The sequence below is a fragment of the Anomalospiza imberbis genome, chromosome 4 (assembly GCF_031753505.1).
Source record: "Anomalospiza imberbis isolate Cuckoo-Finch-1a 21T00152 chromosome 4, ASM3175350v1, whole genome shotgun sequence".
Taxonomy (NCBI): domain Eukaryota; kingdom Metazoa; phylum Chordata; class Aves; order Passeriformes; family Viduidae; genus Anomalospiza; species Anomalospiza imberbis.
In genome coordinates this window covers 12,733,227-12,877,405 of record NC_089684.1, presented here as the reverse complement: position 1 = coordinate 12,877,405, position 144,179 = coordinate 12,733,227, and the positions used below count along the sequence as shown (strand labels likewise).

At 38.3% G+C, this 144,179-nt stretch overlaps 4 protein-coding genes across 8 annotated transcripts; 3 read left to right on the top strand and 1 right to left on the bottom strand.

Annotated features, from left to right (window-relative positions):
• Positions 1-39,731: 39,731 nt before the first annotated feature.
• Positions 39,732-44,400, top strand: APELA (apelin receptor early endogenous ligand). Its single transcript, XM_068187156.1, has 2 exons — positions 39,732-39,949; positions 40,380-44,400. The coding sequence occupies exons 1-2, from the start codon at positions 39,874-39,876 to the stop codon at positions 40,466-40,468; spliced, it is 165 nt and encodes a 54-aa protein (XP_068043257.1). The 5' UTR covers positions 39,732-39,873; the 3' UTR covers positions 40,469-44,400.
• Positions 44,401-48,051: 3,651 nt separating this feature from the next.
• TMEM192 (transmembrane protein 192) lies at positions 48,052-65,612 on the bottom strand. Of its 2 annotated transcripts, none has more exons than XM_068187155.1 (6): positions 65,036-65,612; positions 62,074-62,220; positions 57,830-58,094; positions 55,774-55,908; positions 51,963-52,065; positions 48,052-49,635 (listed from the first exon to the last, which is right to left on the bottom strand). In XM_068187155.1, exons 1-6 carry the CDS (start codon positions 65,249-65,251, stop codon positions 49,512-49,514), a joined length of 990 nt encoding a protein of 329 aa, XP_068043256.1. In that variant the 5' UTR covers positions 65,252-65,612; the 3' UTR covers positions 48,052-49,511. The 2 variants fall into 2 exon arrangements, with proteins under 2 accessions (XP_068043256.1, XP_068043255.1); XM_068187154.1 differs by having other exon boundaries at positions 65,080-65,233.
• Positions 65,613-75,862: 10,250 nt separating this feature from the next.
• Positions 75,863-129,869, top strand: KLHL2 (kelch like family member 2). 4 transcript variants are annotated; one of them, XM_068187150.1, is made up of 15 exons: positions 75,867-76,053; positions 79,021-79,146; positions 83,317-83,423; positions 87,711-87,832; positions 109,852-110,014; positions 116,943-117,052; positions 118,439-118,555; positions 119,555-119,704; positions 120,591-120,708; positions 121,336-121,533; positions 122,288-122,389; positions 123,301-123,429; positions 127,719-127,859; positions 128,014-128,157; positions 128,751-129,869. In XM_068187150.1, exons 1-15 carry the CDS (start codon positions 76,031-76,033, stop codon positions 128,777-128,779), a joined length of 1,779 nt encoding a protein of 592 aa, XP_068043251.1. In that variant the 5' UTR covers positions 75,867-76,030; the 3' UTR covers positions 128,780-129,869. The 4 variants fall into 4 exon arrangements, 3 of the variants coding, with proteins under 3 accessions (XP_068043253.1, XP_068043251.1, XP_068043254.1); XR_010998086.1 differs by lacking the exons at positions 128,014-128,157; positions 128,751-129,869 and adding an exon at positions 124,328-127,189 and having other exon boundaries at positions 75,863-76,053; positions 127,719-127,854; XM_068187152.1 differs by lacking the exons at positions 127,719-127,859; positions 128,014-128,157; positions 128,751-129,869 and adding an exon at positions 124,328-127,673 and having other exon boundaries at positions 75,863-76,053.
• A 972-nt stretch (positions 129,870-130,841) lies between these two features.
• On the top strand, positions 130,842-139,336 carry MSMO1 (methylsterol monooxygenase 1). Its single transcript, XM_068187149.1, has 6 exons — positions 130,842-130,877; positions 132,515-132,824; positions 133,854-134,002; positions 134,904-135,030; positions 136,742-136,896; positions 138,389-139,336. The coding sequence occupies exons 2-6, from the start codon at positions 132,570-132,572 to the stop codon at positions 138,594-138,596; spliced, it is 894 nt and encodes a 297-aa protein (XP_068043250.1). The 5' UTR covers positions 130,842-130,877; positions 132,515-132,569; the 3' UTR covers positions 138,597-139,336.
• The last annotated feature ends 4,843 nt before the right edge of the window (positions 139,337-144,179 follow it).

Below are 144,179 nucleotides of genomic sequence, written 5' to 3'. Positions count from 1 at the left end.
GTTATCTTTTTTTTTTCTTTTTCTTTCTTTTTTTAAATTTCTTTCCCCCCAACAAAACTCCATAGAAATGTATCGGACTCCTTGGTTTTAAGATTTCTGGGAGAGTGGTTTTTAGAGCTAAATCATATGGGCAACTGAGCACTTTAAACTTCCACTGACTTCAGAATTCCTAGACTATTGACTGGAATTTGATTAGCAATTTGGTGGTCATGTTCTGGCTTTCTCTCATACATTTTAAGCTTTCCACTACACAGAAGGCAGAGGGGGTTATATTCTAGCAGTTTTCTATTAAAGAAAAATCTATGCTTTCCTACAAATCATTATAGATGCTCTTTAATAAATGGGGTTTCATTACTCTTTCAGAGTCTAGGTATGTTTCTGTTATTACATGCATTGCACACAAAAGCATATAAAATAAATATGGGAAATAGATGTATTTGCACATACGGTTAAGTGCAGTTTTGCTTTAATAACTGCTCTAAGTGTCCCCTAGAGCAACAGCACATACTGAATCCTCGGTAAAAAGGGTTTGAGCTTACATTCTTGTATGAGGCAGCAGCATTGTTTCCCTCTTAACCACCGAAGTTACTTAACCAGTCTGACCAGGATCTAGTATCCTCCTGAGTAAAGACTTAACTACTCTATTGAGAGCAGTCCCTTTCCACAGCCAGTCAGATGAGTAAACGTTTACACTTTTTCCTAGGCGAAGCAGTAGCAGTTCATGGAGCTGCCCTTCACAAACCTTGAAGTCGCTTTCATCTTGCTGGCTTTTGTCATTTTCACCTTGTTTACCCTGGCTTCTATCTACAGTGACTCTCATGACAACAAAGAAGGTAATGATCTAAACTAAATGTAGTACTTTACAGGTTGTACTAACTAATGCTCTGATTACATGTTTTGTGATTTATTTTGCCGATAGACTTGCAGTACCTGACACCAGCTTTAGGAACACTGTTCGAAGGGGCGGAGAGCAATTGGTTAAGGCGGCGGTAAAAGTCACTAGCACAGAAATTGCGTAAGGTGTGAGAACGAGACCTTTTGGAGCCGGCTCTGCCCACTTGGCCGGAGCTGTGCCCCGCAGCCGAGATCAGCGCTGTGAGCAACCTCTGCTCTCAGTAGGGGAGGATTTTCTTCTGGCAGCAGTTCTGCTTCATGCTCTGAGGAGTTATAAAGTGCTTAGGCTGGCAAAACTGAGGATGTGCTTGTAATCAAGGTAAATGTTTGTTTTCAAAAGGCTGAAGCCAAGAATTTGCTGCCTTTTAAGAGAGTGAAAATGTCATTAAAAGCACGGGGCGGGGGAGGGGGTGTGTTTCTCCCATTCAAAAGATTTTGAAATCTGGATAAAACCCCAAGCACATCCCCTGCTAGTTCTACAAAGGAGATTTAGCATAACCTTACACCATCGGCAGAGAATTCCCGTGTTAAGAAGCAGTGCTGTCACAGCCACCTTTATGCCATCGAATCCTTGCTGGCAGGAGTATCACCGAGGCTGCTGGAGTGGAGTGGGAGCAGAGAGCTCTGGCCATCCCTACCAGTAAAGGAGTTCCTCTCTTCTTCCCAGTCTCCCATTGGATCACCCTACCCCTGCTAAGATTCCTCAAACTGGAGAAGGGGGGAAGGAAAGGAAGCAGGGAGAAAGAGACTGCAATAAACTCCTGAGCATGCAGCTATATAGCTGTTGGTTTCCGCCATATTTGACAGAAACTAATCCTGCATTACCTTGATTTCTGTCTAAAATAAGATACTTATTTTATGGACATTTTTTGAGCAACCCTAACGGAGTGCTCTTAATGTATGTCTCATATTGTAAAACTCTGGCCTGCCTAGTAATCTGTGAAACAATAGCTAACAGCATGAAAGGTAAGGAAGTGTCGCAGCGCTTGCCGCTTGCATGCCAATTAGGTTTCTTTCTTGCTCTTCTGCTCCCTCAGATCTTACATCATTTCTTCACAGAAGGGGAAAGTGCCCAAAAACAATGCACATTTCTGTGGATGAAGTGTGGTTGCCATGAGAACTGACCTCATTCAGACAGCATGGACACAAGCGGTTTTTCCTGGAAGAAGTCTGTTGCGCTGGCATGGCAAGAGCAGCCACTCCTCACCTGTGAGGAGGATGGGGGAAGCACGTGCTGCAAGGCAAGCAGTCCTCGTGGCAACCAACAAACTCTGCATAGGCAGGAACTTGGAAACGAGACCCTCTTTCACCAGCCTGTAACTGAGATATGAGATCAAATAAGAAAATTAATAGAATCATATTGATTTTGAACTTACGCCTGCCATTGTGCAAAGACAAGGTTAGGTCCCCTTCCTTGCCCTCAGCTTCCACAATAACTCACAACCGAGTTGTAGAGTGACTACTTCTGACAGCATCTCCTTCGTGTCCAAACTGCATGCAAACTTCTCACTTGACCTTTTTATATCACCACAACCACACTTTCAAAGAGAAAGCTGAATCTTCTGCTGAGCACTGTGTGAGAGCAGAATCTTGATTTATGAGCTGATAGATGCCAAATATCTCAGAAACCTATAGAATTATATTTAAAGAACTTTGTATGCAATGATTTTGGACAGAACTGTTGTGAGAACAAATAATGCTTACTATTCTAGTTAAATAACCCCTGAATTCAGGCAATGTCCTTCTGCAATAGCAGAGCTTTGTAACCAAGTTTATGCCTTTCTCCTACAATGTTTTTTTTTAATCTGCATTTAGAGGAAAGACCAGCAAGCAGGGAATCTATAAAAAGCCTGCTGCCTATGTTACAGTGGCAACAGGAGAATGAAAACCATACACCCTCTTTGCACTAACATTGACAGATGTCTGGTTAGAAAGGCTAAGTGAAATGTGTTTCAATGGGGTGCTGTCCTTCATTAGTCTTGTAGCACACTCATACAGCACTGGGCCAGTACATTCTACTCACGGCTGGAAGAAGTATCCTTTGATTTCCCTCCTGCATATTATCTGAACGGGAAAGGAGGACTACGAGAGGATTCTAATTTGTATTCCAGTCATGTTAATTCAGTTATTTAAGAGGAGATAGTTGTATTTTTTGGTGGGAATATGACTGTGCTTGTTTTATTTTCTCCTGTGGCCGGGAAGTTTGCACATCATTTGCTTTTTCCACAACACAGAACACAGTGTGTATTTTTCAGATATTTATTTAGGTTAAGGAAATGAGAAACTGAAATACTATCCTATATTTCTCAAGCTTCTAAGGCAAGTTTTGAGGGAAATTGTTCTAAAAAACCAATCTCACTGTATGTTACGGTATTTTATCATGATACTGTATAGCAGAGGATCCAGTGCAAATCAGCTGTTCCTGTTCCAGCTCAAAAGCCAGTGCTCAGATTTGCTAGTTCAATGGAGCAAAGGAACTGGGAGTGTGCAAGGCTAAGTGTGGCAAACTAGACACATCAAATAGAGTAATTAGGAAGTGAGATGAAATATGCTTGCCTTCTAATAAAAGATAAGTGTTTTCCTCCCTCAGAAAAACGAGGGTATGTTCTGTAAGAGTATTCTACCTTTGAGCAAATACAATAATTCATGCAAATGTAAAGAATGTCATCCTTCAGAAGTCTGTATCTACCTGAAGAAGAGAAGCAGAATATTTGGAATAATGTTCTTTGTTCAGGGAAGAAAAATAAGAAATCTGAGAGCATTTATTAATTAACTGAGGTGTAAGTAAGACAAACTCCTGATAGCATGACAACCGAGATGCTTGAGGAAGGGCAGCGAACAAGTAGAAGAACAGTGCTGAAAAATGCAGAAATGTTTCACTAGATTTGTCATAAGGAAACTTAACTCAGAAAACTGAATTTAAAATAAGGCATGCATCATTATGCATAATAGTAGCTATTGGAAGTAGTATAGAAGCTTACATAAAGCCTAAATGTAAAATCAAGAATATACTCACTGCCTGTGTTCTAAAGCCTTTTTTGCTGGCATTACACGTTGTTCTTTACAGTTAGATGCCAACAGGCTGGCATCTGGCACAATCTGTAGGACATGGTTTAGAGTAAAATTTGGAAATCTATGGTGGTGTGATGTTCTGATGGAGCTGCAGCACGTGCTTCCTGCTGCTCTTTTAGAAGAGGCTAAACCCACTGTCACAACTTCTATGGAATATAATTTTCATGCCCCAGTGCCACTCTTTTATATAAGGAATAACTGTGAGGAAGCAGTCTTCTGATTTTCTAGGATCCTTTCTTCTGTGTAGCAGGTAAGGCTTGACTTTAATTCTTTTCCCTATTTGACCAGTATCCCTGTCAGGAACCAAACAACAGCTCCTTGAGGCAAAGTGCAATATGCTTCACAGAGTTTTGTTCTAAGGAATATAAAAGGTGACAGATTTATTGTAAAAAGGTAAAAGAGAGCGAGATTTTAAGAACTTGTGATGCATTTGCTGCCAAGAACAGACAGTCATTAGAAGAACAGTGCCAAGCAGAGTCTATGCAATAAATCTCCCACTGGAGGGAGATGTCTAGTCACCGTGAGCCACTAGCCCTGCTACTTGGAGAAGAATTATCTTGCAAAGACCAGAAACAACACATGAATCCCTGGAAGCTTTGCTTTCAGCAGTGTCTGCTAGAATTGAAATCTCAAGTCTGAAGATTAAAATGTCTGTTTTGCCATTCATATCTCCATTGCATGGCAAGCTATTCCAAATACAGGTGCATGCAAGGGAGTTCTTCTATTTACTTAGCAGATTTTTGCCTTAGGGAGATTTGATTTCATATGCACTAACTGAATTTCAGTGGAAGAAATTTACTGTTTTGCTTCACTTACACAGCATAATCCAAATGGCAAGACAGCAAGGAAGATACCCAGAAAGTGTATTTCTCCTTATCTGTATTATTTTTACAGGAAAAAAAAATCCCAAAAAACACCAAAAAACAACTACACATATAGTGGAAATAAAGGAAGGATTGCCTACAGTAAATCAGTATTTTAAAAATTTACTTACATTTATGTTACTTAAATTTTCCCATGTTTAAGAATAGTGACCCTAAAAACTGAGGTGTCTGAGCTGACTTTGAAGACTTCACTTGTAATGATTCGAGTACTGACATACTAAGCAGTGATAGGTACAAACAGTAAATGCACTCAAGAACTTGCATCTTCTGATGTTTACGATACTTCTGATATTTTTAGTATGTTGTGTATTAGGAAAGTTAAATATTTCCATGATTTCTCTAATGATAATTTCCTTTGTTTACAAACTGCTGGTGAGCCTTGTGGGTCCATGGAGTCACACAGAATGCTGCAAACACACAAGTCTGCAGACAAAGCCCCTTCTATTTCTTTTTCTTGTAAAAATAAAGGCTCAAGCAAACTGAGTGATCACACATTTACAAAGAACAGGTTATGTCTAGAAAAATGACATCAGCTAAAACCTTCAAAATCACACCAAAGGGAACAATAGATGTCGTACATCAGCCACTATTTCACAGAATGGAATGGGTATGGGCCAAGTCCTGAGAATTGCAAGAAAGAAAGAGAGTAATATTGTTTCCTACTAGTCAATAAATCTGATTACAGTGGATAATAAAATATCATAGAAAAGGAAACACCATACAAAAGGAAATATCGAATCATGTAACACAATTTTTTGTAACTGATTACTAGGAATTCCTGAATAATTTTGAATAAGAACTGCATGACATGATAAAGTTTTCTACACATTTTCATCCCAGCTGATTCAATCTTCACCTGTACGTTACCTACAAAGCACAATTTCAGGAATAAAGAGCCTTGGCCGTGCATCTGTTTTTATTAGGGAAAATTAAAGCACGTAACAACAGGGTTAGATCTGCAGAAGGAAACCCGGAGAATTAATGTTTAACCATCTCTTGGTCACAAAGGCACACTTTTCACCATCCTTGGGACAATCTTTAGTGACCTGCATTGATTTGGAAATTTAGTACCAGTTTCAATCCATGAAAAGGGGAAATAGCACAATTCACATGCTTGATACATTCGGCTCTAGAGGTCAGTATTTTCAAATTCTAAACCAGCAAAACAGTCAGGTTTAGGCTCTTTAGCTTTGGGCTTTTTGTTCACCCCATTGGTATAATTAATAACATTAAAGACTGTGAGATTACCCAGTCACTTAATGATTTTTTTTCTCTACTGCCTAACTGTTCTCAGGTTACTTTCATGCTTATTAAAGATTGTGTCACTGCTTAGAATAATGTAATTAGTATTTTTCAGGCTTTGCTATAATCAGCACTTTCCTTTAACACCTGTGATCCTTCTGTCATTAGTGTTTGATCTTGCTCTTTGTGAAAACTCTTTAAAATATTTTGAGTATCTCTCTAATAAGAGGTCAAAAGTTTACTTGTATTATAAATTATTCAGAAGTATTCTACCTACTTAAGTGAGATTACAGTAAAATTTCAGTTCATTTGATGAAAGAGAATTTGGAATTTATATTCCTGGGTTTAAAATCAGCCATAAATGTGAGCTCCTTACCATCATGTTTGCTACTGTAGTAAAAAAAGAAAGGTATTTTTCAGTAAGTGCTTTAAACTCTGCTGCTTTTTACACTACATTATGGACTTCAGAAGTATTACTTGGGTGTCACAGCAGATACTTTAATCATGGTTTTTAAATTAAATGAAATCACCACAACACTTAAGATCCCTCAGTATGTGCCACATGTTCCTTTTACTGCTTGCAGTACTTAGAAATTAGTTTTACAGTGGAAAAGACTCACTTGGGCTTCAGAATCAGAATCCCTTCAGAACTATGTTTACGCCTGACCACAATCACAACATGTGTCACCTAAGAATATTATCAAAGCACCAAGGAAGTGGCAATGACATCCTTAGACATATGGGAGGATGGAGGCGCATTCCACCTTTTCCTCATTTCTTGCTTTATAATTTAAAGATTCCTTATGAATTTCCCTTTGAAGTAATTTTTAAAAAGCCTGGGATGCATTTTACAATTTCTCAAGTTGAGAGATAGCTTGTGTTGATCTGAATATCCCTTTCACAAATCAGTAATAAAACTGTATGTGATTTATGCTCAAAAAACCAACTTTTAGCCCTAAAGCCAAAATAGCAAACATGTACTTAAGACCACTGTTACACCCAACAGAAGATCAATGCAAGAGGAAGGCAATCTAAAAATTTAAGTAACCCAAATATTCAACTCTTTGAAGATAATGAAAGTGGGAGATGATGTTATAGTTCTGTTCCAAATTTGATTATTTAAAGGGAAGTATTTAAAAATGGTAGGGAATTAAATCCTGTTGGGGGATTTTTATATTTCATATTCTTCTCTGTATTATATATATTTGCACATATAAAAATTTCTCTTAAGAGTCATGGAAGTTTGGAGGAAAGAATATTGCTTATAGCAGAATTTTCAAATGTACTACTAAAAACAGACTATCACTGCATAATGAAAATGTAGGGCCTTTTACGCTGATGAAAAAATATGTACAGGGCCACCCATAGTGTAGAGATTTAGTGACAGTAGCACCTTGGCTGGATGGAACTACAGGAAATGCTGAAGCACAACCATCTGTATGGCAACATAGGCATGGTTCTAGAGGTGAAAACTTGCAAGTAATTGCTGAATAATTAAATTAAAGAATGTATTTAATCTGAAATATTTATAGCAACTCCTTTGTCAGAAGGTATTTTATAAACAATTTTAGTTTCTAGGAGTGTGAAAGTACTTAATGGTCTACAGGTCAGAAGAGGAAGAGGTGGATGAAAGTGAAAATTCTATAATTTGGCTGGCAAGAAGAACACCCTGTAGCAGCAAGTGCTCTTCCTCCCTGCCTCCCATTCACTCAGTGTAAGGATCAGGGAGATGCTTTCATTCATAAACATCATCTGCTACTGCTCCATCAAGTTCAGCTTGAATTCATTATTTCAACTCAAAAAAGCCATGATGAGTGGACCATGAGATGCCATGTGCTGATCAGAATGAAACTTTGAGGTATTCAAAGACAGTGGTATCAACATCAAACACCAAATTCAAGGGGTCTAGGTCCTTATGAGCAAGATAGTTTTATTGTGTTGTTTTTTGGGTTTTGTTATTGTATTGGGTTTTTTGGTTTTGTTTTTGTTTTTTTTTTTTTTTTTTTCTTTGAGAAAACTTTTTGAGAAACCCAATAGGCCTACAGCAAATCTTCCCACATACAAAAATATTGCCAGGGTGCTTTCCTGTCACTCCTTTGCCTCCCAGCATATAAGGTTTAAAGTTCAATAACTCCCTTCAGTGGCAAAACTCAGGGAAAATAAGTCACCTTTGAAAAGCCCTACCAGGGAGGATAAAAAAGAAAGAAAAAAACAGTTCTGTGTTTTCAAACTAATAATGTGGGAGTTGGAGTGAACACTAAAACTTTCCCAGGAATCCCTAAGGAACTGGCATATATTATTTTAGGACTAAATTCAGTCCATATTGCTGTCATAGGATTGCTTTTGAAATGTTGGGTAACACTCATAGACTGGATGACATTCTTACTAAACTCAGAAGTATACAACAGTTTTTCTTAACCTGGGAGGTAAACGTTGCTGATACAGATATATATATATAAGAAAAACAAAGTAAGTGCCAGAGAGGTTAAGTAGTCCTTCCCAGATTAAAAAAATAACCGTTTGGGTTCAAAGAAGACAATAAATAAGATTATTCGACCAGCTCCTGTTGTCTGTCTGCTAATTCTATTTTCCCCTTAAAAATATTATACTCTTGCACCCCATCTATGTGAGCAGTGTCTAGAAAAGACTTTTTGAGGACTATGTTTTTACAAGTGGTTATCTGCCTGTGGGAGAATTCATATCTAAAAGAATATAGAAAGGAAGGACTCACCAATCTCAGGGAGTTCTGCTGGCTTTGTGCCCTATAACATTCTTAAAATATGGCAAAGCCACACGTGCAAGCACGCGCTCAGACTAATCTTGTAGCTAGAAACATTTGAAATGAGAGTGAAATTTCAAATTAGTTCATGCTTCTGCTTGGCTCACATGTGCTATTCTCTATTTCTCTGAGCTCTGCCTCTGTCTCCACTGACCCCACACAGCTCTCTCAGGCCAGTGCTTAACTGCACCTGTGAAGCAGAGAGGCAACTGTAGAAACATGGATGAGTGACCTTAGGCAGGCTTTTGCCAGACTTGGCTGGAATCTTGCTAACATACCTCAAAATAAAATTAGTTTTCTTGAGTTTCTGTATTCTTTGCTATATAGCCTTGAATTCGATAGACATTTTGTTTGTGGCTGCTGGAGTGTGAAGAAAAGGTGGGGGCAGATTTTTGCAAAAAAATGATGAATTTGTCCTCAGACTGGTTTATAACAAAGATAAGCTTTGTTGCATTGCTTAACAATAAAATCTCCCTTCCTCTAGATTATTTCACTACTGATACTTAAGGTTAGGTAGAAAAAATTACTTATAAACATGTTTTTAAAATATGAAAATACTTCAAAATATAAAGCAATATATTTCCCCATTGTGGTTGAATTTCATGCAACTTTGACTGAAATACAGGGAGGAATCTACTAACCTCTAAGTTAAAGATTTCTGTACTCTCTGCCCCATGTAAAAGGATGCTCCTAACTTCCAGAACCTCAAGAAAACTTTTCAACCTGAGAGAAGCTGACAGAGTTCTTAAAAAACCCAAACCAACAACAACACTAAGAGGTTGCTATTGTGATGTCAGTGGAAGATAACCTAAGGATCAGGAGGTGAAGGAGAAAGAGAAAATACTAGCCCTCAGTGAGGCAGAATTAAAAGTAAAAAGGTATAACCAGGCAAACTTAAGGTGAAAACATAGCTGTCTTTCAGTGACTTCTTCATATCAAAAATACTTATAAAAAAATGGAAACATTGTAAGACAATTAATAACAAAGGCATTGGAAGTTAGTAGTGATTAGGTAAAACCAAGCACTCCCTTTCTACACGAGCAGGTGGGACGGCTCACCTGGAGCTGGTTTTGCTCACATAAATCGGCCGTGTTTGATTCAGGCCATCACCTAAAAGAGACAAATGAGACTCATGAGCCCATCCAGAGAGAACAATTCCAAAAAGGTGTGCTACCAAGGCCAGAGCAAAGACCTCCATCTAGTACAGCTCAAATACAGGAAGACATAATTAAAGAACAGGTTGGACAAATACTTTAAGTATTGAATAACTGTTCTTTGGAAGGCTGCAAAAACAAAAGTGTGTATTTTAAAGGTAACAACACAGGTGCCTAACGACTTCAGAAAAGAAAAGAAAGAAATTCAAACTAGACATCACAATATCTAAAAGCACCAGCAATCTTCTCAGGAAATATAATATTTTTCCTTGCTGCAAATCTATGCAACAGGTCAAATATATATGTTAGCTTTGTTTTCTTTGATGGCAGATTGTATAGATCAGATATCAAAGTATGTTAAGCTTATGCAATGCCTGCAATTTTAAAACCACTAGAGGTGGTCCAAAAGAAAAGAGCTGGAAATGGAGTAACTCCCTAATGATAAATTTCAGGATTTGAATGCCATCAAAGCAGAAACTATATTCTTTTTTATTCAGCTAGTAAAGGTCAAACGTCTGAAAACATAGACTGAGATGCATATGAAACAGTAAAGTGAAGCAGAGTAGTAAAACTTCCCATAGGAAAAGTGGAAACCAAAGAAATAAGTTAACACTGGAGATTGAAGAAGTGAGAGCTCTGCATAAAAATAGTTTATGTGTACATTTAAGCACCTCTCATTTCCTTCTGTTATTAAAGAAAATCCAAAAGGCCCACAACAGGCTGAATTTTAAATATTGCAGTGTGAAAACAGTCAGCAAGTTCCTTACCTATAGATAAAATGCAGGAGAAAAAAAAGTCAATTTTCAAGCAATAAAAATACAGAAGTATGGTGAGACTAAAGACCAGAGATGCTGTTGAATAAGCCACCACCTTTCATCTTTCATCACCTTTACCCTCTGGCACATGGACATTTTGGAGAAAACTGCAGACTTAAAAATGAATGAGCTTAGCGTGCCATGGCTGGACCAGGATTAGTTTGATTCCAACTTGTAATAAATTATTAAAAAGTGGAGGCTGTAAAATAATTAAAATAATAATAAAGTATACAGAGCCCAGAATGAAGTAGTGACTTTATACTGTAGAGTGGAACCAGACAGTTTTAGAAAATAGGAAGGTTCTTTTAATAAAAGTCACAAGACACATTGAAACAGGTAAGAGAGAGTGGTTTCATTTTGTTAGGCATATTATACTTTTTTAGGATTGTAACTAAAAGCATTAAAAATCTGTTTGGGTAATATACCTCAAAGAAGTGATTAATACTGTGGTAACACTGATAAATTACATAGACAGCAAGTGCATTTATCAATAAATAAAGTGAACTTTTACCAAGTTAAGAGAAGTGGGAAGTTGGATATTCAGTTTACCTGTGATATTTCTTCCTATTTTAAAATACAGGAAATAGTTTAAAAGAAATATAAATCCTGAAAGGATTTTGAAAAATCAGTATCAGACAATTCTGATAGACATACCCTAGGATGGTGGCATTCTCAGGGAAAAAATCATTAACAAAAAACAAATATATTAAAAAAAATTGAAAAAATAAATACACTTACAGATATGTAATATTTTCAAGTTCTAGAAAGTTATTGGTGTGCTATTAATTGTGAAGTGGATTTGTAAGAATTCTTTTCAAAACTTTATCTACATGTATAAACAATTTGATACATTTAAAAGTAATATATGAACTGTTTCACATGCTTAAGAGTTTATTGCTTTTTTTTGGCACAGTATATCAGGGATATAAAATTAAAGATGGTTATACTTATGACAATATTAACAGCCAAGAAAGTACAGCCTTATGAAATGTTAGACTTTGATTTTATAAACTCAGAAAAAGTATTCAGATTTACAGATCATTTATCTTGATTTCAGAAAATTTCCTTCTACCAATCGTGCTAATGAAATTATTCCTTAAAACTGCATAATTTTTTATTTACTTACTTTAAAGAAAAGTTCTTAAACCACGCTGAAAAGCAAATTGTAATCTTCCATAATAATGAAAGATTATTCCTTCTGTTACCATGACATGAGGTTTTGGTTATGCTTTGGAATTAGACTTGCCAAAAAATTTCCAAGTTCGGAAATTTTTTTACTATTTTTAGTGTGGAAAACAGATAGTTCTATGTACATATGAAATATATTCACTGCTAAAGAAATGCTGTTTTACATTGGTCTGAAAGCATTAATTACTTCAGTTAATTTCATTAACTCAATTAACTGATTTTCCTTCCTCTTGCAAACAATCGTGACACAACTTTCAGTCACAAATAGCCTGAAATAAAGGGAGGAACATTCTTTACTTATTTCACATCTTTTCCTCTCCCTTAGAGTTAATGTTCTGCTTTTGGCTCAGAGCTAATTCTAATAAAAAAACCAAGAACTTGGGAAACACACAGATGGCCCCATACTATAAATTATGTGGTTGTCTCGCGTGGGCGGTATGTAAAACATTGCTTCTTCACTCCCTTATAGAGAGCCTGAAATCAGAAGGCACGTGGTGCTTGATAAGGCTTTTTACATTTTCCTTTTTTCATGTGTGTAAAAATTTTGTGACCTTTAAAAATAAGTCTTGTCAATTAGGAAAACTTTTCTGTAACATAATTCCTCAACATCTAAAATGCTTTTCATTTATGATGGCTTTATTCTCTCCAGAGGAAAGCTACACACAGGAAGAATACAAGAAAAGGAGAAAATCCAACAAGAAAAACAAGCATTCGAATATGACTGAAGTGGTTTAGAATATTACCCAAGTCAACTGCTGGAAACACTTCTGAAAGAGGTATCTCTGGAAGCTGGTCACCTGAAGACAGTGAGAAAACGGATGTGAGAAAGGAAGGACCTGGTCATCCATCAGATGGAATCCAGACGTGACAATTAGAGTTAATGAACCACGACCCATGAAGCTGCTTCAGCACCTTTTTACAGCCCCACTTCATGGCCTTCATAAAAGCACCAGGGCTTATTTTACAGAGCACATCTGCTCTAAATTCCCAAAGGAGAAACTTGCCTTCAGAAGTTATTTTTTGTTTCTTCACCACTTTTCAGTCATTTATGAAGAATATTTAACAGCAATGAATTTACTTTTCAACCTGTTCAGTCAACAGAATATCAGAATTGGAAGATAATGTTTTTACAATAAAACAATATTATTATAATAGTTATTTAGTTTGCATTAGCATTAATAAGCTGCTGAGGCCGACTGAAAAGTACCAGGCAAATGTGGGTATTTTTTATTTCTCCAGTACCATAGCATGTATATCCAAGTATTGCCTTCAATTTTAAATATGTAGAAATAGAATTCTTTACAAAAATCAGGTTGATTTACTGTTTTTGCAGAGTGCCTCAGTCAACCTTGATACTGTAGTCTTCAGTTGCTTCACAGAGCAGATATAACTAATGAAGCGATACCTCTTTCCTCCTGCAGTCCAGAAGATCTGCTGAACTTCTAAAGCTGAGGCTAGAATTGATCCTTCTTGCCTTATGGACAAAGTACTTCTGCAGTTTTTGGATCCTATTCATTCCCTTAGGTCCTCAACCAGTGCTATACCCACACTGCTTCTTCTATCCACATGCAAAAAGAAGCAAAGGGAAGGACAAAGTAGCTTATAGGCTAATTGTTATAAAACTCCCTTTTGCATACTAGGAGACGACTGGAAGAGCTCTGGGCTGGGCTATAAAGTGTAATATGCAGAGGAAAGAAGTAATTATTTTCCTCAACACAGTGACATGAATAAAAATATCTCTAAATTGGCTCTGTTGTATCACAAAGCTTCAGATGGCAATAGCTGAGCAGCCTAATTATGATGCTTTCACATTGTCAGTGTTCTTCGGGAAAGTAAAGAGAATATCTTCTTCTGATATTTACCACTAATTTAAAAAATAATCAATCTGCATAATAATCCATGACCAAGTAAATGCTAGAGCCATTTGCTGGAAGAATACATGTATTTTGTTAAGAAATTATTGGTCAGCCGAGGTCTGATGTGTATACAGTGCCAGCACAAAAATGATTTTCCCAAAACAAATCAATTCACTATCAAAACTGATATCTACGTTACAATTTGTTTTTGGTAATATTGGACAATCCCAGGAATCCTTGTCTAGCATAGCCCTTGTCAAAGCCTCCCATAGTAAAATACATTATTCCCTTGTTTGTATATTAAGAAGAGACATCTCAGCAGCTGGTGCCTCTTTAAATCTGAACTGGAAGAAAACCACCATTCAGAAGTAAGACTCCAGTTTGCACTTGCACATGGAAATGTATGTGGTATTTGCAGGACCTCACTGGGAGCCATTGCCTTTCAAGGGAAGTAGCTCATAGAGCTTTGTATTATAATACTTTTTCCTTAGCCTAAATAGCAGTTGAAATAATAAACTGTTTTATTATAGCCAAGTTTTCTCAATTAAAAAAAAAAAAAAGTGCTTTACACTGTGTCAAATGTCTCAGTAACAAAAATCCCTGAAACTCTCTCTGCTAGCCTACACACTGTTGTTGAGACAAGTTCAGGTTTGTCTTCATTATTTCATCTGCTTGGTTTTTGTTTTAACTTTCCTAGAGCTCATTAAATGTTACTGGTATTGAAAACATGGTTGAACTAGTGAAAAAATAAAATATGAAGTTTAAAAAGTAGCAAAATTTTTAAATTATTGAAATAGTGTTTGCTGCAAATACCATCTGCCTTGTGTAAACACCAAATTGTTTTTGCAAATATGTAAGCAGAGAACATAAACAACATTGTGAATAAACCACCCACAGACCAGGCAAATTATGTTTTAAAGGCCTGTTATTTTAATAATTTCCTTCAACCCAAAACTACTTCAGTAAATATGGAAATAAAGCATAGCAGAAGATATAATTGTTTTTGTCTTCATTAAGGTGCCATATAAACATACTTAATGGGAGATCTCCATGTAAACAAAACTTTCTAAGAGAAACTGCTCTAATAGGCATTTGTCATGAGCTGATTACAAGTCATTCTAGGATGAATGAACCTAACACATACATATTCTAAATATTTTTCTTTAAGAGCAACAGTGAAGTGTATTTCTTTGTAAATAACTAATTTCTTTGGGGTTTAATTAATTTTTTAATTACTGTTTTGATGACATTTAATCTACAAATTGTTTTTTTTAATAAAAAAACACTGTTTCTCATCCAGTGTTCTCATTCAAAACAACTCATGTTTGTAGGGAGATACATCAGGAAAGAAAACTTCAGTATTGAAACAAAGACACAAAGATAAGAGGGCACTTCACTCAGAATTGTGGCTTGCAATCATGAATGTCCAGTCCTTCTTGGGAATTACAGTCCAAGATTTGTATACATTCTGGGTAAAACTAAAGAGAACTTTCTTTTAACTAATAAAAGCTGTACAGGACCAACCACCCAGTACAGTAAATGTATTAGAAAATCTCATGTGTACTAATTAAATTATAGTATTAATTTTTTTTTTAATTTCAATCCATGTTTTCAGTGGCCTGTGCTCCTATTTTACATACTAAGTGAGTCATGGCTTTCAGAAGATGTAAAATCCCACTTTGAAAGGGAACAATATAATGGGACATAGATACAATGAAGAGTTCTAAGTGTGAAAAAAATACCGTGCCCTTCTTATTACTAAACTGCTGTGGCAAACAGAAGCTACCATTAGGCGGAGATGATTTTCAGCTTCATCTTGGAGATTCTCTTAAGATGAAAACTAGGATTAAATACTGCAAAGAAATTTCTCTCCACATGAGGAGATCCTCTGAACAGATCATCGTACACTTAGTTAAGAATCTGATTGCAAACCCATTTAAGATGAACTGTACAGAAACTACTTTGAAATAAGAACATCCACACAGAAGTTGTATCACTTTAAAAACTTTTCATAGTAAATCAACTTAACCTTCTTATATATGCAAAGATGAGTCTTCCACAGACTTGTTGGCCAATCCCAAATATGGAGATAAAATCACTTCTTACATTATTGCCCAGTCACAACAAACCTAATTTTAATGATTTGTAGGTATAAACATTAGAGCATTGAATGTATCATAGAATCCTCGCCTAATTACTTGTCCAACATTAAGAAACAGGAAGCAGCTATACATATACAGTAAAGAGGCAGATGTTTTACTAGGAACATGCAGTTGTACTTTGCCAGATTAAAATTCTCTGCTGTCTTCTGTTACTGTGCACAATTTGAAGATACTGTTCTAAATATGCTTCTGTAAGAGGACAAAGTATGTAATCTACCACACTGAAACTGTAAACTTCCCTGCAAGCAATTTCTGCCCTTCACAAGTATCCTCCTTCTCCTGCCACGTTAAAACCATTACTTCTGTGACACATGGCAAAGTTTTCCAGCTATAGTGGACCCAAGTAAAGATCCTGGCTTAAGGTAAATCTTTTGCATAATGTGAATCTGATTTTGTTGAAATCAGAAAATTTTTACAGCTGAATCCAGTTAGGGAAAAACTTGGACTTACTAGCCCATCCTGCTCATGGCACAAGTTAGGGAAGGGGACCTGTAATTTTGGAAGTGACTTGTTCAGCTTAATGACCACATTCTCAGGGCTGAAGTAAATTAATATTTTATCCAAAATTCCCATAAGAATAACTTCTCCACAGGGCAAGCAATCCTTTCCAAGAGACACCATAGAGGCAAAGTAATTATTTTCTTGTTCTGAAATTTAGTGGTTTCTGCTCCTTAGAGTACTATTTCTGCACTGACAGAGAAATCTAGTTCCTTCTGACTGCTGTCCTCCTTATTAAGTTTTAGTAGGTTTTTAACAGTAAGAAGCAGAAAAGCAATAATACCATTTGTTTAGAAAGTTAGTTTTAGAAAGCAATGTAAAGTACCTCACCAAAAGTGTGGATCTAAGCCATGAGCATAGAGGTAATAAAAATGAGGTAATGAGGTAATAAAAAAACACTAAGAAAAAGAAAAAAGTTGTGTGAACAACTATTTTACATGAAATTGCATAAAGAATTGATCATACCAGATTATCACTTCACCAATATAGAATTTAGGACTAAAAACAATGGTGTTGGTTTAAGTAAAGATTTGAAGGTAATACCTTTTGCACCAGAAAATTCTTAGTCAGCCATCTCCACTCATTTCCATGACAGACTACTGTTGACTGTCTTCTCTTTCACTGGAATTGGCTCAGAGGTCTGGCCCCCAGGTACTAAAGTACCTGTGTCATGTGAATTGATATTTGACCAAGTCTTACATTCATCTTCGTATTTTCTGAACAATTGGCAAACAAGGAAAACAAGCAGGAAGATCCTGTTTGGAAACCCCTTACTTTGAAGGACTGACAAAAGCTACCTCACTATAGCTCTTGCAAGGACATTTTCCATGACTGGCTGAACCAAGCAGCACACAGTATTCCTAGGGGATCCCTTTGATCCCAGGAGTATCATTTACCTGTGTTACGGGTCATTTAATTATTTGTCTTCTCAGCCAATATCCTTTGATGCAACAAATTCAGGATGCCACTGCTCTGGTATATGGCAAAGTAATTAATTCCAGCAATAATGTCTTCAAAGATGACATTGTAATTGAACACAGAAGGAAAAACCACAAAATAAGAAAGCAGATAGGCATAAATAGTATATCTAATTCAGCTAAGAACCAAATTTTGCATGTTGGTCTGAGTAAGTTATTTGGAAGACTTAGCTACACACTGTAGTCTTTTTCTCCATTTTATATGTTACATGTAAATCTTGTATTTATTAAAAGGTAATTGACAGATGTAAATTTATGTGGGTACATATTCTGAAGAAAGCTCATATAAAAATATATATGCTAAAAATAGCATTCACTTATTTTTTTTCAAATTAAGGAATTCAAGATGTATTCTTATTGCTTTCCTAGTAATGCTCAAAGTACAGTGATACTGAAGCCATGCAATATTCACATGTGCATATATGTGCCATTAGCTCAAACTTTACAACCTGTACATATTTTTGAGGTTGTTCAAGACAGATCAATCACAAAATTACTATTGTGCTTAAAAAAAAAAAATATATATATATATCCCCTATCTGGGATTTTCTTATATCATTCTATATTCTACTTGGGCTCCTTATTATTTCCTAATTTTCTTTGAGACTCACTCACGAGCTGCCATGGTCTTTAAGGGAGTATGTGTACTTTTATCCTTAAATCCCAACAGCCAGGCTGACTGCAATAAGACCAAGTTCTAACTCGGAAGACTGAAGTTATATCTGCATAAGCAAGTAGTGCAGCCCCACAGGAGAAGACTTGTAGAGCAAACCTGTTGGTACCAAGAATGCAACACCCAAACTCCATGTGTTTCAGTTGTGTTTACTCAGGCTAGTTGATGATCAGCTTCTGTGGATTGAACACCCCTTACCAGTTGGACTGCATCTGTTGTACTCATCTTCAATTCACAATTAGGCCAAAAAGAATCCAGTTAGCAACTTCTGATACCACTTCATGATGCTAAGTACAGCAATTGAGAATGACTGGGATAGCCACTTTAAAAGTGCACTCCTGATATAAATCCCAGATTGAGCAAGTGCCTGGACAGGGTATGATTTTATGAATGCACATACTAGTGTTGTGGCAAAAAAACTTGAAGTTTAATATTCTTACTTGCTTTGTTAGAATTCAGGCAAAGTACTCAGCCCTAAAATTTGACATTTTACTCTATTTCACATGTTCTGACTCTAAAGCGTTGAATTCAAATTAGTCCTGGAATCAGTCATGCTGGAAGCTTAAAACTCTACTTGCATATTCCATTTGGGGTACTACTGCAGATTTACACTTTAAGATTACTCTTTGATGTATATTTTCTATTTTTTTTTAAATCTACCTATAAACTTCTTCATAAAAATTTTCTACAAAGACACAGTATATCAGACTCCAAGGTATTATCTCTTCAGCTGAGTGAAACAGATGTAAAATGTGACATTTTTTCTGGCAGGGTTTGTTGATAAGAAACTTCCTTTATTACTACCCATGTTTGCTCATTTCAGTGATGGAATGATGACTGTAGTAAAGGTCATATTGGTTCAATATAGCACTAAAAAAAGTGTGGAAGATTTTGTACTGTACATCAAAGAAATGCTCTTATGAATTTAATAATTTTATCTTTGATTTATTAGATGTAACATTTAACTATCTGTGCAGTTTCTGTGGAAACTGCATAAAATGTTAGAAGTTTACACTTGGATGCAAGCCCAAAGTAATAACTGGAATTATAATTGATAAAAACATAGCTCTTCAGATGTTAGCTGTATGTTGCTGCGTCTTTCTTTTCTCAAGCAAAAGATCTGGAGTGAAATAGTGCTTCAGAACAATATAATGCTTCAGAAGAGCTGCACAGACCACAGTGAGAGAGAAGAGAACTTCTTACAGAGATGGAAGATTTTAATCTTTTCTGATTTCTCCAAATACCCTGGGGAAGCTGGAAAATAATGGGTAAGTAGCACACAGTTCTCACGTGGCCTCTGCCAGCCCTTCATATCAGCTCCTGTCAAAGCTTCATCTGCAGGTTGATTTAACATGTAGTCACTCAGAAAGGATGCTTTCCTAGCAAACCTCCTTATCTACCTGCTCTGCTTCTGATAGATGGAGGAGGTCGTGGCCTTGGGAGGAGTTATTTGCAGATCTTCCCTCTCTCTTTCTCATTGCGTTTTTTATTTGAAAGGGAATCTGAGTGCTGCTATTTACAGCCCTGCTGAGGAAGATTAGCAGACCTGAGGGACAGTGATGCAGATACAAATTCCGTGATGCTGTCGCTCCGGGCCCACGGAGATGAAAGTGCAGCGCTAATGGCACAGCACACGTGTTGGGGTCTGCTTGCGAGGAACGCGAAGGTAACAAAAACATATTTACAAAGGTATTAAGGGTCATGACATGGATAGGTGCTTTTGGGCACCCCCGTAATTCGTCCCCTCTTCCTTCCTCCTCCTTTCCACTCGTTGTTCCTCCTCCTCTTCCAATCAACAATTTATAATTTACTAAACTTTTCACTATTCCCAGGGCTGATTTGAAAGACTGAAGTCTTTTTTTGCTTTGTTATACATTTAATATCAAATATCTACTTTGCTAAAATGTCACTTATCAGCCTTTAATTACTAGTCCAGTCTTGCAAATGTATTTTTTTAGAACTCTTAAGTAAAAAGCATGGATTTTCTTGCTATTCTTTTAATTACTGTATGCAAGATTTATAATTTCGAGTATTAGATTTTCTGCTTAAACATGGTATTTGAAACAAAGCTTTCTTTACAGCAAAAGCTCATGGTTTTTTCTACACTACACATTTACCATCCTAGAACATCTAGCTCCTTTTAAAATTGCCCATTACCACCTGTTTAAGAGCACCTCTATTGACATTATAATGTGCTGAACCACTTATGCATGCACATGCAGAAATTCCTTCTCAGACCTGAAGTCTTCAGTCAGATGCATTTGTAGTTGTAGATGGCAAAGCTACCCATCTCAATCCCACTCACAGGCTCTGTGACCACCCGTGAATCTCTAACTTTCTACAGAAAAATACTTCTCTCTTTTAACAGCATCTTTTTTTTTCTACCCCTGCCTCAGAAAAGCATTCAGATCCCTGAATTAACACTAGTTGAACAGCTTGAATGATAGCAAAGGGTAACACAATCTTATCCTTTTAAGATCCAAACTGGTAGTGAAAGCAAATTAATTTATGTATTTTTTGTATAAGAAAAAAATCATAAGTTTTAGAGTTGTCACAACTACTGTGTTTATTAAAATGTTTCAAATTGTTATAAATTACATCTGATTCATTTATAGTTTAGAAGAAAATTCGTTGAAAATTAAGTAACTAGCTTTCAGTCAGCATTTATTTGACTTCAACTAATTTTTGTGTTTGAGCACTTTTTGGTTGTAAATTTGAAAGCAAAAAGTCAAAGATGACTTGAGTTCAAAACAAAAACTCCAAAGCTGGCTCTTCCTGAACATTCTTTAAGCTCCCCTCCTCCTTGATAGATCCAACACTGCTTATCTTTGAATGATAACACTTGAACTTTAAAAATGAACACCAAATGAAGGACCAACCTCGGCACAGCCACATGCCCAAAACTGACACAAAGTTACAGATCTGACTTTACTTCTCCTTTTAAGACCTGAAGCTGAGTTACTGGAGATGACATAAGCTGCTATCACTGTAGTTTCTGTGGCCTTGGCACACTGGAACCAGTTACAGAAAATTGTAAGAAAACAATGAAACAACTAAAAGAATGAGGTCTGGAAGGAGGATGAGAGTCAGGGACACAAAAAGAGGAAAACAGAGGAAGGGTAAGAGTAAAAGAAAAATATAAAAATAATTATGGATAGAGAGATTAGGAAAGGAATAAAAATACACAATGAAGAAAAAAGTAGACAAGTGGGAAAGAAATAGATTTTGAACAGGTTTTACAAAATAGTATCCCTTTAATCAGTTACTCCTGATCTTGTACTACAAAAGGAGCCATTATATTGAAGTTCTTTTGATTGTTTAGTAAAAAAACTACCTTTCTTTCAAATTGTGTCACTTAAATGACTCTTGGCTATTTAAGATTTTTCTTTCCAACTTGGCTTATAGTCTGTATCCCTAAATTCTTAGAATTCTTTTTTAGTTAGTGGCCTCGGTGAATATTTTATGCTACCATCCTTGGCTAAATAGTTGCCCCTAAATACATGTAGAGGAAGAATTTTGTGCCACTTTGGTGTGCTTTTCATAAGTGAGTTTCAGCCAGGCATAACATTTCCTTGCCAACACAGCCAGAAGGCACAACTGGCAAGTACAATGGCTTCTTTTTTTGTCACATGAACAAAACCAAACAAGTCCAAGAATACACACTCAGCAATACTAGAATATATGAAGGAAGAAATTCTAGCAGAGGAAAAAATCACTTTAAAAAGAAAGAGAATTTGAGGCAGAAGAAGATACGATATCCCTCCTGAAAAGCAATTTATGGACACATTCTGCATGCTCAGGAAAACCTCGTGTAGACATCAGCATACACTGCTGCTCATTCAGAGCACAGGAAGTTCAGTGCTTGAAGAAAGCAAAACATCCCCTCATTCTTTAGCAGTCACCAAATTATCTAAATTTATTTTTTTATTATTTATTTCCCCCTTATTTTGGCAAAAAAAAAAAAAAAAGTGTAATTTAGTTACTTCCTTTAATCAATTTTTTTGTCTTTAGCATTCAAAACATCTCTTCTTACACTTCTCCTCTTGCCAGTATATTTTACTGATTTTGTAAGTGGGAAAAGGCATAAAAAATGCAGGGGGAATATGAATGGCAATTCTCAACTAGTTTTCTTACATTATGTGTCTTTATCAATGACCCCTGTTGTATGGAAAGTAGCTGTCCATGGCTCCCGCTGGGAGCAATTAATATAATGTGTGTGGTTTGCTTTTAAAGTATTTGGTTTTGTTCAGGTGGCTATCTAAAAAGCAGTACTGTTTCGGGAAGGTACCTTTTGGTGTTTTGATGACAGGTGGTCCCACTAAAGCATTAGTATTTATTTGCTTAGCTTCACTGGCTGTAGATAACAAATATACTGAACAGTCCCCTCTTTCCTCGGAAAGGAGTTAAGGCTCATGCAGTCTGTGATACAACTTTCCCAATTTAAGCTCCTCTGTCACTGTTTCTCTTCACAGAACCCTATTCCCTTACTTGTAAGCATTACTAACCAGGAGAGTGACCACCTGGAAGGTGTACAGACCTTAAAGAGATCTTCCACAAGAATCTGTGTCACCTGTTTGATTTTGACAGGGTCATACAATGCCTTCAGCTTTGCCACTGGAGGGAATTAGGATTGACCAAAACCTTGCAAAGGAAGCCACACCAGTAAATGCAGACCCAGACTGAAAGTCCTCATACAAGACAGGTGTCAAGCAAGTGCTTAAGCTGATCTCTCTTCAGCAACCAGCCCTTGAATATATGCCACAGATGCCTTACTGAGCAAGGACAGCTCACTGAAAGGAGGCTGACAGCAACCACAGCTCCACTCAAGCTGGACATTTCTTATGGCAATGACAATATTGCACCTCTATAACTGAAATTGTGGTGATTTCTAGAAGTCTTAGATTTTCAGTGGTTAACTTTCTTGGTTGAAATTGTTTTCCCACCTTTAGACTCTTCCTGAAGTGTCATTGACTTTCATCTACTATTGTTCTTTTGTCTGAACTGGTTGTCTATGTTGAACATTAAAATAACCCCTAAAATCACCAACAAACACAATCAACCAAAAAAAGTTCAGTAGGTTGCAAAATAGAGAATATGCAATTATATTTAAAAAATTTCATGCAGTGACCATTACCAAACAGTGATGTTATATAGACTACCTGCAGTGACAAAATAAAGCTCAGTGTCTGAGTGATTCAACACTTACTGAGGTACTTCTAAAAATGTACTTAATTTTACTTTTAGCCAATTTCTGCTTCTTTTTGCTACTAACAGATTATTTAAAACTTCTTCAATTTGCAAACATTCAATTCAAAGAGTCATTTATTTGTGAACCTAATGAGTTTTTAAGGGTTGCTTTAAACACATCGAATGACATGTTGAACATGTTGAACTGCAACTTCTAGTTGTAACAGACCAAGAACTTCAGGATAAAGACATTGTCTCCATGCATATTCACAAAGTATACATATGCATTGCTTATGGGAATTATTAACAATATTTTAAAGAGGAATCTAAGACAATCACAATGCTCCAGATACAGCAAAAAAAAAAAATTAGGTTGTAGCGTTTTGCTTCAATGCCTTCAGTCACCTCAATGACGAGAATGTAACAACTCATAATGAAGCAGTAACCAAAAAATGGGATGAAGTATAATTCTGCCCTTGACTCTCTAGCTTATTCTAGTGTGCTGGTGTACATAGACTTGAAATTGTAGACTTCCACAGCTTAGGGTGACTATTTTCTCACTAGTAATACCCTTTCACAGCTCAGGTTTTTTACATGGCTGGGGACCTCTAAGTGACTGTCTGGGGCAAATCCTTCTCAAAGGATCCTAATACAGTTTATTGACTGGTTTTGTCCTTTGTTTTACAGTATTTCAAATATCTTTTCATTTGTTTGCATACTACAAGCTGAAAAAGCCCCTGTTTTCTGTGTTAAAGACAGTAACTTTAGTTATGTCCAGTTATTCCTGAACAAATGATCACAGATTATTCTGCAATAACAGTTTTACTTTGGCTCTGCCCTTCTGGCTGTGCATTTAACATTTTTCATCCCCTTAAAATATCCAGTCATTATACTCATGTATAATGTTTTTCAGACTAACATTACAAATGTTTTTGGGGTTTTTTTTCTCATGTGTCACTATTTCTTTGACTTCTCAAGCTTATATCAAATATATTCAAAACCACTTGGTGGGAGAAATTTCCTTTTTCTATCCATTTGCATGAGAACAAGTTCCCATCCCAATTTTGTGGTTACCAACAGACTCGTGTATCTCTGTATTAATTTGTGTTCTCCAATACATACCAGTTGTGTGGAGCAGGAATAAAAGCATCCAGAACATTTCAGGCCTATCTCCAGTCAGTTAACATTTAGAGAAGACAGAATGCAGAACTACTGTATTCTAGTCTGGGTAACTAAAAGTCCAGAAAACTGTAAATACAATTTGTTCCCACAATTATTTTTTTTCTTATCTGCCAGCCACCATAAAAAAAAAAAATTCTTAGACTGAAAATCCAAAGTTTAAAATATCCAATCAGACACATATAGAAAAGTTCATGACACAGCCACAAATTCCTACCCTACTTGAAAAATAATTTCAGGGAAAGCATTTCACATATTGGCATGGATGATGGCAATATTGGCAGGGCTGCTTTATATAGCAGTTTCCCCCCTAATTTTTAATATCTCAAGAAACCACTTTGCAGGAGCTGTTTAGCGGGCTGTTCAGCAGATACTGCTAAAATTTACCAATGCCTACATGTTACTGTTATCTTACTGCTATCCGGAGCAGTTCAGAAAGAGCAAGCAAAAAAGGACAACGAAGGAGAGGCAGCAAAGAGTACCTTGTGAAAAATTTGTAACAGGAGAGACTTGAATTAGTGAGGAGAGATTAGGAAGAGGCCTTATCTATTCAAGAGAGAATGTACTCGTCTGGAAGCCAGGGAAGTTTGAACTCCCTTACCTCTTTCCCCGAGAGCACTTCAGCCCAGGTGTAAGCAGCCCCAGATGAGCTGCAGGAAGGACCAACCCAGGCAGATGCATCAGTCCCTACAGCTGCCTCGCTGTAATCCCATTTACTTATAGATCAGCACTGCTTCTAATTAGAGGGGTTAGGAGCCACGTTTCAGTACCCAGCAATAAAATACCAGAGGTATTAGGCTGCAAATATCAGAAATTTTGACCTTGATGGGAGCTCTTGTTCTGAATGAGGTTTTGTCACAGTATAAAAACCACCCCAGCTGTCCTTGCCCGAGTTTGCATAACTGCTACACCAGAGCAAGTACGCCCCTGATGCTCACTGAAAATTTTCAGGCACTCTACTTTTTATACACATAAAACTTTTTCATCGATCACTTATTTCCTACTTATTCATCTTCCAGATGCAGGATAAATTTCTGGTGAACATAGGACTGGATGGACCAATGCTGTCAAGAGGTAGAATTCTTACTGAATTTGTTATACCTTCTAAAAATGAGAGCTTTTGGGTTTGTGTAGACAAGAATCAACAACTATGACCAAAAAAAAAAAAAATCAAAGCCTAATCTAATGCAAAACACATGGAATTGCATTAAAAAATTAGTAGCTAATTGGCATTAAAATGCTATAAGACATTGAATCATCTGTTATTGTTGCAAAAAGAAGCAGTGACAATTTACAGCAGATTCTAAATTACCTAAATCAGCATAATTCCTGCATATAAAGGAGGATCACAGAAAATGAACATATTCTCTAACTTGTGTGAGCAATTCAAACCAAGTGAAGCAGTGCTGTAGCAAAATGATTTTTTAAAATTACAGAGAAAAATGAATCAAAGGTGTCCTTTTTCCAAGGAATTTTCACCTTTAATACATAGTTAGAATTTGACTACTGAATTAGGTTTGGAGTATTCTTTCCTCAATAGAAGACCTTTGTTTAATGTTTTTGGTTTTTTCTAAATTTCTATTTATACAGGGCATCAAATGTTAACTTATGTTTACTTTTTTTGGAGGTAGCTCACCTCTAGCAGTTTTTTGATTATTTAGTAGAGGGTATTAAAAGGTCTTTTACTATGTTTTTCAGTGCGTAGGTGTTCAGAGGGAAATTGAACATATTGACATTAAATTTCTCTTAATGAAAAAGAAATGTATACATTTTGAATTTAAAACAGTTGTCCTTGATTAACTGGAACACTCTCCTCAATATGCTATGCTGGGATCCCCCATTTTTGTCAAAAGCAATTCTGGACAAACAAAAAAAACTGTGAAATACCGAAACAAATGTATACCCCAGTTATTTAAGTTTTCCAGAAAAACAGAGGGGGAAAAATATGTTGTCATTTGGACAGATTTTGTCTCCACAAAGAATGTTTGTTAAAATGATCTAAATTTATCTGAATAAAATCAAAATTAAAATATTATAGCTAGTTTTGGGAAGAATAGTTCTAATTCTTTAGGGATCAAAGCTACCCATTAAAAACCCTAAAAATTATCAAGAAATGGAAATATTTCTAAAAAGTTCTTAAATATTTTAGAAGGGATATAATTGTCTCATATCTACTACACTCACAATCATCTATAATTATGATAACAGATATGAACACAGACAAGGCCTTTCAAAGTTTGCTTTGTTGAACATATTATGCTTTCCTGTATAAGTTACCCTACCAACCTTTTCCTCCACACTTCTTCTCTCTGAAATAACACCTTTTTTTTTTTTTTTAATACAGGACAATACACATGTCAGCTTGCACTGACTTTGAAAATGAAGATGTTTGCTGTACATGCAATTAGTCCATTAACTCTAAACCTATGCTATTTTACCAAGGGGTGGCCAAGAGGTTAGAGGGAGAGAACACCGCTCTCCCTCAGCTTTAACAAACCCGTTGTGAAAGGGACACCCTTCATCTCATTTATAAGACACATGGTCCCATAAAGCCAAGATTTATAAGGCTGTATAAATTATGCGTACATGTCAAGGAGACAAAAGGAGTCTCTGTCAGCATCATGGTGTGCTTTTCATCACCACACAAAAAAGAAAAGAACATGCAATTTTCAAAAGGTCTCCTTTCATCACCTGGAAACATCTACAGGATAAACTGAAAACAGAAGCAAAATTGTTATGCTATCTGAATATACCCACTGGGCTTATGGATAGACAAGGAGAACACCAAGGAGAGTGGGGGGAAATCAAGAAAAGAAATGGAGCTTTGCTGTTTGTTTGAAAGCTGTAACAAGCTGGTTCCAAATGCCAAGATAATGGGTGAATAACTATGCCTTCCAGAAATAAAGTGCTTTGCAATTTTCAGGTGTAAAGTAGGATGTGTATTTATTGGTAAAATCTCAATACCACATATTCCTTCAGGTAAAGGGATAGTCTCAATGCAGTCAATGAGTATAAGGTCTATCTTAACATTTGACTGATTTTCTAATTCTGCTGGGCTTTCTACATGAAGGAGGGGGCTAAAAACAAGTAGAAAAAATATAAGCACTAACTATTAAAACCCCTGACAAAATTATTATGAGGACTTAGCTTCATCTTCATCCTTTAAGTCTGCACTGCTCATGGTTGCTATTTAGTATGGGATTATATCTAGGTACTGATCCTGGGACAAATTAGTTATTAATAAAGGTTACTGGGATCTTCATTTAAATGATGTTGTTGGAAAAAATCACTTATAAGTAAATGGACATTTTCTTAAGTTTGGTTTAAAAAACCAACAGTATTAAAAAAAAAAAAACCTCCAAACTTATTCTGGATCTTCATGACAAGATAAAATGTCAGTTGAAATAAGATCTATGAAAAAAGGAACTCAAAGAGTACCCTACATTTAAGACAATTTTTTTTTCCTTCACCAAAAGGCATCACCTCAAGAAAACCACCATCACCACCAGAAAAAATCCCAAACTAAAGTCAAAACCCAACAAAAACTGAACCACATTCTCAAAATCATTACAGTTCAAGATATATATATATCTTCATGTACATAGGCTTTGTATGACTAATATACTAATAATAGCCACTGGTAATTATTAATAACTAATAATACCCTTGGTATATCACTACAAGAAAACTGATAGTATTAAACATGGTTCTGACCTCTCTGAAGGCAAGGTCCGTTCTGAGTAATGATTATATTTTCAGTAACTGGGATCCTGAACAAACTGAAAATCAGGCCACTATTTTAATCAGCCTCAGTGAGTCAAGACTAATCTTTTCTGTCTTCACACAAATAAAATACCCAGTGGTGTGTACAAGTGGTAAACACAGGCTGGCTCTGCGTGCTTCTGTCAGAGCTAATCGCTCTGTGAGATACTAGAAGTGGAAAAAACTTTGGGGAGCCACATGTGAAGAATGGTTGGTTGATAAGACTACCTTTCAGGGGCAGTAAAAGCAAAGAAAGGATTTCCTGTTTGATAAGAGAAGAGATAATGAAACTCTGAATTTACTGATAGTATGACAGCAAAAATTCAAGAAAATACTTCTCCTTTTCTGTGTTTTTTCACAGTATTTTTTGTTGTCTCTACAACAGAATCAGAGAGGCATCTCATACAAATGCTGAAATAACTCACATTTTCATTTCTCTTAGGTTTGTTCAATCTTAAGAATTGGTCACCAGCTTTCTACTGCAAGCTGCGAAGGCTGAGATATTCTCTGCTTACAATTAAATATTTCAGACAATATTTTCCTACAGAATACCTAAGTATTTTATAGGAAAAATAAATGAAGATGCTTCCTTTTTTATGCATTTGTGCAATTTAACTTATGTCAGTTAGTGGCCACTGCAATACAGTCAATCCATCAATCCAAATGATATCAAAACAATGAGAGATTATGTGAAAGGAACATAAAATAATCCCTCTGAAATACTGGGCTTAATAGCTGCCTTTCAATAAAGCCTGACATCATAAGAAATATGCCTATTAACCTAAATCTCTACAGTTCTGCGTTCATCATGTCAGCTACAGTGACAGCTTCTAGGCAAGGATAAGGCAAGAGTATATTAAATGTGTTTATGCTTAATTGAGCTGCAATCAGATAGAAAATAACACTTGTCATAGAGAAAAATCTATTGCTTCTCAAATGCATCGATGAGTTGCAATGTAGCATTCAGGAAAAGGATTTTTTAAAAGCTTTTTAGCTTGTTGTACTGAAACTTTCCCAACAAATATTTATTCCAAGATACCTTGATCCAGCAAAGTATTCATTCCTGAACATGTTTCTAAGCATATGAAATATGAAGCTGACAGATCTACTTATTGGGTTGTTGGCTTAAATATACACTTCCACGCCAGCACACTGCTGGATCAGAGCCTAGGAGCTGCAAAGATCTAGCTACAATATTAATTGAGACACACAGGAATTGTAACCTCTCAGCACCTCTCCATATGTTATGACCTCATTTAGGGTTTCTGATCAGCTGCCAAACATTTACTTAGCTGTTAGCACACTGTAAGTTAATGTGTAACAACTGCAACAAACCCTGAAAATAATGTATTTCAAGAAGACAGCTGTAAATCTCTGAGATCTTTTTAAAATCTCTACAAAAATTCTAGATAACAAGTGTAGTCACAGTTCTATAAATATGACACTATAAGTCATTTAAGTGTAGTTTAGAGTTTAAGAGACCTTGAATTTTTTTTGGGGTTCTTCTCAGGTCTTCTTATACAATCCAAACAGGGAAAAAATATATCTGCAGTATAAAGTTTACCTTATTTTACCATTACCTGAAATCAGTACTGACACACACTGAGAAAATGATACAGTACTTTCTTTATCTATAAAACTATGAACCAAATTTGTTGCTGTTGAGATTGAAATAAAAGACTGGACTGGCTTAGGCTGGGGTAGAGTTCATTTTCTTCGCACTAGCTGGTATGGGGCTGTGTTTTGGATTTGTGCTGACCAGAGTGTTGATAATTCAGGCATGTTTTTGTTATTTCTGAGCTGGACTTGCATAGATCCAAGGCCCTTTCTGCTCCTCACCCCACCACACCAGCAAGGAGGCTGAGGTGCTCAAGGAGCTGGGAGGCGACACGGCTGGGACAGCTGACCCCCAGTGACCAAAGGAATATTCCAGACCATGAGGCATCATGCTCAGCATATATAGCTAAGGGAAGAAGAAGGACAGAGAGGACACTTGGCATTGGAATGATGGTATTTGTATTCCCAAGTAACCATTACGTGTGATGGAACTCAGCTTTCCTGGGAATGACTGAACACCTGTCTGTCCATGGGAAGTGATGAATTAATTCCTTGTTTTGCTTTGCTTGCATGCCCAGCTTTTGCTTTACCTATTAAACTGACTTTATCTCAACCTATGAATTCTCTCACTTTCACTCTTTAGCTCCTCTCCCCCATCCAACAGTGGGAGCGTGAGGGAGCTGTGTTGTGGGGTTTAGTGGCCATCTGGGATTATACCATGATAAAGGTAAATTCATATTAATCCTTGGAGAAACAGGACAGGGAATAGCAAATTTGTTGGTGCCTTACAAAGGAGATTGCAGTCAATATCTGTTTGAATTCTGAAATAGTTTTTATATGCCTAGCACTGTATTGTAAGTATTTAGACCCACAAAACCCTGCTGTTAGTATTGAGAAATGTGAAGTATCAAACAAGGGTATATCACGGTTTATTTATTTTGCTACATGCCAGTGATGGACAGCAGATGGAGGCTGCTGACCTTCAAGTGAATGCACTTATACCTTAATATAGATATTCCTCACACTATTTTTTTTTCTTTGTCTAAGTACATAGCATTTAATTTTGGGGTTTCAGGCTGAAATTAGTGCCAGTTGAATGATGGCTTTAAATCAGTTAGCTCAGGAAGGCTACCCCTGTCACCATGGCAGCACAGCCCTATGAGCAGTTGTAAACTCATCAGAGTACGTGAGCAAACACTCAGGAGCATGGTTATTTCACTGTTACGCTGCTATGGTTACCTGGACTAGCACATTGAAACCTGCTTTGGGTAAACCCCATCACTGATAAGAGCCTTGTGAAGAAGCTAATTCTATAAATCCATTCTTCACTGGGATTTCCAGTTGAAATGCCATCTGCAAGTTATCCAAGCTACAGCCCACATGATATTTTCTGTCTGCCAGAAGAAGCTGTGGAGCTTGTAGCCTGTTCTCAGCTTCTCGCAGGCCACAATAGCCTTTTCACACCCTGTGAAAGCTGTACAACCACCATACAACAGATGGAAAACCCAAAGACCACTCAAGAAAGACAGCAGAAGCAAGACACTGCTGAGACAAAACCAATTCATTCAGCTGGTATTCTCCATCCTGATCCTTCCCAAGAGTGACGACAACTGGGAAAAGGCTGCATGAGACGCCTGGACAGTGGTGGCACACATTTGTGGCATACATTTTGCTAAAGTAGCCCTACACAGCCAGGACACTGCACAGCTATCACATGCTGCTGTGCTGGGAAGGAAGGCCAAAGGAAGCTTTCACGTATTTGTCACGTATTTTGTGAAAATTAAAAACTGTGATTTACTACCTATCAGCATCACAATATACACCTGAACCATGATATTCACACTGTGATTTTTCCATCCTGCATGTATCATGCCAGAAAACCATTAAGACAATTTCTTCAACTACAAAGATGCAAATCATTTTAACTCCAAGTATATCCTGCAAACCCTGTGCTAGTAATCTACCACTCACCTTAGTGACCCATTAAAAACAAAAAGAAAAAAGTAAAAAAAAAAAACCAAGCAATCACAAAAAAAAAAATCCACCACAAAAACAAAGAAACAAAACAACAATGACAAAAAATGACAACAACCCCCCCCCAAACAAACAAACAAAACCTCCATTAAACCAAACCAAAAAAAGAAAGGGGGGGAAAACAGTAAGAATTATTACATAATGGAAGAACAGTTCAAAGTGAATGGAATTCAGTAGACCTGATACATTAGCTTCTTCACCTCTGCATCTAGAATAACATTATCTTTGTGGCTTAAACAGATTCAAATGCTGCAATGAGAAATAAGTTGAATAGAGACAGAACAACATATTTTGTTAAATAGTACATATCAAAATGAATTTTCATCAGGGTCTCTGGTAACAGACATTTATTACTATTTTGTAGAAATTTGCGAGCTGAAAACATTTACTAGCCTTGAAAGCAAATAAAAACACTGCCAATTTCAACTGAGGGTTTCTAAGTCAATGATGCAACACACCTCGTGAACTGCACTTCCTGACAACAGCCAAGTTATGCACATAACCTAACATAACCTCTCTTCCATGAAGTATGTATTTTGTCTGAGGGTTGATGGTTTGGGCTGCTGTTTTGTTTCCTGAATTCAGCTATTTTTGAAGCAGTATGGTATCCATTACAAAACTTTGATGAGTCTGTAGTCTCAAGATTTTCTTTGAGGGTTTAACACAATAATTCTTGTGGTAAACATTGAGATAAACAGAATTCCCTTTTAAGCTTTGTGCCTTTTATTCATGTTAGACATGATTGTTATTTAATATATATATTGAAGAAGCAAGACCAAGGCTTTGCTGCTTCAGCTTCTACAGGATATTCATTTGCCATATCCAGTACCTACTGTCACATATTTCCACTACATCAGCCCTACTAATTTAGACTTTGGTCTTTCCATTGATAAAGAACTTTTTTACCAAAAAAACAGAGAGGACCTTATTTGGTATAGCTATAAATGCTGTACAGTCAGTAATCACCTTACTGGATTAGAAGGGGGTGACACATTACAGTGCTCTGTCTTGTAGTAGGCTTTTTTCCTCAAATTTTCCCACCTTTCCTATCAGTGCAGCTTCAACAGAAGGAGAAATGGTAAGATCATTAGTGTACGAGATCCACAGAGAGCATTGATCACAGCAGGCACCCAGCAAGTGCACCAGTTAAAGCACTGAGATCTTCTCCAAGGCAACCTCTTCGGTTTGGCAGACTTTGTTACCACAGCACCTTACACAATCATCCAGTCTATGTAATAAAAAAAAAAAAGGCACTGGCATAGAAAGATCTCACAAGTCTACAATGTAAAGCTTGTACCTTGAAAAATCTGTTATTAGTTAGAAGCACGCAACATCTAGAACAGCTAGCAAAAAGGCTAGTTATCACGTAGGTGCTGTTATCCTAACTAAGAGTAAACACCACAAAACTTTTCAAATAAACAAAGCTATATATAATACAACCAGAAAACATTAGCCTTTCCCACACAAACAACATAGGAATTCAATGAGAAATCCACCATTTCCCTAAATATAAGCTTGACTTTCTTGCCTCCATTCTTTTTCTTGTGTACATATATTTAATTTGAATGTAAGCTTGCAATTCCTTTTTTTTTTCAGATTGTCTGATAGTCAGAAAAGAGAGACCATAGATACCTTCTCTTCTTTTGCACCTCTCACCAGCTGTGCTGGCCACAGCAAGGCTGACCTTCCTGATCACAACAGATAAGGAAATAATTCAGATAGGAAACATTGGAAAGGCAGTATCACAGCCTAGATGTTGATAAAGAGCAAGGCAGCTCTGCAATCTTTTTGCCAGGAGGCAAAGTTCAGAGGACTATACTAAACAGGTCCAAACCCTTGTAAGAAAATCTTTACATAAAGCACATATTTCACCTGGTTTCAAGATGGTGACCAGGCTTGCAGAGGGTTAACATTAATGGTGACAACTATTTGGAATACTAAAACATTACATCATGCTAGACTCCCTGGTGGGAAATTGTGCTCACTCTTGCTACAGAACTGCTTCTTGAGACACCATATCTCTAAAGTTAACATGCAAGCAACATAGAAAAAGGATCTGCCGAAGCTGCAACCCAAATTTACTACCTGAAGCCATAAGCATAAATATGCAAAAAGCTGGAGGTTTATGTGAAATTCTCTTCCAAGTAATCCCTTAACCAATCTTCACAGAAATTTGCCAAGCCTGTCCTAACACCTCCTGCATTAAAATTTTACTGTGGCTAGTGGCTGTCCAAATCCAAAACAGAAGATCAGTTGTGTAGCAAATTATCTCCAGGAAGTTAACTCTTTCTGTCTGAAAAGCTAACAGAAATTTGTACCACTAAATGTATAGCTTTAGGTAAGACTAATAATTTTCTGACTGCATGTGAAGCTCTAAAACCTGGAGTTTAGGACAAAAATATGTCTGTATTTCTTTCCTGAAATTTCCCCAGTAAATATAAACAGTAACTTCAATGTTAAATACAACAGTAAGCACCTCTCTTTCCAAAATGTGTGTGTTAATGCTGCAGCAGAAAGTTACAAATATGTTTGCCTTATTTACGTGATAACTTCTCAGAGTTTTCTTTATAATATGAAAAACATACTTTTAAAAATACTTTCCCTGCTGAAACCTAGGGCGTGAAGAATCTGGATATGCAAGGGGGTTACATATTTGAAAGTTAACCAGCAAATAAAAATTTATTATAGAACCTTGTGCTTTGCAAGAATTGTGGGGTTTTTCTTGAACATCATTTATTCAAGACAATATAAATGACTTTTTAAATTAAAAAAGCTCTGAAATTATGACCAGTGCCAGAGAAGAATCTGACCCCAAATGGGTTGCCTGAAATGGAACATGCGGTCGCACTGGTGGGGATCACAGGCACTGCTGCTCCAGAGCTGACCTCTTTGTTTTCCTATTAGGAAGAAATATGTGTATGTATTTCCTAGATGAATCTTAGAATCAAATTTACTTCTAAGGGATGGAAGGAAACAGAAAAATATGTGCACCTTGGAACCCATGTAAATGTATTTTCCTTAAGTAAAAAAGAAAATTCATCAATACAGTTCCATAGGTAACTGATGAAATTGTCTTTTGTCTAGGAGGGACTTAATAATTTATGATTATTCAGGAGCAGGGCTGGTGTTTCATTGTATTTTTAAAAAATCAACCATATAGATTGTAGGGTCACAGAAGTAAGGGAGACCAAGTCTACCAGAGCATGTTTTACTTCTGTTACTATTCTAATAATTGTAATTATGACTTGTATTGCAGTAAGAACCTGGAAATGATGGCAGGAACACAGAATATTGTCTTCCCAGACTAAAATTAAAGAAAGTACATTCTAGGCAGTGCATCTCTACAACACACATAGAAAACATTCAAAAAAGTAATACAAGGTTCAGCCTGGTCTGAGCCATCCCCATTTCCTTTCCTTGAGCACATCTGTCTCCAGTGTCAGGTTACTAGTGCACATTCCTTCTGCTTGCTGACTACCATTTTCTTCCGGAGCACTGTCTCCCCCCAGGCAGGAAAGGCAGTGAGCAGTAATAGGCAGGGAAGTGGATTTTTTTTTTTCCTCCAGAAAAAACATAAAAATGGGAAACGGGAGGAATAGAGTTTTGTTTCTGGGAAGGTTTCCATTTCCAGGCACAGATAAAAATCAGGACAGAGTGCATAATTTTCTTCCGAAATTATAATTTTTGAGCTAATGAGTTTTGCCTAGAAAAAGTAGTCGTCATGATTACAGTCAATGAAGAAGGCAAACATTGTATTTGGCATCTGGTGCTGTACCCTGGGCTGAAGAAAAAACATCCTTTATATTCATGGTAGTCACATAGACCCTATAAAACCATGAGATAATAATCCCAGTGAAATTTGTGGTTTAAAAAAATCACAGACACCTAAACAACGCTTCAAAATTTATCGCTTGAGCATATCTTGGCCAGCTTTTTCCTTTCAAGCGGTTACTCACATGATCTTTTTGCATTTTTAAAATTTTGTTTGTTGCACAGCCCACTTACCATCTTGCAATGTAATAGGAAGGAACAAGGAAAAGCTGAGAACTTTCCCTAGTGACACTTGCAATTTGACTCGAAGATATGCTTAACAAAACTCTTTTGACCCATAAGCATGTTTATCCCAAATCTTGTCTGGTTAGTGAAACAATTCCTCTGGATCAGCAGGATGGATTAATATGGGGAAAACCAAGTTAGAAAATCTGACTAGAAACTCTGGTATTATATCTCATCTGACAGCTTCAAGTCAAAATAAACAAGAATTTTCACTTATTATCAGTTACTATCACTGCTGAGCATTCAGCATGGTTTCCTATGAAACAGTGGAGATCCACAATGATCTATGTATTTTTACAGGCTTCTAAGAGGGGAAGAGTTATTATGCAAGGGATATCTGAGATACCAGGATTGAAACCACTATTGCCATATATAGTAATTAATTCCTGTACTTCAGAAGCATCACATAACATTTTATACTGACAGCATTTGAAAGCTGTTTTTAAATATTAATGATAAACACTAGAGTTTATAATTATGTGCTGGCCTTCAAACCAAAAGTAGTGTTCAATTTCTGACTAACAGAGCAACAGGGAATACTAGTTAATCTCTTACTCCATCCTAAGAGGTGCCAAATTATCTTTATCTCGTATTGTAATCATACAAGCCTTTTCTATTTCTTAATACTGTGCATTCTACTGCTTCCTCACATTATTTCATCTTTTGTTCTTCCGGGGACTTGCTTTCATTTATTGAGATGATTTTTATTCTTATATATGTGACAAAATGATTTGATATTCCCTCATCCACCTTTCTCTTATTTATTCCAATTTTATTATTAGAAATGGCATCACATTTTCAAAATTTTTTTACCCAAATAAGACTGTAGCAGCCACTCTACTGAAAGTGTCACCCAGAACAATTCATAACCAGTGAAGTGATACAGTACTTACTGAAATGTGTTAAGCAAAAGATAATGTTGTGTATTACAGTTAATGTTTGATATTCAGGAAAGGCAGTTCCTATTCAACACTTTCAAAATTGTTTCTGCAATATGATATTTTTTCACTTTCTGAATGTAAACAGATAATCTGACTATTTAATCATATCAAGGAGGAAATAGGGACGAGAATGTCTGTTGGAGAAGTAGCAATGATATAGGTAATAAATGCTAAAATCATCATTCCTTTATTATGTTCCTTCCAGATTATAAGAGAAGGAAATCTTTTGATTCAAATAACCAATTCTTCTAGCTCATAAAGCATTATCTACAGACTTCCAGCTTTCCTACACACTTTACATTCCCTCTCCTCTTAAGCCAGCAAACACTGTGAAAAAGGCAGAACTATTACATCACTACATTCTACCAAGTTGTTATTTGCCTAATTTCAAGTAGCACTATGCCACATGAAAGTAAGTACCTGAAGGAAAGCTACTTGCAAAAGAACTACAAACTAGAGTGGGGCTGTATTACATTTTAGACATTTTTTTCTGTGGGGAAGCATAGAATTATTACTGTATCTTACATGGATATTATAATAACTCTGTCATGCTCATGCTATAGTGACTTAGATTTTATTAGTCAAATAAACATTTGTAAACTTTGGCACAGAGTTAACAGCGGAATTAACAGATTATAGTATACAAAACTGGAAAAAACCCCAAAAAATATTGCACTTGATTCCATCTTACTCAAGTCCCCTAAATCTAATGTCACCTCAGAACCAGACCTTCCGTGAACTTCACCACATTGAGGTGCAGAAGAGGCCTCGATAGCCTGAGGGACTGGCAGTAGTCTATGCATTCTTTCTGCCTTTTAGCTTTCTCTAGAGTCCCTATCACTTTGAAGTCTATACTACTTTCCACCTTAAGGTTATGAGCCTGACCCTCACCTGCTGAATGAAAGTGGTGGTCATTTACAGGGCTGTATGAATGAGGTAGCCAGTGTGTTCTCATTCATAGTGAGCAAGAGAACACATCCCTAAACCTGTTCTAGTGGAGACATTTAGGATATTGAGGATGTAACCTCGGCTGTGTTACAAACTCGTTGAGTGATCTGGCCATAGCACTCCTCTCCTACTCCACCACATTTGTACTTGAATTTATAAGCCCTTTAAGATAATTCTGTCACTGCCACCACAGGACCCTGATTTCAGCTGAGCTAGTAGCAATAATATTAAAAAAACAGTTCACTATAAAGGCCAGAAATCTCAAATAGAAAACTTAATGACGACCAAGCTGTAAAGAAGAACACTGGGACATGTCTCCTGATTATGATACACAAAGCTGATCAACCAGCAGAGGATTTCCTTTGTTACTGTTTTGTCTGAGACACCTTCCTCAGCAGTCTTGGTATAATTTCAAAACAACATTTAGTAACTATTTTCTCCATGTATTCAGGCTGCAATTTGTCTTTTAATTGATATGTGCATACTCTACCCAGACGAATTAAGTAACCAAGTAATGATGTATAACTCTACGAGGAGGTACTAGTGTGCACTACTGAGTTAAATAGATTTTTAAACAAAATGGGAAAGCCCACAATAAGGGAAAGCAATACAGGGGCAACTGAATTAAAACAAAACAAAACAAAACAAAAAACAAGGAAAAAAATCACAAAAAAAAAAAAAAAAACTCCAAAGAAACCCCCCCAACAAACCAACTATATATTCCACTATTCCACTCCTTTAGGAAACAGGCAAATAACAAATTTATTCAGCTTTCAATGATAGTTACCAAGTAATAATAGTAGTGCATAGTTTATATAGGAATGTACTCTTTCCTGCATGTTTTGGAACAGAAATTTTTCCCAGAAAGGCACTTTTTTTTTCTTTTTTTTTTTTTTCCCGAATATCTAGGTGCTATTTCATCACAAGAAATCAGCAGGTTGGAAAAAAGGACCAGTCGAATTCCAATGATGCCAGTAATTCACTGGATTTCAAAGCCACCCGTGCTGCTCCCAGATTGCACAGGCTTTGCCTTTTTGTCTCTTCAGGCTTGGGTATCTGCACCAGTTGGTTTCAGTGGTTTGTTAAAGCGAGCTCTCATCATAATCATGTGTAAATATAATGCAATGTACAGGTGGGCTATGCAAATGGATATCCCATCCAAAACTGCTGGCCTCAAACTGGCACTGCTGGAACAGATATATCTATTTTACCCTACACGGTAAAAAAAAAAAAAAAAAAAAAAACAAACCCAAAAAACCTCAAAATTAATTCCTGAATATTCTGATCCTTTAAAAAGAGTTGACGGTACAAAAGACACCCATTAGCCTTAAGTACTGCCAGTTTCACTTTGAATAGCCACAGCTTCGCAGCTAGTTTAGAGAAGAGAGAAAGCATCGGAGCTGGGACGAGGGCCATGCTTGGGGGGCTTCCCTGCCCCCGCTTTCGGGGAGGGGGAACAAAGGTCGGGGGGGCACTTCCTGCCCCTGCCATTGGTGTCTGCATGTGGGACCAATATGGGCAATGCAAACTTTAAACAGTTGCAAATGGGGGAGGGAACGTCGGGGCTTGTTTTACATATGTTTTTTTCCTGGCCGGGTTGAATTTAAAGTGGAGTGGCCGCATTGTTCGAGAGGCTCCTTGCCCCTGCGCGTTGACAGGAGCTGCTGTTTACACGGGCTTTTCATTCCTGCGCTGTTTGCTTATGGAAAATAAGGGGGAGTGACAGAAAAAGAGAGAAAGGGAGAAGGGAAGAGAGGGAGGCCCGGAGAGCCGCGCAGCCCAGGAGCCTCGGTCCTGCGTGATCATTAACCCCGCCGGCGGAGGCGGCTGGCCCTGGCTCCCCGCCTTGTCCCTGGCATGTGAGCGGCAGGGGCTGCGGACGCTGCCGGCGCCTCCCGGCCCCGCGGGCGGCCGTGCGCGCGTTTCCTCGCCGGCACACACACACACACACACACACACACACACACACACACACACACCCACCCCCGGAGCGCGCCTCCGCCTGGACTGCGGACATGAGGCTCCAGCTGCTGCTCTGGATCGTGGTTGTGCTCCTGGCGAGCCTCCTCCCAGCCTACGGACAGCGGCCAGGTAGGCGATGCCTCAGCGTTATGCTTGTGCCGGGGCGGGAGCCGGGGGTTTGTGCCTGCCATGGGCACCTCCGGCGTGTTCGTGTGACCGCGTCCAGCACGCGGTTTGTGACCTCCGGGACGAGCTTGAACCTGGCGCATCCATCTGTGCGCTTCGTCCCTACTTCTAGCGGCAGCGGGAGAGGATGCTTCGCCTATCCCAGGAGTCTGGCAACTTTGCGGGGGTGGGGGGCAGAGGAACAGGGATAAGTAGGGACCCAAGGTGGGCAACTGTTGCAGACTTGCTACCGGGAAACACTGGCGGCACAGGAGGGCACGGCCACGAGCACCGGTAGCTCCGGGGAGCGCCAGGGCCGGCCCGTCCCGGGCAGAGGCACTACCGACGGCCCCTCTCACGCCTCGCTTCCCTCCCTCCCTCTCTCTCTCCTCAGCCAACCTGGCGCTGCGCAGGAAGCTCCACCGGCACGGCTGCTCCCACCGGCGCTGCATGCCGCTCCACTCCAGGGTGCCCTTCCCCTGAGCCCCGGCCAGGTAACTCCGCGCGTGCGGGGCCGCAGTGAGCACCTTCGGGAATTCACACCTGCCTGTGGAGCAGCGCCAGGCATGGCCGCACCCGGGCTCCCCTCGTTTGCTTTGGAAACGGGCCTTTGGAGATGCGCGCGGCGGGGCTGTCGCTGTCCCGGGGCTGGGGCGCGGGTCCCACCTGCCGCTGCCGCCTTGTCCCCCTTCCAGGCCACCCCGTTTGCCTTTTTGAGGCAGTGAAAAACAACTGATCCCGCTAATCGGGCCGAACGCTGCCCTCCGAGGCTGTCGGCAAAGCTGCGGGGCAAAGTGTCACTAGTGCAAAGGCTGGGTAAAGCGGCACTCGCAGAGGATGCTCCGGGGCTGCGAGCGCTGGCACTTTCCCCGTATTGGATGCAGGGCGAAGCCACCTCACTCTGCCCGCCAGCAACATGAAGGTAGCAGCACTCAACCCACTTCAAAGGGGACTGTAATTCTTCATCATTGTCAGCAAAAGACTTTCAGCTCCTTGGATGAAAGGCTATACAAGTGCAAAACATTAATGCTTTATAGCTGATGAAGGCCGATACATTCAAATACTAAGTGACTGCAGAAGCACACAGGTAGCATATGCTAATACGGTAGGCATCAAAAGGAAACCAGGCGCTCTTTGCAATTTAGAAATGAATAAAACATGCAGTCAGTAGTTTTGCATCTTTGAAACTCATTATATTAAAATAATGTTGTAGCCCCAGGCATGACAGCATCCTAAATAAATGGTGGCAGAATCTGCACTCTGTGGAGCCAAGATGTTTCGATTTACTAAGTGGTTAACAGTGAAAAGGAGACTAAAGTAAAACTTTTAACAACCCTATACGAAGCATCTTGTCAATGCATAAACTGCCTTGGTGAAAAGAACTTACACCACTCCCAAAGCAGCCATGCAAAAGGGTACCATTCCACTCTATAGCGCTGGCCTATAAACACGTGGAATGTGCATATGGGATGGTAAACTGTCAAGTTAGTGAGGTTGAAAAAAAAGATTGCCATATCTTAAAGTGAATCTCAGATGGGCTGCATACTGAGTGGCAGAATTGAGATGCAAGTAGAAAGGACATGCCAGAAGGATGCTTTACTACTGAATGCCACTCTCCTCACTACTACATTTAAAAGAGACAGATTAAATGATACTCCATCATCAGTTTAAGCTTAAGCCTAAAAAGATAAGCAATTGGATCGATTCACTCAGCAGGCAGAGACTGAATGGACAGAGGGACAGAGGAATTTGAATCAATTCGGAATGATTTGCTTCAGTTCCTGAGAAGAGTACATTTAACCTCCTTTTCTCCCATTCACCATCCATGTCTGGAAATTGTGTAGAAAGCATCTACACTTTCTGTGATGTGCTCTGAAGTCTCATAATGAATACATTTTGCTCGAGACTGCAGTAGGTGCATATACCCCCCATATTCTGTGGGGAATTCCTTTCCTCACAGAATATTAAGATAAAAGGTATTTTCAGTGTTATCTCCTTTTCTTTGGGGAGCTGATTTCTTGTAACAAAAGCCAATGACCAAACAAAACAGTGTACTTATTAATTCTCAATAAATTTTGTAGACATGTAGCTTAAGATCCTTCTGCTTTATAAAGCTGTTTAGAACTCAGTAAACCTCTACTAGGGCATAAGGGGAGACAGGCACCTGAACTAACTCTTTTAACTGCAGTCATTGTGGGTGCTATCCTTTATCTTAAGTAGGATTTACCACCTACGTTTACATTCCCTTCCAGTTTTAGTCCAAATACAGCAAATATTTACATGCCTGGGTTACTTGACTCACATGAGTAATCTTATTGATCTCAGTGGAGTTGTACATATGGATAGAGCCATTTGCAGATGCAAACAGGATGCACCCTTAAGCCTGAATTTCAACTAGTGGTTGGAAACTTAAATGAGCGTAGCAGCCTCTTGCAGCATTTGAAATTAGAATATTGAATTTGATTTTTCATCAGTTCCATACACAAAAAAGGAAGAAAACTTTATACTAGCAGCCTTCTTGCTTTTGTCTTTTTTTTTCTCCAACTTTGTAGCTGAAATTTCCAAATTAAGAAATATTATTCCAAATTTCATCCACGTTTTTAAAAAACAATGTATTCTGTTTTGTATGAAACTTATTTAGACTACTAAATCTGTCATTAATATTTATCTCCTTTTCTTCTTTTTTCCCCCAGCAACTTCATACTGGACTTTTCAGTGTTTTAAAGGAGCGACAGTTAAACCAATAAGAGAAGTTTGTCAAAAGTCCGGATCAACAACAGCTGACATGACAGCCACCACAGTGCCATCTTCAGCAGTCCTGTCTGTCACATTCTGCTGGACCTGGCCTCTGTCTCACACCCTAAGAAGTGGTGGCAGGGGAAGTGTGGTGATGGGCGATGTACATGAACTTACCTGCTGGGATCATTCCCTGCAAATGATTTGGCTCTCACAGTGAGCAGTGAAAGTTAAAGATCAAATCAAACATCAGGTAGATTTTGATCTGAGCTAGATTTCCAGTGGCAGTAGGAAGGAAGGATCTGTCCAAGGCCACTCTTGATGGTATATAATATTCAAACTGAGTGAAATTGACAGTGCTGTTGACTATTCAGTTCAGGCTGTGTTTAGGACGAAATAGTATCAGATGCCAGTAAGGAATTGTGAAAGTCCATTTTTTGTTTATACTTTTATATATTAATAATATATACACATATGTTTTAACATCTACATTACATTTTAATGGAATTACCTTAATAATAACATAGAATGCATTACTGTAATAGCACCAAAGCCAGCATCACACTAGTGGTCCCACTGGCTTCATGTATAGTAAGCATAGTAAGAGTTTACAATAAAAGAAAGCAAAGAGTGTTATCCCTCATTCTGTAGATAGAGAATTGAAGCACACAGTGATAAGAGATTAGCCAAGGGTCATGCAAAACTGATAACTCAGATCTCTCAAGCCAGGCCTTAAGGTCAAGCCCATCCTCCTGTCTAATGAGCTGTTACTGCAAAGCCTATCATTTGTTTTCTTAAAGCGGGCTGCCAAACCAGACAGTTAAAACATGCTTGAAAATTCAGTACTACAGAGCTATTTGCTTAATAGTAGTTTTCCTAAAATACCCTCTACAGTATTATAAATAGAGCATAAAAATAGACCATTGAAAAGAATCCTTTGTTTGGTCAGCCCTAGTGTTGCATAGCACTCTATTCCTGTAATTTAAATGAATGGGATATTTGAACAGAGCACTACAATGAATGAAGACTTCAAACAGAAAACAGGCTGTTCTTTTCAGCACTGGAGGTCAAGAATACATTGAACTTTTAGTCTGAGTTTTGGTCTTAAAAATACATGCTTCATATCTGCCTTTTATATCAGCAGAAATTACCTACCTACATATAAAGGAAAATGTGGTGGCCCTTTCATTAGCATAACTAAAACAACCTGAAAATAAAACATACCCAGATTTGTAAGTCATTATACTAGACTTGAAATGCCAACATTTTTTACAAAATACATAAAGACGATCAAAGATCAGAAGTGTCTTGGTTTAAATCTGGTATTACTATTTTTTTCTTACAACACATAGTTTCTAATAATTGAAAGAACATCAATCAAAAAAACCCTGTTTTTTTCAGCTGAAACTTTCTAATCAGTATGCATATGTAACCCCTTATGTCTAACAACTTGAAACTACTTGAATTAATACTGGCAGAGTTTAATAGGAGTTAAAATTTCTCTCCATGAAAAAAAAAATAAAATGTAACTTCAGACTTAGTTCCAGAGTTGTGTAAAACCATCATAAAAAGATGGTCAAACTTATCTAAAACAATAAGCAGTCCTGCAGGTAAACCTTTGGAGTCTTGAACAAAAAAAGCAGTTTCCCAAAGAGGCATTCTACCACTTAGATATTTTTTTTTCAATTATTTATTTAACTTGGCTTTGATATGTATCCTTGGCTGTCTCTGTTTAGGTAAAGAGGTTCTTTACCTCTTTACTACAGGTAAAGAGTGTGGGAAAGCAAGACAGGTGAAGAGTAGCTACTTAACAGTTATGTCTTATGAATGAGTATATCGATCTATTGTGGTACTGGGTCTTTTATATAACCACAAATATTCAGTTAACTTTGATAAAATAGTAAAAAATACATAACGTATCTATCAAAAAGCTATAAATGCATGTTCCCTTCAGAGAGGTAAAAATAAAGCAGCACCCTAGGAAGCCTGCTGTCAGTCTACACAATGATTCTAAATATCTGTTCTTTAAAGGCATTCTGATACCATCAAATATGCTCTCAAAAAGGCATTGATTGTGAGCTTCGATAGATAAGTTTATCAACTAGCTGGTTGACTGTATATTTTGTAAAAAAATAGTATGCATTTCAAATAATATCTTATTTGAAATAAATTTTGTACACTCCTCAGATTCTGTATTCTTCAGCTGTCAAAAGCAATGCATGTAAAGAAAATTGAGAACTTGCCTGTTTTCCCTGTGGATTTGTATAAGAATCAGTGTTTGAAATTTTTTTTACTCAATTTCTGACACAAATAAATGATTGCTAATAATGGAAAAATTTTCCTGACATCTTCTGTCTTTCTAAAAATGCAAAATTCTGATTCAAGTCAGATTTGCATTTGACTTTGTTGAAACTATCTGTTTCCATTTGATGTGCAAAACGTAAGGCTCGTGGTAAGAATGGCTTTGCATGATAACAGTGTGATTACATCTGTAAATTTGAATAATTTGGATACAGTGCTGCAACAGCCAAACTGACTGAGCTCTCCCTGTGCACGTACCAGTGTACACCCAAAGGCAGCTTGCACAAGAACAAATTGCTGTCTACTCAAAGTCAGAATTGATGTTTGCATGGATGCAAACTAGCAAGACTTGATCCCAAGATAAACACCTCAAATTCTGGAAGGCAAAATGTGAATTTCTAAAACATTGAATTAACTCCTTATCTTGTACATAGCTGTAATATGGGGGAAAATGAAAACTTAATTTGAAAGTACATTTCATTGAGTCCTATAACAGCAGGTCAGCAGGAAACTGAGGTAAATGCAAGGCTTTGGTGAGAAACAACAGTTTAGCATGTTCCCAAAGGATAATAAACAATTCACCTCTTCCCTTTCCAGTATGGAAAAAAGGAAATTATAGGAGAATAAAGACTGGAAATATTTCCCTTACGCCACATACACATGCTATAAATATCTCAGTGCCTACACAAAGCCAAATTTTGCTAAGGGACACAAAATATTTAAAATTACATCAATCAGGAGAAACATCAGTATGGCAAGCAAGTTTCAAATGTTGACTATCAGAGTACAATTAGCCCACTGATCTCTCACTGCTTGCTCTTCTACTGGCCTTTCTCTTTCTTGCTAGTGATCAGCTGCAGAATATTTGTGCAAAGCAGGAAACACTCCAACAGCACAAACAGGGCATCATGGCTTTTAGAAAGAAAGCCTGAAAGCCTAAGTCATTCCAAGGCTGAAGTTGCTTGAGTTACCTATTCAGACTCTTGTCTGGCCAAGTCTCTGGTCCTTGCTGCAACCTTATTTTTTAGATTAAGCAGGACTTCCCACAGAGCAAGCCTGCTTAACTCCATGTTAGTTTCTTACATGTTAGTGTAGAACCTTAAGGCAGGAAAACCCTGTTAAAATCTTTTAAAATCAGTGATTTCCCTCATGGAGTGAAATACTGAAGTGTTTATATAGAATATCCACTATGAGCAATTCAGAAAGACAAAACAGAAATACCAACTGACAGTTGTCCCTCGTGTAAGATGTGCATTCACAAATGACCACCACGTATTTTCTTTCATGTGTACAGAATATTTAGCATAGTTCAGCATTTCATCTAAAAATCATTAAGACCCCACAATGTGAACAGTTTTCAGGCAACTCAATATAGTCCTTAGGTGGCACAAAATACTTATTTTCTCAGACCTAAAAAACATATATATATTGGTTTTCTACAGAAATAAAAAGCTACTAGGACAGCATTGAATAATAAAAAAAAGAGGATAAAAGAATAATACATTATTTTAAGGTACAATTTTAGCATATATAGGAAACATTCCTTCACTTTCCTTATCTTCCTGCTGCCCCAGCTGCAATCAGGTAGCTCTTACCAAGACCTGCAAATATCGATTGATTTCAGCAGCTGTAGTTCCATAGAGAGTATCACTTCAGCTGTTCAGAGTAACAGCTTTGCAGGTTTTCCACACCTCACCAGAGCAGGGCTGTGTTTGTGGTTAGCAAAGCACTGCTTTGCAGCAGCAAACCCCTGTGCTCACAAAGCAGCACATTTTGCCCCCCTGAAACTTGGACCCAATGCTCCAGTGTGCTTACTGTGTGCACAGAACACTGTGGTTTTCACTTCAGACAGTAAAATCCAGCCCATGAGCAGGTGCTGGCACTGCAGGGACAGGCACCCATGCTGCAGCACTGGGGATGGACAGCACCCAACCTTGCAGCACCAGAGAGGTGTCTGTTGAACAGGATACAGCAGAACCAGAACAACTAGGACTCCTTGTTCAATTTAGCACCGTGGCATCTCAGACACAGCAAGGTTACAGCTGAGCTTCATCTCCCTTGCACAGCAGCAGCCATTCACCCCTTCCATGTGGCCTTTCAAGCAGCTCATTGCACACAGGCTCCCTGAGCAGCTCTGCAGTCACCTCCTGCAGACCAGTGAGCTCGGCCATGGGCAGGGTGGTGGCCAGGAGGAGGCAGGTGCCCAGGTCTACAGAACCCAGCAACACCACGCCATGCACTGTGGCATGCAGCACAGGGGAACCTGGGGGCTGGGGAATACTTCTGCCTCCAAACAAGGCTGGCCTTGGCCCATCTGCTGCAGACAAGGGGCTTGGGGCTGCCACACACAGCAGCAGCTCCTGCTTGACAATTCACTGTAGCTCTACCATGGCCAGAGGTTCAAGTGTTCAGGGTGAGTAGTAAAGATTACCAGCTTCTGGTTGGAGCCCATACAAATGTGAAAAGCCTCCACCCTACCCAAAGAAAAAGCTTAAAGATACTAAGAAAACAAGCTAGAGTTGGGAGTATGATAAAGATATAAAACTGGGGCAAGGGGTGGGTGGTTATCATTTCTTATCACTTGTGTACTTAGGAAAGGTAACATTTAAAGGGCAGAAGATGTACATGTGTGTGCACAGCAAGCCATACTTGCCTTTCTTTCCAGCTACCATGTTCCACAGAAAGCAATGCTGCTGGTTAATCCAAGGTTTACCTTGTGCAGTCAGAGAGAAGAGGAAAGTTTGAGTAATGACCTCAAAACAAAGGAAAGTTTTTCTGCCTCACTTCTCAATGTTGGAAAGAAACACAGGTGGCAGGGGAAGTCTGAAGCATGATGGAAAAAAACATTACCCAGAAAGGGGAATAAAACTAAACTTAAAGCTTCAAAACAAGTGCACAGCTATCCTTGTTTGGCTAGTTTTAAGTGCCAACACTGCTGCAAGAACTTCAGTATAACAGAAAAATCTGCACAGATTGCCTGTTGGAACCAGATGTACATCAGCTTGGAAATAACAGAATTCACACTCTTCCTTGGTTGCATTTATTGTGCATGAATTTCACAGTCACATTTTACTGCTTTTCATAGAAATGATATAAATTGACATACAGAGTCACATCAAAACCTGAGTTCTAAAAACAAATAACTTTATTCCATACATGTATACTATAAAATTCTGGCTGCATTTTCAAGAAACAACAGCTAAGGAGAACAGTCTAGTGTTGGATAGCAGCAAAGCCTCCAATATTTGTTTTCCTTTGAATGAGACAACCCCCATATTTGTTGCACACGAAGCTGCCTAGGTACTTCTAAAGTTGTGCCCTAACACCAAAGTAGGATGAATTAATTTTCCTTTCATATATTCAACAACAAGACGACTACTCTTAAGAGTCTTCTTTCCAGTTTTGATTAGTGATTACCCTATCCCCAGAGAGGTATTGGCTTCTAAAATAACTCTTTGTCTACATTGGTAGACAAAATAGTACCCAGAACAAAATGTTTCCGTCACCAGCCTTAATTCACCATAAATTAAAACCAAGAAGTCTTGTTTCTTCAACTTCTAAAAGACCTTTCTTTCTTCCATTTCAACTTTTGAATCAAGATGCTGACTTTCTTGAAGGGCCAAAGTGAAGAGCAAGTATGTAACAAGCATTTTTGACAGCATCTTTAGAAGAATTCAACACAAGTTAGTTACCAGATCAATGGAAAAGCCCATGCTCAAGTATTTTTGCTTTGTTAGTTCAGTTGGCAGAGTAGGAGTCTTGTTACTAACACAAACTCCTAGTAATGGGATAGTCATCAGCCCTGAAGATCCCTCTTAAGAGCTTTAAAGCCAGAATTCTGAACAATTGCTTACCACAACATGGTTTTTGTACCACAAACTTGTATGTGAGATTTACAGTTTTAGGGCACCCACCACTTTTTTATAATCCCAAGTTAGATGCCAAATTTCTCCACTTACCTGACAAAGGAGAAAAGGAGACATCTAGAAAACAAGTACCTGTATTGGATTACTGAAGTAATCCACCTCTATCCCTGGAAGTAAAGGGAATCAGTGACAGAACACATCTAGTCTCAGCTTCAGCAACAGAAACTGCATATACATCCTTTGGAAAGTCAGATTTTTCTAGAGAAAAAATTTGTACTCCAGAAATATAAAATACTTTGGTAGCCTGAAGCTTAATGGTTACACAGCAGTACAAAATAATAGCAACAACTGGGCAAAGTTAAACCATTAACTCAGGTCCAACTTTAACTTATGAGGAATTAAAAATCCTTGAAGCTGCAGAACTTTTCCCAGAACTGATGATTTGAAGAAAGCCAGTGTCCAGTTGTAATAGGTTTATAATGTATGCAGAGCTTATCTTTCAAGTTTAACTTCTATTTCAAAACGCGAAAGATGATTAAGAGTCACATCTGTACAAACCAGTCTGGATATTACATGACTTCACGTTCCCCTCCAGAGCTCCAGCAGCAGTTTCCCAAATGCTGCTAAGTTTTGATTTGCTGAGATGTTAACGCCAACAGTCTCTTGCTGAGCAGTGCATTGTGTCGTTGAAGATACTCTATCACATCTCCTTGCTTCTCAACTATCTCTTCTAAACTGGAATTTTCCCTTAAAGTAACAAAAGTAAATATGGGTTTCAGTAAATTATTAGAAGGCTTCTATTATGTGAAATGTCAGAGTTAATAACACATATTTAAACAGTTGTTTCCTTTGGTTTCACTTTTGCTGGGATCAACTAATTTTTGAGGGAAGAGGCAATCTACAACACCTATATGTCTAACTCTATTTTGCATGAGAAGGTAGGAAGAGAAAGTCTGGCTGAACTTCATGCCATGTATACACAAATGAGTTACATATTTCCTGCTACACAGTTACAGAATGAGGATCTTACTGTTTAAGAAACCAAGACAGACAACATGCTAGAATTATAGTAAGAACCAATGAACCTTTCCCACACACATTAGGAAACTTGCTTTGAGCAGGCATAATATTGTTGTTCAGCTGTGGGAGATCATAAGCTGTTTAAGACAGAAATCTCTTGATTAACGTGGAGTAGCATACATTATATGCTACTATATACAGCAGTATCTGTCACATGCCATGACAGTACCAGTTCCAAAAAGTTGTGCTACTTCAGATCTACAACCTCGTGTACATCTACCCTCCCAGCTTAAAATATATCCAGCTTTCAGATATCTCTCATTTTAAATCCAATAGTAATACTGCAACATTTAAATAAAACTCACTTAATTGAGAAAAAAAATGTACAGAATTTTGTCAAATCTAATTAGGAATTTTTAAGATAAAGCAAGATGAAGTACCAATGCCTGAGTGTAGTCTACTCTTTTCTTACATGTTATTTCTTCTCAGTTGACTTGGGAATCTACCCCTTAGTACACTTGTGAGCATCTTAGTGCTGAGAAAGTTTTTCCTCAGCCTTCCAGCATTTTGTAGAGGAACACTGCCCATTTCATAGTTCTTAGAAAATGTTGAGACCGATATTGAGTGGAAAAAAGCTCAGGTCCAATTAAAAACCTACTGTAGCTAAACTGGGAAAAGTGAAGAACACAAGTTTTGTAAACAGAAGTCTTGCAACCTTAACCAGTAACATGCACTACCAACTTAAGGCTCCAGATCAGTAGCTTAGGTGCAGAGGTCATGATATTCAAAAAACATTCTTATAACAAGGTCAACTGAAGGGCTGACAGGATTCACTTTTCAATAGATGTTAACTCCCAAGGGAAAGAGAGTCAGAGTTGTATAGAGCTAAATTAAAGTAACGGTTTTGCAATCAGTTCTCACAGGAAGTTTGCACTCTTTAATCAAAAATAAGCAGAGTCTTTTCCTCAGCTGGTCATTGTTGTAGGCACATTCCCTGGGCATTTGAGAATTTCTCAGGGGAGAAGATGAATGAGAAAGAAATGAGGTCCACCATGCAATCACCATGGTTTTTATATAAAAATGGAAGTCAGATATGGTATCAAAATTCAAGACAACTCTAAATCCTTCCTGTATCCTGAACATCTACTTCCAACTTCCATAAAACCATGTGCATGCTGCATTTGTGATACCAGGGGAAGTCCCAAAGTATTAGTCATCTCTCATTATTAGTCAACCTTTCATGAAGGCAGCACATATAGAAGAAAGTCATAGTATATTAGAAAAATCTCCAATTCTTATACAGAAATCTATGTTATTTTCAATTACTAGTTTTTATTAAGTCATACCAGACTGATTTCAGCAACTGGAAAATGTTTGAGCAGTTGGCAGGTACACAAAGAACAAACAAAAAATAAGTCTCAGTGCTTGGGACAGTTTCAGTTACTGTTGGACAGCTTCTACTCGCACTGAGACCTTCCTTACTCCTTACGTGCCCTCCATACCTTAAAAGTTCCTTCCCAAACTCAAAATGCATTCCAAATCCATTACTAAAACCTCATGTCCAACTGCTGGCACAGAACAAAGCTACTAAGTTTTCTTTGTCTATCATCTGCCCACAATATGACTCCTTCCCTGGAAAAGCTGGCTGAAGCAGCTAGGCTCCTGCAGGCCAACTTTAAGTAAAAGTGTAAGACAACAGTATCCTTCCTTAAACCTCATATAAAATTAACTAAACCAGATTAAGCACAGCTATTTCTATTAAAGATTAATGTAACCAGCCATAAATGGTCAAATCACCTCCATCCTTATGTTTGAGGATTTCTGTATCATAGTAAATTCTCATTTACTACGGAGAAAGTACAAGACTGCTGCATCTCATCTGTGCAACTAAAATTGCAGGCTTATGCATAGTTCCTTCAGAACTGCTATTCACACCTCTGGTTTAGCTGACAGGTTTAAGATTGCATGGAAGTCTACAAGAAATCATGTCATTCCATTCATGTTACCTATATAGCATAGCTGAACATGGCACAAAATGAATACAGAATTCTCACCTGAATCCAACCTCTGAGGTAATGTGACTAGGATAGGCATACATCTTTTCTTCTTCAATTATGTCAGGTCTTGGCTTGGCACGATTGAAGTTGCTTATTTTCACTGGAAAAGAGTTTTATAAATTAGTTGGAAAGTGGAAAAAAAAGCAAAGCTTTAACATCAGAGCCCAGGTTATAAAAATCTGTAACAGATGATCCTAAGATTACCTTAGGATAGGAGATGGAAAGACAACAAAAGAATGAGAAATGGAAAAGCAAAAGCAGACCTGAATGGGGAAGCTTGACACATGCAAAGTTTAATCTGCCACCTAAGAGAGGGTGAAACCTTAGTTGCCTTTTACAGGGTACCAAAATTCAGTCTCCAAGTTCAGGCAAAACTAAGTAATATGCCATTAAAAACTGTAAGAAGTTTTGTACCGGTAGCTGGTTCAGAACTTCTAGCTTAAGCTCTTCAATAAATACTGCTTTAAAACTAGACTAGCTGCAGTGAAGCAGCAGCTTGTTTGCCTGCTCAGACTAGGGAAGATTTGCTACAGAAAGCCATTGTGAACCTAGCAGTCTTGGCTATCAGACCCAGAAGTCATTCCTGGGCACCTGTGAATAAAGTTTAAGGCTAAATTTAACAGATGTATGGGTAGGATGGGTGGGAAAACTTGTAAGCACCCTCTGCATTATTTCTAAAAGGAAGCTGAAAATATTTAAAGCCATTCAATGTCAGATCCTGATTCAGAGAAAATATCAAAATACCCAGAGTATGCATTTGGGACTCTGCAGTTAGGGCTGCTTGTGAAACAATACGTCTAATGCCACAAAAAACATTACAGTGCAGCTCTGTGAGAAATCCACACTACTGCAACAGAGAAAGAGTGTCCTTACAAGTCAGTACTATGATGGGGTTTATTACAGGCCACCCTGCTAAAACAATGCTAAGACCCTCCAGAGGTTAACTACGAGTTAGGCTCAAAGGTTAGTTATTTCTATGATGGTATTTCTCTACAAATAAAACCACAAAGGAATGGATGTGGAATTCTCAACATGTGTTGTTTGTGGGAATGTTGGTCTTTTATTCAAGTGATATTAGAAGTATGTGAGAAAGTAATTAAAAACATATATTTAGTAAGTCTTTTAAAGCTTTACTCCCTATCCTAGCAGTAAAAAACTTAGAATAGTAAGCTGACATTTACAGCTGTCTATGTCATACTTCATTCCATACACTTTTACTTCACTTGAACAATTTATATATGTCAAGTCTATTATAGGTCAATCACAGCAATTCCTTGTAGATTTCTGAATCTCTGCTTCTGCATCCTACAGCTATATACACACACTGCTGCATGGAGATAATTTTAAGGAAGGCAGTAATCCTTCACAGGATACTGTCTGTCATACAACTCATAAACAGGTCCAACAAGCAAGAGAAATATTTAGAATTACAATCGGGTATTCCTGATTTGTGAGACAGAATTATTCAGCAGAAACTAAGTCGGGTACATGAACCTTCTACAGATAAGCATTTATGTCTCATTCTAATAGTTAAATAATTACTTCACTGTGAAGAAACAATATGCAAACTGATGCTGCCTTCTCTCCAAAATTAGGAATAAGATACTAATACAATAAAGGGTGAGCCAGTAGTTTTTAGTGTAAATTTACCTTAGTCACCCCATTGTTGCTCAGCTGATACTATCTTAGCAGTATCTGCTAAGTGCTTGTCTTGAAGAGGGAAATTCTAAACCTCAGCAGAGGGCTGATCCTAAAACTATTCCATTAAAGAAGCTTCATGCTTCTACCCAGGCACAAACTCTGCTCTAAGAGCTAAAATCCATCTGAATGTCATTATTACTACAGATTCTCAGGCTACTTTCAAAATTGGCCAAATACATATGTTTTGCCTCAGTACAGCTTTAATTTAATATCAGAATTTTAAAAAACCTTAAAATCCATCACTACAGATAAGTCAGGCAATCTCTCAGTTTACCTCAACAAGCATTGGGATGGAAAACAAGAAAACAAATTAGACTACCCACTTGAAAAAGCAACTTAGGGTGACTGGAAGTGTTCCTCATCTTGCAGCACATCTAAAGTCACATAAAATTAACCCTAGCTTTGTACACCAAGCTTTAGAGAATTAATTTTATATTAATTTGGGTCTGCTCAGGAGATAAGGTAGCTGTGGGTAGAACACACTGCCTTACTCCTTCCTAGCAATGCAACTCTCCCCCTTAGTGCTAGGATTCACTGGACCCTTCTTCAAGCCTCTTTGAGCTGAAAAGCACAACACTACACCCCACAACTTTCTCGTATGTGCATTTATTTATCAACATTTTAGGTAGTTTTGCAAAGTTTAAAGGCAAGTGTTTTATTAAGTCTTCATAAATTACACCAAACGTAAAGCAGACAACCTTACAAACCAACAGTGATAGCAGAAACACTGGTTAATGAACTTGAAGGTCACAGTAACTGGCGTAAGTACTAGTCAGGAAACAATACCCTTCTGGTGACAAATAAGCAGAAAAAAAGTTTGAGATTTCTTACAGAAGTACAAGCTCAGACCTTACTATGATGCAGGTCATCATTTTTTGCACTTATCCTTTTTGGTCAAGGTAAGAGTCACACAATTGTAGCTCTTTGAGCTCCAGCAGGCCTCAGGGCTAGAAATAGCATTTCTCTGGAATTCCTGACATTCTATTAAAGTTTTACAATTTATCTCCTATTTCCCGAGTTTCCCAGGAAAGTAAATATGCGTATGCAAAGAAGGGATGATCTCTAGCATTCTTGGAATAGTTTTCTAGCACTGCCATGATTGCATTCCCTCATCACTGCCTTTATTCTTCCAGAGGACAGTCAGTCTACCTGAACCATGCTGGGCCATTGAGGGGAAAGCCTGACAAGCCTGCAGCATTCAGGCTTCTGCACACTTTTAAGACAAATACATAGTTTAGGGCTGGGTCCTTATTTCTTGGCTCATTTTTGATGCTGCTGTAGGAGACTCAGAACAGGTTTTATTTCCCAAATGAACAAGCGACTTGGAAGTATTTCTCTGTGTGCCATTGCATTACCATGAACACACCAAAGTTTTCTTTTAAGCATTTATTTATCAACATTTTAGATAGTTTTGCAAAGTTTAAAGGCAAGTGTTTTTATCAAGTCTTCCTAAGTTATACCAAATCTAAAGCAGATAACCTTACAAACCAGCAGTGATAGCACAAAGCAAAGCCTCACAGTTTTATAAAGCACTGCAGTGTTTTGATATCATCACAGCTTCCAAAACCCATGCATTTTTAAAGTATTCATTAGAAGGAATCTTCCATTTTAGTATCAAAGAGAAACTGAAGACTTTGGGATGGGACCAGGGAAAGAGGAAGAGGCTGCATAAGGCACAATCACACAATCAGGTATGCAAACCCCACATGTAAATCCTATACACAGGTCTGACTAAGCCAGCTAGCTATTACTGCTTCACAGCTTGTGGTGCATGCATTTCAGAAACACTGATAAACAGACAAACCTGTTCACAGGACACTTTTTGAATTAATTAGGCATTTTATTGCCACTTCACTGGATTAACAGCTTCGAGATAACATGGAGCTTTCATTTAGCACCCCTTGGAACCGAATCAAGCGTGACAACCTTCCCCAATTTGTTTTGGATTTGCCTTAGTTCTCCTTCGACAAGCACAGAATCGTTTTGTATTTATAATGGTACTTAAATGCCTTGGGGTACCCCAAGTGAACTACTGTGAGGGCAAACAAGCAGATGAGTACCAGCTATAATGAACATCACACAAGAAGGCTAAGTCTGCCTCTCTCACCTGTGTAAATCACTAAGCATGTCAGGGAACTGATCATCTCCAGGCTCAGGACTCCCAGGATAAGATACAGGTACACTTTGCTGTGATCAGGAAAGGAATGCTGCACCGACAGAATCAAGAGCAGGGCTGTATTACCTAGAAAACAAATGTTATATTTTAAAGATTTGCTGACTTTATTAGCTACTGAAAATTAATTAATGCTTTCTCACACCCACTATCTGCATTAGGCTGCAGTAATGCTTTTCCATTTCATACCATGCTTGCCCCTTCAGCTAATTTCCTTAATGTGCAAGCTTATACCTGCTGGTAGCAAAACGAGGTTTCATTTCAGCATATGCCTGTAATGGTAGACAACTATGAGTTTTCTTATAGATTCTTCTGACTTAAAAAACAAGAGTGGAAGAAACACACTAGAAATACCTGAAATAGGTACATGGGCTTAAACAGTTTCTGGCTTTGTTGATGCTATCCATCTTACTCATTCTTTCAGTTCCTAAGAGATCATGTAAGTCAGCTGAAAATGAGGGAGTATTTTCGTTCAAGTAGTGGATTTAAAATATATTTAAATGAGGCTAATAGAGGAAAAAAAGCCCTCAACACCTTCCTTTCAAAGCCTACTTGCATGGGCTTCCACTTGCTATTATCTTAATACTTGAACATCACTGAAAGTTTAATTGCAATTAGTACAATTAGTCAGGAGAAGAGATACTGAGTTACAGGCCTAAAAATCTTTTCTGCTACTGAATGTGAAGTGTTTTCTTCCTTCCTGTAAAAGTGTGTCAGACCAGTGTCTGGATAAAGAACTAAATTTATAAAGACCCTTCATGGGAATTGTGCAGTTCTCTCTCCTACTGTGTCAGTCAAGTGAAGGAAGTGGTATCAGCAGTCATTACCATGGCAGGAAGCTTGCAGTAATGGAAGAACTACCTTCTGATCAACACATTATCAAAATTCCAAAGCACACACCTGATTGCATCTGAACAGTCACAAATGCCCAGAGTTTGTCTAGTAGGGGAGAAGTGGGCTCCATCTAAGACTGAAAGCAGGGCAAAGTATTTCCAATTACACTGCAACAGGCAGAAATAATCCTTTTACATCATTAAGCCTCCTGTAGCCTGTTTTTGTCACTGCACTCCAAACACTTTCACATCTTCAGAGCTCTATCTAGTGGCCAGAGCCTGAAGTGTTGCACATTTATCAAGCTGACTTAGCTCTTTTAGGGACTGTGTGGAAAGAAAGCTAAGTTCTTATATAGAACCAGGACCATTTTGCTTATTAATTCTGGTGAAAAAGAGATCTACTCCAGGAGGGAGGTGGTTTTATAAAAGGCAAAAATACTGTAAAAGCCATCACTCTGCCCTTTTCCATTGCTATTTGTGGGAAAAACCCCCTTAAGTTAGATGTATTTCAGATCTGAAAGTGATTTGTAGAAAATCTTCACCAGTTAGGTGCACCAACACTTTACAGCTAAACTTGCCAGAGATGTAACTTAAAATATAGTTAAATCACTCCTATACACCACCTTTTGTCCACAGAAAGTAGAAAAAGGCAGTCAGATATAGAGCTGAATGTTACACATCTTCAGTGAAGGTCAGAAAATTAGTTATTTCACTGAATTCAGACAGCTGTTGGGCAACAAGCAATTAATCTGTTTCTGTGTGGACTGCTGAGCTTGAAAAGAGAAGAGCAGCACACTTCCTGGAAGGACTGGCAGTCTTAGCACATATCCAACCTGACAAATGAATATGCAAATCAAGATCACTAGCAGTCACACACAGACCTTGCTGACTGAATACTTCATGGCTGAAGACTAAATGCTAATGACTAATGTTTTACTCAACCTCACAGTGGTGAGCATTTCTGCACTACAAACAGTTCCTTACAACCTGCATCTGGCAGACCAGAAAGATCAGTGCAGCGGGTCATCTGACTAAAGAATAATTTTTAAGTGCTCACAGGCAGGTTCGTAAAAGTTCATAACATATAATACACAATTATATCGAAACTGCTCAGTCTTTTATTGTGTCACAGTTTAAAGCTTTAAACCCAAGTTCACCTGTGGCATGTATCAGCAGCGGAAGCCTTTTCAGATGCCTTGTTGATCGGTATATGGAGAAGTAACCTCTTCTTCTGACTCTGCTGTGGTGGTGATGCACGTATCGTTCAAAACAGACATGCAGAATCCACAGAACTACTTTTGCAATTATTATGACAGTCTGCACTTTAAGTGGGTGAGTGTAGTTTCCAGGGCACTTATCTTGGTTTGGGTTGGGGTAAGAACAAAACATAGCTGCTAAAAATGCTAAAACAACAAAAGCAACCTGGAAGAGAAAGGACGAGAGAAAAATCTTTAAAGCCAACATTTAGCTATATATGTGAAAAAAACCCTGAAACACAAAACCAGGATTATGTAGTTAATTCATTATCCATTACTTTCTAAATTGATTTTTTTAGAGTTAACATATAAAACATTAGACACTTAATACAACCACTACATGTCACTCTGAGAACATACAAATGACTGAAATTGCTAAGTAGTAAGATTGACTTCCAGGAGGGCAACCAGTCCCCACCCCAGCAGAACAGAGCTGATCACCCTTCCCAGAATTTCTACTAAATCAATTTCACCATTTCTTGAGTCCTCATAGTGAATTTATTTCATTTCTGGACCCTCCTTACTATGCCTTTTTACTTTAAAGAAAACTTGACTTATGCTCCTATAAGCATATGTGGGATAGGCTCTTGTTGGTACAGTCTATAATTCTTGAAATTGACATTTCCTAAGTGAAAATCAACGCCTTCCTACAGCCACTGAAGATCATCTCCCTGTTGACTTCAGAAAAGTGAATCATCAGGGTAACTTAAAGCAAATTATTAACACTGGGCAGGCATCTTTGCCAATTGGTAATCATTCCTTAGTATATTTACCATCCGATTTTTCCATTTAACCTTTTTACTTATGTCAGAAAAACCAGACAAATTGTCAGTCAGATTGCATATATATTTATCCTTTCAGACTACTGCCATTATGCCATAACTTTTCCTGTCTTCTAGACTCCTCTCCAAATTTTCAGCATCAGCAGTGAACATCAGCAATCTTTAGGCCAATTAGAAAGCAAAGCTGTGGATGCATGTTACCTGTAGTATGTGTATACACACAGGGATTTCTTACTATTTATAGAGTTTTGTCACAGAAAATATTTTCTCTACTGTGTTCATTCAGTGAACAAGAACAATATTATACTTTCTCATCGTGGTTCACTCTACAGAACAGAGGAATAGTTTTAAAACAGAACTGTAAAGAAAAACAACTCCCACCAATACAGAAATAAATGGAGAGCTACTAATATACAAAACACAAAAAAAATCTATTTGTCTCAAGTCTACAAATGAGTTCTAATACACTTAGCTTAAAAAAAAGAAGTGTCAGATGTTCTGCATGTCATAACTGGCAGAAACAGCACATCAAAACTGAGGACAGAGGAAAGCACCCAATTTTCATTTGCTGCCTTTGCTTCCATACTTAATTCTATGAGTATTTAAGATCCCACTGCCCCTTTTCCACCTTCTTGAACTTGTATTTCCTATTTTTGTACTTTCTCAAGCAACACTCTTCACAGAAATTAACTTTTCAGAACCACTTAATTACTCTTGAGACAAACTGCCCTTAGCTTGCTCAGGTTGTGACCAGAGTTAGGTAATTGGGAAGGGAGCAAGAAAGGGGAATGATTTTCACACAATTGTCAATACCTAAAAAAGACATTAGAGAGGACAGATGGGATAGAAGGTGGAAGGAAAGAAACCCAAACCAAAATGGAGTGTACCCCACATTATCCATAAAACCATTACTTCAAATACAAATTAAATACCACATAATCTTGAGATAGGTTAAGTTGCTAGATTAAGTAGTTAAATAAGAGGCAAGTTTATCATTTGTTTAATCTATTATTTTACCACCTTCTTTTCTTACAAGGCTAAGAATAATTCAGCTATTTTACTCCATCTGTTTACTGTTTGGTTTGGCATTTTACAATAGTGATACAATTAGTTCTACTCCTTCCAGGTGTTAGGAATACATTTCAGTAAAGAAAATGGCTATATTAAACTGATGCAAGTAGGAATGACCTAGCATTACATCTCTACTAAACTACTACAGCAGTGTATACAAGAGGAAACAGGAAGCTGGCATTTAGAGTGGTATTTATTAAATATGTTTTGCTTGCATTGTTGGGCAGTTCAATAGTAGGTGTTTTATTCCCCGCATATTTTTACATACAAAGAGTTATTCTTATAAAGAGTAGTATTTAAGGTCAATTTTGTGTATGTGCACACACACAAATGATTAAGGAAAGACAGGATTAATATAAAGAAATTATTTCTAGCCTGTACACTTCACATTGCTCTACAGCCTCCTGATGGGAAGCCTTCAGAAAAGCAAGGCTTGGCAAAAGAAAAGGCACTCAAAAACCCAGTCCCACCACAGTCCAGCATACCCTACCCACTTTCCAGAATTGTATGTAACTAGGCAGCTGCATCACAGCAGCTATTTTGCTACCTAACTCCATTTCTTGGCACAGGAAGGTGGAGAAGAAATACTCCCAGTTACATACAAATTGCTTTAGAGATGCATTACAGCTCTACTGCATAATACTATGATGGCTTAACTTCTCCAAGACATTTACCCCTTTGGCAGGCTATGCATCAGAAGCTACCCTGGCCTCTCTCCACATTCCACAAGATTAATGCATGTTTGCAGAAGCACAGGGGAAGGAAATCCAATAAACTTGTTTTGCCCATCCATCTTTTCAGTAAGAGAGACAGTGCCACTCAAGGTAGCAATTATAATGCTGTTTTGCCAACAGAAAAGGATACTTCTCTACTTTGTTCCAAGGACCAACTGGTCACTGAAGCAGGTTCAGCAACAGCAACAAGACTTAACCTGTGAAAATGTGTGTTGACAGATGCCACAGTTTTCCCATTTCACCTAACCAAACTTCTCTCCATTTGCAGGAGAGAGGAAAAGGTGTGAGGAGAATAGGTAGCAGTTTCCTAGGATCTGGGTGTCTGACATTTGCCTGCATTAGTTATGGTAGCAGACAGCAAAACCCCAAGGCTTAGCAGAAAAATAGTCACTGCTCTATTACCAACAGCAGATTTCAAGTGCTTTCTATAAGGGAATGGCACAGAGTTTTTCTGGTCGGGGAAGGGAATAAGGCTGGATACATGGTTTCCATTGGGAATTTTGGTAGTCTACTTAGCAGAACAGCAGAGGTCTTTCTAAGTCTACTTGACAGCCACAGGAGCATTTCTTGATACTACTACAAGGCCCACAAAACAGCTACTCCTAAAATTAGAAGGGTACACACATTGAACAACTTCATGAACAACTCAAAGAGAGACCTTAGAGGCTGGTATGTGCTTTTAAAGTCCTGCCAGAGAGAATGTTTCAAGTGCACTGGGCACTGCATTTTTTGTTTGAGATCAAATGAAGCTCTAAAATAGCTCATGCCAGCTATACTATAGAACTTAATGGCACTACAGACCCTTAAGATCACTAAGTCCACCCTTTACTTAACACTAACACATCCCCCACTAACCCATGTCCCTAAAAGACATGAAAGTGGCATTTCAGTCAGATCTTAGGCTCGGAGCTCTTCAGCCTTCCTTCTTCCTATCTGGTTGCCACACACTCACAAGCAAAAACAAGCCTCTTCAGCTTATCAAGGAAAAACTCATTACTAAGCAGGACTCTCTCTGCTTGTCTACCAGCCCCCATAAATGCCTAGATACTGTTCAGTATTTGTGCTTTTTGCTCTTAACCTCCAGAAGTGAGAGCAGGAAGTAACATTTGGATTCCTTTCTTTCTCCATCCACTACCAATCAACACCTCCTAAGCAAGTCCAGCTTTACTTGTTTAGTTACCTTATCTCTAAAATTAGGTTTGCTCTCAGAAGGCACAGCATCAAAATTATCTCAGCCCTCTTTAACTAGTATAGCACTTCTATGGCAATAATATTTTTAAATTACATTTCCAACGGCATAGAAGAACTACTATTTAAAATGCTCTTCCTCCTAACAAGATATGTCCCAGCACCAACAACCAGAATGAGAAGGCAGAAAGTATTTGATATAATATACACTATCAAAATTTATTGGTAAAGTGGACCTCACTGGTTTGGAACACCAGCCAGTGTATGCACTTCACTGTCATATCATCAGAATTCTGTCACATGAACAGTGGATTCTGAAGGATTCAGAAGAAAGCAAGTTTCTTAGGGAAATAATGCTTCTTAAACTTACATGTATTAGCAACAGGAAATTGGCAAGGAGAACTGCTGGGATAGCATGAAATCTTGGCCTCAGCTGGGAATGCAACGTATGTGACGAAATGAGTGGTGCATCCAGTAGAGGATCATCTTCCAAACTCTGTGTTATTTCCAAGGAACCCTGGAACAGAAGGGGAAGGCAAACAATAGCAACAGGTAAGCTCTAAAAGTAAAGTACAAAGGTTTAGGAATTTTCTGTTAGCAAATCAAGCCTTGAAGGGGGGAAACCCCACTAGGTTAATATCTTGAGAAACCTCTTAAACGCTAGGTAAACACTCATCACATCTTTATGTGAGAACTCAGTCCCTGAGGAATCCAGCACTAATCTACTTCCTAGTATCACAATGAGCCTTCAGGAACTTTAGTTTTAAAAATGTATTACAAGTATCTGAGCTTCAACCCTGAGAGATGTCAGGAACATGGGAAAAATGATAAAGTCTCTCTCACATGCTTTATACAGCTACTGCAAAACTCTTTGTTGTTCTTAGTTTTGTCCATCTGCAGTTGGAGGCAACAACAAAGCTGCAGTGTAACAGTAACAATTTTGAGTATTCAACCTCTAATACTACTGACATGTCAAAACACCTGCAGCAGTAACTACAGCTGAACTCAGGAAGGAAAGAAGCAGCAGTTCACAGAGGGAAGAAGATGCTACCAAGTGCTGAGCACTACACTGCCTACACTAGAAAGAATGCAGCCTGCCCTCGTCATGTTGGAGCCAAGTATATTAGTTCTTTGACTTCACATTCAGTTCAAATGTAGTGTATTTTACTAAGTAGAAGGTAAAACTAAGTATGAGTGGAGGGAAAAACTTTGGACAAGGAACTTGCCCCACAGCTATGCAACCCTGCTCCTTTCAGGCCAGGACAAGGTCATTCAATACATATTAAGTGGAACATACACAAGGCACTATGATGGCCAAAACTGCTACAGTTCCTCTCTTAGCATCCTGTCATGTCCCTTGCTTCAGAAGAGAAAACAACTCAAAATTTCCACTCAAGTTTTTACTGCTCTTTTTCATTATACCAACCACAGCCCAGACAAGACAAGGGCAGACCCCATCCCACTCAAGACTTCTGACTATTCAGATGTGTCACGTTTCACCAGGCTATTTACTGATTTATAAACTGAGGACTTCTCTTTGCCATGAGAAAAAGCAGCATAAACCTCAAGACAAATGAAACATGCCATCCTTCTAGACACTAGCACGGGAACAGAGGGATTACACCTAGGTTTATACCTCATGTCAATGAGGACAATGTAGACTGTCTCCCCAGTGTTATTTTACCTGCAGACAACTGCCTAAAGTGAAGGAAATAGTCAAAAAGAGTTATTTCAGTCAACAACCAGTTTTCTTTTAGAACCATGAACACTACACTTGCCCAACCATAGAGGAGTGTGAACAGACCACCCTCAGCTATTTGATACCTTTTAATTAGCCCAGTCTTTGACTGAAAATGACCCTTACTGAAATACCTGCCTCGTAAAATGACCTTTTACTGCACACCTAAATGTTTACAAATGGCACTCCTTTTATGTCGCTGATATAAAATCCACAAGCATGCGAGCAAAGATATCTGCTAGCCCTACTTTATCCATTTTCACAGGCCAGGTGTAATTTTAAGCTCTGAAAGCAAGGATCAACACTCCAGCAGCCAAAGCATCTCACCTAATTCTTCAGATTACACATCAGTAAAAAATTCATTACTATGAGGGTAGAGAGACACTGGAACAGTTGCCTGGTGAAGCTACAGATGCCCCATTCCTGGAAGTGCTCAAGGCCAGGCTGGCTTGAGCAAGCTGGTCTAGCTGGTCCTGCCTCCCATGGCAGGAGGGGTTGGAAATAGATCTTTAAAGAACCTTCAAACCAAACCATTCTATGATCAGAGGATCAATAGTGGGGTTAACAGCGCACATGTCCCACAAACCCAGCAATTCTTCTTAGAACAATATCCTTTGTCTAATGGGAACAAATGATTCAGCATTTCTGCATTTCACCACTCCCTCATCTCCATGAGGGATCAGGGCACTCCTTCACAGACACAGCTTCATCAGAGCTTTGACCATGCTACTTTCTCATGAGACTGGCCACAGTCCATCTTTGTAGCCTAAAATACAGCTAGTATTAGGAAGCACTAGATTACATAATCTCTTCAAATAGATTTTATTACAGACAACATGGAGAGGAGGGGAATTAAAGCACAGGATACGATGATCCCATGCAGTCAATCTGACATAAAGAAAATCCAGTAAGTGTCCTTCCTAACTGGAGCAAACACTGGTTTCATTTCATTAAGATGAGCCAAACCCACAGTTGTCAAAAGCCAAAATGCCTTAAATCCAGACTTGTATGGCACAGCTGCTGAGCACAGGTTAAAGCTTTAGCCTCTTGGCTCCCTGATCCACTTCCAGCATGTGACCGCTTCCACCACAGCCCAGCGCCGGTAGGAGGAGGGCAGGCAGGAACAAGCCACAAGCCTTGCCCACGCAGGCTTCCAGCTGGGGCGGGGAGAAACATTCAAACAAACACAGAAACGCCGTGGTCATGCCAGCGAACAGCACATAACCCTGAGGTGGCACTGACAGGATCCGGCTGTGGAAAAATAACCCAGAAAACCTGAAGGAGCCACACGAACAGCTCCGATTAGAGGCCAGTAATCTCGATTAAAAACAAGTCCAGGCCCAAATGCCTCGGAGATATTTCAAGCCCGGCTGGGGAGGGGCAGCGCAGGGAGCAAGGGGCCGCGGCGGCCTCCTCACTTCGGAGAGGGGCACTGGGGCCGCGCCTGGGCCGGCGGGTGCCCCCGGAAAAAACAGATAAAGCCTTGGGCGCCCGGGACGGAAAACAGCCAGGAAGAGGCGGAAGGAAGAGACGGCACGGAACACCAGGCGCTCGCCCGGCGGCGCCCACTCTCAGCGGCAGCCCGGCCGCTCACCCGGGCGGGGTCCCCGCGGCCCCGCTCCCGCCCGCCGCGCTCACGTTGTCCAGGTCCTGCCGCCGCCTCCCCGCCGTCAGCGCCATCGCCGCGTCCCGCTACAGCCGCCCCGGCTGCGTTTAATGGGCGCCCCCAGCGCGGCCCTGCCGCCACGGGCTGGGCACGGGCAGCGCCGCCGCCCCCTCCCGCCTCGCCGGCAGCGCCCCCGGCCGCCATTGGGCCCGCGCCGCGCCGGCACCGCCCCGGGGCGCGGCCCTGCCGGCGGAGGGGCCTCGGCCGGAGCTGGAGCTGCGGCCGGGTCGCAGCCTGCGCTCCCGTCCCGCCGCCCCGGCACACGTCCGTGCCCCCAGCCCGCCCTGGGGTGCGGCGCTGCCCGTGGCCGCGTTCGGTGCAGTTCTCTGGGCAGCCCGCGACTGAGTTCAAAACGGAGACCACTTCCAGCAGGCTCCGGGCTGGCGCCCCTGCGGGGCCGTGGATCGGGAGGCAGCGCTGGGAGGGGAGAGTACCCCAGATGGTTGGCCGAAGTGCGGGGTGAAGGCAGCGTAGTGGTGGTGTCGGCTTGCAGTGCCGAGTGTTTTCTCACCTCCGATTGGTCTTGCGGAAAGCATGGAGTCTATGCAGCTAGTTACTGTTTCCAGTGGATTTGGTTGCCCCTTCAGATCACGAAAAGTTTTAGCATTCACTTTACACATTTTCTAAGATATTTCTGGCCCTGTTGTATATTTTGCAAAAAACACGTTTTGTTTAAAACGTGTGCTTGGTAATTTCATTTTCTAACCCTTTATGATCTCACTGAGTCAGCCTGTGGCCACTCACAGTGTCCAGACCACTCTCTTATGGATCTTTGTCTTATTGACATTGACAGCCTCGTGTATTCTGCATACTCCTCAACCACTTAGTTGTGCTTAGTTATTATTTGGTAATTTTTGTTAGCCTCTCTGGCATTTTTCAGCTATAACCTCTCTAAAATGAGAAGGATCAGAATGACACTCTTTAAGCATGTGCAAAGTATGAATTTTCAAAGCATCGTATTTATTATCTGTTACGTGCTCTGTTCATATGCTAATGTTTCTTAACCTTCTGTTTGTTCTATATGAACATCCCTTAACCTTCAGCTAATGCTAGTGAGGACTCCGAACAGGATCAAAGCTGTAACCGGGGTCTGAAAGACAAGTAAGAGTGTATCCTCTCCAGGCTGTAATTGTTCTATGTGTATTATTTAAGAGAAGCCAGGACTGTCACCCTGAACAGCTGCAGTGGCTCTGTCACTCTGGAAAGCATGTTGAAGTGCCAAGGGGTGAAAAAACTGCTCTTGAGGTGTGAGCTTCTTCAGAGAAGAAGTTCCTAATATTTTATCTCAGTTTTGGTGACTTTTCCTGGCTTTTTCTAGAAAAAAAATCTCAACTGAAACCTCCCACCCAGATAATTTACATTCATCACTTGCATTCATTTGTTCTTGTTTAATACCGATACACACATTTAATGAACTGGACAACCTTCTTAAATTAAAAAGAAGCCTTAAACTTGCTGGTTTGACTCAGATCAAGTCCAGCTCCTGTGATAAGAGCATGCTCTGTTCCTGTTTCTCAGCCTAAATGTTCCTTTTTCCTCCTCCTTATTGTGCTTCCTCTTTTTTTTTAATTTATGACAAGAACACCGATCCTACTGATCAGCAAGCAGATGACAAAAGTTTTCAGTGACAGTGAAGTGAGGCCACAATTTGCATACATATATTAAGTGTGTGTAAGATATGTCATTAGACAAGTGTTTACAATAAAATCAAAAGAACAAATTCTTCTAACTGTAATTTTAAAATCCTAAAGATCCAGTAAGTTTACATTTATTAGCACTCATTTGAATAGCTATAACTTTATGTATAAATGTAAACCTTTTTTTTTTTACTGAATGGGAATTGAAGAGTTCTCAATGGACTTTTGAAGAGTGCAGTTAGGGAAAAATTACAAGTTTGAATATTTGAAGTGCATAAAAACTTACTGCATACAATACCAGATAACATATTTAGAAGTATGTGATTGCCAGTTTCAACTGGTTTACATAAAACATGTATGTAATCTCTATAGTAGTAGTCTGCTCTTGATCTTACTAGATCACTCAATCTTTGTTTTGGTTTTGATATATCATTTTAATTACTAGAATCACAGTATTTTTTAATAGTGAGAGGTTTTAGTGATGTAGATAGGTTCTAATAAAGTAACATTCTCTTCTGCTCCATTCCTTTTCCATTTTCCATCAAATTTTGCAGGCGTTGTAATTTTAGTGTATGCAAACTTGCAAGTCTGGCTCCTGAAGGATGATCTAATGCTAAGCAGTCTAAAACAGATAAAGATATGGCCTGGTCCTAAATTATTTTCACTACAACTCCCTCAGTAACAATGAAGGTACCTGCTAAGGGTAAGATAAAAAGATGTGGTATGGCCCAAGAATACTATGTTGCCCTTAGGAAAAGCTCTACTTAGACATTAGATACACAGGAATAAATGCTCTACTTAGGCATTACCTTTGCCATATCAGTAATAATTACAATATTTGGGGACTAGCTGTCACAATTGTATCCTCACAAAGAGACATAATATCTACTTTTCTTCCTCTCAGTTTCATGTAAAATTTGTCATGAATGGAAACAGGATTGGGCTTACAAACTTTTTCACATTCAGCTATAAGATATAATTATCATTACTGTTTCTTTTTCATACTACAAGTACAATTAGTACTTAAACTGTATTCAGTTCTATGTAAAGAATACAGTCTCTGCTCTGAGAATATGAGGTTGTGACAGATCCCAGCATTACTTAAAATATAAACGGGAAGTGAAAAGGTAAAAATAATAGTAGAAAATTTTATTTGCATGAATTGGCTGTAATAATCCTGAAAGCCATACTGCAGTAAGTGTAGTCTATGTTCTAGCCTCATATTACAGACACTTCAGAAGTACTCATTTTATTTCAAGCTTCTGTAAATTTTTAAAATCCTGTGAAGGTTGAAAAAACAGTTCACTGCTGAATATGTTTAATACAAAGGAACCTTTCACTCCATGTATAGTGTCAGATTTTCATATCATATAAGAGTCAACTTTTTGTGTTGAGCAGCATGGGGCTATTTATGCACGGTTTTCATGTAATCAAAAACTGCCACTTGCTATGCAGATTCTGCTTCCTAAGTAAAGTGCTCATTAAAAAATCTGTGGCCTTTAAATGTAAGCTATTAAAAAGAGAAGAGCATTACACTGGTATTGATAAAAACCCTTTCAGTCTTTCACTGATTAATGTACAAATTTGAATGCTGGAGGCTTAGTGTGGCCATGGGTTACTTCAGCTTATCTATTAATACAAACGATTTTGCAAAATGTCTTACATGTCCATAATGAAGTCCAGAGTTAGGAATGATGAAAAAGGGTAGATAATATGGCTGTAGAGGGAGAATTTGTACTGCTTTATGCAGATGAGACAAAGAGCAAAATAATAGCAAAGAGAAAAGTGTAAAAATCAGAATGGGCACTTTTGATTACTTCAAAAAAATTTACTGACTTCCTAGATATATTAAAAATCAAATAAATTGAGGTTAAAGAAATGACACAACTTTTCAATTTCATATCTCCTTTTAGAAATATACACTAGAAGTATAAAAGTTCAGTATTTACTATCGCAATGTATCTTACTTTGTGCTAAAGATGAGTTTGAGTTTTAAATGGTTTAGCATTTAAGCAAATGCCTAATTTGCAGGGTGAAAAGTACTCCCTCTGCAGAGTAATTTTTTTGCTTTCTTCTGATTTTTCAAAATCACATTCCTGCTTACATTCTGTTATAAAGCAATCACAATATGACAAGCATCTATTTGAACGTCATGAAGGGAAACAGAGCTTTTTATAAAAATATTTGAGTTTAGATTATATACTTTCTAGGGTAATTTTCTTTAAAAAGAGGAATTTTTGAGATAATTACCTTGGGAAAACTACTGATAAAATTGAAATAAAGACAGAAGATTGAAATTTCAAGGAAAAATAGTTGATATTCCCCCCCCCGCCCCCAGTTTTTTTCTCAGTTTTTGGTACAGTTTGTCTGAAAATCTTAAAATTAACTTGTCAAGAAATAGTTTGTGTAAACTAACTCTTTAGGCTGTATGGTTAAATATTAACAGGGCGACACATTCCAACAAATATTCTTTTGAATATTTTAAGTTCTGAAGTTACCAATTTTTTAACCTCAGTATATTATTTCAGATCCTAATGTTCTTTTGCATAGAAATATTGGCAAGGGACTGAAAATTCTGAGGGAAAAGTTTACTCCAGAAACACCATAATAAACTACTCATTCTGGGAGTACTTGCTTATACCAGAATTATTGGACTAAAACTTTTTGTATCTTTGACTTAAATTTCCCCTTCATTTTTTTTTTTTCAGTTTACTAGGAGTCCAATTTTAACAGATACTCTGTATAGCTACAAGTACTGATCCTGAGCTATTTTATTAAACAATGAGTTTGCAATACTTCTAGTCTTTCTTATACACACAGAAAAGGTAATTCCAAATGAAGATTAACTTGATTTCTGGAACAGCAGCATGATATGCTTTTCACTTTTTATGAACAACCTCTTTGTAAAATTATGTGCAGTAACTAGACCAATGTGACTGTAATTGCTATACCTCCCTGAATACAACATTTTAATATTTTAATGTCTTTGTTTTCGTTCTCTCTTTGTACAACAAAAGAATCTATACAGTGTGTGAGGTATATCCCACTTGCTTTATCCCAGTCTACAGTATTTTTCATTTTCACTGAATGTCCGCTCAAGTGATGTAGACTCTGCAAATACTGTTCCTCCTGTCTTCTTTATATGCAAATGAACAGTAAATATTCAGATTGATTACTTTAGCATACTATGTCGCTTTTCACAGTGTAAATTGATCCCAATTACTGTTCTTAGGTAAACTCACAATGAGCACGACTAGAGCAAATTAATTATTTTAACTGTTGGTTTGCAATAGGCAAATCCTGGATACCCAGGACTACCTAAACGAGTCCATCTCTCTGTCTCCTCGTGCATTCAGGAAGCACTAGATGGCAGTACATCAGTTGTTTAAATGTGATTTTAATTAATGAGCTGTAACCGTTTCCTTCTGAGAAAGGGGTGTGTTGGCTGATTGACAACATTGCTGTTAGAGTGGGAATTTGATGGAGGAGAATTACACAGACTTTGATGGGCTTGCGTGTAATAGGTACCTTACAGTTATTATCTATGAAGAAAATGTCTTCATTTTCAAGAAAACAATGTTCTGACAAGTTAAACAAGTATGACAGAACAGAACAATAAAAAAAAGTCTTTTCTACACTCTTATAAAGTAAAATAATCAGGAAAAAACTCCAATGACTGCTTATTATGTATTGTTTGCTAAAAATGAAATGTTGCAAGTAAGTAAATTTTCTTCTGGTGTAGGCTGTACACAAATATGGTACATAACTTATTTCAGTAGTGTATAATTCTGTGTTAAGGGTGAAACTCCTCATCAGCTTTCCACACTGCTGATTGGGATGGTCCAGCTTTTCCCGAGACATCCTTGCTGCAGGTTTCTGCTGCTACCTTTGCACCATGGCTAAGTGGTAACATGGCAACAAGGTGAAATCTGGTAATTTTTGATGGGCTTTCTCCTGGTTCAGTGAATGGAACCCATTCAGTATAGAGACCTGATTGCCTTATCCAGTGTACAAGAAGCAACACAAGTCTGCAGGTATGAGAGCAGGAGTCACTCCATCTCTTTCACAGTCATCTCAGGAATACAATCTATGTGAAATGCAAACCTTTGCAGCATGGGGCCTCAGAACTACTCAACAAGATATCTACTTGGTATTTTTGTAGTTTGCAGTACAAATATGAATCATGGCTATGGCCTACATTTGCTTCCCTTTGTAATTCTTACTTCAGCTAGGACTTCCTTTTGGAAACTGTAATCTAGAAGGAGCACAGCACTGACCACAGGGACCTGGCTTCTCCATCAAGTAGAATTCAAAAGTGTCATACCATTTGCTTTTATGTGGCCTTATTTTCTAGAAATAGGATCAGAGTACTTAAAAGTCTGTTTACTAGACTGTATGTCAAATCAAGTCCTTTTAGAAATTACACTATATCTGGTTTTGAACACTGAAAAAACAGTTCATTGTTACTAATTTTCATCATCATCATTATAAGGTCCATGAATTTTACAGAATAAATCTTATCCCTTCACCTATTTTAATTAAGCATGTGTCATTCTTAGTGCTCCAGCAATAGTTCACACAGGAAAAAAAATGCTAGAGAAGACTAAACATTTTAATCCATACTTAATTGTATTTCACTCATTTTGGTCACAGTACAATTTCTCTTTGATAGCAGCTGCTTTGCTAGTCCTTATTTCACAATCCCAATTTACATGTTTTATTTTTCTCTCTCTGCCTACTCTCCAGTACATATTCGTCTGCAATCTGGTCCCTTTCTCAGTCTGCTGCATGCGCTTTCTTGCATTTCCTTTTCACATTACTTTTCAGTGTAATTCTTCTCAACTGCATTGATGTCCTTATCTCAATGGTTCTCTGAAACTTTAAATATTCCATGCTTCTGAAGCAAGAAAAAGGAGTCTCTTCCACTAGAGTGAGGCCTTTTAAAATTAGGCAATGCTGGATTAATGCTGATATTAGTGCTAGTGTCTTAGACAAAAGAATGTAGTAGTAGCTAGTGTCTGTGTGGAACTCAAGTCCTGCCATGAATTCCACCAAGGTCCTTGTAGATTTGTTAAGATATAGGGGCCTGGGCTGCATAAAGGTCTGCTGCTGGATGATTATGTTATTGAGGGTGAAATGCATGGGGGAAAAAAAAGTGTGTGTGCCCTCATGTATTTTGGATAAATGCTTATTTATCTTTACATAGATTTCGTGCATAATTTACTCACAACTGAATTCGGTAGGATACAAATATAATGGATAATCTAAAAGCTAACAAAGTGAAGAAGCACATTGTTTTTCTGTTTGAAGCAATAGGAGTACAGAGAGGTACTTAAGTATTCAGTTCTAGCGCCCTTCCCTTCCTCTTCCCTGTTCATGAAAAGAATCCCAGCCTCAGCAGCATGTCCTCATAAGCATTCTACCCAAATCCTTCAGAAGTTATGACTTCTAATACCTTAAAGAAGAACAAATGTTCTTACCACCTTATTTTCTGTCCTTTTTTGGAGATGTCTTCCTAACCTATATTTGTCAATTAAAAGTAAGAACCTACATCAGTGTCCTCTATGGCTAAACCTAAACCAGATTTCTTCTAACGTGACCATGTCAGCATAGAGCATGATCCCTTAAACATGCTAATAAACCACCACATATGTATGCAGTCACATTGACTTTTACCAGGATTAGTTATTCTATTTGTAGGACCATATAACTTGTGGGACTATCTTTTTAGCAAGCAGAGCTCTGCTAGCATAACTTCATTTTCACTGGATGCAATTCACTGATGGATAGTATCGGAGTTTCTGTATCAGTAAAGTATTTCTAGTGTCAATAGAGTTGAAGAACTGTGTGATCCTAAGTAAGCATTGGCCACATTCCTTTGTAAATCACTAAAACAAGTGGGAAAGTGCTAAGAATTATTACAGGGACAGCCTGAAACATGACAGGGAATTTTCTCAGTAAATGCAGTAATTTGAATTGCTGCAGCATAAACAAAAATGACAGCTGTTTCATCATAGATAAGATATATAGCCCATTTCCTTTCAAAACTACATACATACACCCACAGACATATATAAATAAGTTTTTTCTCTGAAAGTTCTTCTCTAAGAAGAGGTATTGGATCAAGCAGAATCCCATAAAAATCTAGGCATTGTATTTAAAGGATGTGTTTTCTCATGGTTAGAGATATAAGTTGTTTTGCCATAACCACATAATGTATTTTGGATGAAGTAGTTTTTGCTTCGATTCCTCTTGAAATTACTGAATTACAAAGACATAATTTTCAGGAAAAAAAATTGAACTTTGCCCTATTTGTTTCTTTCTGATGCTCTGCATCACAGAAATTAACTGAACTAATGTTGAATATTTGGCTCTGAAGCCAAAACAATACTGCAAGAAAATGAGAGAAGTCACAGGTTGGCAATGTTTAATGTTAAGAATAAACGTTTGTACTGGTTTTGGCCGAAGTAGAGTTAATTTTCTTCACTGTGATTGGCATGGGCCCATGTTTTGGATTTGCGCTGAACAGACTTGATAATGTAGAGATGTTCTTGTTATTGCTGAGCAGGGCTTACACAGAGCCAAGGCCATTTCTGCTTTTTTTATGGCCAAGCTGGCGAGGAAGTTGAGGGTACGTGGGAGCTTGGGAGGAGACACAGCCAGGACAGGGGACCCCAACTGACCAAAAGGACATTCCCCCACCATGTGACGTCATGCTCAGCATACAAACTGGGGAGAAGAAGGAGGAAGAGGAAGATATTTGGAGGGATGGTGTTTGTCTGCCCAAGTAACCCTTACATGTGATGGCGCGCTGCTCTCCTGGAGGATGAGCCAAGGCTCTGCTCTCCTGCATGGCTGAATACCTGCCTGCCCACGGGAAGAAGTGATTTAATTCCTTGACTTGCTTTGCTTGTGTGTGCAACTTCTGCTTTCCCTGTTAAACTGTCTTAATCTCAACCCACAAATTCTCTACCTTTTAGCTTTCTGATTTTGTCCCCAGTCCTACTGTTGGGGGAGTGAGCAAGTGGCTGCCTGGGGTGTGGCTGCTGACTGGGGTTACACAACAACAACATTGCTAAACAGTCCTGCCGTGTTAGCATGGAGCAGAATCTGCAGGATCTGCAGAATCTGCAGCTGCCTACCTACTTGCAGGATCTATATGCAAAGAGTGTACAGAGCCCCTCAGCTTCCAGAGCAGCTCACAAGTTTACAATAGTCTAGTGTGGACCCTTAAACACAACACAGTAGAATTCACTTAGGGCTTATGGATCAGTAGAAGTTGGGATCCTTGTCTTACAAAGTGATGTGTCCAGGAGTTTACTATAAATTACAGAAATTTGGAAGTGTGATGTGACACTCATCATCCACTCTCAGATCCACGCAGGCCACATCTGCTTATGAACTCAGACCTCAGACATGCTATGCTACGTGGAGCCAGCTGAATTTTAAACCTCCATTTCAGAAAGCATTATTTCTGGCTGGCTTCTTTGGAGCAGACTTCCCTGCAAGCAGGTTCTGTTGTGTATTTAAATCTTTAGCAAGTACCTTGTCTTCTCCAATACAACCCAGAGGCAAATTTAGTTGCCTCTTGAGAAGAGACAAATTCAGTAGTTACAAACCACAGACTTCATAAAAACAGGCACTGCCAACTGTGATTATTTAATTTAGAAAAACCTCCAGTGGTAACCCATTGAAAAAAATTTTGAAGTGTTCCCAAATCAAGCATCACTGTAGTTAAAGAAGATTGGTAAACTGAGAAAACTAAAATGGCGTTTTCCTAGTGAAGAGTATTATTGGAAATTAGCAAAAATGAAAATAACAGATTAAAATACATTTAGTTTTAATAGCCAGTGATTTTATTAGAAACACTGGTGAAGGCTTTCAGTATCCATCCATAACAAGTCTTCACCCAAAACACTCCTGCCATTTTGTTTTGTGTCTTACTTGAAATATGCTGCCCTCAAACTTGTCTCACTCTTAGAAAAATAGTGCTGGTCAGTTATTAGTAGATTTATTAGTTTAGAGATACTATTCCAATTTAAAATCTTTTACTCAGTGAAGAAGCATTTTAATTTTACACACACAATCAGATTTAAATATCTGAATTGTGTTCAGCCTGCTAAATCCATTTTCCACTACCTGATCTTCAAAGATTTGGAAGCAATTTACAGAGGTTTAAATACAGTAAATTCTTCTCTAGTGCCCCAAGTCAGAAGTTGCTAAATGTAGTTTTACTCATTACTTCAATTAGTGTTGTTTACAAAGACACGTTTGAAATAGATGCCTGTTCGTTTTTCTTTTTGCCATTTTGCATCACAGAGGCTACTTCAGCAAACATTGAAACACAACTCAAGTACTCAATGATCAACGTCAGCAATGTTTGCAAAACACGGGAGGCCAGCTGTGTTGAGCGGCAGTGCTCCTGCTGGACTTGATTAAATAAAAGGCTGTGACATTCAGCAGGTCACAGCGAACTGGACCCCGTTCAACTCCTCCGTCCCGACGCACTTCTGCTCTTCCCTTCGGCCGCTGCTCGAGCAGAAGCCACCTGCACGACTGGTGTCGGGTCAGCTCCTTGGCTGGCCTGCCAAGATGCCCATGTCCCTCATGGAGTGCACCTGCTGGTGGATTTTCTCACTGAGGAGACCTGGGACTGCTTTCATTTTTTAATTTTTTTCCCCGTGGGACAGAGCACTTGTGTGTCCCCACGCGAGTGCCCCACGCCATCCTCGCTGGTGCTGAGGACACGCTGACCCGGGCGCTCCGCGGGACGTGTCGCTGCGCAGGGCAGCTCCGGATGTCGCTCTCCAGCTTGCCCTGAGCCACCGCTTCCCTGGGAAGCGGGAGACTCGTACTTGGGCGCTAGACCCCGGCTCATCCCACTCGGAGGCCACGCTTTTTTCAGCAAGGGCAGCGGCGTCTCAGTCCCCTCTGCCTAAAGCCCCTGGGCCGAGGCTGTCCCACCTCCAGGGCGGAAGGCTCCGGCGAGGCGGCCCCTGCCCACCGCGGGTACCGGCGCCCCGGCCACCACCGCGGCAGGGACCGCGCGGGTCGGGCCGGGCCGGGCCGGGCCCCACGCCGCCGCGCCTGCGCAGAGCGGCCCGTCCCCGCCGCGCCCTCCCGCGGGCGGGCACCCGGAAGCCGCAGCGCCGGCGGCTCCCGGCGGCGGCTCGGCCGGGCGGGCGCAGCCGCTCCCCGCACCAGCGGCGGGGCAGCGCAGCTGGCATGGTGCTGGCGGCAGCTCGCCGCGCCCGCGTTGCACGGAGGAAGCCCGAGCGGAGCCGCGATGGAGATGCTGCTGCCGCCCGTGTGAGTGCGGCGGCGGCGGCGGCGGCGGCGGCGGCGGTGGGGCGGGCGGGGAGGCAGCCGGGCGCCCGGAGCCCGCCGGGATGGCGGTGCGGAGCGGAGCGCTGTGCGGTCCGTGGGCTGGGGCGGCGGGTCGGGCCCGGCGGCGCAGCAGCGAGCGGAGATACCGCGGCGCTCCGCAGCCCGGCCGGCCGCGCCGGGGCCCCTCGCGGGGAGCGGTGCCTGCGCATGGGGGACGCTCGGAACCGGCAGCGGGGCAGCGCCGGCGGGAGGGTCGTGTCGGCGACCTGATGGCGGAACCGGTGCCCGGCTGGCCGGCTCTCCCCTGGCCAGCGCGGCCGCCCGGCGCTCGGAGATGCCCGGTTGTGGCGCTGCGGGTGCCGGCCGCGGGCACCGTGCGGCGGGGCAGCGGGCGCGGGGCTCCCGCGGGCGGCCAGCGCCGCCGGCACCCCCGCCCCGCCGCCTTCCCGTGTGCCTTCCAGCTTGTGGGGACAGGCGGGCTTTTTCTCCCTCCTCCCCCTCACTCCTTCTGCTTCCTCCATATGTGGTCCCAAATTACTCCTTGTTTGACTCAGCAGTCGTGCTTATCTCGCTGCTGGTTTTCTGGTTATTTAGTTAAGCATCTTTTTTAGTGGCAGTGCCCGAGCGATGCACTCCAGGCAACCATCTCCAGCTGCACCTCAGCTGGCCTCCTCAGTCCTTTCACAGGCTCCGGTTCAGTGCTACTTCATCCTGTGCCTTCGGGAGGTAGATTTCAGGCATGCTGTGCGTGAGGTTCTTGAGAACAAACTGAAGGAAACCCTTGCAGACAGCTCTGACCCAGCTGGTGAAATGGTACGAGAGACCCCAGTACTTCAGGCAGACTGGCACTTCCCAAAACAGAAGGAGTATGATGGTTTTGTAGGGTTCATTACCTTAAAACAAAGTCACCCTTTGTGACAAACTAATGAAACTTCAGCGAATTAATTTACGCTTCATGTGAACTCCTCCATCTAATCCAGGTTGCTTGACAGCTGTTTATGCACAACTCGATCACTTTTTTTTCCTTGCATGGCTGTATTTGATGTGCACATGGCCTGTATATGTATGCAGGTAAATAGACAGTATCTGATGCATTGCTTTGGGATGTAGAAAGTTGCAGTGAAAGTGTTCTATCTTGAACTTGATAGATCAGTGGTATAATTAAAAGCTGGATCTCTTCCTTATAGGCCTTTGGTGTTTTGAATGTTTTCTGCAGTCATTGATTTCTGTCTGTAATTTTCTGGAATTCTGATCACAACATATGTCATATAATGTAGAAAAGTAATCTTCTGTCTAAAGGAGTTTGCTAGATAGAATGCCGTTTTTTTTTTTTTTTTTTTTTACCTCTATGAAGTAGCATATATTTGTGCTGAATAGCATGTAACTTGTTTGGGGCTTTTTTTGATTGATGCAGAATTCCTGACTGCAATTTGTCATTTTTCAGTAATGAATTGTATACTTTTCAAAATTGCACATGGAACTTTTAATTCATATCAAGTTTCATGGTATGCTGTAGTAAGTTGGTAGTAGTTAGAGTTCTGTGGATGGATGTTACTTGGTTAATTTTATGGAAACTTTTTACATTCCTTTGTTGATTGATGCAATTTTGTATTGCTTTGCTCTAAAATTTTGTAGCTAGTTTTGGGATAATAAAAAATAAAGCCAGCTACTTGGCTTTGCGCTATTGTAGTGCACAGAACTTAGAGTTCTAGGTTAAAATCTTAAATTATTGTTGGATTTTCCCTTTAAGTTTATTAGACGTGCCCAATTAAAAAGTTTCAGGTATAGTAGAAGAGAGGTTGCAATTATGTGAGTCACTGAATATGTTCAGTTTGAGTGTGCTTACCTAATGCTGGTAAGGCTGAATTTTCATTTGCAATCAGATTGTTGATGTACCAGGGTTTGTGGCCCCATCAAATGACTTCTCAGTGCCTTTGCTTATTTCCAGGTTAGAGGTTTAGGAATACAGTTACAATACTGTAGAATCAAGCATCACTGATGCTAAGCATTTTCTAAGTGCTACAGCAACACAGTTTGCTTTGTAAGAACAACATTGTGACTGTAAACAGGAAACTCCTTGATGATTTGGCTTGGCATGAAAAGTCCACTTGCTGTTTGCACAGTCCAAGTGACTGAGGAGTGTATATGATAATTTTTCTACAGAAGTTAGGGTCTGTAGAACTTGGGTATTTCTTACAGAAAGAATGAATTGTAGCTAGAGGTAATGATTTTTCACACTGCCTAGTTTTTCTCTTGCTGTTTGGAGTGGGGTTTTGAGAGTAACAAAAATTAAGAGGCTGGTCACTTATGTACATTTTGGTTTTCAAAACATTGAGTGAATCTACAGAAGTACACAATTTTTCTGTCACCCGTGTCTTATGCTGTGTTTAGGGAAAGCCTGGATAATTACAGTAGTAATTTTGTGGTCTTCCTGTCAGAGAGGAGAACTAGGAACTGTGTGAAACAGTAACTGAGGTTCTGGTAGAAGGGCAGAGAGGAGCTCTTACCTGACAGGCAGTGAAGGCAGTAAGAGACTGGGGTGATGGTTGCTGCATTCTGCCATTTATCTATATGGTCACTGGGTGAAAAGTTCCCAAAACTCTAATTCTACCCTCACTTCAGAGCTTATTGGAAATATTCTAGACTATTTCTCCACTAAATAAAATAATATTCACAAAACCAGAAAACATCTTCATGTTTTCTTTAGTGTGGATTATTGTTAGCCTCTGACAATGTCACTAGTATTAGTCACCAACTTGCTACTTCCATGGGAATTCTACCTATTCCTCTACACCTTTGGTAATAGGGAAACTAAAGTTGCTTGGAGTAAAGAAGTTTCAAGTACAAATCTTCTTCTTCTCCCCAAGATGAAGGTGAACAAAATAAGAAGTGACAGCACTGGAGATTAGACAGAAGTATTAACTTTATTTTTTTCCTCTTTCTTTCCAGATGTACCAAACTTTGCCATCAGAAGCCCTTGGATCTGAAAGAAGATAACACCGAAATTCACTGTCCTATTACAGTAAATCCATGGCACATGAAGAAAGCTTTTAAAGTTATGAATGAATTAAGAAGGTATGACTTCACTGTATACACCTGCCTGGAGTCCAAAGTTCATTTTTGCTTTCATTTCCATTTGTTAAGTTAATAATAATAGTTTCTTTATTAAGAACATGCAATTTCAGAAGTATAGCTGAGGAGAAGGATTAAATATACAATGAAGTGATAACTGAATGATAACCATGTGATGATAGCTGTAATGTATGCAGTATGTTTTTGCACCTTATAAGTTAGTCAGAACTAGTTTTATGAGACTTGAAAAATACTTACAGGTTGTACTTAAGGAGTTACAGCTACTGATCCTCTCTTGTACGTAGTTGATCCTGGATAGACAAAAAGTGACTCTGGTTGAGCCTTAGGCTCTTTGTGTGCCTGTTGTTGATTTTTGTGGTAGGCTGTGAACCAGAAAAATGTTAAAATTTTCTAGTCTAGAGACAGAGGTCACAGTATAAACCACCTGACTGTACATGTTTTTAGTTATCATTTGCTTGCCCCCTGGGAGAAATTGATGAACTCGCAAATAAAATGTTGAAAGTAACTTTTCTCAATGAAGTTTTGTAAGACTCTGAGGCATAATACCATCAGTTTCAGTGAAACTGGGAGGCTGGTGCTGATGGTGTTCTTAGCATCCATATTGATTTATATTTTAAATATGAGTAGGTGAAGTGATGTTGAAAACTGTGACAGCTGGTAATTAGAGCTCACAACTGAGCTCTGGAAATCAGGACTCACAGCTATCACTGATAGTAATTTAGCGCTATAACTTAGGGCAACAATAGAGAAATTAAATAAATAAAAATACTTCTCTAGCAGAGACAGTACTGGAGGCTGTGAAAATCCTGTAGTTCTTTGTTATTTTTCATATAAAATTAAAAATTGGAGAGACTTCACCAGAAAGAAACACAGCAACTGATACCTTTTTAAAGTATGCCTCTGCCTTTGACCTTTGCTGTAAATCTTCAAAACTGTGTGCTGGATAGACAGACACTTGTTGCTTCACCTAATTTATGCCCTTGGCTTTTTCAAGTGTCCCAATAGCCAGATGCAACGTCTCAAGGAGCATAACAGAGCCTGGCTAGAGCCAGTAGCAATTACTTCCTAAGGATGAGCAAGAGTTTACATGGATGAAGTTTCCCAGAATTAATCTTAACAATCGTTTTGCAAGTTAGAAACCTTACCTGCATTTTGCTGTGTTGCAAGTAAAAGGTTCACCATCTTCCAGCAGAGTGCATTTATGAAGCCCATGGATTATTTTCAGAATATACTTTAGTTTCCATGGTTACCTAAATTCAAATTGCTGTAGAAGCAATTTGAGCAATTTTGGCTTGCATGTATAAATACTTAAAGTTTGAAGAGGAGCTGTGCCATATAACCTTAACTATAAAGGTAATGCAACAATATTTACAATTTAAAATTACAAATATTACCATCTTAAAATTGTACTGAGTACAGCTTTTAAGATGGTAAGTGGTAATTAGATAAAATTATAAACATTTCTAGTTCCATTCATTTGTTTGAAATAATAAACAGAAAATCTTAAAAATGTTTCAGACTTCATTGCTTTAAATAAAGATCTAATATTAATCCAGTAAATTATATTTTTGATTTAGAAACATCTTTAAAAATGTAGTGAATCTCAGTGCTTTTCGTGAGTGTAGCACAAACAGGTATTAACAGAGGTATACTCTCCAGAAAGTTAATAGCTAGTGAAAAAATCATTTGCTTAAGCATCTAAATACATTTGATATTGAATGCTTAAGTCTGTGTGTTTATCTTAAATTTTTGGCTGCTGTCAGGTTGTCTGGCTCTAGTAGCTTGTTAATGAGTTTTGTCCTTCGTATTTTTTGTAATTTCATTGCTCAGCATCACCTCAACACTCAGTAGAAAGCTCATTAGGAAAGTGAATTAGTTCTTGACATATGACAAAATTACACTCTGATGCCTGTCTTTTCACTTTATTATAATTTGCTTTTATCACAAAGGAATTTGATGTTACCTGTATTTATAAAAATTCTCATTCTTACAATCAAGACTTTATCAAAACCTTTTGAAAATGGGGTTAATGAAGATTGTCTGTGTATGAACCAATGAAGAATAGCCTGCAAGCTGGTAAACAGTTGCTCAGTTATTCTTAAATGCATACTTACTTAACCCCCTTTTTCTCATTTTCTATATTATGATGGTATATCCCACACAATTCTGTTCATTCAGTCACTCTATATAAGCAAATTGGTACAGTACCACTTCAGAACACAACCTTTTCTAAAATAAATTGATGTGCCCTCATGAAATGAAGGTGCTGAGTTGCTGTGGAAGCCACAAGATGCTTGCAGCAGAGTACATGATGAAGTTTTTAAGCTTGTTTCTTCAGTAGTTTCTTTAGCTTGTCAGCTCTGTAGTAACTCAGGGCATACTCATTCTCCTGATGCAGTTACAGACTAGAGGTGTTACTATGTCTATGTATGTGCAATGTAATTAGTAATCCTAGCTGTGGATTGGTGTTATTCTGTTGCTTCTGGCTTCATTGTTATCTTTAGTATTTCTGTACAACTAAGTATAAAACTTTTTGTTCTTGTTGTCAGGATAAGTGCAGGTGTCTGATAAAGCTGGGCATCTGATGCCCTTTTATGTGTAGCTTTCTGTTTCCATTTTTTTAATAATAAAATGTAATGGTTGTTTCAAGATCCTCTGAATTGTGTGTTTCATCTGGTACAGTCATTACCTTACATAGTACATGTTATTTGATAATAACCATATTGAAAGCTAAACTTATGAGATTTACATATTTGCTGTAGGTATTAAGAGTTGAAAGCAGAAAAATAATGTTATGCCAGGATTGCAATATAACCCCAAAGGTTAGCTGTGGCCACCAAATTTTTTGACGTATGACCTTTGCAAAGCCACCTTGAGTCTGGGCTCATCAAAGTTGGATGATTGCAGAACTGAGAGATCACAGAGTTTTCTTTTGGATTGAGGTGAATATCTGAGCAGCTTGGCTGAGAGCTCTAGTTCTGTCAAAGCAAAATGCAGCTTACCTGACTTTGCCACAACTCAGTGTGGTAGTTGCAAACTATCTAAAAATCTTAATTATGCAATCAGGAATGGTAAAAATTTATCTTTTTGAAGGTACTGAGGATAGAAATCATTGGATTAAGTGTACAGCTCTAGCTCCATCCCTAAGGAGTATGTTCTGTTAAGTCATACTTTTCCTTCTTCCCTCTGTTGCTGTAAGTTGGAGTTTTGTGGATTCCATACTACCTCCACAGGGACAGTGCTAGCATGAACAGGAAATAAGAGGTGACTGTAACTATGTCTATTTAGATGCTGTGAAGTTGCAGCCTATTGGTGTTGTGTGTTTTCTCTTTTTTCTCCCTCTCCTCTTTCAGTCTAGAAAATTGGATTATAAAGAGTACACATGTTAGGGGTTTAAGTGGAAAAGGTATAGCCAGTAGCTGTAAACTGCATTTAGAAACACCTGTGGTAGGAATGGTTATAAATGAGATGTTACTTTTTTGCAACTGAACAGGGAGGAAATATCTTACAGTCACAAAAGACAAGCATACAAATGCATGTAATGAAGATACAAAATGAAGTTAACCATAATAAATTCTAAACTTTTCAGACTGGAAAAAATAATTGCTATTGTGTGTATGGGCTAAATATGAACAATGCTTGGAAAACAGTGACTATAGAGAAGATTGAGTAATGGATTTGTACAATTAAGTAGACGTAAGTTTCCAGTGTAATGTGACACAGGCATCTCAGTTGAAGTTTGGATTCTTTGTTGTCTGTAAAGCCTTGTTTCTTATGTAGTTTTTTTAGTGCTTGTATATATTAAATTCTGTTTTTTCTATCATAGTTGTTCAAAGGGGCCCAGACTTCCAGAGAGAATGTTTATAAATTGGGCTGATACAAATTATGGTTATTCAATGCAGAAAACTTCTGTGCAATGAATCACAATTCAGTTGTTTGATTTTTAAATAGCTTTGTGTACCCAAGCACCATCCGTAATCTGATTGAGTAGCGGCCATGTGGTTGTGTAACACATTTGAAAACAATGCTTCATCACCATTGTCTGCCTGCCTTTTTTGATGGCATGGGAAAAGAAATTGTGTATGATATCATATATACTTTTCTGTTGTAGTTCACTTATGTGAAATTGCCTTCTCTGATATTTCTAAATAGTCAAAACTTGCTGTGTGATGTGACGATAGTAGCTGAAGACATGGAAATTGCAGCGCATAGAGTTGTGTTAGCGGCCTGCAGCCCCTACTTCCATGCCATGTTTACAGGTACCAAATGTTTCAATACTTACTATGTTGTAATCCAGTCTAACTGTGTAAAGAATAAAATTTCATGACTTTTGCTTTTTAGGATCTAATTTGATTTTTAGATAAGCCAATAGGACCATTTGGGATTCCTAATGATTTTTTTTTTTTGCAGTCTAAGGACGTACTGTCAACGTAGCCTTTGTTAGTATGATGAATGCTTTAAAAAGTCTCCTTAATTAAAAAACAAATTAGATGTTAAGTAAGCCAGCGATAGTCAAGTTGTTATACCCTTTAAGCCTCTAGTAATCTCACTTGTCCAAACGAAGGTTAAAATAACTTACATGTGAATTTTGGAGTAAATTATGTCCTTTAACAACTACTGCTCCTACATTCTTCAGCCCATGAGTGCTCTAGGCTGTTAGCAGATATGAAAGATTTCTGTGGCTTTGGCAGCCTACAGCTGGAGTGCATGTTTCAGTATTTTTAGGGTGATTCTCCATGACATAGGTACTCTGCATCATTGCCACTACTTCTCTGTACAGGCTTGATTCTACTTCTGCTCACTCCATGCTGGCTAAGTGAGTCCTCTGCTTTCTTGCTAGAGCAGGAATGCTGAGGGCTTGCAAGGCTAAGATAGGTTCAGGTTCATAGGAGCCTCCAGCTGAAATTCCCGTGCTGTGGGTTTAATTCCATCATGATTATAAATCACATTGAAATAATGTGAAATTCAGTGCCAAAGTAAGAATGCTACTAAATGCATATTAAAATTAACTCCTGAGGTTTTGTCTGTTCATTCTCACATCTTGTGCCAGCTTTGTAGTTAATGTTAACTGTCTGAAATTAAAAGATTTCTCTGAAATCCATTGCTTCTGACCACCAACTCAGATGGAGGTAGAAATGTGACTCTTGGCCTGCCCATATGCAAACAGATTGGTGTTTTAATAATTTAATTGTATGCAACAAGATGGATGAAATTTGAAATTCTGTTGTGTTCTGGGGAAGCAGCTGATCATTCTTGATTTTATAGGCAAATATTTTGACATATTCAAGGCCAGAAGTGGAGTAACTTCTACAAGAATGCTTTAAAGTTGCTTTTAAAATTAAATATCTCTTCCTCAAGCAGTTCTTTAAGTTTTCATTTGTGGTTGAGGCAAACATTGTGGGTGACTGATAAATTCTTTCTTAATTTTTACTGCTGTCTATAAAAATAGAATAAAAAAAGCTGCTTCTGCAGTTCCTTTTTATCACCTTAGTAGCAGAGAAATGCAAGCCTCTTATGTTAGTTCTGTATTAAAGACTGTTGTTGACTATCACATTGCAAATACTCTTTACTCAGTGTATAGCTTTTTATTATGTCTTCTGTGGTTGAGACATTTCTGCTTGCCCTGACTACCCTTTCTTTGAAGAAGTTTATTACCCATTCAGAGTGCCAGTGCAGCAGTGTCTGTAGCTGCTCTCCAGAAGAATTACTGAAATCTTCTCTTCCCTTTTAAATTTTTTACTTGTTTTGTGTTTTTAAATGTAGGTGTTCTTTGGCCCCAGTGGTGCAGGAGGTGGGAACACTCACCTGAGTGATGGGTGTGAAGTGTTTAACTAATGTATCTGTGGTGAGGTTTGTGTAGTTGGTGAGCCAAATAGGTGGGAGCTTAAATAGTTCAGCTATGGCTTTAAGAATTATCAGCAGATTTTACACTAGGCTTATAAGTTGCTTACAGCACGGCCCAGCTGTCGTATTGGTGCATTTCAGGCATTCTCCATGCAAAAATTCCTGAATTTCATTGTGATTGTTCTCTCCATGAAGCCTAGATTCCACACTACTTAGGTGGATTTTTATTCTCATCCAGTAATCTGCAAGTTCAAATAAGCAAATTTGATCCCTTAACCAGCCACAACCAAAGGGAGAAGTATCTTCTATCCAGAATAAAACACAGACTGAAATACAGTGAAAAAATTGCACTGTTCTGCTTTAGGGTTACTTTTTGATTAGAAATTACAAGTTTATATTTAGACATGTGTTTGCAGGTTGATTCCATCATTCTCTGAGTTATTAAATATTACTACAGTGCAGGTTGGGATAGAAATATGATTTAAATCTACTTAAATGTTTAGAGGAATTGATTATAAAGCATCAGAAAAGAGACTCTTCAGTGGCTCTAGGGCCTGACTTCAGATAAAGGTGACCTCGGTTTAATTTTCTTTTCTATGATGGCAGTCATCCTTAGGGATTTACCTGCTCTCTTCACTTCCATTTTCAATTTGTAAAATTCTTGGGTAATAAAAAAATAGAAGAAGAAAAAGGCCTTCTTTGCATTACTTTGTGAGGAACCATGTAAGCTTTTTAGGTAGCCCCTTTGTATCTTTGTAGCCCCTTAGTATCTTCAACTCATCTGATGCTTTGCTGCTGCTGCTTGGGAGGTTGCATCAGCTCAGTGCTTTCTTTCTGTTCATCATATGCTTTCCTGTCATTAAGAACTCTGTGGAGACATGGTGGTGTTGCTTCCCAGTCATAAACTGAGTTCTTCAGCAGGTTGAATTCTAGATTGAGACTGCCTGCTGAGTGCATCTCTAGTTTGCTCTATATGATCTATCAAACAGTTACGGGTTGATCTAGAATTGTAGTAAGATTGCATATCTGGTTCTCATGAAAGTTGGAAGCAAGTATTTTTGGGGTTATTTTGTTTTGTTTCTTGTTCGGGGTTTTTTATTTTAATATTCTGGGCTTAGTTTTTAAACAGAGAAGGTGCCTACCTATGACTCTAAAAGCCTTGACACAAAATCTGAAAACAAATTTAATGTGCTTGCAGAATATCAAAATCTGTTCTCCCACACACACAATTTTCCCAGAGGACCACCTCCTCAGCAGCTTGCATAATAAATAAATTGCAGCTTACATGCTCTGAAGATCAATAGGTTTAATCTGTGTCAAACTAGAAGTAGAAACTTGGAATACAGGGCCCTGCAGGGAACGTACTGCAGTCAAACTTCAAAGGTGTAGGGGAATGTTTCAGAAGTGCAGGTGAAAGGAGAAAGTTCTGTGGGGGCTGGATTTTGCTGGTTTTTATGTCTTTTGAACTTCCTGCCACTTAAAGGGTTGATTTGCAATGCCGTTCTTTACCCTTCAGCTCAAAAAACGGTATGGTACCATGAATAATGGTAACAGATTTCTCAGTGGTGATCCCTTTGCTGAAAGCACTGGGTAACATGCATTGTTTGACACTAACCCTGGAGACCAGAGGGTAACAAACAATGAAAATATGTATGACTTCATAAGAAAACATCAGCAATGGTTAGCATGTTCTTGTTCACTTCTCCATCCTGTCTGCTTTTCTTGTTGTATACATTAAATTTATTATATCACCAATACCCTTATCTCTAAATATAGGCCTATGCCTAAGGGAAAGAAATTATATCCAACATAGAAGAATAAGAAACTAACATATTCAGAGATTGGGATATACTCTTCCAAAGTGAAATTTTATATATCTTCCAACATCGCTTTTGTAGTTCATGTTTTGTTTCTCAGTGAAAGTCAGTGCAAGAGGGTTTAAAGGTCTGAGATGACCTGATCTGGAAGTCATGAAGAAGGCTATAGTCATTACTTCAAAATATATATTTGGATAATTATTTCAGCCATAAAGAAAATATTGCACTTTGAGAAACATCATATTTTGGAAGGTGGAAGATACTTTGCAGGCCTTTCTGTGAAGATCAGTTGTGGCATATGGCCAACATGTCAGCCTCCACAAAATGAGATCCAACAAGTTTTCCCTTGCTTACCATTTTATCTTAGCTTGAGCTGTTAAATTGGATCTGCAAAAGAGGTGAAATCACTAAGGGAATAATAAGTAGGCAAGCAAAGAAATATGTATGTTAATTCTTCTGTGGGGATATAACTTTTCTTATTTATATACATTTACTCCAGACTGTGTTTGGTATGCTCCTTCAATTAAGAAGTTAATAAAGCTAGAGTATTTTAATATCTTGCTTTCACAGCAAAATGTTTTGTATGCATTTGAAGTGTCATATTTAGGTCTGATAACAATATTTTCCTGATCCTGTACATTGGAAAAAATAGGTCATCTGCACTAAAAGTATTAACCCAGGTAGCATTTGCATGATGTTAACAACAAAATCACAAAATCTTCCTTCCTCACTGAAGGAAGGAAGGAAAGAAAGAAATTAAACTATTAGTGTTGAAGTTTTTCTACTATCACAACTGTTCATACACAAAATTTCTGCTGCTGTTAAACTTCTGTATTCATGCTCTATTTCTGTCTTATTTACTTGACTAATAAACTGTGTTTGTAGGTGAGATGAGTGAAAGCCGAGCAAAAAAAGTTCGAATAAAGGAAGTTGATGGTTGGACTCTAAGGATGCTTATTGATTATATTTACACTGCTGAAATTCAAGTTACAGAAGAAAATGTGCAGGTAAGAGTGAGAATATTTTCTACAACAAATGAGCTGCCATGTGCAGAGTCATTTGTTTTGTTATTGTGGTTCAACTTCAACATGGGAAATCTCATCTGTAAGCTGGAATTTTTTCAGATCTTGTGCTTACATAGCAAGTAGTCATGCTGTTTAAAATCTGGGTCAAATTCAAAGACAATTCAAGTAAATGGAGAGTTAGTTGACTTTAGTGGTCTTTGCAACCAAACCTTATGTAATGCAATAAAATAGATGGTCTACTCTGCCTAAAATTAATGCTGTCAGCCACCTCTGTACCACCTCTTCTCTAATATTTAAGTGAAATTTACCTAAGCAACATAGATTTATTCCTTAATGTGAAACCATGTTGTCCAATTAAGCTGTCCTGTTTATTCTTTTCCTTGTAAGCCTGCACAATAAAGTACTTTTTCCTGCTCAATCTCTGTAACTTGCCAGTGACCAGCTGTGCAGAAATGTTTAGCTACAGCTTTTTTTTTTTATTACATAAACTAATATCTATCGTGAAGGTTTTGTCCATCCCACACAGAGCTAATAAGTTTTTCCAATTGGGTGTACCTTAAGATGAAGCTTCAATTAGAATAAAACAAACACCAGCTTAGAAAACATAGCCTCCTGCATTTAATATTTTCTAAATGGAGGTGGACTTAAGATGGAGAGTAGATTTTCTTTCCAGTATCTTTTGAGATTTGTTCTAGAGGTTTGATAAGTTTAAAACTAATTACATAAGGGGTGATACATTTAATTCTCATGTTTTCCTTGTACTCCAATGCTCTTCTTTCTCTTCTTGCCCAATGCCAAAAAACTGGTTATTAGCAGTTATTTTGCTGCTTTAGCAGGGTGCAAAACCATGTTGCTGTATTTGTCATTAAAAACTTCTGTTGCAATTATGTATTCTGAAATTAATTGCTTTTACTGGACATTAGGCTGAAATTAATAGCATTTTATTGGCTGCTGAATCCAATGGGTACACTGCTTGTTTTAGCCATGCTTGATTGAATACTTCCTGAAATGAGAAATGCTGCCATCTTGAAACAAAATATCCTGCTACTAGGACTTCCATATCTTAAGTCATATAAGTCATTTAATTCTGCAAGACTAATTTCTTGTCTTTTTTAACGCCTTGTTTCTTAAGAATCTCCCTTTCTAGGGAATTGTTCTGGTCTGATGATGAATGTACATAGTGAAAAAAAAAAGACTGAAATTCTGTTGTATTTTACCAATCTGGTGGTTGCCCAAATCTCTGTATCACTGTGGAAGATCTTGAGCAAATCCAGAGCTGTCAGAGATTCCCTAACAGACCTCTTGCTGCTTGATCATTCTGGCTTTTCATCCTTAAAGTAGAATATTCTGTCTTGCTGACAGAGCTTGATGGCCCTGATCTTGTACATTGAATCCATAACATTGGAGTGGACTTAACAGGCAGTCCTACTGTATTTTGGCTGTAGGTGCTGTCTAGGAGGAAATGTTATCACCTATCCTTGGCAATACTGACTATTCCATGTTAATGGGGAGGAAAATCACAGTAACAATTTTCCATCTTGGCATTTCTTCCTTATATAGGAGTCTTTGAAGGCCAGAAATCAATGGGTTTAACGCTCATGAGTCTGATAGGGCTTTAATTTCCATGGCTTCAGGTTATCTTTCTAAAGATAGATATCTGATGATGTTGGGGATGTTAGTATAAATTATATGGCTTGGTGAGTGATATTCAAAGTTTGTGGTTACTTGGGTACTTAGAAGAAAGTCAGGCTTCTAAGTTAGGTTTTGATTTTTTTCCAATATAGTTGCACTTTAATGTTGATGGTGAATATACTTGTAATATGACTGTATTGAATGTAAACTTACTTTTACTTTATCACTTTCATCCTTTTTGCATTATTATTACTAGATATGTAGAGTTTATTTGCATTACATCAGAAATAAACACTGTGGATAAAAATAAATATGCTGATGCAAATTCTTTTCCTTATGCTTGAAAGCCAAGATGGGAAAATTGTTACTGTGACTTTCTGGAAACCTAGAAACCTAGTGCTGATTGTCAGGCCTTAGTGAAAAATGTGTTCTCTCCATAAGTGTGTTGCATGCTATTGAGATTAATTCCAGCTCTCAATTTCTTGTCTATATGACCTAGAAGATACTGTGAAATTTTGGTAGTGGTTAGGAATTTATCTTGTAGGAATACAGAAGCGTGAAAACCTAAGATGCCATTTTATATTTGCATTAATGTGTTGAACTGGTGCGTCATCTTCTAATTAGCTGCTTATGATTCTTATTCTGATACCCTTGATGGGATTTCAAGTGTGTCATTCCATCTCTTCAGGTTATACATAGTAAGAATAGGTATTGAATTAATTTCTAATGTGTGATACAATGTTTGAAGAGGGTGTGCAAGCTTCATGTTTAAGTAATGTAGAATTGCTAAGTAGTTCTTGGTATTAAAATAGCTGCATTGTATATTTATGAAAACTAATTATAAAAAAGGAATACATAATCGTAGCCCAGCTCATTGGTCTTACTCAAGAGGCAGGTTAACTCTGAGCTTCTTTCCTTAGAATCTTACTTGATTTAGATGTGGACAGGAGAGTGCTTCCTTACTGTGCCTTTTCAGCTTGTCAGTGAGAGCTGTCCATTTTTTAATCCCCACTGTCTTGTTCCCACTTATGTATGTTTTTGGGCAGGCGTGGAAGTAGAAAAATTAGGTGTAAGTCAGTGATTGAGGAGAAAACCACATTCATTTAGCCCATAAACTATCAACACAGGAGGCCCTCATCACTGGATTTTCTCACTACATTAGTTAAATACAAAAGAACATTTGTTCTTTTCTTCGGTTCTTGGCTCAATAGGTTCCCCCCAGCCTGCAACAGTAAGACAGCTGGTACATGAATGTGTATATTCTTTTAGTGTTTGTCCTTCATTTAGAACAAGTTATTTTATAATTCATATCTAGTGGCACTAACTTTGCATAATGCCATACCAGTGTTTCTGCTGTATCTTTATATTAAGTCATATTTTTCTGCATTCTTAACTCTTTGCTTTTCCCTTTTTTTTGTTTTTTTTAGGAATGAAATTAAATGTCAGACTTAATGCAATATCTCATTCTTTATATTTTAAGAAGGGAATATCCGAGTTAATGTTTTCAGAAGGCAAATCAACTTTCTTCCATATCAAATTTTTTTGATATCCATATAGGTATTAGCTACATACAGTGCACAATGTGGGAGAGTTGGATACTATAAGAAGCTCATGCGTGAGTAACTCTCCCACGCTATGCGAATGCGCGGCAGCCCCTTTTTTAGTCAGCTGTATACCTCGGGCCTCTCCTGAGCACAAATATATTGGAGGAGAAATTCCTGCAGTTGTTGGTGGGCTGCGGATTTGTTATGGGCTTTAGAGGTCAGCCTGATATAGGCTGAGTAGAATGTGTAAGTTAGGTGATTGGGTTCCTTTCTGATTCCCTTCTACAGGTCTCTGTTCCTTTAATTGTGCTTATACAACTATTTGCTGGACTGTTTTATAAAGCAGATCACTGAACTCAAAAAAACATCTGACAGCATAACACTGTATCTCCACTTCCACCCCACATGGGTTTTTGGGGGACTTTTGAGTTATTCTTAACTTGGGTCACAACCCTGTCAGTTGTTTTCACCCAATACTTGGGATTAGTGTATTGAAGAGTAGAAACGTACACCAATGTTGGGAATAGATGTTTCCCTGCAGCCTGGGACAAGCATTGCAGGTAGTTTTACTTTGCTGCTACTGCTGTCTTGCTTTTGAACAAGATGAGTGCATGCGAGATAGTAGAAGAGAAAATCACAAAAAATAATATTTTTACAACTTTATAACTCTGTCCTAGCACATTTTTTCCTTTAAAGAATTTTGTTAGGTACAAGAAACATGAAGTCCAGAATCCTGAATAGGTTTGTTTTCAAGAAGTATAATTTTTTCTGCTAATTTTCTGAAATTATTCAAGAACAATGTGTGCAGAATAATAAGCATATTATGAACAGTAATATGTATGCTTTTTTTCTTTGTAACTCTTACTGTTCACACAGATTGCCATAAAAAGTACAACAGAGATGCTTCTATTTGTATGGTGTCATTGGGTGTGGGCATAAGAGTTGACAGCACATTTGATTTAAAGTGCTGTCAAAACTAGGCCTGAAAAAGCAGCTGATTTCCCCAATAAATCCTCAAAAAAGAAGATCCTAATGTTGTCCCAGCTATTTACTAAGGTAGACATTCTACAATACCATGTTTGGTAGTATGGGCTTTGACTATTCCTGCTGCACGTCATCACATCTAGCTGATCAGTTGCAGGGTTGTTAAAATCCTGAAAAATCTTAAAGGTTGAAAATGAGCCTGTGCCTCACACCAAAACCCAGAGAAGTTCCACAGCTTAAGAAAATAGATGTGTGCTTTTTAAGATGGTCAGCTTCTGAACTGTATTTGTGGCATGACCCACAAGCATTGGGTCATGCCATAAGTTGGACTGAGGGTATGTTAAAGAAACACAAAGAATATGATGTTACAGGGAATAGCATAAAAGATAATTGCTACTGAGCTCTGTGAAGTGAAACAGTGACTGAATGTATCTAGACTTGGCAGAGCATATTTAATCTAACAATGGAAACTGGGTAATTATCCTTAGGTGGTTTATTCCAGTTGATTTAATAGTTTTTCTACTTCAAAATGTAGGTAGTATCTGACTTAAATGTTCTTGGTCTGTATTAAACTATTTAATGGTACTTCCTTCTGACATCTTGTAAAACAACTTGTTGTTTTGCTGCAATAATCTCATATACTGAATGATTGTTCTTATTCATATCCTTTAATTTTTTTCTTTAGACTAAGCATCATAGACTGTTCTTTGGAGATAGTTTCTAAATCTTCTACCATTCTTCTTGCTCTTCTAGACTCTTTCATTTTACCTATATCTACATATTTAACATGCAATGGCCAAATTGGTCCATTAAGGCCTTGTTACTGCAGATAAGAGTGAAACTATTATATTGTGAATAAAAAATACAGTGTTTGATTCTTTATGTCATTTATTTTCCAGTAGAAAGACATTGATTCTAGTAGTCACTATATGTTTGTGCTGGTAGAGAGAGTAAGAATGAGAACGTGAAAATAGTCATCAAACAGTGGGAGAAATAAATTGTGGCACCTCTTCATTTTGGTAAAAGCCATTTTGAGGGATTTATTGTTTTAAGCATTTATGCTTATTAGCATAATACTTCTAATGAACCAAAACTGCAACCAGTGGAAGTCGTTATTTAATTTAATAATAGTAGCATGTCTTTCAGTAAGTTTAGTGGGCAAGACTTCAGGTTCACACCAGGAATTTTCTGTTAGGAAGAGATGCTAATTTGCAAGTCTATTTCCAGAGTACAACCACATGTTAAAATTGGTTTTAATAAAAAAATGTAAAGAAATTAATTATTTTCATTTTTGAGAAATGCTTAATTCTATTTTAAAATTCACCAATAACAGAAAAAAATAACCTGCTGAAAATCTTGTAAATTTATATCTAGTTTAGGGGTGGAAGGACAGGAGAGAAGCCAGATATGTACAAGTCATTTTAAAACTGAAAGAAAAATGTAGAAAAGAGCATTCCACAAAATAAAATGCAAAATAATGAACAGTACAGACTTGTGTATGTTGAGGAGGACAAAAATCCCCAGCAAACCAGCAAGGAGTAGGTATCAATTTCAATAAAATGTAGTAGAACTATGTATGATCAATAAGATGAAGTCCATGCAAACATAAGGTCTGCGTTTTCTGTGCCTAATCTTCACTGGATACTAATTTAAAGGCAAAAATAAAATTCTGTGCAGCATGAAACATTCCTTATTTGCTCTTCTGCTATGAAACATTCCTTATTTGCTCTTCTGCTAAGCATTAGAATAAAATCAGATAAAAATATTCAGAATAAACTGTTGTATTTCACTTAGAATTGATGTGCTTATGATGAACCCCATGCAGTTTTATGTGGGTAGGATGTGAAATAATCTGTTTAGGGGCTACCAGTTTGTTCTGAAACGTGTATTACCAGAATGTCAGATTTGGTAATGGAGTTGTTTTTTTCCCCACATCTGTGTCTCATGATAGTCTCAGATTCTCTCTTTCAGGACCCTTTCTACTAAGGGTAAGGTACATCAGTTCACAGGTGTTTAGTTAAAAAGAGAGTTCAGGATCATGATGGAATATCCATTTTAACAACTTACTATTGCACTTCAGCTGAACAACAGCAGCTACTTGTGTGTGCTTTTACCTTGGAGAAAATACAGAATAACTTAATATAAGCCGGTTTATAAGACCGATCTCTTTACTTAATATTTGCCACAGTCTTTGAGCACATACATGATCAAATTGATGGAGCTTATATTCCAGTAATCTTCAGAGCCATGCTAACTTTGTATCTCAGCTGAGAGTCAAAGTACTCCTAGTAATATTGTGATACTTGTCAAGCTTTATCTTTGAAAACAAGTGTTTTGTGTGTATGAATAGATGACTAACTGTCTTTATATGAGTTAACTCATATACTGTGATGTGTGAAGAGCATAAAGCATGTGTGTTGGAACTTGTTTTGCTTTAGATATCTAACTTGGAATGTTTTTCAGGAGTTTGTGAGGCCTGCCAATAAGGTATACCTTTGAACACTACAGAACTTCTCTTCTCCCTTGTTGGATCAAAAAATGTCCCCCTCTTTCAAAGGAGTCTATCCAAAGGGGTATATTTTCTTTATGAATATTGGCACTTTTCTGTGTTAATTGGGGTAGATTTTTCCTTTTTAGAATCCAAGGCTGACTTTACAAAGGTTCTTTACAAAAGTGTGATTAGGCATTGTAAGAGGAGGGAGTTGAATTCAGTGCTTGAGCAGAGACTTGCATTCTGTATTCTGGAAGTGTGCCTGCTGCTGTGTAAGTGGGTGGAAGAGATAAAAGAAATATTTATTCAACTGAACTGAATCTTGTGAAGCTCTTACTGACTCGTATAATGCAGTAGGTTCTGTTTCAAATATAAAATATATATTTTATATATGAAACTGGTTCGAGAGAAGGTAATGCTGAAATTGCTCCTATGGGAATTGGCTGTTTTCCTCAGAGAGCCTAAGACAGAGATGTGTGGAAAAAAATGCCACACTTAGAAACCTAAACAGGGCAGGAAGGGAATAAGTCTGGTCTTGATGCATTGATCGATGTGCCTCTGGCCACCTCTTCATGAAAAGCTCTTGGTAATCAGGGAAAGTGAAACAGCTTAAATAGAAGTATATTTTGAGAAGAGTGGGTGCTGGTAGGCTGGATCTAGGCAATTACATCCCTACTGGTCATGATTAAAACCTTGCATGTCACCAAGAGACCAACAGACACTTAATACAGGTCCAGTACATCCCCAGTGGTGCACTCTACTGAAATGCAGGGCTCCTAAAGAAGAGTTTGTTCTAAATTAGCAGCAATTGCTGTGTGATTTTCCAATAGATGATTATGTTCTAGACAGTGCAGTTTGGTGATGACAGGATGGGTCATGATAGCAGTTTTTCTAGCTAGAAGCAGTCACAGCATTCTAGCAGATGCAAGTAACTTGATAAAACTGTTACTGCTGTACCACAGGCTAATCAGGTTGGCATCTCTGAAGTTTGCTGACTGGTTGTTCATAAAGGCCTTTTATTTACTTGCATTTGCCTCTATTTACTAACCACAGTTTCCTGATGAAAGCATTTAAAAATCATCCCTGTAGTATTTATTAATTGAATAGAATTTTGAGGTATGTTTTAAGCCAGTGAATTGTCATTATGGCTGTCCCTGTCCTGTCCCCACTGGTTCTTTGTACAGATTTCCTCTTACATCTTCACAGTGCCTAGACAGTCACTCCATCTTGGTTTAGCTTCCAAAGTCTTTCCTGCAGTACATGGCTGCTTACATGTTAGGTGTATGTGAGGAGTATTGGACCACGTGAGTATTCCTCTGAGCTGATTTATTGCTGAAGTCTGCATGCTTCTAAATAAGCATGCAGTAAGGTCAGATAATACCAATCCTGTTGAAGATAACAGTGATAATTATTTTGTTGTGGGGTTTTTTTTTCCTTTCTAGAGATAATGCTTTTGAAGTAAATAGTGTAAGTTGCTTCTTTTACTGTTCCTAAAAAAGTGAAGCAATATTGCACTGATTTCCCTGTCAATAGCCACAGCAGAATTTTTCAAAATATGAAAATAGCTTTGACTTTAATGTAAAGTTTGTTGATAGTATCTTTAGAGGTGAAAACTGTGACTTTCTGTTTCCTGTGACTAAAATTTAACCTGCCAGGAAGTCTCAGCAAAATATCCCAGTGCAGCACATGTTCTTTTAGAGAGACTGATAGGCCAAATCTTCATTAAAACTGTACAGCTGTCTTTTAAACTATTGATATAGTTTTATTTTTCTGAATTGATACTGAATTATGATTCCCAAATAATGTCCTGTAAAATTTTGGACAGATTTGGCTTCCTGCCTTCAATATATGATGAATAAGGTGCTAATTATTGAGCCCTGTGGTGACAGGTTACAATCCTGCTTGTTTCTTAGATAATGAAAGTATTTGTCATGGGCTTTGGTTCTCTTATCTTCCATGTTCTGGCTTTTTCCAGACTCAGATTAATCTTGAAACCACCATATTTCCACCATCATATTTCATTTTGCCATCACTTTTTGCTTTGCCTTCATGAAAACCTAAAACATTCTGTCCATAAACTCACTTCTTTCTTTTTTAATAGGTTTCAGGCAACTGCACAAGTTCTTGAAAGTATTTTCTTTTTCAAAAAATGTTTTATGTAATCGAGCTATTAGAGTGTCAAAAACTATTGACGGTTGGTGATCTTATTTCCCTGACACAGATATTATTAAAGCTTTAGGAGGAGATGGAGTTCTTTATTGGATCATCTTATATAGCTTTAAAAATAAACAAGCCTTTGGCCTTTTTGCTCATCTCCATTTTGGCTGCTGTGGCATAGATACTAAATTATGAGAGCTTTGGCAAAGTCTGAAGTTGTATTCAGAGTCACTCAGGTTAAAATGCTTTATGAAACTGGCTCATCCTAATGAGTTTATGATTAAAACAGGATTAACTGATGTTTTTTTATAATTCTGATGTGTGTTGAAACTACATGGTAATCCAAACTTTCACTTTTATTCTTTTATGACAGCACAGTTCTAATAATATTAGGGGCTTGCTGACACTGCAGAGATACTTAAATCCAAGCTGACATGAGTTTCATTACAAACCATATTCATAGAAACATGTTTAGGTCTTACTGGGCAAGAACTTAATGCTGGACTAAACAGCCCTATAGTGTGCTCTTTGGTTGTGTGCTGAAAGACTACCACTGTGTTTTGCTATTGTATGTATTTTATACTTAAGGCTTCAAGCAACCATCTGGTTACCTCCTTTTGACCTATTTTTGTATTTATGACAACAGCTTTGAGGATTTTAATAATATGAGGGTACAACTGATATGTGGCATAGCTGGAGGAGAGACAGTGCCACACTCCTTGAATTTATATGCATTGTAAGACATGTCAGGCAACAGTAAATGATCTCATTTTTCCCACCAAAATAATCCTAGTAGGCATTCTTCATTTGCTTATATGTGCCTGCTTGTCAGGAGAATGAGTGTAGGAGGGAAGGCAAAAGAGGAGCGTGATCTCTTTACAGGCGTATTTTATTACAAATATAAGCTTCATTAATTTGCACTTTAAATGAATAAGCTTCACCTAAGAGCTGCTGACCTAAATACTAAGCAAACAGCTTTGCTGGAGAATTTAATATTTTGTTCTCTGACAGTTTTTAAGTGCATTTAAAATGTATTTTTCTCTATTTTTTTTTTTGTGGCATATCTTTTGTGATTTTAGCTATTATATATGTGCAAAGTAGAACTGCCTGGTTTTTGGGGGCACATTATTATTATGTGCACTGCACAATCGCTATGGTTGCTATATTGTCACTCCCCTATGTTTGTTTCTAACTGAGCAACTGGGTTTTTGATGTGGCTGAAGATGTATTCCAAAGCCTCATGCTTATTTGATAATGTTTGATGCTCTCTTAAAGGATTTCCGTTTCTGATCTGGCTTGTTTGGTGGTATGTGACAGGAGGAAATCACACTGCGTGCTCAGCGTGAGGAAAGCATTAAGGGCTGCTCAGACTGGTAGCCTGATAACAACTAGGTGGCTGCAGCTCCATATCTTCAAGCTGCAGCCTGGCAGTGAGGTTGAGCATGCCTTTGCAGTAGGTGCATGCACAGTCACATGTGTACAGTCCCACAGATCAATGCAGGCAGAAACACTCGCCTGGTGTCTCAGTTCTCTCTTGAGCTGGGCTGTCTTCCTAAAGAGTGTCTTGGACATATCTATTCAATATCTTTTGTATTGTTAAGACAAACTGAATAAATACAATTCATACTGTTTTATTTAGGGATAAAATTCTTTCCCATGTCCTCCCCTGGATTATAGAGGATGGTGAAGTTCATAAGATAAGTAGCAAAAGGAGTTTGCAGAGAAAGCAATTGCTCTGTGTGTACAGCTGTAGCTGTGGAAAAGGCAGAGGGAAAAATGGTGGCAGGACCACCAGAACCAGGAGAAGCAGATGTTGCACAGATACGGCAAATACTCTCTCCTGAGGTAATCACATTTTTATGTTCCTGCCTTTTTTTTCTTACCCTTCTGCAGATATCTTACTGCTATTTCTCTCTGTCCTATAAATGATTCTTTCTATTTTTTTTTTTTTTTTGGCTGGCTGAATGGGGATTCGAGGACTTTTTTCATAAAGAAAATTGAGTCGGCAGAGGGCTGACTCAAGGCCAAATGAGACTTATAAGAATGAAAATATGAACCTGAATGGACATTTGAGCTGTTGTGCACCGACTTGTAGGTGCCAAAAAGAAATACATAAGGGAGAAACAGAACTGAGAATGAGCACCAGAGAGAAAATTAATCTAAAATGTGGATCAAAAGGTATGAGGAGTGAATTAAAATTGTCCAAAGACTGTAAAAGACTGTCTTGGACTATCAAGTGCCAGTGTGTGTAGGAGGCAGAGAGTCATACTTCTACCAGAGAGAGACTGTTGTCTTGTGGACTGAATCACTGGTTTCCCCTGTCTCAAAATCTCTGTACCTTTAGAAGATGTTTGGGTGTTCTGGTTTTTGTGTTTTGGTTTTGATTTGTTTTTTTTTGTGGGAGGGAGAATGTGGGTTGAGGTTTATGAAACCACTTGTTTCTGCTTATTTGGAAGAGACTTGTGAGCAGAGGCAGTGAAGAGGTTTGTAGCTTGGCTATGTCAGCATGGTCTAAGCAAGAGCCAAGGAATGAATCAGAAACTCTTGGAGGAGGTGATGGGGTGAGAGAGAAGTGGGGTTGAGGCAGTAGTGTGTTACAGAAGAGATACTGATCTCTAATCCTGCACTTCAGAAGCATGTGATTCTGATTACTGTGGGAGGTGAATGGGAAGTCACCGAGGGATTTAAACAGGCATGTTTAATTTAAATGATAAAAAGAATAAAACACTTTTACTCAGCACTTCAGCTCTAAATATAACATCTATTCATTTCCTGCATATTGTTTCTTAAATGAGTGATTTAGGAGAGCGTGTGGGCTGTCAGAGCCATGCACAAGAAAGGTGCCAAAAATGAATTAAGGTAGAAAGTCCCAGTTATGCCAACAGACTGTGCAAGGTGCATCCTCTTACATATCAAGGATAGGCTTAGAGAGAGGGTCAAAAGACAAAGTACAAAAGCAAATGAACAAAAACATCCAGTCACTAGAGCAAATAGGATTTTATAGATATATTTGTGCATGCCCATAGAAAATAAATTTTTGAAGCGAGGTGGCTGAGAATATGAAAATGTAGCTGGCTATTCCTTGGAATTTCAGCTCATACTTTAGTAAATCACCACAATGTCATTAGTGATCCTTAACATTTTAGAGACTTTATAGAGACATTATATCAAGGATTTGGTTTTTGTTAGTAGCAGGTGAGATAAGGAAAGTTCAAACTTCTCATATGTTTCAGACTTCTATTTATGAGTTGTGCATAGCTACTAAAAACCTCCTGTAATTCTTAGAGTGGTCCAGAAATAACCATATCAAAGGCTTTTGAAAGTCAAGTTATAGTCCCTCCTAAGTTGTCACATGATGAGCAATAAATAGATCAAAAATCCCTAGGGAGTAAAGGAACAAATAGGAATAAATAGTTGGGTTTTGCTGTATCAAAGCGATTGTAATGTGTCACAGGCTTCCAAAGGACCTATTTCCTTTAGTTTTGGAAAGCAGGTAGCAAAATATTTAGGTGATGAACTGGTTTAAGTATTTTTTCCAAGATCAGACAAAAAATAGAAAATCTCACTGCTTTCTAGCTAAGCTAGATGTCAGGCTATCATGATCACAGACCAAAATTAATGTTGAAAAGTGTAAAGTAATGCACGAAAAGAAAAAAATTGAATTACTCCTACATATTGCTAAGTTTTACATTAACAGCTTTTCCTAGTTTAGAATAACATACTGAAGTCACCTTAGAAAAACTGCTACTGTAAAATAGTGTCTTTAAAATGGAGCATTAAAAGTGGCACAGCAGTACCTGTATGTCATTGTAGAAATCTGCATTATCACCTGGAACACTGTTGGATGGTCCAAAAGATGACAGGAATAGCATGCTTTGGGCAAAGGCTTAAAGCTGTTAAAGCCATGGAAAAGCTATCATTTGAGAGAGGAAGGGAATTTGGGCCTTTTCTAGGTTGACTGTGAGTTGACTAAAATAGGACTCTTATTTTTCTTCCAGTGTCTATTTGTTTCAAAGACTCTTTGACAGGCTTTTCTTTAGAATACCTAAAGGGAGGTGCACAAAAACATATATGTACATCCATGTAGTTGTTAGTATGTTTAAGGTGAGTGCCTAAATGAATAGAGCATTGCTGCAAAATGTGTGAGTGCAGCTGCCTAGGATGCCCAAGATGAGCAGCGCTGATTTCTAGCTGTACTGGTTGGTTTGTAAATAATTACGTGTGAACCTTGGAAATGATACGTGTTACCATTAGATAGACAGTGTTTCAATTCATTAACAAAGCAGAGATTAGATAGTATTTCAAAGCAGGGATTTTCACCTCTTAAGGTTTACCTCCTAGTTAGTTGAGACTATATGAGGTCCAGCTCTGGGTTGAGTTGACCTGGTCCAATCTTCTCCATCCTAGGTTTCCTTTTCCCCTTATCCTCAGAAGAGGGGAAGACGGGCATGGTGCTGGTGGAAGCAGAGCAGTGCTGTGAAGCTCCATTTCAGTAAATACTGGGTTTAACCACATACTGGGGCAGGATGCAGGACATAACAGATTCTGTCTTGACCTAGATGCCAAAATTGCTTCCCGTGTGACCCAGACTGGAGGAGATCCTTAGCTGGTTGCAGCCGAGCTAGACAAAAAGTGTTCTAACAAAGGCAAATAATTTGCCATTTCCTTCTGTAGAAGGAAACTGAGATTTCTCTTTTTTTCTTGTGCAGTTGACTAGGGAGAAGTGTTAGTTTTTCTTTTTAAAAGGCCTGGATTTTACCTATTATATAAACATTCTTCTGGAAACCTGTCAAGTTCTAGACTAGCTGGGAAGATATTTTTAACCCTTTGTTTTATTGGCCAGCTGGGATTGGGATTCTATTGACAGGAATTACAGCAACAACCTCTAAGTATGGTGTGACCTAAAAGAGTTTACAGACTTGAATAGACTATTTGTCCAGAGAAATTGTGGCTGCCCCATCCCTGAAAGTGTTTAAGGCTGGGTTGGATGGGGTTCTGTGCAACTGGGTCTAATAGGAGGTGTCCCTGCCTATAGAAGGGGGGTTGGAACTAGGTGATCTTAAAGGTCCCTTTCAACCCAGGCCATTCTATGATTTTTTAAAAAATAAAAAAAAAAAAAGGAAAAAAGAAAGAGTATCCGATATGATGACCATTGGGTAGATCAGAAGTAATCAGGACTGATATCACAAGTTTTGTGATTCTAAAACCTGATGCCTTCATCTTGCCTTGCTAGGATGTGGTTGCCCTGTAGCTAAACATTAATAATGAAGGTGTGTAAAACTGCCTTCTCAGACTGAAAGTTTGTGTGAGTTCGCTGAGTCTTTAAAATCATCACACTGCTAGGCAGTGCTAGAGATGCTTCTAGTCAAGTTGGGTGAAAGTAGCTACATTTGTCTCAGCTACAACCTTTACTGTGAGCATCCATGTCACTCTTTCTTTGTATGACCATAAAGCTACCTATGGCAAAACCTGAAAAGTAGCCCTTGCCAACTTCAAGTGCAGAGGTCATTTGCTCAAATGAATGCATGTGTGCTTGTCCACCTCCCTGTAAAATTCAAGGTGGTTATTATGAGTAAATTAAGTCACTTAAAGAGACTCCATGGTTGACCTCTCTTACTTGCAAGTAGGTTCAGGATATGCTGCAACATGTAAGATGAAATTTTGGAAGCATAAATGCTTCCTTGAAAATGTTTCTGTTTTCTTGATATTGGTTGTGCTTTAAAACATGAAATGTGCTTTAAATTTTTGTGCATCTGCAAAGAAAAATCAAATGGGAAGCTGTAGATGCTATTTACTTTGGGAATTTTGGCTCTACTTACCTGAATTTTTTAAGCACAACTTCTAGATTAAAGCATTTATGAAATTTGTCAATAAGCCTAATGCTTTTTTTTCCTGAGGAAATCCTCTGTGACATTTCTAGAATATAATTATGGTCTGTTGTAGGAAACTGAATGATAAGTAAAAGATTATCTTAATAAACTACAAAAACATAATTATGGTAAAAGCTTGAAGTAATCAAATGTGTTTTGAGTCCAGTGAAGGACCATTTACTGCATATTAGATGTTAATCTTGACATAATTTTTGTATTGAAGATAAGCACCATGCACAGAAATTATTTCTACTTCATGCTATTTCTGTTGTCCTTAGTTCTTGGTTTTGTATTACTTTAAGACTTGGTAGCATAGATGCATCTTCTGTATCAGAGAATGAAATAATAGAGCAAGCAAAGGTTCACAATCTACTATCCCAGTTATGCTGCTGTTTGTTTCCTGCCCAGGTTTAGGATTTTGCAAGTGGCCTTTCAAGCCCTCTCTTTTAAATTGCCAGAAAATGCTCAATTCTACTAGGAGAACAGACCTTGTTTGTCACAAGTCAGTCTGTAATGTACAAAAAACCCCAGCAAACCAACAATTCCTTCCTTCCCCTCTCCCCACCTCTTCAGAGGTTTTTTGTATACTTCAGGAAACAGCAGATGAACACTTTTAGTTTTTTGTCAACCCTTTACATCTTCGGTTTTAGGCAATCATTTGAAAGCATTTCTCTCATAGTGATCTTTGGTATACCCAAAGGGATTGTATGTGTCAGTGGGGTCTGAGCTGAGGGAGGTGTGGTGCTGGAGGCTGAGTTGCTGCAGTTCAGTGCCATGGCTGAAGCTCACTGAAAGCTCAGAGCATCAGCTGATGCAGCGATTCTTTATGTGGGTCAGCCTTTACAGGAAGAAAGCAGACCATGTAGTGTGAGTTATGTTTTCCTGCCTACTTAATCTTTTCAGCTTCTTCTAATCCTTTTGCAGGGTAGCTATGTATATGATTTGACTGTGTAGCACTTCTGGTGCCATAATTAAAGAACAAATCGTCCAGTTCCTGAATGACATAATATCAGAAGTAGCTTTGTTCAGACTCGAGTTAGTCTTGTTTAAATTATGCTGTCCCTAAGAAAATATGATGGTGTTTTTATGCAGCTGTGTAATCTAAACACTGAATTAATTAAAGTACGATGAAGGATTCTGAGCTTTCATTTTAGATTACTTGCTATACACATACTTAAATTCAGTGGCCAAGCTTCAAATCAAGAGCCTTGTTCCTATGAAATCAAAATGTCTACAATTTTTTTCACTGAAATAAAAATCTAAAACTTTAACTAAAATTATTTTAGGTTCATGATGTTTTACTCCAAGTGAGTGAATGTTTCATTCCTATTTGCCAGTATGTTTTAAGAGAAGAAAAGGATATGAAAGGCTAAGCTTCTGACTGTTAACAAAAATAGCCATTAGACTAGGAAATCAACCTGTCTCTCTTGTGTGAAAGCTTATGCCAAAAGGCACTTTCATGTGGTGGATAAGGCAATGTTCTGGTAGAGAAGATGTAGGAGAACCCTGAAGCCAAGCAAGACTGCATGATTCGCCCTTGTAGACTAGATGGATACCCCTCATTATAGTGTATTACTTAAATAAATTACTCTTCTGTAATTTCATTTCCTTCATGGATCTTGTTTCTGCACTTCAGCAACCACTGCATCCCAAATCCCTCCCAAAACTTCCACAGCTACCCCTTTCAAAAAAACCCCAAGAAAACAATAGAAAACCCTGTACCTAACGTTTTTATTAATAATTAGTGGTTCATTCAGACTAATCTTCAAAGGTGCTGCCTCTTCAAAAGCTGCTTTTTGAGCAAATTGGTCACTTCCTATCAATTGCAGTCACTAACTGAAGTGGACTCTTAAGTACAGATTATGATGCAAGTTAAAAAGCATATATGTAAAACACTTTTTCCTTATCCTCCATTTTAATCTGTCACACTGATTTCCAAGCTGGGAGCTGCTTAGTATTTTTTAGATCATGTAAATAATTTAAAACACTACATTTTCATGATTATTCAGTCATTTTCTACTGAAGTGGTGCTCTACCAATTTGAATCTATTAAAAGGGGAATGTGAAGGAATAGGAGTGTTTCGTGATCTGATTCCTTCCTGTGATACTATGAAACTGCCACCTGCACCTGATTTTTATTTGCATGGGGGTCATTAAGCTAAAGGAAAAATTAATACATCCATGTCTCCATTGTGCAATAGCCTTGAGGATATTAGCCTTAATTCCTTGAGGAATAGCCTTAAGATATCCAGAAGGTATATTTTATAGGCTACATGACATCATGTTCTAAACTTGCAGCTCATGCACATCTTTAATTCCAGTGCAGCCTCTTATTTTTGTATTTTAACACTGGAACACTGTGCATATTGTTCATACAGAAATTCAAGCAGGGCTGAGTTTTCCAAAACTGAAACTTCCACATTTTATCCCACAGATGCCTTAAAATATTTGTGTCTATTTTAGTGTTTTTGTATGCATACTCCCAAATAGCATAATTTCAATGCTGTGCTGAATGATTTCACTAGAATTTAGACTACACTTCAGTTACAAACCACAGTTTTAATTACGGCACAGATGCATGTAGATGAGAATAAAAAAATAAGATCATTTGGGTTATATTTAACCACTATGTTAATTTCCTTCCCTTCTTCCTTGTTATGATAATGTAAACAGCAAATGAAGGAGCTTAGTTTGCTGAAATAGTTATTTAAAACTTAAAAATAAATGTTAAACCTTGATCTATTTCCTCAAGATTTCTTTATTACCGGCATTAACATAACTGCTGTTCTCTGAAATTTATTTTATTTTAATATTGTAACAGAAAATACGCAATATCTGTGATTAGCGAGGAGATAACTTACTCTTCTGTGAGCTTCTCTGTTGTATTGTAGTGTGTTTGGATTCTCATGCATCTGCTTTCCTCGATTAGTATCTTTCCTAATGTCTCAGATCTGTTTTCTTTCCTCTCCATGCAATAAAGTACGGAATTTTTCTATTTTAGACAGCACATTATTCAATTCTCTTGGCATACACTGCTCTGATTTTTATTGGCTTATTTGCTTGAAAAGTGCTTCAGTGTTCTGAGAAATTTTGCGTTTGTTTATGTTGTGGGATCTTGTTTTCAAAACCTGCAATATGATCTGTCACTATTTTCCTATTGGCATTATACTGATCTTAATGTGGTTTTGGTGGGTATCAATTTGAATTGAGCAAATATTCCTGGCAGAAATTTTAAGATGATTACAAGAAATTTGAAAGTATTAGAGAAGAAAATATTGTCTTAAGCATCTTCATATGTTAGTTATCACAATATGGTCTGTCTACGAGAACCTCATGGTACAAAAAGGAATGCAAAGAGGACAGCTTGGATGGATATAAAGTTACTGGATCAAACTGATTTAAATTAACAGGCAGAAAGTGTTAATCAATTAAAATTTTACTTATTATTGAGCTTTTTAAAAGTATGTTGAGAGTCCTGGTCCCTGAATTTTTAATATCTCCCAAGTATGGAGATTCTGCAGCTGGCTGGGACAACCTGTCCTGGGGCTTAACCAGCCTCACTTAATAAATACCCAACAAAACATAACACGAAACAGAAAAAGCAACCTAACTCCTTTTTTTCCAGACAGATTTTCTGATGTTCGTACTTTTCCTTGTCCTATGGCTATGCATCTTCAAGAACAGTCTGGCTCACTCTTCTCTACCCTCACATTAAGTAGCTGTGGACTGTAATAAGGTCTCCCTTTTTTCCTTTAATGGCTGAACAAACTCAGTTTCTTTAGCTTTTCCTTGTAATATCACATGCTCCAGCCCTCTGATCATCCTGATGGCTCCTTCCACTGGACTTGTTCCCCCATTCTCTACTAGCAGGGCAGCCACCGAAACTGTGTTCAAGAAGTGGTACCAAACTAGGGGCTGTGCCTGTCAGGTCACTGAGCAGCCCTCAGGTGGGATGAACACCCTTGTCTGGTATGGAGGCTCTCCAGGGCAGCTGCTCTCACCAGTTTCTTCTGGATAGTCCTTGAGGGGCATTTAATGATTGCCACGAAATTTACTATTTTGAAGATACTTGGTACTACATAGCGTTGTGTTTTGATGTAGTAGAGACATACTGCAATATACCGAAATCACAGCACAAGCATGACACAGCAGTTGAAATATACATTTGGATCTCTATGCAAAAGCAATTCCCATTACTGATCTACATATGCCCACTGTCAGGATGGTGGGCGTCTCCAGTTCACCAGGAAGGAATCTGTGGCCTAAAGCCCTCTCAAGCCTGTGGTTCTCTTGAGAGCTCCTTCTGTTGCTTTTCCAGTTTTACGCTTTTTGTGAGACTGAGCCATGTCACCTACGTACTTCTCCCCCTGCTGGCCTGGCTTAGCTGGGGGAGAATGATATGCTAGTAATTATTTTAGAAAAGGCTGTTTGCATAACCTGATGACTTACTGGTACAGCCATACACCTAAAGGAAAAGTCACCCTCCAGTCCCCTTTTTGTGGAGATAAATTTGATTTTATGCCACTAGATACTCATTCTTGTATTTCTTTCCCAAGTTCATCAGCCTTGCCCATCTCCTCTGAGCCTTCTTTCCTTGCAGAGGTTTGTTCATCACTCAGGCAGCCTGTATCTCTTTGGGGCTGTTGTAAATGTGTTCCTGGTGAGCTGGTGGGCCTGTGAGCACCTGGAGAGGTGCCTGCCTATACCAGCTGCTCCTCACTTCCAAGCTCAACACGTGTTTTGGTCACATGAGGTGAATGTGTCCAGCTGCACAAAGATGAACAGAGTCATGATGCTGTCAGGAAAAAACAGGAAAGAGAAAAGCTGCAGGCATCGTTAGTACCCTCAGCCCCTGACATACTCCTGCAGCAGCCTCATTTCCAGGTTGATGATCTAGTTGAGTTGTTGTGAAGGGCTTGAATTTATTCCAGTGAAAGCATGGACCCAAGTTCCATGGCCTTAAGTAGATCCCTCCTGACTATGCAGGTGACATTGCAGGTGGATTTTAAAACAAATACTTCCACCTGGTCACAGTCCTTTTTTTCTCTGCGGGGTGGGAAAGATGTATTTGGCACGATGAGTGCACAGAGCTTTGGGAATAGGCATGTCACTGCAGGAAGGAGAGCCAAAAGGAAATAACCAGGGAAGAGTCTTCATAGGCTCATAAGGGTTAAACCATTTGCTCTATGAAATCTAGCAGTCATTCCGAGATTCATCACCACAATTATGGCACAAAGAAAGAGAATACCTAATTTCTTATTTGCCACCTATAGTAATAATCTGTTCAGTTTTCTTTGATTATTAAAAAAAAATAGCCGCGTTGAGAATATATTTTCATAGGACAAGAAATCGGAGATTTTTTTTCACCTCTGCATTTCTTGCAGTACAAAGCAGTATGCGCATTACAGTATTTTTGATCTTTAAAGGAAAGTTATGATACCCTCTACTGGCTATTTTTGGAACGGATCTGAGCTGTAACTGACCGGTTTAGAGTCAGCAGCAGTTAAACTTAATCTGTACTGCAGTTTTAATGTAGCCTTTTTTTTTTCTTTTCCTTTTTTTTTTTTTTCTGATGGATTTGTGAGGAGTTTGGGTTTTTGTGGTATTTTTTCCCTCTTTAGTTCTGTCCCTGGCTTCAGCAGAGTAAATCTGACTGTGATGGAATTGTGTTTTTGAATGCAGGTTGTTATGGCTTTCAGACCAACACTTCTATAGGTACAAATGAAAATAGCTAGATGTTATCACAGTTCTTGTTGCCTAGTAACCAAAGCCCAATGTGTAATTCAACGAGATAAATTTGATGCACTTTGCTTCTCTTTTCCTTTTTAGCAGCAGAATATGAAATGCATTTAGACTTGAATGTTTTGTTTTCTGATAACTGAAAAGTATTGAAATCTCTTACTTTGCAAGCTTAGTTACAGTGATCTCAGAACTGCTGTAAATTTCCCATAATGAAGAGTAATCTGGTTCTTGTAACATTCCTGTTCATATAAGTATGCCAGGGTAACTGTGAATACAAATATTAAATTAATTTCTCCATACCGTTCTCAAATTTCACATTTCCATTTTGTACTGATTTGATGATGATTTTACATATTTTTCTACTGGATCCATTTATGCAGTCGGATTGCTCTCAGAATTATTTGCTCAGCTATACTGATGATATGCCTAAAATTATCTAGGACTGTCCTTGAATTAGTTACTGAATTTGTGAGCAGGTATGAAATGTTTGCTTCATTGCAACAAGTTGTGTAAATAAATACTTGTAGTAGATTTCTGGCGTTGATTTTTGCTATGTAAGTTAATGATTATATCTTATCATAGAATTAACTATCAAATGATTTTACCTACCCACTGTTATAACTAATCATACTGTGTTCTTTACAGTCCTTTACTAATACAATATAAATTGTATTAGTGATATTATCTTAACATTTACATAAACATATGCTAAAACAAAACGATTTCACTGTACTCTTTCAACCTTGTAATTAATATCCTTTAAGCTTACTAAAGTTGTTTGGAATTGTGTGACACTGACTTTTATGTTTATTACATCTCTTCCACGTACTTTGTTAGACTTAATAAATATTTTCATGAATTATCTAAGATTTAAATTAATTTTTAAGTATTTTGCTTAGCAATAGTCTGTGTATCTCAGTGCAATCACATTTGTGTCTTTTCTTCACTTCTCTTTTATTAGCAGTTGCTATTGAAACCAAACTCTTGTTAAATGTATGATCCTTCATTTTTCTTGTCTATATTGATTGCCAGACAATCTTGAATTATTATTCTTCCAAGATAGTCACAGACTTCTGGGGAAGCTGAATTCTGTCCTTACTGGAATCTCTTGAATAAAGATGCTTATTTTTGATGGTAACAAAAAAGTGGTACAGTGTCCAGTGCTTGCATGCAAATAAGATTGACATATTCTACCATGGTCTAGAAAACTTTCTTTTAAAAATATCCAACATTGAAGGCTTGGAGATGAGATGTAATTATGAAATGCTGGGAAATGCAAGAAGGGAGCTTGTGAATGAATTGGGAAGAGTTTAAATAAAGTGTGAGTTACAGTTTGTGGGATGACTTCCCCAGTGAACACAATGGTAGAGATGTTGCTTGTTATTCTAAATGGTATCTGTAGGGAGGCAAAATCATGCTCATGCTGGTTATAACTTCCTCAGTTGCATAATGCTGAAATCTTCTTCTTTGTTTTAGTCTTGGTTTTTTAGTGGTTTATTTTGTTTTCTTAATATTGCCAATATTCTTGTATAATATCAGAATTGAATTGGGACATTAACGAGCTCTTGCTTCTTCTTTCAGGTACTGCTCCCAGCAGCTGGTCTTTTGCAACTGCAGGATGTGAAAAGAACTTGCTGTGAATTTTTGGAATCTCAGCTTCATCCTATCAACTGCCTGGGGATTCGTGCTTTTGCTGACATGCATGCATGCACAGATCTCCTGAGCAAGGCCAACACATATGCAGGCAAGTTATCATTAGTGGAGCACACAGCTTGATATGTGTCAGTGTGGGTGGGTTCCAGAGGAGCCCAAGTTTTATCCACGGTATTGCAGACACGTATCTCCTGATGAAAACTGCGTTTGATCTGAATGCCTTTGAAAGAAATAAGATGTGCTGGCTGGGTCATAGTTATATTTAAGCTGAAAGGAGCAGCATCTTCAGAGAATATTCTGACTCTGCTGGGTCCAAGCCATTTCTAATCCAGAAAGAAGCTAGCTTCCTGTTTCAAATCTTGCACCATCAGTTAGGGGAGGAAATCAGGAAAGAAGAATTAAAATTCTGACTATTACCACAAGTCAAAGTTTGTAGGAATTACATGGGGGAAGAAATAAGAAAAAGGCATTGGGAAGAGGAGTGCATTGCATTGCACTAATGAAGAAGCAAGGGCAGCAACATACAAAGTATAAAGACTCTGGAGTCTTTTTTCTGTATTTTTGTGTGCATAATATAGGGTATTATGTAATCAACTTACCTTCTGAAAATCCTGCTCATCTAGCCAAAGACCTGAAATGTCTTACTATAAAGGGTACCTGTCATCCACTTGAAGCTTGTGTTTCATTTGTCTCTCCAGCTTGGTACTAGCCTTATCTTTCGTGCTTGGTACTAGCCTTATCTTTCGTGCTTGGTACTAGCCTTATCTTTCCTCCGTAACCAAACTACCTTCCATTTCTGTCAAATTCCCCCCAAAAGCTTCCCTTATTGTCATCATATTTTTGGAGTACTGCTGGCCTGTATGACAAGCTGCCAGCTCAACTCCTACTGTGTATTTGCTGTGTCTATGGGGTGGATTTTAAAGCAATGCACAGTCTGTTCTTATTCTTGAGATAAATATGCTGTGTATTGTCAGAATGCATAGTCAGGTCCCCTCTCTGCTCTGCCTTTCTCCTCCTAGCACTGTCAGGCTTAGATCAAGAACAATTAAAAAAAAGAGAATTAAAAATTAAATGTCCTGATAAGGCTGTAGAAAAAAAATAAGTATGACTGTATTGCTTTTCATAACTTTCCTTAAATGTACAGTGACCAATTAGCATAATTAACAATTAGTACAGAATTAAAATTGAAGATTTTCCTGAAATAGAGTACTAAGTGCTTCAACTCAGGTCCAAATAATAGGCTTTTTATTGCCTTGAATAAATTTAGACCTCAGAAAGGCAAGGACTTAGATGAATGCTTTCAGTTGTCTTCATTCCTAGAAATGCTGATTTGTGGTATAGATTTTTTTTTTTTAAACTCACAGGAGATTATAGTATTTCTATCAAGAATGATTGATATATCAATTAAAAAATTCAAAAGCTTTTCAGAGTGTTTTTGAAAGTACTAGCTTTTGTAATGCCTACCTTACTCACAAAGATGTGATGTGTACATGACTGAATGACTTTGTGATATTTCTATTTACACATCTATGCAAAAGGTTTTAATTAAATCCTTTTGTCTTTGAGTAATACATTATTAAATCCAAAAAGCTATTACATTTTTTGAATTAGGAAGCAAGATATACATTTATTAACTAGAGTTAATGTTCAGATATTTAATGTGTTAGGGAACATGTTTTGATACAGCTGTTGCTTAATTCTGAGTTTTAAATTATTTTTTCCAACTTCTGTTCTGACTGACTGGGCCTTAGTTACTTCTAAACTAAGCCTCTAAACTACTTCAGTTACTTCTAATCAATCTTTTCCTGTTTAGTATTTGAAGCTAATATTTGTAGAGTTTACTTTCTAGAAACAAAAATTCTAAGACCCTGGCAAGACCTTGAGTGCAGTATTGGTTAAATGTATTTTGAGAGCACAGGAATTGTGTCCACCTGTTAACTCTCCTTCCTGGGGTCATTTTGTTCAGGCATCCTTTGATGTGCACAGAGAGTGCCTGCAAGCAGAACACAGCCAAGGGAAAAGAGGAGGGAAGCTATTTGTTGGTCCTGTTTGGGACATGCAGGATACTAGACTGAGCACCAGAATGCTCAGTACTCCTGATAAAAGGATCCAGGGAGGAATTGTTGGCCTTCATTTCTCCTTGGAATTGGTTGATCATCAGTCTTGCTGAATTTCTGTCTGCTGACTCCCTGATTTCCTTTCATACAGTTCTGTACCTTATCAGGTCAATGTTTTTGCTCTTGAATTTTCAGGCTACTTACTGCCTGTATCTCAGCCATCATAGCTTCTTTTTTTCCCCTGCTCTTATCTCAAATGGCTCTTTGTACTTTGTCACAGCTTTCTTACAACTGTAAAAAAATTGCTCAAAAGTCTGAGCCAAAAATACATGGCTGTGCCATTTCAGAGTTAAGCTTTGTATCACAGGCAGTTTAACTCTCAGAGCACACCTTTTGGGATTAAGGCTCCAGAAATTAGGATGAGTAAAGAAAAGGATTATTAGATTGAAAAAGGCAGTGAGAATGATAATATAAAAACAAATGGATGCCAATGGATCAGAAGTTACTAGAAAAGTGAAACTCTAGAACTTCCTTCCAGTGGGAATGAAAATGCAACTTCCATTAAATTTGGAGCTTTGTATTCCTGTGGTGGGTTGGTCCTTTGCAGCAGAGAACAAGATTTAGAGGAGAGTCATTTATATGCACCTCTGATCTGAAAATAGTGGACAATTGATACAGGTTACTTGGAATGAGCTTCTGTTGCAACTGAACTTGGAGATGCCACCTGTCCTCATGATGTTCCAGCAGGCAATCCTGCTCTGGGTCTTGTTACACTGGCACAGTCAGGGACTGTATACAGCTGAGGCCTCTCATCCTTCTTTTGTGAGGATTCCTAGGAAGAGTATGTGGCATGAGCACTGCTAGTCTGTCCTCATTTTTGGTCTGGGCTATGTCCTACATAGTGTTAGAGGATGTTCACAAAATAACAGATTTTCCTGAGAAGGCGGTGCATTATTTGGGTGTTGTTATGTACAACCTGAAGATAAATTGGTAAAGCCTTTTAATGAAGAGGGCTGTGCCATCTTGGACTAGAGAGACCCTAGCTCAGTGCTTATGTCCTGATACATTTCTTGGTTTTAAACAAAGAATAATAATGTGTTTCACCCACTGCATAGGGCAGTACAGGCATTGGAAACTTTGGGAGACCTGTGACAGAGGTGTCCTTTGAGGCTTGGCACAGTGAATCTTTCTGGCTTTTAGCACTGTGCTGAGATGTTGAAGATGCTTTTATTAGGGAATCCTAGTGTATTTTGTGATGCAGGGATTGCTGCATTGTATTTGGGATAACAGCATTCTTGATTCTAGTGCTCTTAGTCTAAAACTTGAGCCCTGGCAAGACTTGGAAGCGTGCATGTCTTCTGTGGACTGTTCTTGTGTACATCCGTATGCCTGGCATGGAAAGGATGGAGTTGTCAGAATCATTCCTATGATTCTATTCTGAATAGCAACGTCTGTTGCTATGCTACTGTTGCCTTGGCTGTTGTGAATTTCATGGTGTTCTAAAAAGCAGTTATTTAAGTATAAAATTGACAAATAAATCAGATTTTTTTGAAAAAATGTGATTTTATAGTTTTAGCTTCTGCTGGTTCTCCAACTGGCAGAGCTCTTGTCTATCTCTCTGCAGCAAAGCTGGGGTTCCTGTTTGACCATGCCTTAAAATAGGCCAATAGCGAAGGCCTTTTGTCCCAAGCCAAAAAAATCTCAACGTGGTATTGTGAATTAATCCATAAATGTTTAAAGCATAAAATGTCCTTTGCAGGTGTCAGATGTAGCTTTCCTTTCTATGTAATTGAAAAATATAAAGTTAATGTCAATATCTATATAGCCAGACTTGTGTGCCTTTTGGATAGAAGAAGTGTCAAGTGCTTTTTGCTGCATGTGCATGTATACATAGCTCTAGACTCAGAACAACAAATACTAAAATATGGTACATTTACAGCTCCTGTTTTCTTTCTGTGCTCTCCATGCTGGCATTGTTTATTGTATTTCCAGACATTTTTGTTACTAGCCCCTTTTGTGTTGTTAAAGACTTCCTTTTCATTTGTCCCACCCTACTGGCACAGGGCAGACAAGGATGGGTCTTTAGCTATTCAGATAGAAACTGACTCAGTTGCAAAAATGTGAAAATCTGTTTTTCATATGCAATTGGAACAGATATTTTAGAAACATCCTAAAATGGATTATTATTTTTTTTAAGATAGAGTTTAGTCTTGATAATAAAGAAGTAGGACTCCACTTGCTTAGGAAGTGGGAATTTAGAAGCCAAGCCTCTGCAGGTCCTAAGCCAGCTTGTTTCCAGGCTGCCAGACTCTAGAGCCAGCTGGCTTCAATTTCTGGGTAAAGAGGCAAGAAATAGGGCAGGATTCCAGTACAAATTTGTCAAAGTTGCATACTGTGTGGAAAATTCTGATTTGGGAAAAAATAATTATTTTATTCTCTCATGGAAACTTCCATATGGTTAGTTCTCTCTTTGCTTATCTAAGAGATGTTCATAAAGAAAGAAGTATGTTCCATAATGCAATAAATAAAAAACAAGATAATTTGAGACTTTACAGGGGACAGTTACATGAAATATTTAATCATTTAAGCATAACTTTCATCATGCTTGATGTTAATGTCTTCAGATTATCGAAGCTTTCAGGATGGGAGCAGTAATATGAGATAATACAAATCCTAACCCAGAAGGCAAAAAAATCCACACACCTCCAGTACTATTTTTCATCGTTTTTGGGAAAAGAGGATCTAAGTGTGATTTCTTGAAATTTTAGTACTGAGTCATGTTATTTCAAAGATGCTGATATCCTTCTTGCTAAAAGGATGCAAAAAGTTTGAATTTCATAAGTGTGATTTTTATATATAATGAAGCCTTCTGTCTTCAACACTTGAACCAGCATTACATAAATTGCCATTGGTGGATTTTATTGATTTTTACATTTCCTTGTTCTTTTTCAGTTTTTAATTATATTAAATAATCCACGTAGCTGTAATTGCAATTCGCTTCTGCCCAGATGTTATCTATCCATCAGTTATGGTGGTCTGCTAGATAACAAGGGATCTGATTCTTATGAGACAAGTTGTTTCACCTTACCTCTTTCTTGATGACTAAAATTTATGTAGAAATCCCCTCTCTTTCTCTTTTGTCTGTAATTAATTCACCTGAGGATCTGTAGTTGTTGATGAAGTAGTTTGATTTAGTGTTTCTCCTTTTTTCAGTCCTTCTGTTGACCACATGCCATATTTTATGCTTTAAGAGGCTGACATCCAGTAAGACAGTTTTTGTTCAAGCACTGTTTTTTTGTGGATTCTCTTCTGTAGTTCTTATGTCTAGCATGAAAACGGGAGACAGCCTCACATTCAATGTATTACTTTGAAAATTCTCAACTTTCACCTCTCCTGGTTTAGAGGATGGATCTCTTCCTATTTAGTGCATTACATAAATCTAAATCAACTTATAAAAAGCAAGGCTTTTGTATGTGAGTCTATAAAATCAACCAGGTATTTCTAATTTATTAAATAGATCCTACTAATTGTGATGCACTATTGCATTATATTTCTCAAGGAAAGATGAACAGTGCTTCAGAACCTCAGATTTGTTTGAGATTTGGGTGCATGTTGCTTCCCCTTTCTGCTTGCTTCCAAACTCAGCTTCTCAGTACAGTCAGGCATACTAGTTTGTGACACTGTCACCTAAAATTTGGAGTTTATTGTAAAAGTAATCTATATAAATTATCTTTCTCAATTTCTATTTGCAAACAATAAAACTCATCAGATACTTAGCTTGAGAAACTGCATACTTTTCTGAAAAGCAAACAGATACAAGAAGATTTGTAGAGTGGAAAAGTAATGGAGATGTTATGAAAAACAATAGTATTTCTTTTCATCCTTTCCTTCCCATTGCCTGAAGTACTGCAGAAAATAGCACCTGTCCATCATAAGAGAATGCTGCAGAATTAGAGGGACTTGTACTGATGATAATTGCATCTAAAACAGCTGTTTTCTTTTACCCTGCAAAGTTGAACTGAAAAATTAGTCTTCTTGAGTTTAAGTATTCAGCATTCTTTGAATTTTTTAAACAGCTTAGACAACTTTCTCAAGTGTGGAGTCATAGTTACAGTAGTACTTATACAGTGATTGAGAGGCTATAAAATGTTCTTTGGTTTGTTTGCTGGCCTCTTTTTATTTATTTTAATTTTGAGAGAATGCTTAAGTTCTTAGTAACAGTTGTCCCTTCTGACTTCTGTTATGAATAACAGAAGGGGAAAAATAATTTAACTGAATGGAACTACTTTTTATGCAAAATAATGTCATAAAAAACAATTTTAAGGAAGGGAGGGGACAACTGAATAACTGAATGACAACTTGGAAACTTTAATTTTTTTCAGTTTTATTTAACTTGAGGTTTAAAAAAATTAGGAAAAACTACATACCTTCTGCATGTTGTAGAGATTGCAATGTGCAATATTTTATGACCTTGGAGAAGCTCTGAGAGATGCAACAGGACTTGTTGTATGACATTGCTGGTTGGTTCTAAAGAATCAACCACTATTCATGTCAAATTACAAATTTAAAATATACTTGACAACAATATACGGAGTATAAGGACTCCGGAATCTTTTTTCTATATTTTTGTATACAAATTTAGCAAAATGAGACTTAGGTAATTCTCAAAGACAAGTACTGAGATGAAGCAAGCATCTGAAATATGCTTCCTTGATACAACAATACTTTTAGTATAATGTGCTTTAATATTTCAGTTAAAGAATCTTTAAATATAAAAACTATTTTTGAGACCAAGCTTCAACTTACAGAAGACGTTTTAAGTCAATGTATTACTTCTAGATAGGGTAAAGTAGCATGCATATTGAATCATCTTCCTCTCTTTTCCCCTGCTGCTTTAATGCTTGTCATACATGTGGAGACATGTTGCACTGTATGTTAGTGTATTTATTTTCCTCCAAACAGAACAGCACTTTTCCGATGTTGTACTTAGTGAAGAATACCTCAATCTTGGTGTAGAGCAGGTGTGCAGTCTGATATCCAGTGACAAACTCACAATTGCCTCAGAGGAGAAGGTAAGACTATCTGTATCCCATTATTCTTTTTATCCTTTCAGGTGAAGGAGCAAGCTTGTTCCTACTGATCTTGTGCCCTTTTTCAGATGTGTTCTGTGTTTCCTTAGTGAAATTAGGCAGGATCTGTGCTCAAGTTTAAAGGATGTTTCCCAAAAGTGTTGTCAGTCTGATGTTGACAACTAGTCTCAACTCTTAAAAATCCTACAACTATATTAAATCACTTTACCTTCTTTGGGAAAAAAAAAAAAAAAACAAAAAAAACAACAGAACCAAAACTACATTAAATGGAAATTCCTTCTCATCTTCAAGCAGAGCAACCAGAACACATGCTGAGTTACATCCACAGGGGTTTGGTTTACCAAGGGATAAATAATTCCAAGTTTGAAGAGCAATTATATGCCATTTACTAACTTTAACATCAGCAGTCCCACAAAGGTATTAAAGCTCTGTGTATGTGAGCTGTTTAACCTAAATGAACACATGTGTGTTGCACAGGAGATGACATGGCAGCTTGGTATTACCGAACCAGAGTTTAATGTGTGTTGGCTCACCTTTAGCCTAGCTCTCAGTCTTTTAAAGCCTGAGAAACACTGTGCTCTTCAGTGAGCCCAGGGCATCTCTGTAAACCTCTAATGATTTTTAGGTTGTGGGTGTATTTTGAGATATTTAAATTCAGTTATGATCTATTTGAAATATGTTGGTTTTCTTTTTTCTGAGAAGTTTATAGTTGTACTCAAATGAGGCTAAATTGTGTTCAAAAGCATATTTGAATACTCATTTGTACATGTTTGAAACTTGGAATCTAAGAACTATCTGCTTAAACAGCAGCTAGCAAAGCTATGTTGTTGTTCCTGTAATACCCTGAAGGTCTGGATCTGTCACTTAAATACAAGTGATGCTGCTTTTGTGGAGTATATCTAAGGTTTTAATGCTCTAGTGAATGATGACCTACTGTGTAATGGAGGCAAAACCAGGCTTGGGATCACTTGTTCTGCTAAGATTCAGTGATGATAAGTCATTTGAATGGTGATGTGGCAGGCCAGTTCTCCAAGAAAGGAAGAAAAGTATGAGGACTCTAATATTCCTGCTGCTGTGTTGTTTGTTTGCCTAGTTTTCAGCATCAGTGAAGTCACTATGTGCATTTTGTCAATGTAGCACAGCTATCCTTGAAACACCAGTAGAGGAGTAGATATAAGAAGAGACCAGATAATGTACCTTCATAATTTTGTAGTTGATAAACATGGAAATAATGGGAGCTGTAACCACTGTTATCTGTTCTTATGCTAGGAGTTTTAGTATAAGCAAAACTACTTTTGGAGGCACACTGATGTTTTCATGCTTCTGAACTTGTAAGTCAAGGAACTTGATTTGTTTGTTTTCTGGAAGGTATTTGAAGCAGTGATAGCCTGGGTAAACCATGACAAAGATGTAAGGCAGGAGTTAATGGCACGTCTGATGGAGCACGTTCGGCTGCCTTTGCTTTCCCGCGAGTATTTAGTTCAGGTAAACAAAAAGGAATGTTAATTATTCTGCATGTGAATATTTCTGTTCATTATTTTAATGCCAGATAGATAATTTTAAATTTAAACAACAATGTCATTAGTATGTTAGTGATAGCAAAAGTAAACAAACAGCCACTACCACATACTCATGTGCACATCCACACTGAGGTGAGAGATTGCCATATAAAGGATGACTTATGTAATTTATCTGTTTGGCTGACTGCATGTCATACCACACCAGGAATCTGAACAATGTAATTTGCTGAGATCAGGTTAGTTTTCATTTGTAATGCCATCTTTTGATAAAGGATTTGTTCTCATAAGTGAATTTTCAACTTCAGAATTATATCCGTTGTTTAAGCTGATTAGGAATTAATGACAAAAGAAGCATTCTTTTACCTGGTTCAGATAAAATAATTTTTTTCAAATTTTATAAGCTCATTTGGATATTTTGGTGTCAGGTCAAATATTTAAGATTGACAATATGAGTTTAATATTAACATTGGTTAGTAGGTATAAGTACATTGGTTGGTGTTTATTTTAAAAATTCTAGTTTTGTGATACAAATCTCCAATTTGTGTGGGTTGTTTTGGGTGGGATTTGGGATTTTTTTATTGTTGTGTTCTGTTGTGGTTTTTATTGTTGTGGGGTGGCTTACTAGTTTGTTTAATTATTCTCTGCTACTCCCACCTTAAAATATTCTGTACTGTCTGTATTTAAAAATCAAGAAAAGCACCCAATTGTAAGAAAAGTGATTTACTTTGCCTATCACTGTTTCTTCTACTTGCTAATTAACAATCAGCATTTTTTTTTTTTTTTTTTTTAGTGACTGCACATTTCCAACGCAAATTTGTGTCCTACTGGTTAAATTATAATCTTAAAAATTAGATTAATCTGCATTTGTGTGATAGATCATGGGTTGTATTACACTTTGGACTGTGATTTCTGCTTTACTTCCTTAACATGCTCCGACCTTATTAAACTTCTATTAAATAAACAGAGAGTTGAAGAGGAAATACTGGTTAAGAACAGCAGTGCTTGTAAAGATTACCTCATTGAAGCTATGAAGTATCACTTGCTACCAACTGAGCAACGGGCACTGATGAAAAGCACACGGACAAAATTGAGGACACCTGCTAGCCTTCCAAAAGTAAGACCCTTGTTTTTCCAATGTTTAAAACTGCATTTTAAAAACTTTTCATGAGAGCATGACTGTGTCATGGGGTATTCCTGTAAAAAAATCGTACCAGAATTATTTATCCTAAAAATGTAATAAGTGATTACCTTTACACTCCATGCTACTTATGATATAGATGTTTTAGCCTCCCACTTACACAGAGAATCACCACTAACTACCCTCCCAGGAAACATTTTTTAATAAGTCCTTCAGCTCTTTTGAGAACTATACAATTATGGAGAAGTTAAAAAAAAAAACAGAACCCCAAAAAACCCCAAACCAAAAAAAAACAAATGACTAAAGAGACTGTGTTGAGATTTTTTTTAATCTTTAGTTAATTTTAGCAATAAACAAACATTAGATACCTTCTTCTTTACAATGAAGTAAAGAAGTTTTCTCGTAGTACTGTTGTGAAAATGGTAATAATGGAATAGGAGATTAGATTCAGGAGACTTAGTACATTTTTCTTAGAAGAACAAGCTAAGGCTGTTACGTGATGGATGGTCACAGCTTCATTACATATCATAGATGGTGAATTCTGATACCTGAGATCACAATAGGATGTAAAGATACAGCAGGGTCTCCCTTTTTTGTGGGAGCTTTACCAAAATTCTGATTGCTTGCTGCTTTTCTACTCTTGGTATTTCCTCTGGACAAAATAACTACAAATTACATTTGTTTAAAAAAATACCTAACAATTAATTTGGCCTGGTTAGCAAGACTCAAATTTCTATAGGAGAGCCATCCTTTAATTATTTCTTGTACAGAAGCTTGCTTTATTTTTTAACACTTCTTCAGTCTTTCAGGTGCTGTCATAGATGCAAATGACTAACAGTTATTATTATTATCTCCATGTTAGTTGATGATGGTAGTTGGGGGACAGGCACCAAAGGCAATTCGCAGTGTTGAATGCTATGATTTTAAAGAAGAACGCTGGCATCAGGTAGCTGAATTGCCTTCCAGAAGATGTAGAGCAGGTAAGGATGCCTTATTTTTTTGTTGTGGCTGGTAATGCTCCAGAATTTAGGCATTGTATGTTCTTTGGAACAGTACTTGAGATATTTATCTAAGAAGGGCTAAACCACGACTTCACTGATCATTTGAATTACTTGCTAATCTGGAATGAGGCAACTTTGATAAATTGTGCTTAATTTGAGGTTCAGTTTGCAGTCTGCAGGATAAACTGCTTTATTACCTCCCACAGAAACAAGGGATAAAAAAATTTAAATATTAATGCATTGTAATAATTACTAATTTTGCTATTAAAATGCCCTAATATTGTTAAATGATATAAAGAGTGTGAAGAAGTGATCATCCACTATTGAAAACATGAACATGTGATCTTAAAGCAGCTGAGCGATTTAAGCCAGAAGAAATTCAGCAAGCACGGTATTCAGGAATATGCACTGTTAATAGCAAAAAGTATCAGAAAGTCTAGGGCTTAATCTGAATGAAGTGTAGTTCCAGGGGACTGTCAAAAGCATGAAAAGTGTAGTGAATATTGTAATTTGTGTCAAGTATCTGCATACTTAGGACAGTACAGAACACAGTTAATTGGCAGAGAGAGCGAAACACTCATCTTTCCTCCCATGTCCCTGCTCTAGGAATGGTGTACATGGGAGGCATGGTTTATGCTGTTGGTGGTTTCAATGGCTCTTTGAGAGTTCGCACAGTGGATTCCTATGATCCAGTGAAGGACCAGTGGACAAGTGTTGCTAACATGCAAGACAGGAGAAGCACACTGGGAGCAGCTGTATTAAATGGCCTTCTTTATGCTGTGGGAGGATTTGATGGGAGTACAGGTATGTTTGCCTGAGACACTTCTGAATAGTTGTGACTACTCTTAACATAATTGTATCAAATTTTAATGCCTCTTTTTGCTAGTACTTGTGGTGAAACCAAGCATGAGGGTAGCCTGGCATCTTGTGATGTGGAATATGCTTATGTGGTCACATCCCCCCCTACCTGAACAGTGGACTGTTTGCTCCTAGGAGTTCAGGCTTAAAGACTAGTGAACTTTTGGCAAGTCTGCTTCCAGTATTCCTTCTATAGTCAGAGTCCTCACCTTGTGGAAGATATGTGAGAAAAATTATCTGGTCTGTTTAGTCCTGTTTGCATGGGAAATTGATTTCTGCATTTTCATGTAGTGTAAATAAGATTATAAACAGCTTTTTCTAACCTGTGAGAAGGCTTTAGACATACACTCTTAATTCTCTACTTAGATACATTAAACAATTAGTGAAGAAGTGATCTTTTTGCTGAATAACTGTTATAAAAGCATATGTAGGAGAAAGCATGTGACTTAATTAAAAAGAAAGGAAATAATCCAGGGAAGAAGTTTTCAAAGCTCCACAGAAGTTTTCAGTAATTTGCCCATTTTTGGACATGGGTTGATTGTAATGGCCTATCTAAAGGACAAAAAGTTGTGCTCTTTGTTTAGTATTTAAAAATCTTTAAAATTAAATAATTTGAATTTTCAGATATGAAGAGTTTCCTGAAAGCAAGACAGTATGTTGCACGTAGATTTATGAAGAAAATGTTATATTGTCTTAATAGGTTTGTCGTCAGTCGAAGTTTACAACTTAAAGACTAACGAGTGGTTTCATGTAGCTCCAATGAACACAAGAAGAAGTAGTGTTGGCGTAGGTGTTGTTGGAGGTAAGTTGACAAATGATATTAAAAAGAACAGAGGGAAATGCAATCATTTACCCTACTAGTTTTCCTTATTTCTGAAAATAAGAAATAAGAATATACTTCAGATGTATGTTTTTGCTTAACCTTGTAATTCAAATGGTATGAACAATATGTAATCATTCTGCTTGGGTTTGACCAGTTTTTAGCATAGTAGTTTTAAATTTTTTTCCAGAGCTTCAGCTGTGGCTGAGGCCAACTGAGGAAAACCTTGCTAAGCTCTAGGTTATGTATGTCAGCAAAGTCAGAGAGCTGACGTGATGACCTTATCATTTGGTCTTTAGTTATGTAGCACTGCTATATTGTCAGCTCTGTTATCTGTGGCTGACCTTGCTGGCTGCACGCTGGGGACAATCCCAAGGGCAGTGCCAGGAAAACTGCTGACTTTCCACTCAGCTTGGTGGTGAATAGCCTGGATGTCACTTGCACAATGAAAGCCTGGCCTAGCTCTTGGATTTTAAAACAGTTTTAGGGGTGGATATGTGCTTTATCTGCTGTTTCTGATCTGAAAATGCAGACTGTATGAGTGATTTTCAATTAAATTTATGATATTCCAGGGAAGCCGATTTGTGAGCTTCCAGTATCAAACATATTTGAAATAGCTTGCTTTTGAGCAATGCCTAATTAAAAACCTTACCTTTGTATTTCGGCTAGGCAATTAAAAATCTTTTGACTTGCATTGTTGTTGTTAGATACTGGATGCCTTTTAGACCAGTGGCATGCAAACCTAAACTGTTTACAGGATAGAATCTCAGTAAGTGATTGACAGGTGCTGATTAGTAGCTAATTGGAGAGCAATGCCTTCCTCTGTGCTGCTGTGCCAGTCCCTGCATGTGCATGTGCATGAGCAGTTGGCAGGCTCCTTTGTTCCCCCCCAGGGAAGCTGTATGCTGTTGGTGGCTACGACGGAGCGTCACGGCAGTGCCTTAGTTCAGTAGAATGCTATGATGCCAATTCCAATGAGTGGAGCTATGTCGCAGAAATGAGCACGAGGCGGAGCGGAGCAGGTGAGTGGACAAGGATCAGCTGTCCTTGCAAAGGTGAAAATTCGTGGGTTTAAAATATATTTAAAAACATGAAAGGTAAGCTAAAGTCTGAATCTAATGCAATGTGCAAGTCCTAGATGGATGACACACAACAGGTTATAAAAACAAAACTGTTGCACTGAGCAAGATTCAGTCTGTTAAGAGTAAATATCCCTCTTTGTTTTTTCATACTTTCATATTCCTCCTCTTCCCACAACTTCTGATGGTTTTTAACATACAAATACTCACAGATTGTAATAATCACTATCACCTCAATTCTTAAGTATCCAAATCTATACAGCAAGGATGAAAAAATGTCTTTTCTACAGGGATCTCTTTGCCAGCTAGGGCTGATTATTCTAACAGCGTTTTTCAGGTTGACTTTACTTGTGAACTGTGACTAGGTTTCCACCTCTTTGGAGGACTTGTTCTGCATTCTGATTCACTGCAGGAAATTTTGTCCTTGTTCATTCCTAAGTTTGTATTACTGGTTTCATCCTATTACTTCCACTTATGTACCCTTTATTTCACCTTCAGTAATTCTTCTCATCACCTGGTGTTTACATCCTCTGTACATGTACAGCCTACTACATGTTATCCTTCCTTATCATTTAGCCAAGGTATATCCATTTATTTCTGTATAATCTTAAAAATACCTTTTTTTTTTTTTGTGGATTTATTTTTTCCTTCTTGCAATTCTGAGTGTGTATATTTCTCTTTAAAGACATCTTTAAAAGTGCCTATGGTATTCCACTTTTGTTTAATGAAATGGTGCTTCCACAGCTCCAAATTGACTTTTGCATTTTCATTATCTATTAATATTATGGACTTGAATCTCATTTACTGTTCACTGTCCTCTATTTGTCTTTTGGTATTTCAGGTTTTTTCAACTCGCAGAAGTTGTTTTATTTCTCTAGATGCGTTCCCATGGACTTTTTCAAGTCAAATTCCATGATATTATTTTCTACATTTATTTTTTAGTAGTTAAGTCACTTTTTTTGCCAAGTACTTAATGGTGGTTTTTAGCAACACCCTTGAAGTATCTACTGGTGATTGCATTAATGTGCTTCGTAATGGAAAGAGATATTGCTACAAATAAATCTGAATGGACTTCTAGTATGCTCAGTATATGATTAATAATTACCCCAACTTCTCATCTTACCTTCCATTATTCTTTGTTAACTCTGAACAGTTTTTACCTATATAATAATGTTTAAATTAACTTCAGATAATTTCAAAAGAATTCTATCAAAGCATTAAATTCGTTACTAAAATGAAGATAGTCTGTGATACTTCCTTATATCATATCCTTACGAGATCAACAAGCTGATAACACTTATTACAAGTCACATTTCAATTGTATTTCTAAACTAAAACTTGGACGTTAATGAAGGAAACATGATACACTGTACCTTAAGAAAACACAGCTGCCTTGTGAAACTTCTAGAAACTCAGTTTGTGCTTCTTGGAAGAAAATTCTGGATTAAAAACTGGACAGAGTTGCACTAAGGGTACTGGAAAATACTCCTGTCTAATATTGGCAAGTTTTGAGGAAAATATTTATATTAAATGGGCAAGTTACAAGAATCATTATAAAGACAAATAGTGTCAGTGAGTTGTGACAAAGTTTCATTTTGCAGTCTGCCTGCACACACATTTTGTTTCCGCATTTGGGGTTTATTTTTTGATACTCTGTTTTGGCAAACTGTTGTTGTGCTTGTAGCCTATTTATATAGCACATGTTTTCAGATTTTTTTTTTTTAATGTTGAATTTTTTCTACAACTCTGAAATTTAGTTCCTTAAATATACTAACTACTGGGATCTTCCTGCCCCTCTCCTCTCTTCCCTTGTTCCTGTGTTTGCTTACTCAACTCTCTTCTGCATTTTACCTGGCCCACTGATTAAAAAAAATGGAGAGGAAAACTAAATGTAGAAAGTTATTCCAGATTCATATAATTGAGTAAAAAAATCAGCATTCTTATGTGCCACTCTGTTAAATAAATGAAAAATTGTATTTTTGATTGGCAGAGGAGTGGGTGGTAATGTGAAGATCGTGACTGTTGATTGAGCTTGGCTGTAGAGGCCAAATAGCCAAACCCACCAGAACTGTTTCAACTGGCAATCAGTCCTGGTGGTGTTACGGGGTCTAACTAAAGAGAATTTTGTTCCTGTATTCAACTTTTGTATGTCTTGTCATCTCAAAGAACTTAAGCTCATCTCTTCTGTTCCTACTGCTTCAGCTTCACTCAAAAGCAACTTTTCAGAGGTTAACCCTCAGTTACTCTTCTTTAGTACCCACTGCTTCTCAGTTGATCAATACGGGGACAGATCTGTTTCCAGCAACATATTGGGAGGAGGAACTTCAGATCCAGATATAGGCCATTTGGGAGGGCTGAGAGATATAAGACAGGGTCCTGAAAAATGGGCAGGAAAGAAAAATAACAAAGAAAGGAGAACTCAGAAGACGGCAACAAGAGGATACAGACGGAAGGAGCAAGAAATAAGGTAGGACCTGGAAACTGGGTGTGGGATTAAGGGAAAATGAAGCACCATGGAGGAACGGAGGACATTATTAAAAATAAGGAGCTATGAAAGAAAAAAGTGGCAATGTGGCAGAGGGAAAGCTCTACACACTGAATAGGAAGGCCAGTAACTCTATTGAAAGCATGGGTGGGGGGATTTATGTCACATCTCATAGTTAAACTGGAAATATTAGCCCTCCTTCTAGCTCTGTAATGTTTAATTCTGCAAAAGATGAATGTTGTACTATCCTGTCTAATAAAGTGTGATCAGATTGGGAGAAAGAAAAGTTGTCATACTATACTGTGGCATGATAGCTAGAAGCAATAGCAATAAAAGAGGAATTAAATTAACTGGGAAGGTTATGGGGAAATGCTAGTAGTGAATATCACTGATAAAACACTAAATAGCATGATTTATAAGAGTGTTCTATCAAGAAGCTGTTTTTCAGATTTACAGTACCAATTAGCTTTCATGTTTCCTTCCTCTCTTTACTTGTTAAAATCAGTCTCTTTAATAAAAAAATATAGTCATTTCAGCAGGAGTTGTTTCTCTTCACATATAGAAATGGCTCTTAAATACAAAATTAGAGATATATTTTTAAAGATATTTCAGCTGGTTATTAAGGTCTCAGGGTTCTCTTCTTTTTTTCCTTTTTTTTTTCAACCTCCAGTATTTTCTTTTTCTTTGAGGGACCTACCTGATTTTTTGCATTCATATTTGTGTTTCCCTTTAAAAAGATTTTAAGTGCTTCCCTTTCCATGGAAACTTTATGAGCTATATTTGCAAATCTGTATCTCTGCTTTGAGTTTCATAGTCTTAAATGTGGTATTTATTAGATTTCCCAGTATACTTTCATAGAAGTGCTTTTTTAGTTGTCTTTATGGTCTATCACTCAGAAGTTTTAATGCAAAAAACCCACTAAGTTTCTGAAATTTAATGTGTTTTTGTTCTAATAATGCATTATAAAGGGAGGAATAAATAAACAGGCCTTTCTTTTTGCTTCCCCTATTTCCATCTTTTCAATATGTGCAGCCCAAATAGCAAGTAGATAGAACTAGCTTTACTCACACCTTCATTCCAAGCTGACAGATTGATAAACTTTTGTTTAAAGTAAAGGAGACCTTAGGATTAAAGGACACCCTTTAGTGTCCTTTTGGATAATTTTGATAACTGAAGCTTGGTTCAAAGACGCTTGGTGTTCTTCAAATCCCAGAGAAGGTACTCACTGCTAACTGTTTACTTCTGTTCCACCTGTTTACAAGGTATTCCAACACTCCAGTGGAAACATCCCTATTGTATAATGTCTATTCATTCAGCTTTTATCCTCTGTACTGCACAGCTTTTACTTTCTAAAAGTTCACTTACACTTTATCATCTTGTCAGATTTCTGTTATGCTGGCTGAGCACATTGTCTCATTTACTGTCACTTCTAATTAGTCCTAAATTTCAACAAGCCTCATTTTCCTGCACGTCATTTTTTGTCCAAAATTTTCTAAATCTTCTGTTGCAGAACAGCTCTGGTCTTTGTATGCTGCAATATGGTAGATGGGCACGCAAGGCATTTTATCAGTGTCTTGCTGTAGTTACTGTCTCTCTGCTTTGATGCATCCTGACCCAAATGTTTTCTGAAATAGTTTCCAACATTGACTTAATGAAGGATTTATGTTAGCTGACATATTTGTTGTTTCTCCTTTGTATCGTTCAGGTAATTCTCTGGTTAATTCTGCGTATTTTCATATGTTTGCAGGTGTTGGTGTGTTAAACAATTTATTGTATGCAGTAGGTGGTCATGATGGTCCTTTGGTAAGAAAAAGTGTTGAAGTGTTTGACCCCATTGCCAGTACCTGGAAGCAGGTTGCAGACATGAACATGTGCAGAAGGAATGCAGGTATGTGCAACAATGACTAAAATTGTGCCAGTGTCGACTGTGAATGGCATGTACCTGGATTTCTGCTGCTTTCATAAAAAAAACCATGCTTTTGGGGGGGTGTGGAAGTCAATTACTAATTTTTTTTTCATTCTGGTTTTCTGCCCTTTTTCAGGTGTTTGTGCTGTAAATGGTCTCTTGTATGTAGTTGGAGGAGATGACGGTTCCTGTAACTTATCAACAGTGGAGTATTATAATCCAACAACTGATAAATGGACCGTTGTGTCATCTTGTATGAGTACAGGAAGGAGCTATGCAGGTAAGGCATATAGATATTTTTAATACATTTTTTAAAGTATAACATTTGACAAAGCATCCAAACAGAGTCTTTTCTAAGGTAAAATCTAAGATAATAAAATGGATAGAAATAATCTGATGGTAGATTTTGACTTCAAATAATTACTCACTACAAGGAAAAAGAAAAAGGGATTAAAGTGTACTCAAGAACGATTTAACACATAAATGGTGAGTCAGAAAGATGATTCTGGTGTGACCAGTTTTTTAACAAGAAATATATGTCGCAGTCCAAGGGATCCAATTCCAAAGTTCTTTGGGATTTGATATTTAGAAAACGAGCTGTTTCAGGAATCTTTGCCTTCAATAACTGCTGTTTTTTCAAATGAGTTATTTAAGTGAATGTTAAGGATATATTTCACTGATAGCAAAATTTAACTTGATTAGTCACAGAAACATTCAGAACATGGCACTGATTCAGACAGCTTTGTGTCAAAGAGAAATTAAGGAAAAATATGTACATTGTTGCCAGTGCACAGTTAAATGCTAATTGCAATGTATCATATTTAAAAAACAATACTGCCTAAAGATTTATCCCTTTCCCCCCCCTCCCTCTAGGTGTTACAGTTATTGACAAACCATTATGATCAGTAAAGGGATTTTCAACTTGATTATGCACTAGAAGCAGTCTTCAACAAGTGTATTTGAAGTGACTGAGTATCTAAGCACTTCTCTACTTGTAGCTGCACCTTGAGTCACAGTGGAAGATGTGACTGTCTACAATTATAGATGACAGATGATGAAGATTACTCTAGGTAGAAGCAATTTGTAGGATTATTCTGCAGTTGAGCAGAAGCTGATTGAACTTTTGAAGTCGTGGTGGACCATTTTTTTAATTGCAAGGTCTTCAGAAAAAACCCAACACTTTCATAAGGACCGACTTCTGTCAGTCATGACTGAGAAACGGATTGTGAGTGAAGAATGGTGTGTATTCTGGTGAAAGTAAATTTTTGTCTTATTTTTTCCAGAGACTAATAAATATATTTAAGGAAATGAACTGTCAGTCTTCATTGTAGGTACTGAATCCCACCTCAGTAATTCAAACTGGCATGGGGTACATTTGTTTCTTTTTATAAAACTTTTGTTACGTAACTATACTACGTGCATATGTTTGTGTGAGCATAAGTTGCTCTTTATTGAAACTCTTCAAAACCTGATTTTACTATTTATAATTTGGCACAGTACTTTGAATATGTCAGTACTATGTTGTAAAACAGAGATGTATTTTTTGATATGTAACAATGCTTAACACTAATTCCCGCTGAAGGAGATCAGAGACGGTTTAACACTTCTCGAGCAGGTGTTATTTCAGTATCTTTTTAATAAAAATGTTGTATGTACTTACAGGTTTTTTTTTTTTCCTGTTCAATTTTGGTCACATTTAGATGTTACTTCTTTTTTACCTTTTTATCCAAAAGGTGATTTGGCATGAAAATAACTGAAAATTTATAGTGAATGTATGCAATTGCGTTGAACTTGCATGGTACAAAGGCCTATTTATGCGTGTAATCTCAGCTTCTATTAGCCAGTATCTGAATACACTGTATGTGGCCATGCTTATAAAGCAGCACATTTTTATTTGTTCTTGGATGGCCTCCTTTTAACATGACCAAAGTTACTGTCATATTTGAGACATTTTCTTCAAATAAAAGTTTGTACATTGTTTCCTAATGCCAACAGGTCGCTTAAAACTTGTGTTTCTCAGTACAAGTCTCAAACCAAATAATCAGTGAAATAAACTGGGGGGTGGTGGCGGGGGGATGGAGCTGGGAGAAGCTGGTGCTCTAAAGGTCTGAATGCCAGCGAATTGAGAATTATGAAGGTTTAGGAGCCAGTCATCACCGTTTTGCCGCAGGTCTGTTTCTGAAAGCTGTGGTTGTCCATGTGTGCAGGAATGGCCACCACTGGCTTCCTGGGAAAGCGTCCGAGCTGTGACATTGCTGACAGGGCTGGGAGTCACGTAGGTGCCTGAATTCCATGTGGGGTGTGACGCACGGTGGGGCGAGGCTGGGCGATGAACGGGAACCTTGTACCTGAATTGCACGCTTTCACCCGCTAACATCAACCTGGGCGAGGGCTGTGGGCCGCTGCTGCCATGACGACACCGCCGCCCGTGCCCTTCCATCTTTTCATTAACGGGGGAGCAGGGACCTGCGGGGATGAGACCGCGTCCGCCCGCAGCCGCGCCGCTGCTGCAGGGGAGCGCTTTGAGGGCGGCGGGCGGCGGCCGCACCTCCCGAGCCGCTCCCGGGGCTGCACCACCCGGGGCCGTTCCCGGAGCCGCACCACCCGGGGCCGCTCCCGGGGCTGCATCTCCCGAGCCGCTCCCGGGGCCGCTCCTCCCGGGGCCGCTCCCGGGGCCGCACCACCCGGGGCCGGGGCCGCGGCCGGGGCCGCTCCCGGGCGGGCCCCGCCCCATGGCGTCGTTCGCGTCACCCGCCGTCCTCCCGCCCCATTGGCCGCGCGCCGGGGTCTCACTATCCTCACTCCACCCCTCCAGCCAATGGGCGCGCGGGAGCCGCCGCCGCGGCGCCGCCCCCCGCCCGCCTGACCCTGCGCCGCTGCCGCCCGCCGGCCAATGGGGTAGCGCCGGGCGGGGCCGCGGCGGCGGCCAATGGGCGGCGCGCGGTGGCGCGGGCGGCCCGGCGGTTGTTGTTGCGCGCACGGAGCCGCCGCTGCCGCCAGGTGAGGGTGAGGGTGAGGGGCGAGGGCGGTCCGGGGTGCGGGGCTGCGGGTGCCGGGGTGCACCCGAGGGAGCGCATCTCTCCTCGGCGTTCCCCGCGCGTGGGTGGCGTGTGCCGGTGTGTCCGCCGCCTGGCAGGGCCGGGCGGGACGGAGGAGCCCCGGTGCAGCCCGGCCGCTGGCTTCTCGGCTCCCCGGCGGCGTGTTCGGGGGTGGCGGCGGTGGTTACGGTGCCTTGCGCGTCCGTCCGCCCGGGAGCTCGGGCTGTGCGCTGCCTTGGCGGCGGCTGCGAGGCTTTTGCTGCTATAAGTGGCGGCATCGCTGTTGCTAAGGAAGAAAAGCAATAACTACGGCTGGGTGCTGGCTTGGTGTGCTGCTTAATACGTGAGAGTAATTACACGTTGGAATGGGCTGCCCAGGGAGGCGGTGGAGTCGCCCTCCCCGGAGGCACTTGAGGAAAGACTGGATGTGGCGCTTGGAGCCGTGGTCTAGTTGATCGGGCGGCGGTGGCTCATGGCTTACGGGTGGGTCACAGTCACAGGGTCTCAGAGCTCTTTCCCAGCCTGCGGTTGTCTGATTTTTGTCGGATTTAGCCTAAGGGTACCTGCTGGGGATGGACCAGTGTCCTCTGACCTGTGAGTTGCAAACCTGTGTGAGAGTGGAAGATGGAGCTGTTAAAGGGGTCCAGAGGAAGGCCCTGGACGCATCATCAGTGGGGAGAGTCTGGAAGAGTTGGGGTTGTGCAGCTTGGAGAAGGTTCAAGGGACACCGCACCGTGGTACATAAAGGGGGCTTTTTGCTAAGGCTTGTAATGACAAAGCACAGGGCAGTGTTCTTAAACTAAAAGTGGATAGGTTAAGATTTGGCATAAGAATGGTACCTTTTACAATGAGAGTGCTGAGACACTGGAACAGGTTGAGCAGAAAAGTTCTGTATGCCCTATCCCTGGAAGTGTTTGAAGGCCGTGTGGGATGGTGCTTTGAGCATATATGCTCATATGTCATATGTCCTGACAAATGTCCCTGCCCATCCCAAGAGGGTTGGACTGTAAGTGATGTTTAAAGGTCCCTTCCAAGCCAAACCAAGAAGGAGCCTAGTCTGTGGAAATGGCATGAGTTCAGGGCACCTGCAGAAATGGTTCTGTGGTTTTGGGAGCTGTGAGGAAAAGTCCATTACTGAGGGAAAGGTGGATTGCCTCAAGCCAGCTGCAGTGTTGATGTAATTTGCAGGGATTTTGGTTCACAGCCATGAGAAAAATGGGACCGGATAATCAAGAGATCACAGTTAATTAAAAGTTAAAATTAAATATTTTTGAACCCTTCCATTGCTCCTTTAGTACAGAATGCAATTATCCTGCAAAAGCCTTGATATAAAAATTTAACTAGTAATTAATATTTCTTTATCCTTTTGCTCCCTTGACATAATCTCAAAACCTAGGAGCTGATTGCCTCTCAAATTGGTTTGCCTCTCAAACGAATCTAAAACTTTGTTCTTTTAGGCTATTCTGCATGAAGAGAATCTGTCTTTGCTGTCCTTTCTCAACTTTTACGTTAAAACTAGGTAATGACTGTATCATGTAATGGGTTTTTTTTTCTCTGAAGATTAACTTCTGTTTATTGGATTTTTCTCAAAATTTGCAGGTTACTTCCAGACAACTACAGAAGAACTGTAATTGTGATGTTTTATGATTGAACCATGGCCATGAATGACAGCGTTAATATCTTGAACTCTGCTTATCTGGCAGTGGAATATATAGACTCCTTCTTACCTGACAATCCCCTGCAGCAACCATTCAAAAATGCCTGGAATTACATGCTGGATAACTATACAAAGTTCCAAATTGCAACTTGGGGATCACTTATAGTTCATGAAGTTTCATACTTTTTGCTCTGTGTACCAGGATTTATCTTTCAGTTTATACCATACATGCAAAAGTATAAAATTCAACAGGTAAGAGAAAGTTATGAAGTATACACTGACTTGTCTTTGAACATATCAGGCAGAGGATATAATCACGGGATCCTGGTTGTCAGTGTATATGGTTCCATTTCATCTGTCACTTGGACATCCTGGAAACAGCAAAGTAAAATCACTCTGTGTATGAGGAGAGAAAGAGAGCTGAATTTTGGAGAAGAAAATGAGTTTTTTTTTTTTCCCTGAGGAAGGGTTATGCTTTTCTCCATGGTGCTATAGAGAGGAAAGGGTATGTCAGCCTTACTGTTAGTAAAGTTTTATATATATAATTTTTATATCAGCCGGGGAAAATGAATAGAATTCTGGCATCTCGTGTTAGAGGTGTGTCTTAGTAGTATAAAATAATTACATGGTGTGCTTTTTTTAATAGCAGTGCTCCTCTTCAAAGTACCTCTATGCACATCCTCTTGAAAGGATTTTGAAATACTTTGACAATGAAGAAAGCCTGGGATGGATTGCACAGTCCTAATTGGAGGCAAAGGCACATCCAGTATCTAAAAGATCATTGGTTTCCCCTAGTTCATTATAATTTGAATTAGAAATTTATAACACCAGCTTCTGAAGTTATTGCAGTAGTTGATAGAACATCTCCTGCAAAAACTGAATGTTTTCAATACAATTATTTCTTCAAAAGCTTGTATCTTCAGCCTCTCTTTGTATTATTTTAGCAAGGGAAATGCATTATGTGGTGTGGAGAAGGAAAGAAAACTTGGATTGTGTTAAACTGTTGAGTATGGAATGTTCCTGCTAACTATAAACACTGAAAAAACAAAAATAGAGGTGACTGACAAGATGGCTTATCTTAAAACACTAGCCTAGAAAAATGATGTTTTGATAAAACTGAATCCAGTGCCATGTTATTTGTGTTGCCTGAGTTAATCTGTATTACTGGAATTATCTGTCTTCCGAGGTGAAATTAAACTGACTCCAAATGAATTTTTGGAGCACTTCACTTGCGTGCAACAGAAACATGTAACACAATGAATTCTTTTTGCTTCATTTTAGGATAAACCAGAAACATGGGAAAAACAGTGGAAGTGTTTCAAAACGCTCCTCTTCAACCACTTCTTCATTCAGCTTCCCCTGATTTGTGGTACTTATTACTTCACAGAGTATTTTAACATCCCGTATGGGTGGGAAGAGATGCCGCGATGGTATGTAGATTTTTCTGATATGGTGATGCTGAGTTGCACACAGCTGGAGGCAGAATATTTAAGAATTAGTGTTGTCAACTCTAATAGGAAATAATTTTTTGGCAATGTAAACTGTGTTTGTTAATCATCCTTCATTTGCTGCTTAGCTGCTGTAGGAGCTAATTAGAATTTTCTAAATTTTTTTAAATGGTCCCAAGCTGTTCTAATCTTTGGGAGAGAAGGGGGATTAGGAGGGAATTTATGGAAGCAAAGCAGGATTCCTGGCGGGGTGAGTTAAATGTTAGGTCTTATGGGGGTTTTATTTATATAAGTTTTTTTATTCCTCCTAAGTATCTCTACCTTCCACCTTGTTTTATATCATAGCAGGAGAGTGTTCCTCAGAGGAGAATGTACCACCTTCACAGTGTTCTTTTCTTGCACTGAACTGATGGGCTTTTGAATTACCTATAAGTGCCCCCTTCTCCCCCACCCCACCCCAGCAACAGTAGTTTTCCATCACAGAAGGTCATTTTTCTTGTAGAGCTCTTTGTTCTCTGGTGTAGATGGCTGATGCAGCTCTAAGGTTTTTATCAAGTTCTCACACAGTCTGTGGTTGTTCTCTGTAGAGTGCATTTGTAATATTGAAATGACAGCTTGTTACACTAACTGTGAGTTAACACTAACTGAAGTGAGTTAATGTGTGCTAAGGCACTTCAGCATATCAACAGATGAGCTGATAAGCGCCACAGTGTTTTTACCCGGTAATTAGTATTTTTTTATGTTGAAAAAGTAGTGCACTACTATTCAGTCAGTAATAGGTATAACTGTTTCTGACCATTATTAGCATATAAACTATATTCTCTTTCAGGTACATATGTCTTCTAGTATTTTCTATAACTAATAGATCTTCTGCTTTCTAAAGGTATGTTCTGGTTGCCCAGTGTTTTGGATGTGCAGTGATTGAGGATGCCTGGCACTATTTTCTGCATAGATTGCTGCATCACAAGAGAATATACAAGTATATCCATAAGGTTCACCATGAGTTTGTTGTATGTATTACTTGTTTTTTTTTTTTCTTTAATAACAGCTTTTAGTATATGTTTCATAGAACTTACTTAAACATCTTATTTGAAAGACCCAAGAATTTTGCATTCCTTTGACAGTGTGGTTAGATGCCTTTTCTTGGGCACTTTGTCAAGAAGAGTCATCCATTTTGTTTCTGAAAACACCTCCTGTAATTTGATTTCATTTCAGTGAAATGAAAGATCACACTCTTGCTTAAGTTTGATTGTATTTATGAGCAAGGTGAAGTGGACTTTTAAAAATGCACATATAGGTCTCATTGCTAGGGGAAGGGAAGCAGTAGATGTCTGGATTTGTTCATCAGTTCCCCACCACACGGGCTGTTACCCAGAGCATATGAATCCCCAGAACGTGATCAGACAGGCAGCTCTTGAGCAACCCCAGTGTGTGCATCATGTATTTGATTCAAGGAAGGGATTACAGCTCTGGATGAGAGCCTCTGGAATTAGTATAGCCCATTGTGCAATTAAAATGCACAAATCCATCAAGAGCACACATTTTGGGTGGTTCTGCATTTAGTGGTGTTGGAGCTGGCATTGAGCACCAGGCAATGAACCACACCTGGCTGGAGCCAGGCAGGATGCAGCAGCGGTTGCGCTTTGTAGATGATACTGCTGTGTTTAGGTGGCACTGTGGAGCCCAGGAGTCAGTGCTGTGAGTTTCTGTGCTGCTGTGTAGAACCTAGGCTGTGCCAAAAGGAAACTGCAAGCTGCTGGGTCACGGGTGCTTTATGCATGCTGCCAGCAATAGAGGAGCTTGGTATGGATTGATGCATGCATATGTACAGACATCTGCAGCAGCAGCTGCTCTCTTCTTGCTCTTGGCAGCCCCTCAGGTCTCTAGCTGTGGTACAGCTTTTGGCCCTTATTCTTGAGAGTGGTTAGCAGTTCACACAGAAGTGATCTGTAGCCTAATGCCTGTTTCACTAAAAACTTTTCCTGACAGTAAAAAGACATGTTTTTAAAGCATCCCCTAAGACAAAGTGGACTTAATTTTTTTCTGATGATCTTATTTATAACCTTTGGCATTAGGTTAAAACTTTTAAAACTGTTCTCTCTGTATGGTGTTCTGTGATTGAAAACTCTCTGGAATGTCTTTTTTGCTAAACCAAATGTAGGAATGACTGGTGTGTGTGTGCATATATGTATATGAGAGAAAATGTTTTATATCAATCTCAAAATCACAATTGAGGGGTACAAATTTATTTCAAAAAGTGGTCAAAGATGAGGGATTTTTCATTTTTATTTTGAAAAAAAAAATTTTGTGTGTCCTGCTTCTGAGAATGTTTTGGCTTCCTTCTTTCTTCTGCTTCCAAGACTGGACGTATAGCAAAGCTGATAGGAGCTTGCCAAACACTTTTAATATTCCTGAAATAACACTTTGACCTGGGGTGATGGTAAGCCTAAACAAAAGTTTTCAATTTTTCAACTAGTAGTGAAGTGTTTGGAATTACTAATAGAGTGATAGTCCTTATGATTTTGGAATACTGTTTTTCCAAAGAGGAGCTAAATACGTGTGTTATGGCCCTTGCTCAATCATACCATTCCCTTTACCCACAGCATTGTTGTAGTCTTGTGGGGTAATGGGAAAGGGAGAATATTGCAAAATGGTGCTTCTGATTTGGGAGTACATAAAACTGAAAATGGTGACTGTTCCCTGTCTGTTATCTCTTTCTAGTCTCCATTTGGAATGCAAGCAGAATATGCACATCCTCTGGAAACCCTCATCCTTGGAACTGGCTTTTTTATTGGAATTGTTGTTTTCTGCAACCATGTGGTTCTTCTGTGGGCATGGGTGATCTGTCGCTTGATGGAAACCATTGACGTACACAGGTGAGATGCTCATTGCTTCTTAATAATTGTTTTTTCTCTTGTCCTTACATCAGAATCACATGTCCCTGTCTCTGAGATGTACTTTTTATTTTGCACTAAAATATGTTTTTGTGTCTTAAGAAGAAAGAGACAACCTGGGGAGTACCACTCTTCTCTGTTTTGACGTAGTGTTAGCAGCAGGTCTTGCTGATTAAAAGACTGTGGACTATCAGCTAGAGCATCTCAAGGAGGGTTAGAGAAGCTAGGTACCTGATTAGGATGTCTGGCTGTTGATAATTGGTGTGCAAGTGATCTTATGCATATTGGAATACCAAAAATCAATTACAAAAGGTGATATTCTAGCCCAGAGTTCTTTCTGTTTAATATTTTGTCAGACTGTTTTCTTGCTCAAGAGAAACTTTATGCTCTGTGACCACTGACTCTCTTTAAAACAAAAGCATACATTTCTTTTGTTTATTTGTTTGTTTATTTATTGTGAATAAAAAGGACAAGGTTTCTTGTTGTTGTAGTAGAAGTGACAAATGTGGCTCCAAAATCTTAGGGCAAATCCCAGTAGGCTTAGTTTAGTTCATCTACACATGAATGAGCTTTTCTTTGCTGTGTTCAGGAGGCAGGGGACACTAAGAGTTTATTTTTGAAATGATAGTATTAACACTTAATATATTTGTAAATATATTATGAAGCACATAGTGTCTTATTGCAAGTTGAGTATCAGGTGTTTCAATGGAGCATAAGCTACCAGTAAATTCATGGTATAAAGCATTCCAGGTTTAGTCATGTTTTGCTTGTAGAATTCCCAAAGTATATGTTGTGACATACCATAAACTTGTTGATAAAAAATATGAATTTCCTATTATAATTATCATTCTAGTTTGTTCTCCACATGAAGGGTTTATAATGAATTGCCTTGCACTCTCCCCACTAGGTGGTGGTAGGAGGCTTTCCAGTACTACCAAGCAAAGGAGTTGGAATCCCTCTAGGGCACATTGCTCTGCTTTTAATCTTATTTTAATCATATATTTGGATTTTAAATATTTGAAGAACTTTCTGAAAATAAGAGTAGGCATACAATGATTGTTGATTTGAGATGTTCTCTGATGAGCTGCTGTGCTGATGGCAATAGCTGGCACTTAATATTACTTCTTGTTCCTCCTTCCTGAAGTCACCCTTAAGTTAAAACTGCTAAGCCAGCAGGAGGCAGCCACTCTGATCTTTTAAGTTATCTGCTTAATCTTTTTTGTATTGCCTAGTAAACTGAGCTGAAAAGCAAGTGCCAAAGCCATTGTGAGATAATTTACAGAGTCATTTGGCTAGGAGTAGAGGAAACTTGTTTTCATGTTAAGCCAATATCATAGTGATTACCTTAGGACCTTAGAATACTATAAAATATATTTTTTTCATAAAAATGACAAGTTAATGTCTATATTTTGTTGTTTATGTCTCAGAAAAATCCTTACCCTAGTTGCTTTTCTTTTTTTTTCCTGCCCTGTAGTGGCTACGATGTCCCGCTGAACCCTCTTCATTTGGTGCCTTTCTATGCTGGGGCCCGTTTCCATGATTTCCATCACATGAACTTTATTGGCAACTACGCCTCGACTTTCACATGGTGGGACAGACTCTTTGGTACAGACTCTCAATTCATTGCCTATCAAGAAAAAGAGAAGAAGAAACAATGTGTAACAAAGAAGAAGGCTAACTAAATTTCCAGTGCAAAAGTCAACTTTTGCTTTTCTGTAAAGCAAAATGGTGATTGGGTGTTTAACATAAATCTTGTTCCCTGGCTACTAAGAGGTAGGGAAAAACAGCTAATTGAACTGCAGTATCTTTCTAATGGGAATGTTTTCTATTTTATACATAAGTACTGCATATATTTTAACTACAGATTTAAGGATGATGGAAAAAAAACAGAGATGCTTTGTGTCTATCCTTTTTTTTTGACAAGAAAAAAAACAGGTTTATCTATAATGTTGCCCATTTTTGGATCTGGGTAAAATTACGTATGTACACGGAAGTTGGTCTTAGTTTTTTTTAATATATATTCTTAAATTTGTAATATCAAATAGCAGAAGTTATTAACTAGCATCAGCACTGTATTATTTAAATATTGGGTAAAAGTTGCTTAAAACCAAAATGTCTGTTACTAGGAAGCTTGGACAGGTCTTTTGCACACTGGATAATGTGAACTGCTAATAACAGAATACCAGGCTAAACGTGAGTTATCAGAGACATTCCTGATCTAGATTTATTATGTTATTTTAGATTACAGATAAAAAGAATAGAAATTTTTATTTGAAGACACTGTTTTTTGCTGCTCTCTTGAAGTTGGTCTGTCAGTGTACTTAGCATTTACATTACATTCTTCTCTGTGTTGTAATTTGCTGATCTGACTTGTTGCTATATTTGCACTTGTGACTGATGAAATAAATGTGGTTTGGTTTGATGCATGTATTATACTTTTCATATGCTTTTAAACACAAAGCTGTGATAAAACCAGGTAGGATACAGGGTCTTCATCTCTTTAATAAAGAAGCATTATTTGTTAGGATGGTTTGCAGCGATGCCATCTATTAAACTCCTTACGGATGTAGCAGTGAGAAATGGAAACAGAGAACACATAAATTCTGCTGGTTTTTGTTTTGAAGGACTTGGATACATATCTGTTCAATGTAGCAACATCTTTTGGGGTGAGTACATTCTCAGGCTGCAGCTTGATCACAAGCTAGAATCTCAAAATCTACTGCTTGAGTTGCACTAGTCACAGAAGCAGTAGTCTAATACTTTGGAATCTACTGTAAGTGTTTGTCTGTTGCACAGGAAATAACAGTGAAGTATTGGAGAAGGGCTTAAGCCCTTGAAAGATTTTCCACTTTGTACTGTCATGTCAGCTGCTCTTCAGACATCAAATACCACTTCATCTACTCCACAAGTCCCTTACATGACTTTACAGTGTTTTGCTTACTCAAGACCACACCTGAATTTTAGTGCTGCTTCACATGCAATCTGGTATAACTGTCAAAACAGACAATCCAGTGAAAGTGCAGATGAGATCAGGCTTCTAACTAAAAGGAAGGTGTTAATGACATGCGAAATGACTCAAATATTACTTGAGATGTGGAAGTAGTTCAGATTCCTCTTCTGTATGTGTTTTGTAGGAGCTTTTACTTCTTTATCAGTATCCCTTTTGAAATTCAGTATTTTTCCTCTTCCCTCTAAAAAGAAGTAAAAAAAAAAATATTTGAGTATGACAAATGAACAGAAGCTGAAATCCCTGTATTGTTCAGTTTTTAGCAGGGACTGGTACTTAAGCCTTGCTGAATCCATCTGCACTGCCTGCCTGAACTCTCTATGGTGGAAGCAACCTCTTTAATCAGATTTCAAAGATGGCTATTATCCTCTGCTTTGTCAACTTCCACTCCCATCCTGCAGCTGCAGCTATATTTTGCTTTATTTGACTGAAGCATTAGCCTAAAAACACAAGGAGCTTTCAGAGCTTCAGCTTTTCCCTGTGAACATCATTCTACTCATTTGTTCTCAGCCTGCTGGCTTAATGCCTCCGCTCAAGCTGCCATAAAATTATGCACAACTGGGAGCCACTTGCTTAAATATTCCAGTAAAGGTGTTTGTAAAAGCTTGGTGTCAACTCGGCTCTTGCGAAGTGCTAAAAACATGATGGGATTGACTTACAAAGTTGTAATGTATATTCCATTCTTCAAGAGGTTTAAAAGTAAATAATGAAATTTTAATGTGCTATCATCTGGGGAGGTGTGCATGGGGTTTTTTTTGGACCTTTTTAAATTAGTTGAATCTATGTTTTTCTGACACCCATTGCTATTTTAGTTTTTTGGGTTATTTTATGTACATCCTTAGTGTACAGTGTAATCACATCATTGCTTTTGATCTTCTTTCTTTAACAAATCCCTAGAGAATTATGCAAGCTGTGCTTTATATATATATATATATATATTTTTTTTTGTGGAACAAAAATGTGCCTGCTGGACCTCTCAACACAGGAACTTGCATTTAAAAGCCACAGGCTTGTTTTCTTCAGGACTCAGATGGACCTGCATTTTATCACCACCCCACTGCTTTTTCAAATGTAGGATCCTGTATTTATTGCTGAATGTGATGCTGGCAATTAAATGGCCTACCTCATTACTTTGTGTATCTTCCTAACACAAGAATTGTGTTAGGAAATTACATTTTTTAGATTTTATGCCTTTATTAAATAAGGCTTTACTGATTCCCCCCCCCCACCCCCCCCCAATATTTTGTGTGAGAGACTATAGAATATTTGCAGATCTGAAAATAAAGAGGTTTTTGTGCAATAGTAAAAAAAGATAAACATATGGGCTAACAGTTTTGGGTCTTCACAATGCACAACAAAACCTTACACAATCAGTTGTCCTTTTATCTTCTTCAACAAGGAGACAGATTTAACTCTTAAGTATGGTAGGACAGGGGAATAAGTGGGGGAGGAACACTTTCCACTACATTATTTTTTCCTGAAAGTCCAATTTGGTTTAATTAAAACTGATCTGTGGGAAATAACAGTTTGTACTGTGCCTTAGGATATGACAATAATTAAGTCCTTTGTAAACCATTAATTTATTTATTGGAGTTAATGTCAAAAAACCCCATGGAAACTTGATAAGTGTTATAAACTATATAATGATTAGGATTGCAAAATAATCAACTGATTTTGGCAGCTGATGTGAAATACAAAATAAGGTGTTTATTTTACACTACAGCACAGTGTGGCAGAAAATACTAATATTGATTGATATTATAAGATTATATGACTTCATTTATTTTCCTCACAGAATTATGTTTTATGTTTAATGATAATTTTTTTAAACTGTGATATGTTTCTACATTTTTAATTTCTATTTTTGTTGAAAAATTGTCTTATTGAAATTTTCATTATGGCTACTGATAAATATTGTTAACCACAGTGTCTGGTTAATTGCCTCCAAATTTCTGCCTCAATTATGGCTGCCTCTCTTGCTTTGGCAGCTGCACCCCTCTGGCACATCTTGTTTATTGAAACCTATAGCTGGCAGGTCCAGGGAGAAGGCAGCTTTCTGTCGTTAGTTCTTGCTATAGTTTTCTGTCTGTGACAGAACTTTGACAGTAGTCAAATCACTTTTCAATTTATTTTTCACCAGCTCACCAGATGATATCATCCTCCAGGGTAGGGCACTCCCTCTGTTTGTCAAATCACTGCTGTGTCTTGTCTCTGAATTTTCAGTCTTGTTTCAGCTGTAGATATCAGAACTGTGTGTCCACATTGTTCTCTCTAAGACCACCTTGTGATAGAATCACATACTCCCACTTAATCATTATCCTTCTGTCTTAAGCATTGCACTGGAAAATACAGTCATTACCCATCTTTTGTGGTCTCTCAAAGCTTCTGGCAATGCTGCTTGCCAGACTGTCATCTATGTTTTGCATTTCTTGCTCTTAAGTGTAATTCACAATTTGCTGCTCTGAAATATTTAAATGTGCTTGACTTACCAAGTAAATCACATTCCAGAGCTGCTATATTCTTATTATTCACCATTCTTTGTCATCCACACATTTTAATCAGTTATGATTCACATTTATGTAATCACTGAATAAATTAACCCATGGACTTGAAATACCAGTCCCTGGGGAAGACCAGAAGAATGCTCCTCTAAGATCATGATGCACCACTTTTAAAAAGCCCCATCAGCCAGTTTTTCGAACCCTCACAATGATCCTGCGTGGCAGTTTCTCTGTGTGACTACTTGGCACCATAGGCAGGCTGTAGCATCTCTCAGAAACAGCATTCCAGTCCAATATCCAGGATCGAGCATCACCCCAGGAGCAGTTACTACTCCTGCAAACTTGAACAAGAGGCAGCAGTAAGTCACTGCTATTTGTGTAGGTGGACATGTCAAATACATTTTGTATGAAATTGAAGTTGCAGTCTATAGAGTATCGATGCAGAATTGTTACATGTATAGGATGGTCACCACCCAGCAAGAGAACAGTTCTAAATACATGATAGGGTTGGGTTCCAAGGGTTGGCTTTCAGTAACATGTGTGAGTCATCTAACAGCTGGAGGCAATAAAAGACTTGGTCTTGCAGTATACAATTTGGAAGTTGGGTGGGTTTTTTTCCCCTCTCCTTTTCTGTAACCTCCTGCATAAGTGACTGTATTTTTATTACTGAAATTTTTTTTGGTGGTGGTTTTTCTTTTGCCCTGCCTTACATTAATCACCTCAAGGTACTGGAAAAGCCTCAACTTCCTATATCTCAACCCTGTTTTGCAAGTCTATCCAAGTCATAGGGCCACTGAGTTATGCAAGACATTTTGAAGGTTGGAAATAGATGCTTCTGTCTTGAAGAGACAGCTTCAAGTGACCACAGCTATCAGGTGTAGTATATGGGAATATAATCAGTACTCTGGTAAGTTTTGTAAAATCTTCTTACAGTTAGCTCTATCTCCTTGCCTGGTTTGTCAATGCTGAGATGAACTGTTCTCTCTTTTAAATTGATTGGGATAATTTTATTCCTAGCATTAAAACTTCTTTCCAAATACAAACCAGACAAGTTTAGTGTTTCTATGGTGTACGTACTAGCAATAATTTGCTATTTATAATGTAAATATCTGCTTTCAATCCTAGAGCGCTTTTAGGATTTCTGATGTTCCATATGTACTTCAGTTGTTTGTAATGGACGTAGATTTAGGATTATCTTTCTGAATAATAAAAGAAAATAGTAGCCTTAGCCTTTTTGTCTTGTCACATACATAAAAAAATGTTCAAAGACTTGTAAGTCTTGTTAGCAAAATTCTGTGAGTGAGTTTATTTTGGAAAATATATGCTTCCTGGTAAATAATGATTTACTGAAAAAGATTCAAACAAGTCAAAAATGTTGGAAAATTTGATTCAGCAAATTCTATTTGGCCAAAGGAATGAAGTAATCTGTAAATATATGAGTGTTATATGTATGTTTTGTGTACATGTAGATTTGTCTATAAATAAGTACTTTTGGAAATGCGATTGAATTTCTTTTTGTAATTACCACGTTATTTAGGCTGTGTCTGTTGGCAAAATATATCTTACTATTTGCTGCATTGTATTCAGATAGAAGAGACAGGTAAAGCAGATTTAAAATCTATTGATCAGTAGTTTTCCTGGAGCAATTGTGCTCTACTCATTGCTCTCGTAACTATCAGCTTACAAGGCCATGCCCAGGTGCCTGGTTATGCTTACAGGCTGGGAATGCCCTTGGGGTTGGAGCATTCCTCTGAGAC

Excerpts from the sequence above, each read along its gene's own strand:
- APELA (XM_068187156.1), top strand. The coding sequence starts at position 39,874 with ATGAGGCTCCAGCTGCTGCTCTGGATCGTGGTTGTGCTCCTGGCGAGC. Across the intron at positions 39,950-40,379 it reads AGCCTACGGACAGCGGCCAG|CCAACCTGGCGCTGCGCAGG; the intron begins GTAGGCGATGCC and ends CTCTCTCCTCAG.
- TMEM192 (XM_068187155.1), bottom strand. The coding sequence starts at position 65,251 with ATGGCGGCCGGGGGCGCTGCCGGCGAGGCGGGAGGGGGCGGCGGCGCT. Across the intron at positions 58,095-62,073 it reads ATTTCCTGTTGCTAATACAT|GTTGCTTTTGTTGTTTTAGC; the intron begins GTAAGTTTAAGA and ends TTTCTCTTCCAG. Across the intron at positions 49,636-51,962 it reads ACCTCAGAGGTTGGATTCAG|GGAAAATTCCAGTTTAGAAG; the intron begins GTGAGAATTCTG and ends TGTTACTTTAAG.
- MSMO1 (XM_068187149.1), top strand. The coding sequence starts at position 132,570 with ATGGCCATGAATGACAGCGTTAATATCTTGAACTCTGCTTATCTGGCA. Across the intron at positions 132,825-133,853 it reads AAAAGTATAAAATTCAACAG|GATAAACCAGAAACATGGGA; the intron begins GTAAGAGAAAGT and ends GCTTCATTTTAG. Across the intron at positions 135,031-136,741 it reads AGGTTCACCATGAGTTTGTT|TCTCCATTTGGAATGCAAGC; the intron begins GTATGTATTACT and ends ATCTCTTTCTAG.
- KLHL2 (XM_068187150.1), top strand. The coding sequence starts at position 76,031 with ATGGAGATGCTGCTGCCGCCCGT. Across the intron at positions 79,147-83,316 it reads GTTATGAATGAATTAAGAAG|TCAAAACTTGCTGTGTGATG; the intron begins GTATGACTTCAC and ends ATTTCTAAATAG. Across the intron at positions 87,833-109,851 it reads TTACAGAAGAAAATGTGCAG|GTACTGCTCCCAGCAGCTGG; the intron begins GTAAGAGTGAGA and ends TTCTTCTTTCAG.